General features: G+C 43.0%; 7 protein-coding genes and 1 long non-coding RNA gene across 17 annotated transcripts in view; 4 read left to right on the forward strand and 4 right to left on the reverse strand.

Moving 5' to 3' along the window:
- The first annotated feature begins 2,526 nt into the window (after positions 1-2,526).
- arhgap17a (Rho GTPase activating protein 17a) lies at positions 2,527-46,784 on the forward strand. Of its 8 annotated transcripts, none has more exons than XM_024387976.2 (22): positions 2,527-3,055; positions 12,161-12,200; positions 24,397-24,501; positions 26,168-26,200; positions 26,582-26,658; positions 29,608-29,719; positions 29,894-29,970; positions 30,257-30,374; positions 31,614-31,682; positions 31,828-31,909; positions 35,779-35,906; positions 37,107-37,218; positions 37,331-37,412; positions 37,564-37,644; positions 37,773-37,886; positions 37,983-38,074; positions 38,282-38,423; positions 41,180-41,446; positions 42,181-42,353; positions 42,909-43,454; positions 43,661-43,695; positions 44,955-45,087. In XM_024387976.2, exons 1-21 carry the CDS (start codon positions 3,003-3,005, stop codon positions 43,690-43,692), a joined length of 2,535 nt encoding a protein of 844 aa, XP_024243744.2. In that variant the 5' UTR covers positions 2,527-3,002; the 3' UTR covers positions 43,693-43,695; positions 44,955-45,087. The 8 variants fall into 8 exon arrangements, with proteins under 8 accessions (XP_024243744.2, XP_024243746.2, XP_042162059.1 ...); XM_024387978.2 differs by having other exon boundaries at positions 43,661-43,704; positions 44,955-45,083; XM_024387979.2 differs by having other exon boundaries at positions 2,528-3,055; positions 43,675-43,704; positions 44,955-46,784.
- Positions 46,785-51,568: 4,784 nt separating this feature from the next.
- LOC112224794 (delphilin-like) lies at positions 51,569-81,394 on the reverse strand. The gene is given in 27 exon segments (XM_042306128.1): positions 51,569-53,093; positions 53,205-53,369; positions 53,626-53,744; positions 54,384-54,513; positions 54,832-54,918; positions 55,231-55,386; positions 55,666-55,862; positions 56,161-56,238; positions 56,758-56,845; positions 56,945-57,662; positions 57,664-57,779; positions 57,781-57,960; positions 58,786-59,105; positions 59,413-59,581; positions 59,951-60,042; positions 60,488-60,631; positions 61,083-61,234; positions 61,593-61,664; positions 62,033-62,350; positions 63,044-63,113; positions 65,960-66,063; positions 67,476-67,757; positions 78,300-78,454; positions 78,696-79,031; positions 79,798-79,914; positions 80,139-80,275; positions 80,991-81,394. Coding segments are annotated over 27 exon segments (4,665 nt in total). The 5' UTR covers positions 81,082-81,394; the 3' UTR covers positions 51,569-53,021.
- A 3,552-nt stretch (positions 81,395-84,946) lies between these two features.
- zdhhc4 (zinc finger DHHC-type palmitoyltransferase 4) lies at positions 84,947-92,145 on the forward strand. Its single transcript, XM_024387983.2, has 7 exons — positions 84,947-85,245; positions 85,586-85,719; positions 85,849-85,922; positions 89,947-90,125; positions 90,348-90,473; positions 90,696-90,940; positions 91,698-92,145. The coding sequence occupies exons 2-7, from the start codon at positions 85,597-85,599 to the stop codon at positions 91,992-91,994; spliced, it is 1,044 nt and encodes a 347-aa protein (XP_024243751.1). The 5' UTR covers positions 84,947-85,245; positions 85,586-85,596; the 3' UTR covers positions 91,995-92,145.
- Positions 92,146-92,503: 358 nt separating this feature from the next.
- On the reverse strand, positions 92,504-94,248 carry LOC112224438. 2 transcript variants are annotated; one of them, XR_006079941.1, is made up of 5 exons: positions 93,743-94,248; positions 93,084-93,413; positions 92,947-92,990; positions 92,753-92,831; positions 92,504-92,647 (listed from the first exon to the last, which is right to left on the reverse strand). It is a non-coding gene; the product is annotated as an uncharacterized LOC112224438 (long non-coding RNA). The 2 variants fall into 2 exon arrangements; XR_002949462.2 differs by lacking the exon at positions 93,084-93,413 and having other exon boundaries at positions 93,743-94,183.
- Positions 94,249-94,288: 40 nt separating this feature from the next.
- LOC112224436 (phosphoglycolate phosphatase) lies at positions 94,289-96,984 on the forward strand. Its single transcript, XM_024387986.2, has 2 exons — positions 94,289-95,193; positions 95,505-96,984. Exons 1-2 carry the CDS (start codon positions 94,599-94,601, stop codon positions 95,828-95,830), a joined length of 921 nt encoding a protein of 306 aa, XP_024243754.1. The 5' UTR covers positions 94,289-94,598; the 3' UTR covers positions 95,831-96,984.
- Positions 96,985-97,817: 833 nt separating this feature from the next.
- Positions 97,818-102,027, forward strand: bricd5 (BRICHOS domain containing 5). Of its 2 annotated transcripts, XM_024387988.1 has the most exons (5): positions 97,818-98,224; positions 98,435-98,575; positions 98,753-98,860; positions 100,522-100,666; positions 101,398-102,027. In XM_024387988.1, the coding sequence occupies exons 1-5, from the start codon at positions 97,937-97,939 to the stop codon at positions 101,490-101,492; spliced, it is 777 nt and encodes a 258-aa protein (XP_024243756.1). In that variant the 5' UTR covers positions 97,818-97,936; the 3' UTR covers positions 101,493-102,027. The 2 variants fall into 2 exon arrangements, with proteins under 2 accessions (XP_024243756.1, XP_024243755.1); XM_024387987.2 differs by having other exon boundaries at positions 100,522-101,504.
- A 27-nt stretch (positions 102,028-102,054) lies between these two features.
- mlst8 (MTOR associated protein, LST8 homolog (S. cerevisiae)) lies at positions 102,055-109,939 on the reverse strand. The gene is made up of 9 exons (XM_024387984.2): positions 109,783-109,939; positions 109,127-109,283; positions 108,788-108,839; positions 108,537-108,699; positions 108,365-108,440; positions 105,345-105,497; positions 103,315-103,439; positions 103,035-103,198; positions 102,055-102,607 (listed from the first exon to the last, which is right to left on the reverse strand). The coding sequence occupies exons 2-9, from the start codon at positions 109,259-109,261 to the stop codon at positions 102,489-102,491; spliced, it is 987 nt and encodes a 328-aa protein (XP_024243752.1). The 5' UTR covers positions 109,262-109,283; positions 109,783-109,939; the 3' UTR covers positions 102,055-102,488.
- A 28,511-nt stretch (positions 109,940-138,450) lies between these two features.
- LOC112224439 (heparan sulfate glucosamine 3-O-sulfotransferase 6) overlaps positions 138,451-144,179 on the reverse strand; it is a 23,279-nt gene continuing 17,550 nt past the window's right edge. Inside the window, exon 2 of the mRNA XM_024387989.2 lies at positions 138,451-139,761. Coding sequence (XP_024243757.1) covers positions 139,143-139,761 — 619 coding nt within the window. The 3' untranslated portion in view covers positions 138,451-139,142. The remainder of the gene's footprint in view (positions 139,762-144,179) is intronic.

The raw sequence follows: 144,179 nt of genomic DNA on the forward strand, positions 1-144,179 counted from the left end.
TTCATTGCCCTACTCTCTAGCCGCCACAACCAATAAATGAAATGCCTTATAATGACATCAGATAACCTTTCAACAGATCTGAGATTGTCATTTTAGATGCATCAAATTTCATTGGGATTGTTATGATGTTACACGTATATTTTATCTCTATGGTCTGGGTCAGTTATAGAAATAACATTTGACAGGGGTTTTGATCATGTTGACTTCAATTAAAGACATCTAGTTTTGTGCATGTAATAATGACATTTAGCTTAATGCCAGGCTTGGTGAGCTCGGCCTCGAGGGCAAATGTAAATCTGGCTGACACCTAACTCATGATTTGCGTCAGCCAGGCTATGCAAGTGGTGCCAATCCAAATGGAATTGGATCAATAAAGAATGGGCAGCCATACTAATAAATGATCCATACTCCCCGTGGCCATGGCAACTTTATCAGTAAAACCTGTCTCTCTCCTCTGTTTTTCTTATCTTCTTTTCTCTCCTTCAAGATTATTTTAATGACTGGAATTGTTTTACATTTTTCCTGCGGAATCAGATGACACCACATGTTCATTAGGGCTGAATATTTTCCCGGGATATTTTAGAAATGTTTCATCCCGAGAATAAATAGGGCTGAACTTTTCTCCCGGGAACCCAATATTTCCCGCCAAAACCGGAAGTGCCATTCAAAAGCATTATAAAGTATTTAAATATGTCTGGATTTGATTAAAGCTTTGATCAGCATGAAAATTCAAACCTGATACCACCTGAGCCTGATGAGCCATATATTAAATACATTTTACGATCCCTACATGAACAACATTTAATGTTAATGAGCCCAAGCCCAAAAAAGGCCAAATGATAGTGCTGTAGGCTACTGCGCATTACGCACGACAGAAAAACATGAAAGCCCATAGATGTAACTAGCTATATGCTCTCTTGGGTAAATTAATTAATCAGTAGGCTAATCTTTTTGAGTGTGAACTGTATTACTGTACTGTATTATACAGTATTGTATGGACTGAAATTACGCACATAATTCAAACCATGATAAAGCAGAAGAGAACATGCGATTCTGCTGCAACACATGCGGCCTACAAAGTTACAAGTATAGGCTAGCGAATTTTATTTCATTTTTGAAATATAATACGGCCTATTTGTATAATTAGTAGGCTGATGCATATATATTTCCCCTGATGTTATGAGCCTGCCTCTTCTTTCTCTCTCTATTGTTGCTTCAGCCCTTCCCCGCTTTAAACAGTTAAATTAAATACGTTCCCTTGTCCGTATCTTCTTCATTCTAATGACACCCTTGAATAATACAGGACTAGAATTAGATGCAGAATGCTTTGACTTCTCTTCGCAAAGTTTGATTGAATGGTTATGGGTCGGAATAAATAACTGCTATAACCTATCCCCCATCTCGCGTTCACTCTTCCTTCAAACTACCCATGAGTTCCATTGGCTGCTGTATTTACAAAGACAGCCGTTGGAACCAAAAATTTAAAATGTGGACTCATCAAACCAAAGGACATATTTCCACCGGTCTAATGTCAATTGCTTGTGTTTCTTGGCCCAAGCAAGTCTCTTCTTCTTATTCGTGTCCTTTAGTCGTGATTTCTTCGCAGCAATTCGACCATGAAGGCCTGATTCACGCAGTCTCCTCTGAACAGTTGATGTTGAGATGTGTCTGTTACTTGAACTCTGTGAAGCATTTATTTGGGCTGCAATTTCTGAGGCTGGTAACTCTGATTAACTTTCTTTCCTGTGACGGTCCTCATGAAAGCCAGTTCATCATAGTGCTTGATAGTTTTTGCGACTGCACTTGAAGCAACTTTTAAAATTCTTGACATTTTCCGCATTGACTGAACTTCATGTCATAAAGTCATTATGGACTGTCATTTTTCATTTGCTTATTTAAGTTATTCTTGCCATAATATGGACTTGGTCTGTCTTCTGTATACCAGCCCTACCTTGTCACAAAACAACGTTTGGCTCAAACACATTACGAAGGAAATAAATTCCACAAATGAACTATTAACAAGGCACACCTGTTAATTGAAATGCATTCCAGGTGACTACCCCATGAAGCTGGTTGAGAGAATGCCAAGCGTGTGCAAAGCTGTCATCAAGGCAAAGGGTGGCTTCTTACAAAATATATTTTGATTTGTTTAACACTTTTTTTGGTTACTACATGATTCCATGTGTGTTATTTCATAGTTTTGATGTCTTCAATATTATTCTACAATGTAGAAAATAGTAAAACAATAAAGAAAAACCCTTGAATGAGTAGGTGTGTCCAAACTTTTGACTGGTACTTTATGTCATTGAATAACAGTTTGATATTTCAACTCAACTGACTGTTTTAATAGGTATGGGTAAATGTTACTGTATAATTCTGTAGGCATGTTCAATGCCTTCATGATCACAATTCTAGTGAGGTTGTGAGGTCAGTGCAAATTATTGCAGTACTGTATTGTATCACGGGAGCAAGATTACTTTCGTAAACTAGCCCAAATTACACAGTCTGCACATTTAGCAGTGCTGGGGATGGTGTTAGACGGATGGATGCTTTTGCTACGTATACTTCCTGCCACCCATTCAACGCCCTCAGCTTGTGCTGGCAAAGAGGGGAGAGGTGTGCTGCAAGCTGGTTGGGAAAAGCGGTCGACGTTGAGTAGCCAGCCAGATATTCAGCAATGTAAAGGCTGCAACCAGTCAGTGGAACTCTGGATAGCTTTTTGATCATATACATAGCTTTAACCATGTCGTCAGCTTGCGAGGGAATAGCTTTTTTCTGAAACAACTACTTGAAGGCTAGACTAAACTAGCTAAAAAGTGACTAGCCACAGTAAGTTAGCTATTTTAATTGGTTCATAGCTGAGCTAGCTGCAAGCTAATCTTCGACAAAAAGCTAGCTGGCTATTGTGAACTTCATGACCAACCTCGTCTGATGAAGCACATCGCAGGAGTTACTTTTCCAGCTCTAAAACGTCGCAAGACTCCACTGGAGAAGGACGCAAAATGAAGAAACAGTTTAATCGGATGAAACAACTCGCCAACCAAACAGTTGGCAGGCAAGTAATGTTGGCTGTTGTTAAATTTAGCTAGCTAACGTTAGCTAGTTTTGTCTTTATTGCGGCGTTGGGGGTAGGGATGTTGCCCTGATTTTCTATGGCGTTCGTATGCCGTATTGTCAGTTCAGTTGGCTAGAAAATAAATGTTTTCTATCAATAACTGGTCATGTCAAGGCTAGAGCTAACGTGAATGTTGTCCCATTTAATTTGGAGCTTTGTTCATCGAGGAAAAAGTGGTGAGGTTTCCTAAACAGTTCACATCTGTTGCTTGCTATGAACGGCTTGTGCCATGTCTGGAAGTCTAAACATGTGATGCTAAATTCACCATGAAACATCTCTTCGCCAGCATGCATATCGCACATTTACATCGGTAACGGCCAGATTTGCACATCGTCTACTGCTGAGCTTAAAGACATTTGACAGCTGTTATCCAAAGACTGTGACGACGACCTACTTCACGTGGCCGAGCCACAAATGGCTTACGCTGGAAATGGTACAAAAAGTGCATGCCCTGCAACAGTTTTTGTCCCCAATTTAACTGACATTAACCTGGCTGGTTATTCATCCAACAATTTCATGCGAATACATTAACGTTACCTGAAGCATGAAAACAATCACGTCCGGGCTGATGTAAAGGTGAAGTGCCGGAACAATTGTATTAATGCAATTTGTTCATTCGACATGGTGGGATATTTTTGTGTCGGTAAAATGTATCATGCGAGAAATGGCAGTGGAAACGCCTTCACGCCAAATATTGATATAATAACCATCATATCGAAGTAGACTTGGGAGTCACGCTATGATATGTTGTGTGGTCCTCCCACTATGACTCGGGAAAGCATGCAGGTTATTAGGCTACAGATGAAGTAAAGGGTGAACTTCACAGGGTGGTGAATGTGCAAGGTGATGAGCTTGATGCTCCTTTCCAATAAATATCGAGGGTCTTATTCTGGTGACATGATGATCAATGCTTGGCCTCCGTTTGGTAAATACAAGTAATATCGCTGTTATCCATAATAATCTCATACTGTAGGTTGGTAGTCTACCCGCACTGTATCTGCTAGCTGTTGCCTAGAGCTCATGTACCAAGACCAGAGTGGGCACATTTGCTACTGGATATAACGCAAGTTTTTGTGTCAAACGTCAGCAGAGTTGAAAATGCGATGGAAACCAATTTAACGCACAGGCGTTTATCCACAAAAATGTAGTTCGATGGAAACATCTCTGGTGGGAAAATGCTCATTGTTTTATGAAGATTTTAGAATATTCACATGAAAATCTGTCTGAAATTGGATGGATTCCTACCTAGTGAAGATATTCAAGCAATGTTTTGGGATGCCAGTCCATCAGTGAGTCACCAGTCCTCCAGCTCTGTTGGCTGGCCATGTCACTTCAATGCCATGTCATCCTAATCTGCTGAGGTAGCCAGGATGAGTGATCAAGTTCATATTAACTGATGCTAACCAAGAGATAACATCCTTGTTTACCCTTGTGTTGCTCAAAAGAGCACAGGTGTGCTTGCGGTAGAAGGCCCCCGGAACAGTTTCACCTCTAGTACTTATGGGGAGGGGGGTGGACACTAAACGATCAAATAATGGAGCCACGCCATGCTCTTCCATTCCACTTTCACTCAGACTAAAACTGAAACTGCCGATTCAAACAGTCGAGTTGCATTTGGCATGCAAAACTACACACAGTCAGCAAGATTTAATGCATTAAACAAGCTAGTGTCTAATGCCTGAGATAAGTATGGCACGATAGTGCCTCAGTCTCTTCTCACTCTCAACCATAGTCTAGGGCCCCTGGCCTAATCACCAGTAATGGATCTACCCTTGAGAGAGCAGCCCTTTTGAATAAGTGTAATCTTTGGGAATATCTTGGCAAAGGATCACTAATTCCGTAGGCTTTTATCCATGGAGAGAGATATAGAACCTCCCTGTAACAGTATCCTTGAAAAGGAGGACTGCCCTGCCTTGCAGACAGTAGCTAGTAGAATACACAGCCAGTGTTGTTGTCTGGCCAGGTCCAGGTTTACCAAAATAATCTTGAGGCTAAATTCATCGTTAGAACCTTCGTAGGAGCATCGTTTAATATCTGAGTGGTTTCCCAAAACCATCGTTATTAATGTTGCACTTGAAAACGGCTCGTAATCTAACGCCTGCTTCAGACCACTTGTAGAACAGCAAAGTGTGTCGTAAGATGCTTTGTTTGCTCTCCCGCATCACTTTATACACAAGATCTCCACTAAACGTAGAATCACAAGTTATTTGTCTCTCTCTGACCGCTGATAACTTCAGAAAAAAGTTGACCACAAATACAATGTTGCCAATGTCTTTGCAATGGTATAAACAAGCATTGTTTAAAAAATATGCATGAAATTAAAACAGTAGGCTATAGGCCTATATGAATCATATTGAAATACATTTTACTGTTCAATTGCGTTTTATTTAGCTACTTGTAGACCACTATCTAATTTGTCTCGGTATTTCATGTGTAGCCTTTCATGTGCACAATTTTTATTAGAATAAGCCACCTCAATATTTGCAGCTATAGGTGGTAATATAATTCTAATGTTAAGTAAAAATTTGAATCGCGAAAGCTGATCCGAGAGCAGCACTACCTTTCTTTCGATCCTATCAGTACCGACATATTCTCTAACGACGCACTTAGCTACCTTTCTCTCTGCATGGTGTTTTGGGAAACGCATGTTACATCTTCAGCCGTTGTAGGAAAGATGCATCCTTAAAACACCTAAATTCCATCTCTATTGGGAAACCGGACCCTGGCCTGTTATCATTACGTGGGGCTGAAGTGTGAGGAGTGCTGCGTGGGAGTAGGAATATAACTTTTAGCTATGGGCTAGGGGAGAGCCCAGCACAGGATGGTACGGATCTCTGATCTGGCAGAACATAATGATAGGTGAAAGAACAAGTTGGAAACCTATCCAGTCCTTTCAGTGCTGATGGAGAAAAGGTGACTTGGAAAGGAAGCAATTGCAGAGTTTTGAGACACAGCCAAGATAACATCTCAGACTGGGGAATCTTGCTCTGCTCTGGTCTAAGGATCAAAAGTCCCCTAGAATGCCACATGTGGATTGTGGAATGGAACATAGCGTTGAATTGGAATGTCCATCCGTTCTACAAACTCTAATTCTATGGGGAGAAACAATGTTCATAGGGCCTAGCTCTAATTCTAGAAAAGATCTGCAAGGCTAAGCTACTCTGTACATCTTTCCAATTGGCATCTTTTGAATGACAGTGTAGTTAGCATAGTGAGACATCCAAGTTGCCATACCCAGATAATCCTGGTGTGTTTGAGTGTAACCGTATCCTGAGTGCTCAGAGTATCCCCTTAATGTACCTTCAGCGCTGTGCCACTGGCTCAGGGTGAACAGACAGGACTGCTGGAATACTAATCATTTCCTCACTGTATTTAACTAACATTAAATCAGGAGTGTGTGTGATCTGGAAAGCAGACCTGTGGGAGTGTGTGAGTACAAGTATACATGTGAGCGCATGTGCGAGCTACGAGCGTGCCTGTGAGCATGAATGTGTGTGTGCTTGTTGTGTGTGATAGAGAAGGGCCTTTAGCCTGTCCCTGGGTTCCTGTGATTGTGCCGGAGCAGAACACTGCGTTCAGCAGTCAGCCACTCAGAGGAAATCTCTCCTTATTATTCTCCAAACAGGAAATGGCCTGCCAGAGAAGTGCTGTTTCTAAGAAGAGAAAATGGGTGAAAAACGCTGGTGTGACGAACGCTACAGAAGTACCTGTGTAGAAGAGGATGTGAATCCTTGCCTACTCTTGTTTCTTGATTTTAACTCCCAAGTTCTGATGGACCTCAGACAGAACCTGGTGAGGTAACTCTGCTGAATCTAGTGTGATTAGATCTGGTGATAAGACCGTGCCTGTTCCAGCAGAGTGGTAGAAGGATTAAGGAAAGAATCTAGCCACAGTTTGTCACAGGCAGACAGGTTGCACATCTCAGCACAGTAAGTTGTTTAAAACCACAAGACATTCTTCAGTTCCCTAGTTCTCAAAGGGTTGGGTGTCTAGATGGTAGGTCCATGCAACACTGAAATTGACTGGTCAGAAGTGTGTTCAGTGGCACAACATCTCCTTGTAAAACTGGACACAGTAAGGGTGCTGAAGATACTGCAGCACCCCCTGCAAAATCAGAATAATACAAATAAATAATAAAACCTTTACAAATAAAATCTTCACAAGAGTAGTGCTCTGGGCCTGTTCTAGTCCTGTATTAGCGGACGCCCCCCCCCCGGTGCCGGAAAAAAATCTCGCCACCCCACACTTTCCCGTGGCTATGAAACCAGACAGCAACAGTATGCTATTTCACACCTGTAAGTATTCAGTTGTGCACAAGTCCTATCATTTCATCTGTGTCCAATATCCATTATGTTGTGAGCCCTGAGCTGCCAACTGTTGCTAATATGACAAACTCAACCTCTTCTCCAAACTGATTGTGGTGAAAAGGCCAGCAACAGCCCCTCTATTGTAGAAACCGGATAGAGTATTCATTTACCATCTCCAGCACGTTGCCATGGGGATAATTCTTAGGCTGGTGGCGGGGTGCAGCCTAACTGTTATGTTGTTCAGTGATCCAAGTGACTGTTGTTGCTATAGCTAGCTAGGTCACAAAGATACCTCGTGGTGAGTGTAACAGTTCTACAGAGCCTGGTGTAGTCACTCAGCTCCATTCACTTTGATAGGCCAGGTCAGCTGAGAGATGCTAAACAATTGTTTTGTTGCTCCTGGGCTGGGACATTATACTAGGTCTATTTTTGTTTTTAGTGACGCAGTTTAGTTTGTCTGGATGAGCGAGTGTGGCTTTTATGTTGTTCGATATAGGCTACTGCTACTCATATTTGTTTATACACCAAATGACCATGCAAATATAATTGATTGGTGCTCCGAGTCAATAATTCCATGCAGACTCATTCCATGTACTCTGAACTGTTATATAACACAGAGGCAATAAATGGGAGACAGCTAGAGGGATTCTGACCTGTGGTTTAGTAATATGTTTTAAAGTGTGTTTCTCTCTGGAGTGCTGTAGATGTGGTGAGTGATGTGAGTCTCATATGTCCCCTCTGGCCCTGGCTGCCTGCTGCTGCTCGAACCATGTTTGTCCCAAATGGCCCCCTATTAGTGCACTACTTTTGCCATTTGGAACGCAGCCCCCATGTCTTCTGGTTTCTGAGGTTGAATGTCCACACACCATGTGACCCCCACCAAGCTGCTTGGCTTCAGGCACTTCTCCAGAAAACTTTGACTTGAATCCTCGCTGGATTTGGTTTTGGGGCTTGGCTCGCAGCCCCTTTCTCTCGTTCTCCTTCTCTTTTTGCCTCCATCTTTCTCTCTTAGCCTCCATCTCTTTCTCCTCTTTTTTTTCGCTCTCTCTCGCTCACTTACCATGCCTCTCTCTGGGTTGTAATTGGAAGCAGCTGTCCACCACTGTCACAAGGTTACTATAGTGCACAGAGCACAGTTTTGGGAGGAGAGGAGGGACTCTGCTGAGTTTAGGGCTCCAGTTACTGACTGTCTGCTGTTTAACATCTGACCTGAGAACTTTTTGCTGTACATCAGCCTAAACCTAAGCAGTGGGACCTTAACAGTGAAACTATACTAGGACCAGTTGGCAAGGGGAAACGTTACAAGCTACAAAACGGGTTACTTGACTTGTAGGAGGAATAGAAAGGCATGGGGGAGGGGGAGAGAAGGAATGGACTATGGAGTCTTGTGTGAAAGCACCATTTTCAACATGTTGGTCACATGCAATATTACACCGTCTCTTTGCTGAGGTATGAAATGACAGAATCCTACTTATTATTCCACGTGCTTAATCTAGCTAGGTTATGTCAATTTTGTTTTGAGACAATTTCACTTCACCATTGGCTTTGAACGGGGCACCTGGCTCTCACGCCCGGGAAGCAGCCCGGTTCCTAAATGAATGCAGCCTGGAATCGAACCAAGGTCTGTAGTAGAGGTCGAACGATTAATCGCCATGGCTGAATTAATAAGGGACATTTTTCAAATTTTCACAATGGGTAATCAGCATTTTTGGATGCCGATTACATTGCACTTCACGAGGAACTGCGTGGCAGGCTGACCACCTGTTATGGGAGTACAGAAAGGAGCCATGGTAAGTTGCTAGCTAGCATTAAACTTATCTTACAAAAAACAATCAATCTTAACAATCACTAGTTAACTACACATGGTTGATATTACTAGGTTAACTAGCTTGTCCTGCGTTGCATATAATCAATGCGGTGCCTGTTAATTTATCATTGAATCACAGCCTACTTCGCCAAACTGGTGATGATTTAACATAAGCACAATCGTTGCACGGATGTACCTAACCATAAACATGAATGCATTTCTTAAAATTAACACACAGATGTAGATTTTTTAAAACCTGCCTATTTAGTTTAAATAAATGAATGGTAGCAGGCAATATTAACTAGGGAAATTGTGTCACTTCTCTTGCGTTTATTGCACGCAGAGTCGGGGTATATGCAGTTTGGGCCGTCTGGCTTGCTGCGAACTAATTTGCCAGAATTTTACATAATTATGACATAACATTGAAGGTTGTGCAATGTAACAGCAATATTTAGACTATAGGTTGACACCCGTTAGATAAAATAGGGAACGGTTCTGTATTTCACTGAAAGAATAAACTTTCTGTTTTTGAAAAGATCGTTTCCGGATTTGACCATATTAATGACCAAAGACTCATTTTCTGTGTGTTATTATAGTATAATTAAGTCTATTTGATAGAGCAGTCTGACTGAGCGGTGGTAGGCAGCAGTAGGCTCGTAAACATTAATTCAAACTTTACTGTGTTTGCCAGCAGCTCTTCGCAATGCTTGAGGCACAGCGCTGTTTATGACTTCAAGCCTATCAACTCCTGAGATTAGGCCTGCAATACTGAAGTGCCTATTAGAACATCCAATAGTCAAAGGTATATGAAATACAAATGGTATGGAGTAGAGGTCGACTGATTATGATTTTTCAATGCCGATACCAATTATTGGAGGACCAAAAAAGCCGATACCGAATAATCGGCTGATTTTTATTTATCTATTTATTTGTAATAATGACAATTACAACTACTGAATGAACACTTATTTTAACTTGATATAATACATAAAATCAATTTAGCCTCAAGTAAATAATGAAACGTTAAATTCTGTTAAATTTTGTTTAAATAATGCAAAAACAAAGTGTTGGAGAAGAAAGCACATATTGCACTTTTTCTATGTAAGAAAGCTAACGTTTAAGTTCCTTGTTCAGAACATGAGAACATATGAAAGCTGGTGGGTCCTTTTAACATGAGTCTTCAATATTCCCAGGTAAGTTTTAAGTTGTAGTTATTATAGGACTATTTCCATCTATACCATTTGTATTTCATTAACCTTTGACTATTGGATGTTCTTATAGCCACTTTAGTATTGCCAGTGTAACAGTATAGCTTCCGTCCCTCTAGTTAGCGCGCGCTAACTTGCTAGCCGTTTCACTTCGGTTACACCAGCCTCATCTCGGGAGTTGATAGGCTTGAAGTCATAAACAGCGCAATGCTTGACGCACAACAAAGAGCTCCTGGCAAAATGCACAAAAGTGCTGTTTGAATTAATGTTTACGCGTGCTTCTGCCTACCACCACTCAGTCAGATACTTAGATACTTGTATGCTCAGTCAGATTATATGTAACGCAGGACACGCTAGATAATATCTAGTAATATCAACTATGTGTAGTTAACTAGGGATTATGATTGATTGTTTTTTATAAGGTACGTTTAATGCTAGCTAGCAACTTACCTATGCTTACTGCATTCGCGTAACAGGCAGTTTCCTTGTGGAGTGCAACGAGAGACAGGCAGGTCGTTATTGCGTTGGACTAGTTAACTGTAAGGTTGCAAGATTGGATCCCCCGAGCTGACAAGGTGAAAATCTGTCGTTCTGCCCCTGAACAAGGCAATTAACCCACCGTTCCTAGGCCGTCATTGAAAATAAGAATGTGTTCTTAACTGACTTGCCTAGTTAAATAAAGGTATTTTTTAAAAATCTGCAAATCGGCGCCCAAAAATACCGATTTCCGATTATGAAAACTTGAAATCGGCCCTAATTAATCGGCCATTCAGATTAATCGGCCGACCTCTAGTATAGAGCGAAATAGTCCTATATTAACTACAACCTAAAACTTCTTACCTGGGAATATTGAAGACTCGTGTTGAAAGGAACCACCAGCTTTCATATGTTCTCGTGTTCTGAGCAAGGAACTTAAACATGAGCTTTTTTACATGGCACATAATTCACTATTACGTTCTTCTCCAACACTTTGTTTTTACCGTATTTAAACCAAATTGAACATGTTTCATTATTTATTTGAGACTAAATAGATTTTATTGATGTGTTACATTAAGTAAAAAAAGTGTTAATTATTCATTCAGTATTGTTGTAATTGTCGTTATTACAAACGAATATATATAAAAATCTTCGATTACCTCTAATTTTGATTTAACACTTTTTGGGTTACAACATGATTCCATCTGTTATTTCATAGTTTTGATGTCTTCACTATTATTCTACAATGTAGAAAATAGTAATAAATTAAGAAAAACCCTTGAATGAGTGGATGTGTCAACTTTTGACTGGTACTGTATATAATTTCTGTTCTTTATATGTGAAATAAAGACCGATACAAATATTTCTGTGAAGGGCTAATATCAGCCGACAATATCGGTCAACCTGTTTATCGGTCGGGCTCTAAACCCCACCATGTAAACCGATAGTGCTCAGGCTTTCATGTGGTTTTCTATAATGGGTGCCAGTCTGCTTCTGTCTCACCGAGGCAACAATGTACCATAGTTGTGTTGTATAATACATTTCAAACAGTGTGGTTGGTACCCAGGCTAGTGCAGTGGTTCACATGATCACTGCCCTTAATACCTGACCCTGTTCTTCTGCACTGTGTGGAATCTAGTCTGTCTGGAAAGGCCTCATTTTATTGACAGTGTTTGCATATACAAAGTGTCTCTAATCAGTAGCTGTCAAACCTAATCTATCTCCTGTTGTGTTTTCTCATCCACAGAGCAGAGAAAACAGAAGTCCTCAGCGATGACCTTCTACAGGTAAATAAATCATTACCTAGGCTACATTTTTGCATTTACTCTACCAACTCTCCCATTACGTGCTGTACAGTAAGTCAATGGCACTGCGGACTCAGCATATGTGAATACGAGAGGCTCTTAGCTGAGTTACAGATGTCATTCTTCCTCATGTTGGTGACAAAATGTAACACTCTGCCAGGAAATTTGACAATCTTTGGTACTAGTAGTGCAAAGTAAAGACTGTGTGTGTATATTCTATTCATTTAATTTCAGTTCAATAAGGTTTGATGCTCTGGGTCTCCTCCGGTGCTGTGTGTAGTCTGGTTCCCATGGAACTTCCCATAGAGTCTAGAGACAGCAGGTGGAGTCGCTCAGAATTCCTGTTGCTCAGTGAAGACATTCCATACACTCAACACTTTATTTCTGTCATTCTGGAATGTTATTGTTCTTTTGGTTTTCTCCACCCCATTTAAAGTCAGAGAGGGCGTGTACAGAAACAACGCTGTTGAAATGACCGGCTCCTGCTGTTGCTTCAAGCCTTGTTCTCTTTCAGTCACGTTAGATAAATAGCATGCGTTTGACTGGAGAGAAGTATACTGGAATGAAAACGTCATGGGACGCAAACACACAGCATTTAGTGACAACTAGCATGACCGTGTCCTATTTAGAAGCAGTATGAGGCGTTGTCATGGAAGGAGTAAGTGTCTGTCCAACAGCAGTTATGAATAGCTGCTACTGAGGTGGGGACACTTTATCGTATCTGACAGTTGACTCCGTTTTCCCTCCAAGGCGTTTTGTGTGCGACCTTCCTCTAACAACCTTCCATGGCCCACTGTGACTCAGACTCCTCTGTATTCCACATGTCACGTCTCTCACGCTACCATGTTAGTCTGAGAACACACGGTTGGACCTTTCTCGTGTCCCTAGAAGCACTGGAGTGTCTGGTGCTTGATCACCACTGATCGGTTTTCTGCTTCAGCCAACTCGTCTCTGCGGTGTTTGTCATTCCATACGTGCATGCTCTGGGTTAGTGGGTTTGGCATCCATGCTGGCTCTGGTTTTGCCTGCTGTAAATGTATGGCATGCATGAGATGACATGAGTAGGCAAAAGAGTGGTCAACAGTACAAACAGATGAGACATCTAGTAGAGCTGGATGTGTAGAATTGCAGGATATGCACTTTAACTGTAAACTTTGCTCTGCATCCCATGACAAAATGTATAATGTATAGAACTGCAGGAAAAAGCTTTAAACCTTCAAAATGTTCTCTCCGCAAATGAGGGGTGTGAACAGTTGGTCATGAACTGTGCTTGTGCCCATAGAAATAGACTGGGGGGAGGGATGTTCCCCAATGCTGGGGGAGGGATGTTCCCCAATGCTGGGGGAGGGGTGTTCCCCAATGCCAGGAGTGGAGCAGACTTGATAAAGTTTGGGAACCCCTGGTTTAGGCTACTGCTGTTTTTGTTTGGACACAGACAAGCTCTCACACCCTTCTTTGGCTAAGTGTGTTGTGCGCTGTGTGCTTGTCTGGACGTGTTCTCATCAGTCCTGGCACACACACTCCTCAGTCACATTACAGTGGCGATTCCCAGCTCAGTGGATGCGTCATAGACCTAACTAGGCTCTGAGCTGATCACAGTTAGTATAACAACTTCTGTCTGGCTCTTTCACATCCTTCTGGTTTGTTTGTTTGTTTGTTTAGTCAGTGTTTCCGCTGCAGTCATTTAGCTGTGGCGCTACGCCACGGCATAACAATATGGAACATGTAAAAATAGGTGCACTTTAATGATGCTAGGACAGTCCACATGTACTTTTCCTCTGCAAACTGAGTAATGAATATAAAAGTCAGACAACCCATAGTAGAAAAGTTTTATCTATTTACCTAGTCTGCTTGTTGTGCTTTCAGAAGGTATTCATACCCCTTGACTTATTACACATTTTGTTACAGCCTGAATTCAAAATGGATTCAATAGATGTTTATTTTGTCACCCATTTACACACAGTAATGACAGTGAAAACATATATATTTTTGCAAATGTATTGAAAATGACATGCAGAAATCTAATTTACAGAAGTATTCACACCTCTTTGCTATGACACTCCAAATTGAGCTCAGGTGCATCCAATTTCCTTTAATCATCCTTGAGACGTCAGTACAACTTGATTGGAGTCCACTTGTGGCCAATTCAATTGTTTGGACATGATTTAGAAGGAAGCACACCTGTCTATATAAGGTCCCACAGTTGACAGTGGATGTCAGAGCAGAAACTATAGCATGAAGTCCAAGGAACTGTCTGTAGATCTCAGAGATGGAATGTTTAGAAGGCATACAATGGCTGTGCAGGTGCCTTGTTTGCGCAGAGGGAGGGAGCTCCAGTCTCATTTTGTTCATGGTGCCATCCAGACTTGTTTTCTTTGCAAGAAACTTGTTTGCCGATGACAGTGATGTGAAGAAATGTCTCCCCTTGCCAACACAAGGTTCTACAAGCCGCATCACCACATTGTCCGACACTAGCTCACCTGCTGCCCGATGTGGATTTTTTTCCCAGATATTGAAAGCCTTTCAGCATGTATAATTACGCACGCTCTCACTTGTGTTGTTGGGGCAGTAACCGAAAGATTGCTGGATCGAATCCTGAGCTGACAAGGTAAAAATCTGTCGTTCTGCCCCTGAGCTAGACAGTTAACCCACTGTTCCTCAGGCGCCGAAGATGTGGATGTCAATTATGACAGCCTCCCACACCTCTCTGATTCCGTGGGGTTGGGTTAAATGCAGAAGACACATTTCAGTTTAATCCATTCAGTTGTACAACTGACTAGGTATCCCCCTTTCCCCTAGCCTACTCCAAGTAGGCCAGAGTAGACTGATAAGTGGACTGAAATAAGGTACATACTAGAGGTCGACCGATTATGATTTTTCAATGCCGATACCTATTATTGGATGTCCAAAAAAAGCCGATACCGATTAATCGGCCGGATTTTATTTATTTAATTTTTAAAAATATTTTTTATATATTAGTTTGTAATAATGACAATTACAACAATACAGAATGAACAATGAACACTTATTTTAACTTAATATAATACAAAAATAAAATCAATTTAGTCTCAAATAAATAATGAAACATGTTCAATTTGGTTTTAATAATGCAAAAACGGTGTTGGAGAAGAAAGTAAAAGTGCAATATGTGCCATGTAAAAAAGCTGATGTTTAAGTTCCTTGCTCAGAACATATGAAAGCTGGTGGTTCAACATTCCCAGTTCTTCAATATTCCAAGTTAAGAAGTTTTAGGTTGTAGTTATTATAGGAATTATGACGTGGCGACTATTTCTCTCTATACCACTTGTATTTTATATACCTTTGACAATTGGATGTTCTTATAGACACTATAGTATTGGCAGCCTAATCTCGGGAGTTGAGAGGCTTGAAGTCATAAACAGCGCTGTGCCTCAAGCATAGCTAAGAGCTGCTGGCAAATCCAGTAAAGTTTGAATGAATGCTTACGAGCCTGCTGCTGCCTACCACCGCTCAGACAGACTGCTCTATCAAATATCTAATCATAGACTTAATTATATAATAAACACACATACAAGCCTTTGGCCATTAATATGGTCAAATCCGGAACTATCATTTTGAAAACAAAACGTTTATTCTTTCAGTGAAATACGGAACCATTCTGCATTTTATCGAACGGGTGGCAACTCTAATTCTAAATATTGCTGTTACATTGCAAAACCTTCAATGTTATGTCATAATTATGTACAATTCTGGCAAATTAGTTGACAGTTTGCAACGAGCCAGGCGGCCCAAACTGTTACATATATACCCTGACTCTGCTTGCACTGAACGCAAGAGAAGTGACACAATTTCCCTCGTTAAAATGGCCTGCTAACATGAATTTCTTAACTAAATATGCAGGTTTAAAAATATATACTTCTGTGTACTGATTTTAAGGCATTGATGTTTATGGTTAGGTACATTTGTGCAAAGATTGTGCTTTTTTCGGCAATGCGCTTTTGTTAAATCATCACCCGTTTTGGCGAAGTTGAAGTAGGCTGTGATTCGATGATAAATTAACAGGCACCGCATTGATTATATGCAACGCAGGACAAGCTAGTTAACTACACATGGTTGATATTACTAGGTTAACTAGTGATTATGTGAAGATTGATTTAAAAAAAAAAGTTTAATGCTAGCTAGCAACCCACCTTGGCTCCTTGCATCCACAAGGTCCTTTTGACCCTGCACTCACGTGGCAGGCTCACTCACGTAACAGGTGGTCACAGCCTGCCATGCTGTTTCCACGTGGATTGCAATGTAATCGGCCATAATCGGCGTCCAAGATGCTGATTACCCGATTGTGATGAAAAACTTGAAATCGGCCCTAATTAAATCGGTAAACCTCTAACAGCTACCTCAATTACATCGTACTCACCATTATATAGCCATGTTATTTTTACTAGGTTTTGTTATTCACTGTGTATTTATTGCTCATGTCACTTTATATTTATTCATCTTTAATTCTGCGTTGTTGGAAACAAACCCGTAAGAAAGCATTTCACTGTTAGTGTACACCTGTTTATGAAGCATGTGACGCATAACATTTGATTTGTTTTTTTGTTAAGAGACATGGGTAAGGGGTTCTTCTGGTCCACTTTCCCAGGGCCAGACCAGGCCTTAGCTTGTCTGTCTTCCATTTACCCACGGGCCCAGGGCTATTAATAGTCACCATAGTGAGGGTCAGACAGATTAGATTAATTTAAAGGGAGAGGAGAAAACACTGGCTGAGCTTAAATAGTTGATCAATACCCTCAGCATGGCGCTTAAGCACAGCACACAGAAGGTCAGCTGACTGTTACAGTTGCCATGGACAACACTGATACTACTGTAGGATTATCCGAGTCACTGAGGGAGTTCTATTAACCTGAGCCGTGATGTACCGGTCTATGGCCCGTGACATGAATGGGCAAACGCGGTGAGGGAGGAGTGCCCTTCTTAAAACAGAACAGTAATCTGCACTGCTCAGTCATGTTGTTAACAAGGCAGCATTGTGCATTGTCCAGAAACATAAAACATATATTTTCCATAAAACATTCACTTCATGACCAAAGGTATGTGGACACCTGCTCTTCGAATATCTCATTCCAAACTCCGTGGCATTAATTTGGAGTTAGTCCCCCCCTTGCTGCTATAACAGAGTCTACTCTCCTGGGAAGGCTTTTCACTAGATGTTGGGACTTGCTTTTATTCAGCCACGAGCATTAGTGAGGTCGGTCACTGATGTTGGGCAATTAGGCCTGGCTCGCAGTCAGCGTTTCAATTCATCAAAAGGGTTCGATGGGGTTGAGGTCAGGGTTCTGTGAGGCCAGTCAAGTTCTCGCTTTGTGCACGGGGGCATTGTCATGCTGAAACAGGAAAGAACATTCCCCAAACTGTTGCCACAAAGTTGGAAGCACAGAATTGTCTAGAATGTCATTGTATAATGTAGCGTTAAGATTTCCCTTCACTGGAACTAAGGAGCCTAAACCATGAAAAACAGCCCCAGACCATTATTCCTCCTCCACCAAACTTTACAGATGGCACTATACATTAAGGCAGGTAGCATTCTCGTGGCATCCGCCAAACACACATTCATCCGTCGGACTGCCAGATGGTGAAGCATGAGTCATCACTCCTGAGAACGCATTTCCACTGCTCCAGAATCCAATGGTGGTGAGCTATACACCACTCCAGCCGACGCTTGGCATTGCGCATGGTGATCTTAGGCTTGTTCTGCGCCACGACAAACAGTTATTGTGCTGACGTTGCTTCCAGAGGCAGTTTGGACCTCGATAGTGAGTGTTGCAACAGATCAGGCGATTTTTACACACTACGCGCTTCAGAACTTGGCGGTCCCTTTCTGTGAGCTTGTGTGACCTAACACTTTGCGCCGGAGCCGTTGTTGCTCCTAGACGTTTCCACTTCACAATAACAGCATTTACAGTTGACTGGGGCAGCTCTAGCAGGGCAGAAATTTGACCAACTGACTTGTTGGAAAGGTGGCATCCTATGACGGTGCCACGTTGAAAGTCACTGAGCTCTTCAGTAAGGTCATTCTACTGCCAATGTTTGTCTATGGAAATTGCATGGCAGTGTGCTCGATTTTATATACCTGTCAGCTGACCTAGCCGAATCCACTAATTGGAAGGGGTTTCCACATACTTTCGTGTATATAATTGTCTAACTAGTTTTCATTTGGAAGGCAGATAAAGCATCAAAAGCAATCCCTTTTGCATGTGAAAACACAGAATCCCACTCCTATGCCACATGCTTTATCTCGGGGCTCCAGAGTGGCGCAGCGGTCTAAGCCACTGCATCTCAGTGCTAGAGGCGTCACTGCAGAGTAGAGGTCGACCGATAATGATTTTAACGCCGCTACCGATTATTAGAGGACCAAAAAGAGCCGATACCGATCAATTGGTCAAATTTCTATTTGTGTGTGTGTGTGTGTGTGTGTATATATATAATGACAATTACAACAATACTGAATAAATACTAATTTTAACTTAATATAATACATAAAAATATATTTAGTCTCAAATAAATAATGAAACATGCTCAATTTGGTTTCAATAATGCAAAAATAGTGTTGGAGAAGTAAAAGTACAATATTTGCCATGTAAAAAAGCTAATGTTTGAGTTCCTTGCTCAGAACATGAGAACATATGAAAGTTGGTGGTTCCTTTTAACATGAGACTTCAATATTCCAAGGTAAGAGGTTTTAGGTTGTAGTTAATATAGTATTTATAGGACTATTTCTCTCTCGGTCGACCTCTATTCTCTATACCACTTGTATTTCATATACCTTTGACTATTGGATGTTCTAATAGGCACTATAGTATTGGCAGCCTAATCTCGGGAGTTGATAGGCTTGAAGTCATAAACAGCGCTGTGCCTCAAGCATTGCTAAGAGCTGCTGGCAAACACAGTAAAGTTTGAATTAATGTTTACGAGCCTACTGCTGCCTACCACCGCTCAGTCAGACTGCTCTATCAAATCATTGACTTAATTATAATATAATAATCACAGAAATATGAGCCTTTGGTCATTAATATGGTAAAATCCGGAAAATATCATTTAGAGAAAAAAATGCTTATTCTTCCAGTGAAATACGGGACCTTATTTGTGTTCTACAATGTTGAAAATAGTAAAAAATAAAAACCCTTGAATGAGTAGGTGTGTCAAGTTTTGACTGGTACTGTGTACTTAATTGTTTGAAACCTGAACATTTTAAAAGATACTATGAGGCATGTCTTACCTTTCTTTAAAGTAGCTTATTAGATCTCCTCTCTTCATACATTTCTAATGGATATTTTTGTCTCTGTCACATGAAACCACTTGCATGTGCAGTGCCCTTTTTAACAACTCTGTTTTCCCGCAAATTGTTTTATGGAACAAACATTCACGCATGGCTTATTGCCTTGTGTGCATTGCTCCGCTTATAATGTGAAGAAATAATAGGTTATCAACATTTTAAGCTAAACGTTCTGATCTGTTGCATCAGACTCATTGCTTGTAAACGTTTTTTATGTAGCCTAGGCCTTCTGGTTGTATGAATTTGGGATCTATCGTCCCCCCAACTGTCCCAGAGTCGGGTTTGGAATAGGCTATTTCTTTCTTGACAAGCAGATCTATAGAATAGCCTAACCTTTTCTACTATAGTAGATTGACATAGGCTTGTGATTGTGCTGTTCGTTACTCATCTTGTTGGCTGAGGGAAAGTACATTTGGACAGTTATTCTAACATGTTCAAAGTGCACATCAGAATTAATCATGAGCACCGTGGGTGGACACCCTAATCAGGTTACTCGCCCAATGAGCACCGTGGGTGGACGCCCTAATCAGGTTACTGGCCCAATGAGCACCGTGGGTGGGCGCCCTAATCAGGTTACTCACCCAATGCATTTGGGTCCGGTACATTTCTAAAACGTCTGTAAAATTCAAATGTTGCCTGTCAAATGTCCAACGCCACATTTTCCTAACGGAAACCCTGGGTGCAGCTCAATATTAAGGTGTTCCAATTGTTTTGTACACTCAGTGTGTGTAATTTTATTGTCAGAGTAAAATCTTTAACATTTGCCTGGGAACTCACTTGGTGAAGTCCACAGGACTTAAAAGGAATGAATTCAACAGCTAGGTCTGTCACTAACAAATACAGTCATGGTTGGTAACTCCACAATTCACTCGATAATGCAAGGCAGGATCCCACAGAAATATGCAAATTAGGCTTCACATCATGCGGTGTTAAAACACTAACACTACAGGTGTTAATTTCTTACACTGAGAAAGTGTGACAGCGTCAGCACTAAGCAGTGTTAAATTAACACAACCGTGTGGGTCGCTGTAGACACGGGAACAGTTTTAATTTTAACCCTCAGTGTTGATTCAACACTGGAACATTTGCTGTGTGTGGGAAGTCTTTGTCTCTGTGTCTAATTTAGGTAGGGGGGGTTGTCTCTCTGTGTGTAAGAATATGGTGGAAAAGGGAAACATAGTGGCACCCCTAGCTCCATGTAATCAAAACACACACTCATTCCCAGGATCTCCCACTCCAGTAAGAGGAATCTCCCTTTCCTGTGCCAGGTACTAGCAGGGCCCAGTTTGAACACATGACTTTCCCCCTTAAGCCATGGGCTTGTGGAAGAGGCAGGAGACGCCCTCCACACAGTTTCTGTCATAACAGCTGTTTTGGGAATGCTAGGGGCCTCCTTGAGTCGGGAAGGACGAGTGAGAGAGAGGTGGAAAGTGTCTCTGCACACCTATCTCCTCTGTCCTCTTCCAGCCAGTGGAATTCCAGAGTTCTGTTTTTAGAACACAATTGCCATGGTTTCTGTTTATCTGTTCTGACACTGTGTAGGTCTGTCCCCTGGCTGCTCCGTCTCTGCCCTGTTCCCAACGCATTGTTCTGTTCCCCCCACCCCCCACCTTTTTAAAAACCGACACACCCCATGTTCCATACTGCGCATGTTCTGTACCTAAGTTGGTACAACCGGCACTAGTTTTGAACTGACAATAAATGGCATAACAATGCTCTAAAGAAGCGTTGGAAATAACATCGTTTCACCATTTACTGTGCAGTCGGAACGTATTCAGACCCCTTGACTTTTTCCACATTTTGTTATGTTACAGCCTTACTCTAAAATTAATTAAATCATTTTTTATCTCTACAATCTACATCCAATATCACATGACAAAGCAAAACCAGCTTTTTAGAAATGTTTGCAAATGTATAAAAAAAATATATACATTTTAAATATTCAGACCCTTTACTCAGTATTTTGTGAAGCACCTTTGGCAGTGATTACATCCTAGAGTCTTCTTGGGTATGACGCTACAAGCTTGGCACACCTGTATTTCTCCATTCCCTGCAGATCCTTTCAAGTTCTGTCAGGTTGGATGGGGCACGTCTCTGCACAGCTATTTTCAGGTATGTTTGATCGGGTTCAAGTCCGGGTTCTGGCTGGGACATTCAGAGACTTGTCCTGATGCCACTCCTGCGTTTTCTTGGCTGTGTGCTTGGGATTGTCCTGTTGGAAGGTGAACCTCTGCCCCAGTCTGAGGTCCTGAGTGCACTGGATCAGGTTTTCATCAAGGATCTCTCTGTACTTTGCTCCGTTCATCTTTCCCTTGATCCTGACTAGTCTCCCAGTCCCTGCCACTGAAAAACATCTCCACATTATGATGTTGCCACCATGCTTCACCGTAGGGATGGTGCCAGGTTTCCTCCAGACGTGACGCTTGGAATTCAGGCCAAAAAGTTTTAATCTTGGTTTCATCAGACCAGAGGATTCTGTTTCTCTTTAAAATAGCCTCCAACACTCTACTCAACAAACTGGATGCAGTCTATCACAGTGCCATCCATTTTGTCACCAAAGCCCCACACACTACCCACCATTGCAACCTGTACGCTCTCGTTGGTTGGCCCTCGCTTCATACTCGCCAAACCCACTGGATACAGGTTATCTACAAGTCTCTGCTAGGTAAAGCCTCGCCTTATCTCAGCTCAACGGTCACCATAGCAGCACCCACTCGTAGCTCGCGCTCCAGCAGGTATATCTCACTGGTCACCCCCAAAGCCAATTCCTCCTTTGGTCGTCGTTCCTTCCAGTTCTCTGCTGCCAATGACTGGAACGAACTGCAAAAATCTCTGAAGCTGGAGACTCATATCTCACTCACAAGCTTTAACCACCAGCTCACAGATCACTGCACCTGTACATAGCCCATCTGTAAACAGCCCATCTATCTACCCACCTCATCCCCATACTGTATTTATTTATTTATCTTGCTCCTTTGCAACCCAGTATCTCTACTTGCACATTCATCTTCTGCACATCTACCATTCCAGTGTTTTAATTGCTATATTGTAATTACTTTGCCCCCATGGCCTATTTATTGCCTTAACTTACCTCATTTGCACTCACTGTATATAGACTTTTTGTTTTCTTTTGTTCTACTATATTATTGACTTTTGTTTATTCTATGTGTAACTCTGTTGTATGTGTTGAATTGCTATGCTTTATCTTGGCCAGGTCACAGTTGCAAATGAGAACTTGTTCTCAACTAGCCTACCTGGTTAAATATATATGTGTATATATATTTTTTTTTAAGTGGTCTGAGCATCCCTTAGGTGCCTTTTGGCAAACTCCAAGCGGGCTGTCATGAGCCTTTTACTGAGGAGTGGCTTCCATCTGGCCACTCTACCATAAAGGCCCGATTGGTGGAATGCTGCAGAAAATGCTTGTCTTTCTGGAAGGTTCTCCCATCTCCACAGAGGAGCTCTGTCAGAATGACCATTGGGTTATTGGTCACTTCCCTGACCAAGGCCCCTCCCCCGATTGTGCAGTTTGGCTGGCCGCCAGCTCTAGGAAGAGTCTTGTTGGTTCCAAACTTCTTCCATTGAAGACTGATGGAGGCCACTGTGTTCTTGGACTTCCAATGCTGCAGAACATTTTTTGGTGCAGTTCTGTCTCGGAGCTCTACGGACAATTCCTTCGACTTCATGGCTTGGTTTTTGCTCTGACATGCACTTTCAACTGTGGAACCCTTTTATATAGATGGGTGTATGCCTTTCCAAATCATGTCCAATCAATTGAATTTACCACAGGTGGACTCCAAGTTGTAGAAACATCTCAAAGATGATCAATGGAAACAGGATGCACCGGAGCTCAATTTCGAGTCTCATAGCAAATGGTCTGAATACTTATGTAAATAAGGTATTTCTGTTTTTTTACTTTTATACATTTGCACATATTTCTTAACCTGCTTTTGCGTTGTCATTATGGGGTATTGTGGGTTGATTGACAAACATTTTTTACATTTGTTTTTATACATTTTAGAGCAAGGCTGTAATGTAACAACATGAGGAAAAAGTCATGGGGTCTGAATACTTTCCGAATGCACTGTATATCAGCTCTTCATTTGGGAGATCGACAAGGCTGGCTGTCTTTTATGGCCTAGTATGAAGTTGTTTTCTGCCCTGTCTTCAGAGTGCCTTGAAATCACAACTTCCAAGGGGAGAGCATTAATCTGCCCTTTCACTCTCCAAACAGCAGTCACAGCCCAGCTACGGTCTCCATGGAGACGCTTCGGATGAGTCATCCGTTTCATAGAGAACATTCCTGTGTCGCCCCGCTGGGAGCGGCCTGTATCAATCGTGCCTGACCTTTGACATTCAGCCCCGGCCACTAATCAAAACAGGCCATGTATCTGAATGGACTTCCATGAGACAGCAGTCAACAGGCAGGAATGAGGGCGATTAGAGGAGTATAGTGACCTGTGGAAAGACGTCAACTTCATTCTACAGACAGTTATCAGAGGACCAAAAGGGCTGGGAAAGATGGCTCAGTGTAGTTATAAACTACAGGCATAACCTTTCAACTCATTGTCCCTAACCCCGGGAACTTTTGTCTGCATTACAAAGTTCCTCCACCAACATTTTTTAAAATAAACAATGCGTTGAGTTAACTTTGCCTGTGACAGCAGTGCGGAACATATGGAATTCATAACTTTTTTACACAATGAACAACAAAACAATGCATTTACAGGGGTTTACTTATTCAACACACTGCCTCTATGAAACTAGTTCCCCATGTCTATAGGCTGTAGTTGCATGCTACTTCACAGTAAAGGTCTGTCTGTATGTAAGTGGTCATGTGTGTTTCTCTCTTCTCGTGCACAGATTGAGCGGCGCATGGAGATGGTGCGCGTGGTGTCCCACAATACACACAAGAGGATGGTCACATGTCTGCAGGGCCACATTGGCACTGACGCAGAGAAGAGACATGTAAGTACACATATTATTAACATTATTCCTGGCCAAATTGTCTGAATTACTAGATCAAATATTAACATATATTTATGATTTACAGTACCAGTCAAAAGTTTGGACACACCTACTCATTCAAGGGTTTTTCTTTTTTTTAAATAGCGAAGACATCAAAACTATGAAATACACAATGAATCATGTTAAAAATCTAAATATATTTTATATTCTTCAAAGTAGCCACCCTTTTCCTTGATGGCAGCTTTGCACACTCTTGGCATTCTCTCAACCAGCTTCACCTGGAATGCTTTTCCAACAGTCTTGAAGAAGTTCCCACATATGCTGTGCACTTGTTGGCTGCTTTTCCTTCACTCTGCGGTTCAACACATCCCAAACCATCTCAATTGGGTTGAGGTCAGATGATTTTGGAGGCCAGGTCATCTGATGCAGCACTCAATCACCCTCCTTCTTGGTCAAATAGCCCTTACATAGCCTGGAGGTGTGTTGGGTCATTGTCCTGTTGAAAAACAAATGATAGTCCCACTATGTGCAAACCAGATGGGAAGGTGTATCGCTGCAGAATGCTGTGGTAGCCATGCTGGTTAAGTGTGCCTTGATTTCTAAATAAATCACCCACAGTGTCACCAGCAAAGCACCATCACACCACCTCCATGCTTCACGATGGGAACCACACATGCAGAGATCATCCGTTCACCTACTCTGCGTCTCACAAAGACACAGCGGTTGGAACCAATATCTCAAGATTTCCACTGGTCTAATATCCATTGCTCGTGTTTCTTGGCCCAAGCAAGTCTGTTCTTGTTATGGGTGTCCTTTAGTAGTGGTTTCTTAGCAGCAATTCAACCATGAAGGCCTGATTCACGCAGTCTCCTCTGAATACTTGTGTTGAGGTGTCTGTTACTTGAACTCTGTGAAGCATTTATTTGGGCTGCAATTTCTGAGGCTGGTGACTCTAATGAACTTGTCCCTTGCAGCAGAGGTGACTGGGTCTTCCTTTGCTGTGGATGTCCTCATGAGAGCCAGTTTCATCATAGTACTTATTGGTTATTGTGACTGCACTTGAAGAAACTTTCTGGATTGACTGACCTTCATGTCTTTAAGTAACGATGGACTGTTTCTATTTGCTTATTTGAGTTGTTCTTTCCATAATATGGACTTTTACCAAATATGTCTGTCTTCTGTATACCACCCCTACTTTGTCACAACAACTGATTGGCTCAAACACATAAATGAAATTCCACAAATTAACTATTAACAAGGCACACCTGTTAATTGAACTGCATTCCAGGTGACTATCTCATGAGGCTGGTTGAGAGAATGCCAAGAGTGTGCAAAGATGTCATCAAGGCAAAGAGGGGCTACTTTGAAGAATATAACATCTATTTTGTTTTTGTTTAACTTTTTGGGGTTACTACATGATTCCATGTGTTATTTCATATTTCCGATGTATTCACTATTATTCTACAATGTACAAATACAGAAAAACCCTTGAATGAGTAGGTGTGTCCAAACGTTTGACTGGTACTGTATATACCACTGAGTCTTCACTTATCCCGATTTAACACTAGATTATCCCACCCCCTTGAAAATAATGTTCTATATCAGCAATTTGTTTGTTTTTTGTTTACTTCTCATGCTCCAACATGTACAATTGTGTCAATGCCAGTCCGTACCACGCCTTTACACAGGAAATGGTCAGGTAAAAACACACATTTTACTTTTCTCATAGCTACATTTCCAGCTCTGCTCATCCCTCCTCCCATGCTTTTCATTCCAGCTTTGAGAATAGAAAGGAATGAAAAGGCATCATACTGTATCTAGTTTTTACAGTATGTCAAAGTACTGTAGCTATTAACACAGCAATAACAGTAACATCCTCATTCTTTCTACTATTCTTTATTGTCCAACTTCATGACATTAGAAAATGACTTTCCGCTGATAAACCCTAAAAAACTAAGCATAAACATTTTGTTGACATTATTAGAATGAGTAAATTGTTGGTGCCTCAGATGGTATCTAATAAATATATACATCTCTCTCTTCCCTCTCTTTCTCTACACACACACACACACACACACAGAAAAAGCTTCCTCTGACGGCGCTGTCTCAAGCCATGGTGGACGGTGGCAGTCAGCTGGGAGAGGAGTCTCTGATTGGGTGAGTGAGGGTGACAGGTTAGACACCCAACCATTTGTCTGACACTGGTTATATGGAACAGATGAACCTTAGAGTGGGGGAAAGGGGGATACCTAGTCAGTTGTACAACTGAATGCCTTCAACTGAATTGTGTCTTCTGCATTTAACCCAACCCCTCTTAATCAGAGAGGTGGGGGGCTGCCTTAAATCGACATCCAAGTCTTTGGCACTCGGGGAACAGTGGGTTAACTGCCTTTCTCAGGGGGATGGAGAATGTGGGACTATGTTTTCAGAGCTAACAAACTGGCCTAATTTGTTATTATCGTGTGTATTTTGTAATTTTTTGTTTTCGTGGAGGATCAGAAAGTGCTTAGTGTGGTTGTGTGTATCCACATAATGAGGATGTGTGCCAGACAGTTCCTCCATGTAACAACACTAGCTTGCCTTGTTCGCATGGTAAGACAGTGACAGAAATGGACAGGCACTCAAACAAGAGGATCTAGAAACTGTGACTGGAAGCTACCCATCGATTTTACTGTTACTACCAAGGTGTCCATCTGACCTTTTTATGAGAGTAAAGTACATGTTGGATAAAAAATGTCTTGACAGGTCTGATTGAAACTGAACATTTGTCGTTAACTTTCCAAATGTCATCAAAACAAAATACCCTAGACAAGGTGGGATCTTTTGTAGGTAAAATTCATTATGTGAGAGATGTCAGTTGAAATGCTTTTATGCGTAAATATTTCTATAAGAACTATCATATCGAAGTAAACTTTGAGTCAGGCGATGACAAGTTGTGTTGTCCTCCCTAGAGGTCGACCGATTATGATTTTTCAACGCCGATACTGATTATTGGAGGACCAAAAAAAGCCGATGCCGATTAATCTGCCGTTTTTTAAATTTAATATATATATATATATATTTTTTTTTTTCTAATAATGACAAGTACAACAATACAGAATGAACAATGAACACTTTTTACATTTTTAACTTAATATAATACATAAAATCAATTTAGTCTCAAATAAATAATGAAACATGTTCAATTTGGTTTAAATAATGCAAAAACACAATGTTGGAGAAGAAAGTAAAAGTGCAATATGTGCCATGTAAAAAAGCTAATGTTTATGTTCCTTGCTCAGAACATGAGAACATATGAAAGCTGGTGGTTCCTTTTAACATAAGTCTTCAATATTCCCAGGTAAGAAGTTTTCGGTTGTAATTATAGGACTTTCTCTCTACCATTTTTTTTTTCATATACCTTTGACAATTGGATGTTCTTATAGGCACTATAGTATTGCCAGCCTAATCTCGTGAGTTGAGAGGCTTGAAGTCATAAACAGAGCTGTGCCTCAAGCATTGCTAAGAGCAGCTGGCAAACACAGTAAAGTTTGAATGAAAGCTTACGAGCCTGCTGCTGCCTACCACCGCTCAGACAGACTGCTCTATCAAATTTTAAATCATAGACTTAATTATAATATAATAAAACACACTATGAGCCTTTGGTCATTAATATGGTCAAATCCGGAAACTATCATTTCGAAACAAAACGTTTATTCTTTCAGTCAAATACGGAACCATTCCGTATTTTATCGAACGGGTGGCATCCCTAAGTCTAAATATTGCTGTTACATTGCACAACCTTCAATGTTATGTCATAATTATGTATAATTCTGGCAAATTAATTACGGTCTTTGTTAGGAAGAAATGGTCTTCACACAGTTTGCAACGAGCCAGGCGGCCCAAACTGCTGCATATACCCTGACTCTGCTTGCACTGAACGCAAGAGAAGTGACACAATTTCCCTAGTTAATATTGCCTGATAACATGGATTTATCTTAACTAAATATGCAGGTAAAAAACAATATACTTGTGTATTGATTTTTAAGAAAGGCATTGATGTTTATGGTTAGGTACATTGGTGCAACGATTGTGCTTTTTTCGCAAATGCGCTTTTGTTAAATCATCACCCGTTTGGCGAAGTAGGCTGTGATTCGATGATAAATTAACAGGCACCGCATTGATTATATGCAACACAAGACAAGCTAGATAACTACACATGGTTGACGATATTACTAGTTTAACTAGTGATTATGTTAAGATTGATTGTTTTTTTTATAAGTTTAATGCTAGCAAGCAACTTACCTTGCTTCCTTGCTGCACTTGCGTAACAGGTGGTCAGCCTGCCACTCAGTCTCCACATAGATTGCAATGTAATTGCGGTGCAAAAATGCAGATTACTGATTGTTATAACTTGAAATCGGGCCTAATTAATCAGCCATGTCGATTCATCGGTTGACCTCTAGTCCTCCCACCACAACTTGGGAAAGCGTGCAGTTTGTTAGGCTACAGATGAAATAAATGACGATGTACTTCACAGGGTGGTGAAAGTGTAAGGTGATGAGCTTGATTTCCAATAAATATTGAGTGTCTTATTCTGGTTACATGATCATCGATGCTTGGCTGTCATTTGACAAATAAAAATGATTTTGCTTTTATGTCCCAAATAATCTCATCATCTAGTAGGCTATACCCGCACTGTATCTGTGAGCTGTTGGCTAGAGCACACGTGCCAATACCAGAGTGGGCACACTCGCTATATAACACCCATTTTATTTTGGTGAGAAAACCATCAGTAGAGTTAAATGCGATGGTGGGAAATTGCCTATATTGTTTTTATGCAGATTTTTAGAATGAAACGCTGTCACCAATTGGATGGAAACCGATCTACTGTCTGCTTTTAGGTGGAGGTCAATCTCTCATTTGTGCATGATGTACAGTATGTGTGGATGATGAATTTGAAAGGTGGTGCCAACGAAGACTAGTGACGAATGCGACATGTAGATGGCCCTCTCTGCTGTTATCAGTCCTTATTTATATTATTTGAAGGAAAGTAATTAACTGCTGATCCGGTGGCTCTTCCTGTGGCGTCTGAATGACCTGTGTGTATGGGTCTCCTCCTGACAGGAAGATGATGGAGGTGTGTGGGGAGGCAGAGAACAGGCTGGCGTCAGAGCTGCTGCAGCATGAGGTCCAGATAGAGAAGGATGTCCTAGACCCACTCAACCAGCTAGCAGAGGTGAGAAGGAGATATCTAGCTAGTGCCTTATTTCATTCAAACCGGTCTCAAGAGTATCCAATATATATAAGTAAATTCTTACTCCAACACAGCATCAAAGAATCATTGAGCCAATATGTACTTGGAAAAGTACCATACATTCTTAATATGAATGTGATCTGTCCATATTCTCAGGTGGACATTCCCAACATCCTGAAACAGAGGAAGCAGCTAGCCAGGCTAGTGCTGGACTACGATTCTGCCAGAGCGAGGTGAGCCTATGTACAGTTGAAGTGGGAAGTTTAGATCCATCTTAGCCAAATACATTTAAACTCTGTTTTTCACAATTCCCGACATTTAATCCTAGTAAAAATTACCCAGTTAAGGACTCCAACCTAAGTGTATGTAAACTTCCGACCTCAATTGTATCACCTGTATCACCTTTATTTACATGCATGACCTTTATTCATGTTATATTGTGCTTATGACATGTTTTCTGAAGTTTGTAACAAGTTTCTAACCTGGTGTATGTGTGTGTGTGTGATCTACCCCTTCCAGGTGGTTGCAGGCAACCAAGTCAATAATCTCAGGAACAAACACGCAGGCACTGACGGCCAAGGCAGACCTGCTGAAAGAAGAGGTGGATGAAGCTATGAACAAAATGGAACTCTGCAAGGTAAGTGTGTCAGACATCCAGTCCGCTGTATGAATTAGGATAAATCACAGACCTCAGTCTGTTAACTGCTTGCAGAAGAGGAAGTTGGAATGTGGAATGATTGGTACAGTTTTTCTGTCAAATCAATAGTTTGGGCACAGCTACTCATTCAAGGGTTTTTATTTGACAATTTTCTACATTGTAGAATAATAGTGAAGACATCAAATCTATGAAATAACACCTATGGAATCATCTGGTAACCAAAAAAAGTGTTGAACAAGTCAGAATATATTTCATATTGATGACAGCTTTGTACACTCAAAGGGTGGCTACTTTGAGGAATCTCAAAAATACATAGTATTGTATTTTGTTTAACACTTTATTTGGTTACTAAATGATTCCATATGTGCGTTTTTCATAGTTTTGATGTCTTCACTATTATTCTACAATGTAGAACATAGTAAAAAATAAAGAAAAACCCTGGAATGAGTAGATGTGTCCAAACTTTTGACTGGTACTGTACATGAGAGCAGAAGTGGACATTCCAACCTCAGTGACGTTGTGGCTGCTTGCTTTAGGAAGAATGCCCAGTCAGCTGTTTGTGTGCACATGTGGCCCCTCTGTGTATGTTGCTGACTCAGTGTATTGCGTTTGTATGGAGTGGTGTGTGTCAGTTCATCTGTCCAGGAAACTACATGCCTGTGTGTTTTCCTTCCTCTACTCTCCAAGCCTGTTTAGCCCTACGAACCCTACAGCTCTACCCAGGCCCTGTTAACAGCAGACAGATTTGATTGATGGTGGAAGGCCCAATGGCCATACCCACCGCTAACACTAACAGAGCTGCCAACTGAAATGCATGGATTGGATGTTGATATAATGGAGACCAGAGAGAGAGGTGGATAAAAAAATATATATTTTACCTTTATTTGAATAGGCAAGTCAGTGTAGAACAAATTCTTATATACAATGATGGCCAAACCCGGACGACGCTGGGCCAATTGTGCACCGCCCGATGGGACTCACAATCACGGCTGGATTGGAACCAGGGACTGTAGTGACGCCTCTTGCATTGAGATGCAGTGCCTTAGACCCCTTTGCCACTCACCACTTAGGTCAATAATAAAACGGGCATAGGGACATTACTGTTGATGTGATGTTTTATCATTAAATGGATGTGTTTTAAGTTTGAAATGTAAGTTCTGAGAGCTGGTTCCTCTGTCATCTGGTTGTAATGATCTCTTGTCTGCTCCTCTCTCTCAGGACCAACTGGCTGCAGACATGTACAGTTTCTTCTCAAAGGAAGGGGACTATGCCCGCTACTATGTAATGGTGGGTGTTTGTGTGCATGTGTGGGAATGTTCACAGCTGTAGATTGACTGGGTGAGCAGTTCATTTTTAAGTCCTCATTGTTGATGATTAACACTCTCCCTCTACCATCTCTCTGCCCCCCTCCAATGTTCTGTTGTGTTCCCAGCTCTTAGAGGCCCAAGCTGATTATCATAGAAAATCTCTGACTGTGCTGGAGAGTGTCCTGCCAACCATCCAAGCACAGCAAGGTATACTACACTCCTGACCCCCCCCAAAACCCTCCGACAGCCAGGTGCAGTACAACACAGTCTTCCTCTCCCCGTGCTGGTTGAACATGCCCAGAAGTTATCCTCCTCCAATCCTAGCCTTAACCATGATGGAAGGAAATGCAGTACTACGTCAAATTTGTCTAGAGACAACTTCATTGTACTCCCCCCTAAAACCTCTCGCAGCAAGATACAGTCCATTCGGAAAAGTATTCAGAACTGTGGCTAGAGGGGGGTATGGTGGAGAGGTATAGATTTTTTTGGAAGGATGTAAGGATTGGTCTGTATAGTGCATTTGGGAAGTATTCAGACCCCTTGACTTTTTCCACATTTTGTTACGTTAGACTTATTCTAAAATGGATTACATTGTTTTTTCCCCCTCATCAATCTACAGACAATACCCCATAATGACAAAGCAAAAAAAAAAAACGTTTTTTATTTTTTGCAGCTGTATTAAAAATGTAAAACTGAAATATCACATTTACACAAGTATTCACACCTTTTACTCAGTACTTTTGTTGAAGCACCTTTGGCAGCTATTACAGCCTTGAGTCTTCTTGGGTAGGATGCTATAAGCTTGGCACACCTGTATTTGGGAAGTTTCTCCCATTCCTCTCTGCAGATCCTCTCAAGCTCTTTCAGGTTGGATGGGGAGCATTGCTGCACAGCTATTGTCAGGTCTCTTCAGAGATGTTCGATCGGGTTCAAGTCCGGGCTCTGGCTGGTCCACTCAATGACATTCAGAGACTTCTCCTGAAGCCATTCCTGTGTTGTCTTTGCTGTGTGCTTAGGGTCGTTGTCCTGTTGGAAGGTGAACCTTCACCCCACTCTGAGGTCCTGAGCAGGTTTTCATCAAGGATCTCTCTGTACTTTGCTCCATTCATCTTTCCCTCAATCATGACTAGTCTCCCAGTCCCTGCTGCTGAAAAACATCCCCACAGCATGATGCTGCCACCACCACCATGCTTCACTGTAGGGATGGTGCCCGGTTTTCTCCAGACGTGACGCTTGGCATTCAGGCCAAAGAGTTTAATCTTGGTTTCATCAGACCAGAAAATATTGTTTCTCATGTTCTGAGAATCCTGTCATGTGCCTTTTACTGAGGAGTGGCTTCCGTCTGGCGACTCTACCATAAAGGCCTGATTGGTGGAGTGCTGCAAAGATGATTGTCCTTCTGGAAGGTTCTCCCATCTCCACAGATAAACTCTGGAGCTCTGTCAGTGACCATCAGGTTCTTGGTCATGTCCCTGGCGAAGGCCCTTCTCCCCCGATTGCTCAGTTTGGCCGAGCGGCCATTTCTAGGAAGAGTTTTGGTGGTTCCAAACTTCTTCCAGAATGAAGAATGAAGGAAGCCACTGTGTTCTTGGGGACCTTCAATGTTACAGAAATGTTTTGGTACCCTTCTCCAGATCGACACAGTCCTGTCTTGGCGCTCTACGGTCAGTTCCTTCGACCTCATGGCTTGGTTTTTGCTCTGACATGCTCTGCCTTGCACTGTCAACTGTGGGGACCTTATAGACAGGTGTGCCTTTTCTAAATCATGTCCAATCAACTGAATTTACCACAGGTGGACTCCAAGTTGTAGAAACATCTCAAGGATAATCCTTGGAAACGAGACGCACCTGAGCTCAATTTTGAGTCTCATAGCAAAGGGTCTGAATGCTTACATAAAAAATATATTTCAGTTTTTTATTTTTAATACATTTGCAGATATTTCTTAACCTGTTTTCGCTTTGTCATTATGGGGTATTGTGTGTAGATTGATGAGGGAAAAAAATGACTATTTTTTAGAATAAGGCTGTAATGTAACAAAATGTGGAAAAAGTCAAGGGGTCCGAATACTTTCCGAATGCACTGTACAGACCAATCCTCACATCCTTCCAAAAAACACTTTCTCTCTCCAACCCACCCCCCTCTAGCCACAGGCTCTTTTTCTCTACTTCAGGCTCATAAAGGTTTAACTGAGCGTGATACAGGAACTCTGTCCAGTATATTATGGTGTTATTGTTAAATTAGGCTGAAGTCTTAAAAGGAAACATCCACCCAAAAGCACCAATTCTTTATAATTTGCAGTGTTAAAAATAACACTACGCGAGAACATTTTGTTATTATAAGGTTGGTAGCAACGTGAAATGTTGATGTCTTTTGCAGGTCAAGTCGACTACAAAACCCACAGTACAATGCTCTCTCTATGGGCTGGCTGGCTAGCTAGCAAATGTAGCTACACACAACAATATTGAAGTCAATATCAGCATATGAAGTAGCTAGTTGTCTGTAAAATCGCTTAAACAAACTGCACTATCAATTTAGGGGTCTACAATCTCACCATGTTCAACCACAGATCGTGTGCCTCGCCTCGCCTAGCGGAGTGGTCCGCAACAGCAGCATGCCTGTGCACCCTGGACTGAAGAAGCAGAAAAATAGCAGAAATGTGGTGGACCCTCTGTTAAATTATACATTTCTCGAGGTAGGAATATCGCAAAAAATATGATCAATGGCTCATTCAAGAGAGAACAACATCCTGGGTTTTGACATTGGCCAGTATTGAAATTTGACATGTGTGAGATACATTTTCGCGATTTAAAATGAATCGAACGTATTAAAGAATGACATACCAAAGCCGTTCAAAGGGTTTGGTTAACTCTTCAGATTCCTCGGGTCTCCACGGAATTAGGTGAATCCGCTTTCAGTTTCCACGCTCCAAATGTTTGGAATCAGTTACAAAAAGAATGACATTTGGATTCCCTGGTTCCACTAAGGCAGTTTATAACCTTCACGATAAATGAGTTCAACGAGGTGTGCAATTGTTTTGATTGATTTGAATAACTTGTTTATGATGGCTGATGTTCTAATGTACTTTTTTATTGTGTCTTATATATTTTTTTGCATTTTACTTTATGGTCTCAGGACACCATTGAAAATGAGGTCCTGGTCTCAATTGGTCTTCCATGATTTAATAAAAAATAAAACAAATGCTACGCCATACTGGCTATATTTCTGCCAGCGTGAACGGCAAGAGCTCAGATACACATGAAAACGGAATGACCCCCAGAATGGATAGAACATGGTTTAGAGATGCCCAAAAACAATACACCCATTTTGAACGTTATATCTTTCCTTTAATGTCTCCTTTATTTCCCCCTGACGGCCTGTCTACAGCTGTTAGCATCTTGGTTATTTGTTAGACCATTTCAATCACTTATACGTATATTAAAATGCCACATCAACCATCTCTCAGTCAAAGTAATTGCTTATTATTCTCAATGATGGCTGAATGCAACTGGCAGGCTCTGTCAAATATAGAGAATTGCTTATTGTTTCTGTAGGACTGAAAAGGATTACAGGGAAGACATTTTATGTTGGTGCCTCCACTCTCTTTTTGGTATGGGCATCCTCACTCCCTCTTCTCCCTCTCTGTGGTTGTGAAGCTGTGTCCTGTTCGCTTGTTTTTATCTAGTAAACCGAACACATTTGGTCTAAATCAGACGGCCTTGCTCTCAGCATGTAGGTTATGATGACTCAAAGTCCAACACTATTTACAGCTCGCGTCAGACCTACCTGGGCTTTCCTTTCCACAGAGTGGGAACACATACCATGGATGGAGACCATGTGGTTATTCGTTACAGCTGGCTTTATTAGAGGAGGGAGTGACTGATGGTTGACCAGAGGGGACATTGTTGACCTATAAATCTACCATTCCCAGGCCTCCTAACCTCTCATCCACACACTGCTCTTCCTGGGGTGACTACCTACCGCCCTCTCTCTCTGCAGACCCGTAACAACTGTAGTGTTGTTACCACCATGCTTAGTGCTACCATTCTCTCTCCACCACGCTCTCGCTCTCCCTTCAGACTCGTGGACGGAGAAGCCAGCGTTTGGGACGGGGCTGGAGGAGCATCTGAAGAGGAGTAGCAGAGAGATCGCTCTGCCCTTAGAGGCCTGCGTCATGATGCTGCTGGAGACTGGCATGAAGGAGGAGGTAGGGAGATGGAGGGAAGCATTGGCTGGAGGGGGGATGAGTGGATCATAGTAAGATGAGGACTGAAATGTAATTATGGATGGGTGGAATAATAGGATGGAGGAAATGGATTGAACATTTTTGTCAAAAGTGGACCCAAATACAAAACACAAAATGCACTTAAACTGGTCCTAAACATAATTGAACCCATCAATTTGAAATGTTTACAAAAATGAACATGAGGAGAGACGGGACAAAAACATTGAAATCTGTTGCAATGTTCAAAGTTCTTTTCACTTATTAGAAATGTCAGCAATTATTCTGTAATTGCGATTTATTAGGATGCTATGTTTGCGTTTGCACGGGTTTAGAATACAACAAAGTATCTTGTTGGTCATAATAAATCAGCTGTGTGTTTACTCCTCCCAGTCTTTAGTTCTCAACACATTGTTTGTCTTCCCGTTCATTCTATGGGTGAACACAACACAGTCAGTGTGGTGAGAAGAGAGGGACTGTTTGTTTGGGAGAGAGAGGGAGTGGAGGTGTGTGTGAATGAATGAATACAGGGTTGGGTGTCTGTGTAGTGATTTAAAGGAGAATTTAGCTCTTTTACAACCAAATCTCTATTTTCGAGTTAATGTTATGTTTTTGCGATTTCACTCATTTTTATTTTATTTACCCAACCAACGATTTCACTTCCTCATCCTCTTTGTCAGTATGGGGGCTCGGGAAAAATACATGAACAGTAGGGTATAGTGTTTAGTTGTACACGTGAAATTGTGTCATTCTGAAATGTATCCCCAACGTTATATTACATTATGTTTTGGCGACTTGAGCAATACCTCTCCGTCCAGTCTAGCAGCAGGCTACACAATGGAACAGCTGTATAGGGTAAACTGCCCGAGTCGTACAAAATGGAATGTAACGTTGCGGATAAAGTTCGAAATGACACAATTTCACGTGTACAACATCTAAAGACCTGCATCACTATACTGAAAGTGTTTCCGTTTCTAATAGGACGTATTTGGGTGTTTTTGTTAATGTTCTTTCAGAGCCCCTGTACTGCACAACGAGGATGATAGTTTTATTTATTTATTTTAATCAAGTGAAATTACCAAAAAAGTGTCTGGACCCTTCTATGACAAAAGGAAATGTATCATTTAAGCATTGTTTGCGGATTGTGTGTCTATTGCATCAATCGTGTCTGTGTTGTTGTATCAGGGCCTGTTTAGGATCGCAGCAGGGGCCTCTAAACTAAAGAAGCTCAAGGCTGCTCTGGACTGTTCCACCTCACAGCTGGAGGAGTTCTACTCAGACCCCCACGCTGTCGCTGGTACGGTGCTAAGCCCTACTCACGTTTTATACATGTTTCGGCAAGAGTTTTCAAGTAATATGACTGAAATGACTGTCAGACCATTCCTCACATCACTGTCCTTTCATTCCAGGAGCCCTGAAGTCTTACCTGAGAGAACTGCCAGAACCTCTGATGAGCTTCCAGCTTTACGACGAGTGGATTCAGGCGTCTAAGTAAGCCACCACACACCGTCTCGTATAGCTGTGAAAGGAAGTGTAACCAAGTAGAGCAGTAATAAAAGTATGAGAAATAAAATGTAAAAAGGAGTGAAATTATAGCAACCATGAAACGGGTCCGTGATTGTCCCTCTGTCTCTCTGCCCAGCGTTTCAGAGCCAGACAAGCGTCTGCAGGCCCTATGGGTTGTGTGTGATCAACTACCGAAGAACAACAAAGCCAACCTAAGGTGGGTAACAGATGGACTGGTTCACACAACTTTGCTTCACAACAAAGATGTGTGTATTATGAAGATATGTTACCCTGTTTCTTAACATCTAATGTTTTGCTTTACCTGTGCCTGTCTCTGTGTCGTAGGTATCTGGTGAAGTTCCTGTCCAAGCTGGCTCAGGACAGTGAGGTCAACAAGATGACCCCTAGCAACATCGCCATTGTACTGGGACCAAACATGCTGTGGGCCAAAACAGAGGGGTGAGAAAGGGGGGAGTTACTTACTTTTCAAACTTAAAAACAAATGTTTGTTAGTGTTTGTTTATAACATGTCTGCTGTCCTCTGTATGCCTGCAGGACTCTAGCTGAGATGGCTGCTGCTACCTCTGTTCACGTGGTGACCATCATAGAACCTATCATACAGCACGCTGACTGGTTCTTCCCTGAGGGTATGTATATGTGACCTTTGACCGGGTCCTCAGGAGGGAGGTACTTAGTCTCCTGTGTACAGGATCATGAACAATGGAAACAGGAATGTCATCAGATTACTCTTTCAGTGGTATAAATCTGATTCCCAGGCTACTCAAAGATAGATCTGTTTGTTTTTAAATGGCGCCTAAAGGAATTCTGCTTGCCTGTTCTCCGCCTTTGCATAGATGTGGAGTTTAATGTATCGGGGATGTTCGCCATGCCCACCCCTCCTTCCAACCACTCGATGGAGTACGACTGTTCCACCATCGAGAGGAAGAGGCCTGGTAGCATGGTGGGGCCAGAGAACGATAACCCTCGCAAGGACAGGTAACCACCAACAGTAGCTAGGGCTGTTACGGTGACTGTATTACCGCCACACCGGCGGTCACGAGTCACGAAGGCAGTCAAATTCAACGTGACCGTTTAGTCACGGTAGTTAGGCTTCTCCGAGCTCTGATGATGCTGATGGGGCGGCAGGGTAGCCTAGTGGTTAGAGCGTTGGACTAGTAACCGGAAGGTTGCAAGTTCAAATCCCCGAGCTGACAAGGTACAAATCTGTCGTTCTGCCACTGTTCCTAGGCCGTCATTGAAAATAAGAATTTGTTCTTAACTGACTTGCCTAGTTAAATAAAGGTAAAAAAAAAAAATGGTCATTAGTAGTCTACCAAACTGGCTAACTGCCTGGTACTCTGCACTCTATTGTCTCTCTAATCATTCTGACATCAATACAAATGTCTTTGAAAATCTAATCAAACACTTAATGAGAGCTCATGTTGCGCAACATTTCAATAGGCCATACAATTGCTTGAGAAAACAGAGTGATGGCCTCTTAAAAGAGGAGGAACCCATCAGCTTTCTATAGGCTACTATATTTATTTCTCAACTTTCCTAATGTTAAACACATGGTTTCTCTTTACAACATGGCTGGCATGAAAATGTACCACAGGAAAAGCATCCTCCATTTGCTTTTTAAGTGCATAGCTGACATGTATTTTCCCCCGCTGCCCGTTTCAAGACGGGTGTATGATAATGGTCCATTGTAAATCAAAACAAATTTCACACATTTATTAGTTACTATATGTAAAGACGAGATGAAATCAACAATAGGCTAATATTGTCACCCATCACACTATCACTTGTGAATGATGCCCAGCGCAGGCAAGAAACAATGTATACCTTCATATCATAGTCGCACACCTCATGTAGGCCCATAGGCCTATGTTTTGGTAAGGTTTCTATCACAACTACAGAGGCCAAATAACTTAACTTTAAGCACATTATCTGCTTTATAAGGAGTGTAGAGCCTAACTGGCATACATATGCAGCACGTGAGTTTCAAGTTGGGTAAGTTCAATTTCACCATAAATGTACCTTTTTTTAATAATAAAAGCATTACATGCATAATCCCATTTCTGGTCACTTTTGATAATGGTGTTTTCCTGCTAATGGAACATTCACACTTATAACCTCCTGCCGTGTGAGCATTGCTGCGCTTATGTGATGAAATAGCCTTATCTATCAATATTTTAAGCTAAACGTTCTGATCTGCTGCATCAGCCTCATTGGTTATCTTTTTTTTGATTGCTAGTGGTTGTATTAATTAGGGATCTATCGCATCCCACAACTGTCCCAGACTGTTTGGAATATTTATTTCTCTTACAGAATAGGTCAACTTTTGTACTATGGGGGATAGTAGATTGATGTAGGTTAGTGCTTTTTCTGTTTGTTAGGCCTACTCATCTTGTTGGCTGAAAAAGTAAATGTGGACAGTTCTTCCTCTTCCAATATCTTCAATATGCGCCTCAGAATTGGATAAGAACGCCTGCAGTTGCGTCCCCGATGTCCGTCTTCACTTGTAGCCTGTGAGAAAGAGCCGATCACGTGACGGAGAGCCGTGTGAGTGACAGGTGATTTGGAGTAAACGGCACGCAGGGGAAAGTGAATTATAATTGTTATATTCAGCCCAAGGGCACAACTGCCACTGGCCACAAAAGGCATGGATATTTTTAGGGGGCATTACGACCACACAAAGGGGATGCTGCCGGACAATTCGAGGCATTATCAAGTGCTTGTCAAATTGGGAATGAGAGACTGAAGTGTATACAACCTGCGCAAAAAACACAGCAGAGCTCATGCCTTTCATGCAACTTTTCAAATCATCATTAGTCGTGTCATGCAGCCTTAGAATGTATAAACATCATGCAGCCTTAGAATGTATAAACGTATAGCCCAACGTTTGTGTCACAACAAAAGTTACATGAATAACTCTAAATTAAGCATATTGGAGTACCTGTTTCTTTAACTGCTCAACGCACTCCCTCAGATCGTTTGGAGAAACTATAATTTATATTTTATTCCATTGTATTCTTCACACTATAAAATAATGCCAGATCAGGACCTAACTTAAGGACAACTCCGAGTATGTACTGAAATAGACTACATTTTGTTCATATCATGTTTCTTTAGACCGGTCTAAAATAAATAATGGATTTATTGTGAAGTTTAGACTATATTACATGGATTTATTAGACTTTTTAAAATGTAGATGTTCCACAGGTCTGCATCAGTGGCTTGTAGGCTGTGTGTGGAAGCCAGGAGATGCTAAATGTGTTAATTAATGGTCAATTAACTAGCTCCATCCCTCTACTTTGAACTGCCATGGGGTGAAAGGTCAAAGAAGGATCCTATACCTGCCAGTGCTCTGAGCTGAGGATATGCTATTTAAATCTAAAGGATTTTCACTTGTATAACTCAACCAATAATATATTAATTTACACCTTGAATGTTTGGTTTGATTGGTAGCTCTGATGATCATACTTACATGGGGGTCTTTTTGAAGTGTATTTTTGGATGTCTTAAGTGCTATAGGCTTCTAGTTGCTTCTAGTTTATCTTTGTGACTTTAGACTACAAATCTACATAACATCCCTTTTGACTATTTGGTGTGGAGTATCTCTCTCGCTCTCTTTCTCTCCACTCTCTCACGCTCTCTCTCTACTCTGGGACTTGGTGATTCTGTCCTGTCGCCCGGGTTTCTTTCTCAACGTGGCTCTGCCGTCTGTCTGTCCTCTCTCCTCTCTGTAGTTTTGCTAACAAACTGTCGGACCATAACACCGTCCCCCGTAGAGGCAGCAACACCTTAGGTAGAAAGCAGCATGCTTCACCCGCCTTCCAGCCCCCCTTACCCCCGGTAGAGGCCCCAGGGCCTGGGCAGTTCACAGGGTGCGTGGCTGAGCTCCAGGCCCCACCGGGGGGCATGGCGTTGGAGGGCTGCCAGCCTAGCCTGGCACTGAGTATGGCTGCCCTGGTGGCAGCGCAGCAGCTTCTCGCTACTACCGCTGAGGAACTCAGGTAAGGGTGTGTGGTGCACTGGGGAGCACAGACACGCATGCCACTCCACTGCATGGGAAGGAAATACCCTTTTGCCTGCAACCTTTTGATGATCATTTGCTGATAAGTGTGTGTGCACTGTTTATGGTGATGTCACTGCTCTTCTACAAATATAAACGTTTTATGGTAATTTGAATCCTTTTTGAATGGAAAATGACTACAGAGCATAGAAAATGTTGAAGTGACCACATGGGTTTCTCACGTATTATTTTCCTAGAGTTTTTCCTCTCGCTGTCTAACTGCATTTTCCTCAAACAATTAACAAGTAATCATTATAATAACACTGTGGGTACATCTCAGTTCAGACCACTGGCTCTACAACAATGCTACAACAATGGTTGGTGTGAGCCAGCCATCCTCAGAGGGCCCTCCCCACGCCTCTGCTCTCAGGCTAGAACACATGAATCAGCAGAAATGTTGTTTGACCATTAGGTCCATTTCCGTTTCTCATTGAGCTTATGTAGTTTTTGAAGGATGAGTTTGAATCCGTTTATGAAAGGTTTCCATTCAATCTCATTTTGACTGTTCTATTGATCCATTGGACAGAATATAGAAGGTAAACCGAAGACACCACCCAGTGCAGTTAAGGACAAAAAGCTCACAGAACAGGCCTTCAATTTGATGGACATTTTCATAGCACTACGCTAAATTCTGAGTCTTGTACTTAAAATTAGGACCTCTGTCTGTCTGTTAAGCAACCCAAAGCGTGAACCCAGTTCCACCCCGACCCTCCACCAGAGGAACGGTTCAGGTGGGGGCCACCCGGGCACAGCCAGCTCAGCCGGAGGAGGGGGAGCTGGGGGACAGCTGGGAGTGGGAGGCCCTGGGGCTGGATCCATGGGGCCCAGTCCACACATGATGCGCAGAGGTGAGACATTCCTTAAAGCAATTCAGCTTAGCTTTATTAGGTTGTTTGACATTTATTTGGAGCTATATGCATAATGGTATCATGAGGACATTTTTATCAAGAACCTATTATTTTCTTTTTCATTAGTAAGCCTCTTATTACAAGGTAATTTCCACTAGCAGTTATATTGTTACATTTGACATAGATTTACAAGCATGCTACACTGGATGTGTAACTGTTGCAGAGTGTAAGACACTCGTATTCATTTGAATGAAACCTGTGTAAGCAACGCAGATCTTTAAGAGCCTGTGCTGCTTAGTGTAAAATGGCGCTCTGGTTCTATTTTTAGGAATTGAACACGCGCCTCATGCCAGAGAACACTACAGAAAGTGGCTTGGGCTCTGCTCAGCCTGGCTATAGTTAACCAGTCCAGTGTAGCAGCTGAAAACCCACTGTTTTTGTGACTCCCCAGTGTAGCTCCCCTGTTAGACGTAGACCTACAATTTCAAATAGCCTAAAATAAAGTATATGTAGACATGAGATCCTTTTTGAAGTCCACCCCTCTCCACTATCCAGGTACAAAGAAGCCGGCCCCTGCCCCTCCCAAGCCGCTCAATCCCCCTTCAGGCCAGTCCAGTAACCCTACCAACCACCATCCCTTCTCAGGCCAGGGCCAGTCCCTCAGCCCCTCTCCCAGACCCCTCTCCTCCTCAAGCCACTCCCCTACCTCCCCCATCTCCCAGCCCCTACCACCCCCCGCCGCCAATCCAGCAACCAGCCCCCATCCAGGCCCCCAACCACCCGCCCCCACAGCCCCCACACCCTCACAGGTCAGTCCCCCGCTCCACCCTAGGGCCCTCAGCCAGCCCGCAGGAGACTACCCGGGGCGGACCAGTCTCCTCCAGACACCCCCACCCCGCCTGACACCCCTCCACCCTCCACCACCCTCCTGGACATACCCGGTGCCCATCCTGGCCCCCCTCTCCCTTCCAGTCAGGCTCCCTCCCCGGCCGCGCCCTGTCCCCAAACCCAGAAACAGGCCCAACATCCCTCCGCCCCCTCAGCCCCCCACACAGGGAAACGATACCAACGGGATCTGCAGCACAGCCTACAAAATCATGGGTGAGTCCAGTCAAGTGACGTGTTATTGTCCCATGAAGGGAGATTTCATTTGGCAACACGCCACAAAAATATATTCACAACAGTATAAACAGACAGAACAGACATATCACAACAATCCCTTCTTTCAGTTTATAGTATTGGTTCAGTATTCAGTACCTCCTTTTCCTCTAGTGTTGACAGTATATTGACAATGTTTTATCTAAAAGTCCTGTGTCCACAGGTTCAGGAGCATTTATGAAAGGTTTGTCAGGTGATACTTGCATTTTGCAGCTCCTGCACTCCATCCGTTTTGGCATTACTCCATTACCACATCATACTTTTAGAAACATGCCACCTGTGCCTGCTTTTACAATTGTTCCCATTGGTTGTGAATCATCATGACTTTCAACCTTCATTATTAAATCATTTAAATATCAGTAACATTTTGATGTGGAATTTGCAAAGGACATCTCTAATGGTTGGTCTGTAAATGATGATGAAAGAATACCGGAAACTAAAAATAAAAAAAATTTGATTCATGGAATTGGCAGAATATAAACTTTTTGAATTTGATAGATTGTGTCAGGATGTCTTTTGCAAAGCCTTAAATTGCATTTGTTTGCCTTCTGGAAATATTTTTTTTTTGTTAAGACATTGTTGTCATCTTGATTGGAAGACTTGTCCCCATAATGGCCTGCTCCTTGTCTTGGCCTATACTATTGTACATCCTAATATTAAGCATGATCATAGCCTTTCATACATATTCACTTTAGGCTAAACACACTGCATGCCTAACTTGACTTAGGTGTGTTTTAGTTTGGCAACCCAACCGCATCAGGTTTTAGTGTTCTGGTATGCATGGAACAGGATTGTACTTAAGGTGCAAGCCTTGGATGCATTTTGAAGCTCTCTTTAACTCTGTGCTGATGATGGCTGTGATGTGGTTTTCAATAAAGAGGGCTGCATTATTTGCCTTTATGATGGAATGTGGATAGCATTAGCATGACTCTGTTTAAGAGTAAATCTGTCTCAGCATCATCTCTGATATGCTACATAGTGTGGCTGGCATTTAACGCTACTTGATGGTGCACTGCTATTTTTATATTTAAGCCAATGGAAAATGGTCATAGATTGCATCGGTTGAAACCACTGTTTGGATGTCAGATCCTTCAGATGATGGTACTGAAGGTAGTAGCTTGGGGGGAGTGATTGTCTGTACTGCAGGTTCAATTTGCATTATGCTTGTCTTTTTTAAGCATGTCAACCATCCTTGCCAAAACAAACTAACATTGAACACAAGTCACCATTTGATTTTAAAATCCACTTTTGTTTTCTCCTTTAGGCATTTCTATTTATTGAATTCTTAGTATTTTTTACTTAGTTAATCCACAATATTTAGCTAAAGAATAAGTGAGTGATTTTATACAATCTCTCAACAAACAACTACAGCTTAGCAGACTTTTAACATGAACTCCTCAGTCAGCTGCAGCACTAACATTTCACGGTCTCTGTCCTGTCCAGACCCAGCCCTGTCTCTCAAAGGCTTGACCCGAGCCTTCATCCCTGAGTTTGCTGTGGACCAGCAGCCAGTGACCGCCCCCTCCATGACGTCCGTGCCCCAGCCCAAAGACTCAGACCTGGACACAGAGAGTACCGTTCTATAAGGAAGAGGACTGGCCTTGTCTCTCTGTCCCCTCTCCATCTCCTCTCCAGGTGTGGTTAGAAGTTGACCCTAACCACAGGTCCAGGGTCAGATATTAGTGTCATCCCCTAATGGTTAACTTTAGGTCTAGGGGTAGGGTGATCTGGTCCTAGACTTGTGGTTAGTGTCAACTTCTACCTCAAGCTCCCCTAAGATCACCACAAATCTGCTGCTCTCTCTCAACTCCAACTCCCGGTGTCCTCCACACACTAACTTTCCCTTCACCACCCCCTTGGTTCACTCTACTGCAGACCTGTTACAGCTACAACTCCATACAGTCAACTCAACCACCCCAGTGGAACTACAGAACAGGCCTCCTCCCCTGGCCCCTCCCCACCAGGAAATCGTAACTGTAGCACTGATGAAGCCTCGATAAAGCTTTGTAGATTTTGGGGGGATGATGAGGTTTGGAATGAAAACGGTATGCATTTGCATGGGATGTTGCACCTTAATGAGTTTTAAGGGCCCGGGGCTGGGTTTCTAAGCTACCATACGGAATTGTTTTAAGATGCTTAAGGAACTGCTAGTAGAGTGGGTTGTTAACAGTGGACTGACAGACTTCTTTGATATTGGTGTGTTGTTCTTGATGGCCTTAGTTCAAGAAATGAAAAATACTATTTGTAAATGTGAAGCACAGTAAACGTGGGTAAAAGTAGAATCCCGCCAAAATAATAACTGTTGAAGTGTAGCAGGTTTCCAGTCTATCTCACAATGATACCTTTTTTTTATCCCTGTTTTTGTATGAAACCCATCCTTTGCTCTCTGTATTTATTTCCTAAAACACATTCCCTATAGCTTGAGTTAATAATCATGCAGTTTTCTGAAGCAGGCCTTACTGGTTCCATAACTCTTGGCAGGGATAGGTCTATATACTTTCAGTGTACATGCTGATCCTCTTGGCTTGTAGGTGCCTTCCTAATCTTCTGTGTTTACCGTCAATGTTGCTGGGGCATTAAAGTGACAGTTCCTGTATAAGTGAATATAGGAAAGGACTGTTTTAAAGCGCTTATACTGTAGCTACCTTGTCATCTGACTAGTGAATCACTTCAACAGCTGATATTGAACCAAGTCTAAACCCCACAAGCGCTTGCTTTCCAGGGAACAGGTTTCTATATGGAAGATCATTCTGCTCTACCTTTCCCACTGAGCTGGGTTTTACACACAAACCAATGTAACAACCTAGTAGTGAGGTGGTGTTGGATACACTAGACCAGAAAAGCTTAATTATCTTTTATTTTTATACACGTTGCTTTTTCCTTGAGTATAATGCAGAGTTGTGCTCCTAGAGAAGAGACCCTGAATGGTATCAACTAAAGGGCATATTTCTGGATGCTTTAGTTGCACTGAAAACATGTTCAGTATTTGTACTGCTTTTCAGAGACCATCATCATCCATGTAGTCTTGCTGAGATTCCCCTCTATCTCATCTTTTCCTTTAACTTGCTGCCTTATCCTTCTGCAGAAAGAGTACCTTGTTTTGAGGCTCTGAAAGATGAACAAATGCCATTAAACTAAAAATGTTAAAGCTGCGTTTTGAGCTCAGCTAGTTTTGTATGCAGACTGAGCTGAAACAAGAAATAAATCAAATGTAAAATGACTGCTTGGTTATACTCCCTTTCCGAATAAAGTATATGAAGAAAAATGTGAAAAGGTTGTGAGTCATGGCTTGATCACTCACATGCTCACACATGAACACACAACATGAGTAAGAAAATGATTCATTTGGGCTTATTGATGGGAGGACGATTGTCTAGTAAACATTTCTTCAATCTCCGGCGACCAGTAAAGTCTGTGGCGTGTTGTCCACGCAATTTCTAAAATAAAAACCGAATAATTGTTTAAAACACTCCTGATTCTGATTCAAGACTAATGTGTAGATTACTGTATCCTCCTCTAACAGTAAAGCTGGCTCCTGAGCATCCTGGCCTGAACTGCTACCCTGTAACACACGCATGCACTGAACAGCTTACCTATAGCACAACACGCACTGAACAGCTAACCTATAGCACAACACACACTGAACAGCTCACCTATAGCACAACACACACTGAACAGCTTACCTACAGCACAACACTCACTGAACAGCTTACCTATAGCACAACACGCACTGAACAGCTTACCTATAGCACAACACGCACTGAACAGCTTACCTATAGCACAACACGCACTGAACAGCTTACCTATAGCACAACACGCACTGAACAGCTTACCTATAGCACAACACGCACTGAACAGCTAACCTATAGCACAACACACACTGAACAGCTTATCTATAGCACAACACGCACTGAACAGCTTACCTATAGCACAACACACACACACTGAACAGCTTTCCTATAGCACAACACACACTGAACAGCTTACCTATAGCACAACACGCACTGAACAGCTTACCTATAGCACAACACACACACTGAACAGCTTACTTATAGCACAACACACACACTGAACAGCTTACCTATAGCACAACACACACTGAACAGCTTACCTATAGCACAACACACACACTGAACAGCTTACCTATAGCACAACACGCACTGAACAGCTTACCTATAGCACAACACACACACTGAACAGCTTACCTATAGCACAACACACACACTGAACAACGTACCTATAGCACAACACACACACTGAACAGCTTACCTATAGCACAACACACACTGAACAGCTTACCTATAGCAGAACACACACACTGAACAGCTACCCTATAGAACAACACACACTGAACAGCTAACGTATAGAACAACACACACTGAACAGCTAACGTATAGAACAACACACACTGAACAGCTTACCTATAGCACAACACACACTGAACAGCTTACCTATAGCACAACACACACACTGAACAGCTTACCTATAGCACAACACGCACTGAACAGCTTACCTATAGCACAACACACACTGAACAGCTTACCTATAGCACAACACACACACTGAACAGCTACCCTATAGAACAACACACACTGAACAGCTAACGTATAGAACAACACACACTGAACAGCTACCCTATAGAACAACACACACTGAACAGCTACCCTATAGAACAACACACACACTGAACAGCTAACGTATAGAACAACACACACTGAGCAGCTACCCTATAGAACAACACACACTGAACAGCTAACGTATAGAACAACACACACTGAACAGCTACCCTATAGGACAACACACACACTGAACAGCTACCCTATAGAACCCTCAAATCTAGACCTCGAAGCGAGTTCCGCTGCATTTTTGTTATTGCTCCCCTCTAATCAGGGACTGAATAAGACCTGGGACACCAGGTGTGTTAAATGATCAGGTAAAACAGAAAACTAGCAGCCTGTGGATCTCGTAGGGTAAAAGTTGAATACCCCTGTTATATAACACACACCGACAGGCCTGTGACACAACCCCTCAAAGAGCACAAAACATGGAGGGCTTACATCATGTCAAAATACCTTACAAAGGAAACAATGAATTTGTCTTACAACTGGTATGTCTGTGATATGGACAAATTGACATGCAACAATGATGTTGAAATTTGCCACCAACAGTGTTCAGCATCTGCTTTACCCTGTGTTTGAGTAGGCACGCGCAGATCATGGCCAGGCTGTCTGGAACCAGGGTCTCTACAGCTGGGTCTGTGGGGTGGGGTCCTGGAGGCTGAGGGGCTGCATCACGAAGTGGTATCCCCACGACGGGAACATACGGCTCAGCACACAATGAGACACCACCAGGATACAAACCTCCTTCAGTGGGCAGATGGGCCAAAAACAACCACAGTCAGATAACCGAGCAAAGCAAGGGCCATGCCTCAATGAGGAGTCAGAGGAAAACTTACTTTGGGCGTTTCTCAATGTCATTCAGATCTTCCAGAATCATGTGGAGAACTTCTGATGAGGACTAAAACCAAACAAATGTCACTTATAATATGAATATTAATAGGCTAATATAGATCCTCCTACATCTGTAAGCAAAGTAAAATTGTTAATTCTCAACATACCTCCATCAACTAAATTATACATACCTTTGGGATATAATAGTATGACAGCGACTTTTTCAGTGTGTTTTTCAGGAATTTTGACAAAAATTGCTCATAGTATTCTGGAATGACGCCGAGCAAACGGTGAGCAACTCAAAGGCTTTGAAATATGGATTGATGCTGCCATATGGATTGACGGCACCGGAGAGGAAGGCAGAGGTTTTACGTGTCCCCTAACCTATTGTGTTTCTTTTGGTAGTTGATTTGCGTTGTTTGTAACAATTTTTGGGTTGTTTTTGTTGTTGACATGGATTACAGGCAACATTTGCACTGAGCAAAAGGCTAGAGCTGCCGCTTTCAAGGAGTGGGACTCTAACCCGGAAGCTTATAAGAAATCCTGCTATGCCCTCCGTCGAACCATCAAACAGGCAAAGCGTTAATAGAGGACTAAGATTGAATCGTACTACACCGGCTCCGACACTCATCGGATGTGGCAGGGCTTGCAAACTATTACAGACTACAAAGGGAAGCACAGCCAAGAGCTGCCCAGTGACACAAGCCTATCAGACGATCTAAACTACTTCTATGCTCGCTTTGAGGGAAATAACACTGAAACATGCATGAGAGCACCAGCTGTTCCAGAAGACTGTGTGATCACGCTCTCCGCAGCCGATGTGAGATCTTTAAATAGGTCAATATTCACAAGGCCGCAGGGCCAGACGGACTACCAGGACGTGTACTGAGAGCATGCGCTGACCAACTGGCAAGTGTCTTCATTGACATTTTCAACCTCCCCCTGTCCGAGTCTGTAATACCAACATATTTTAAGCAGACCACCATAGTGCCTGATCCCAAGAACACTAAGGTAACCTGCCTAAATTACTACAGAACCGTAGCACTCACATCTGTAGCCATGAAGTACTTTGAAAGGCTGGTCATGGCTCACATCAACACCATTATCCCAGAAACCTTAGACCCACTCCAATTTGCATACCGCACCAACAGATCCACAGATGATGCAATCTCTATTGCACTCCACACTGCCCTTTCTCACCTGGACAAAAGGAACACCTATGTGAGAATGCTATTCATTGATTACAGCTCAGTGTTCAACACCATAATGCCCTTAAAGCTCATAAATAAGCTAAAGACCCTGGGACCAAACACCTCCCTCTGCAACTGGATCCTGGACTTCCAGACGGGCCGCCCCCAGGTGGTAAGGCTAGGTAACAACACATTCGCCATGCTTATCCCCAACACAAGGGCCCCTCAGGGGTGAAGGCTCAGTCCCCTCCTGTACTCCCTGTTCACTCATGACTGCACGGCCAGGCACGACTCCAATACCATCATTAAATTTGCCAATGACACAGCACTGGTAGGCCTGATCACTGACAACGACGAGACAGCTTATAGAGAGGAGGTTGGAGACCTGGCCGTGTGGTGCAAGGACAACAACCTGTCCCTCAACGTGATCATGACAAAGGAGATGATTGTGGACTACAGGAAAAGGAGGACCGAGCACGCCCCCATTCTCATCGACGGGGCTGCAGTGGAGCAGGTTGAGAGCTTCAAGTTCCTTGGTGTCCACATCACCAACAAACTAACATGATCCAAGCACACCAAGACAGTCGTGAAGAGGGCATGACAAAACCTATTCCCCCCCAGGAGACTGAAAAGATTTGTCATGGGTCCTCAGATCCTCAAAATGTTCTACAGCTGCACCATCAAGAGCATCCTGACTGGTAACATCACTTCCTGGTATGGCAACTGCTCGGCCTCCGACCGCAAGGCACTACAGAGGGTAGTGCGAACGGCCCAGTACATCACTGGGGCCAAGCTCCCTGCCATCCAGAACCTCTTTACCAGGCGGTGTTGGAGGAAGGCCCTGAGAATTGTCAAAGACTCCAGCCACCCTTGTCATAGACTGTTCTCTCTGCTACCGCACGGCAAGCGGTACCGGAGCGCCAAGTCTAGATCCAAGAGGCTTCTAAACAGCTTCTACCCCCAAGAGTCCTGAACTTCTAATCAAATGGCTACCCAGACTATTTGCATTGCCCCCCTTTACACCGCTGCTACTCTGTTGTTGTTCTCTATGCATAGTCACTTCAATAACTCTACCTACATGTACTGTACATACTACCTCAACTAACCGGTGCCCCCGCATATACCCCCCTGTATTTAGTCTTGCTATTGTTGTTTTACTGCTGCTCTTTAATTACTTGTTACTTTTATCTCTTATGCTAGTCCATGTTTTTTGAAACTACATTGTTGGTTAGGGGCTCGTAAGTAAGCATTTCACCTTAAGGTCTACACCTGTTGTATTCGGCGCATGTGACTAATACAATTTGATTTGATGATGGCAAACAATTTACTGCCATTTTCCTGTTACTATGGCAACAGCATCACCACAAAACAAATTCCACTTTATTTGGTCCATGATTGTCATTAGTGCCAAAGAAGCTCGAGGGTATCAGGCAGATTTATTTGTCAAGCATTCATGTTTTTTTTTAACAGATCCAAATACAACCGATCCAGAAGCAACCACATGGCCAACATAAAAAGTCAATATTTTTTTAACTATACAAAGTACTCCAATAATATCAATGAAAACATATAAAACACACTTTTACAAAATGAACATTTCAATAAATTAACAATAAACTTCAATCGACCAAATGTTATAATAGGCCTACATTTCAGACCCAATTTGTCAGAATATAATAAAAGTAAACAAATCCAGATATAACACAAAACAACACCTATACAAACATGCAAATGCTTCGGACAGTTGTCAACACTGTACTGCACTAGTGGCAATATTTAAATGTGTTGCAGTGTCTTTTTGAACATGATGACAAATTGCCTGGTACGACAGGTCTGTAAATAAACACATCTGTATTTTCATGATGGCAGCTCTGACTGAAATTCCAATGTAAAAAGGAATTATGGAGGGAAAGTAGAAACACGTACAGTATTAAAGAAATACCATCAAAACAGCTTGAAATTAACATCAGAAAAAAAGTGAACATTTGTTCTATAACAAGATACAAATTCAGGTGAATTTATGGCAGAGATGGACGGTTCATCAATAACAACCACAGTGACAGTAAGAGCTGCCAAGACCACTCAAATGAATTGATGTCTTTCTGTTATCAGCTATCCATATACTAGCCCCGGTGGGTTAACCCTCTTATTTCATGTGGTTCATCATACTATAAAACACTTCAAACCCGCAGGAGTCTGGCATTATTTTTTGTTTCCCCTGCCGAGTGGAACTTTTGAAATGCCAAACGTCAGGATGACTGCAGGTACGTTAGGATGACTGCAGGTACGTCAGGATGACTGCAGGTACGTTGACACCAGAAAGCTTCTAATTTTTAAAATAATAATTCACAGTACTATTGTCATGCCAATGTAATGATTCTTGGTAGGTTAATACTGCGTTCTATCATCACATAATCTAAGAGGCAGTGAGTGTGTGTGAATGGAATTTGAGTTTCTGTTGTTGTGCACTTTTCAGATCAAGTCCTAAAAATAGTGCTCAGCTCTAGATAACATTCATATACGTTTGACTATCAGCCATCTAAAATGTAATTTCCATATACATCTATGCTTTACAATTTCAATATAATTTCAATTTCATATAATCCAATATCAAATATATACTCTTATCTAAACATATTAATCTTCATTACTAATTTCTTGTACTACTTGACCTTACCAGGGACAACTGTGGGCCCTAGGGCTCAGAGTTCTTTCTGGTCAGATGACATGTTCAGGAAGAACTCCTGGCCATAGGTCATTCCACAGTGTTGAAGATCATGTTGTTTGTGTCCCAGTAGCTGTAACTGTTTCTTTGTGTTGTCTTGACACTTTGGTTGAGGAGAGCAGAGGGGTTATCCAGTCTCTCATCTCTACCAGGCCAGGGGAGAGGCCACTCTGGGGATAGAGGGGTTCTCTGTAGCCTGGGTCTCATTCAGTGCTTTCTGGAAAACATGAACCAATCAAAATCATGCATGAGTCACAGACACACTTGAATGCTGTCAAATTGTACGGTCAGAGACCTATCAAGGGCATCACTCTGGCTACCGGCTCACCTCAAACTTGGAAGTAAACTCAGCGAAAATGGCGAAGAAGGCCTCAGTGGAGGTGGCTTTGCTGTCCTCTCCGAAGTAAGATGCCACCTTAGTGAACTCATCCATGGCTCTCAGCTGCAGAGAGTCCAGAGACTGAACCGCTGGGTGACTGTTCTCCAGGAAGCCCTTTATCTCCAGGGTCAAGGATAAAACTGTCAAACTGTCAGACCATTTGAAGCACAGTGAAACATTCTGACTAGTAACATCCTGATGACTGTTATGTATGGTGTAATTATATACAATTACAGTGTAATTACTTACTACTAATCACTACAGTGTGTTACTGTGTGGCACACACTAACTATACTGTCTACCATGATTATGTGTGTGTGTGGGAAATGTTCTGTTGTGAAGGGAATTGTTGTTGTCGATAAAAGGATACACTCATGACAGCAGCGAAGTGGTCCTCAGCCGTGGCAGGAATCATCTGACACGCTGTCCTGATGTCCTGGATGGTGGAGTGGAGGTCACCCAGCTCAGCTGTCAGGATTCGCTGATTCACTGCAGAGAAAGTTCAATACAAAACCATACAGTATGACTCATATGAGACAAATCCATTGCAAATTCAAGTGTCTAATGTGAATGCCATTCATTATAAAGTAAATGCTGTCGTGTTTCAGTCTTATGCGATGACTGCTGTAAGGCATGTCGGAATGTTGAAAAGGAACTATCAGGAAACGACCGGGGATTATCAGGAAACGACCGGGGATTATCAGGAAACGACCGGGGGTTATCAGGAAACGCCCGGGGGTTATCAGGAAACGCCCGGGCTTTATCAGGAAACGACCGGGGATTATCAGGAAACGCCCAGGGGTTATCAGGAAACGACCGGGGATTATCAGGAAACGCCGGGGTTATCAGGAAACGACCGGGGATTATCAGGAAACGACCGGGGTTATCAGGAAACGACCGGGGTTATCAGAAACGAAACGAAACGACTGGGGATTATCAGGAAACGACCGGGGATTATCAGGAAACGACCGGGGTTATCAGGAAACGGATAAGAACATGACTTTTAGTACATATTGTGGACTGTGTAAATGTACTAAATAGAAGGTGTTCATTCTGCTAGTGAACCTCAGAGTCCCGCTGAAGGATGGAACCAGGTAAAGAACATTGTGTGGTGTCGTCTCACTGTACCTTTGGCTGCGAGTGGTACGGTTGTGAGGTCCCTGGCAAAGTTCAGCAGTTCTGGGAAGTGTTGGCATAGAGATTTGGCAAGAATGTGGAGGAAGGTGGATTTACCATCCACTGTTTTAGTGGTGCTGAGCTGTAAGAATTAAGGTGAGATAGGATTTGGCATTAGAAAGCAAAGACAACACAAATACTATAGCGCAAGGGTTCTCAAACCTCTCCTCGGGGACCTCTAGTCATTCCACGGATTTGAACTATTACACAGATAGCACACCTGATTCAAATGGTCAACTAATCATCAAGCCCTTGACTAGGTGAATCAGGTGACTTAGTTCAGGGCTACAACAAAATCGTGAAACATTTGGGGATCCATGAGAATTAGTTTGAGAACCACTGCTATAGAGGCAAATGAGGCTAAAGCACAGTCAGCAAGAGCATGAACATCCATCCATACCTCAGTGAGAAAGTTGATCTTAAAGCCAGTGGTTTTGTTCGTCTTGGGTTGACCATTATTCAGGTAATTCCCCATTGCCAGCACAAACTGTCAACAGAAACAGAGGTTTAGAAACCGTTTACAGGTAACACAACATGATAAAAACATTATGCATACTTCCGAGTCTGTTTCTTGTTACCTTATCCTATATGATTTTACAGACAGACAAATCTTCAAAATTGCAATTCTTAACTGAATCATCTTGGGTCTTTGGTCTTAAATCCTCCTGGTTCTTTAATAACCTTAGATCTTGACAGCAGGGTACCATAAAAAATATGAAATCAACAGTCGTTTGCCATTTCTCAACCATTAAGCTCCTGTATTCCACTCCCATGGAGCAAGTTACAGTGGTTGTATTACCTCGAGGATCTTGGCCAGTTTCTTGCTGCTCCTGAGTTCCACTGAGGCCTTGTAAATACATTCGTATCCAGCCTTCATCTCCTCTGTCTTCTCCTGCAGGGTCGTCTTAAAATGGAGGCTCCGCAGACGAGTCTTATACTCAGGGACCATTAGCATCTGGGCACACAGATTATGAACTTGAAAAATATTGTTACTGTTGCTAGTATAGTAGCATAATACTGTGGTAAACTACTACTATATTATACAGTAAAATACTGAAATAGATATTTTTAAACATTCTAGCCGCAGCCTAGACGGATTTTCACTACACCCACAATAACAACTGCTAAACACGTGTATGTGACAAATCAAATTTCATTTGATTTGACTGGACCAATATAAACAACGTCCCGATCCACCATTTGGGAAAAATTGACACAACAGTGTCTCTGTTACCTGCAGGACAAACTGGTCAGGGTCGCTGAGTTTGGCGGAGTCCTGGTCGAAGCGTTGATACTGTTTGACCTCCTGGTCATCGGGGGCGTAGAGCAGCAGCTGCTTGATGTGGGCCGGCTCTAGCCTGTCTGTGGTCATTGTCATCAGCACCTTACGCAGCTCACCTGGAGACAGCTTCAGGTGGGCGATCAGGATGGCTGAGGAGAGGAGGAATGGAATGGAGGGATGGAGGAGACTAGGTTTATTTGTAATTTATTTGGATCTGTTACAAAAGCAACTGATACTCATCCTGGGGTTCACAGAAAACACACTACAAAACAGTCATTGACAGTCACAGGCCTTCACTGATCAAAAACAACAACAATAACAATACCATTCAACTGCTTCTGTAGAAATCAGAGAAGCTGTGTTTGGGCCACGTGGCCATAGAGGTTATGTTCAGATCATTGAGAGAAAGGTTCAGATCCCTGGGGGCTACGGCATGGTCATACTCACAGGCGTTGTAGGCCTTCTTATAAGACAGAATCTCCACCACGTCTTTCTTTTTCAAGCTCTCGGGCAGGAAGGCTGGCTCTGGAAGAGAGACTGACACATTTAATCACAGTGTAAGGATGCTGCTCTCCAGGCACCAGAGGTGGAAACACTAACAGGCACTAAAGATAGATGGGTAAAGAGAGAAGAGAGGAGAGATGGGATGGGAGGTGGTGCCATATGGATAATGGATTTGATGAGCAGGTGAATGGAGGAGCTTTAGTAGACCATGGGACAACTTGGTGCACTGTGAAGGCAACAACATGGAATATCAGCAATACACTTACACAATGAAACACACAAAAAAGCCATGTTGAATTAATGAATGTGATGTACTCTTACACAGCGATGATATAAAATCATTATATTGCATTATATATGCATGGCTCCCTTGCAAAAGAGACCTTCAATGGGACTCCATGTTAGAAGGACAATATTAAAAAATTGCATCATAGAGGTGGTTTAACTGGTAAAAACAGAAACAGTGATATGAATACATTATATGATATGACACCCCGAGATGAGATGTTTGATGAAAAGAGGTCATAATAAAGAACTTACTGGAACTCTGTTGGGTACCAAAGTGCAGCTCTAGATCGAGGTACTTCACCATGTCACTCAGTTTGTCATAGTCAGGGTCCGCTCCAAGCTAAAGAAGACAAAGTATCTGTCAATACATGTCTGAACAAAACAACAACAAACAGTATTATTCCAGGTTCAGGGTTAATATAATATACTCCACACGTACCTGTCCCCAGATGGTCCCCTCGGAGTTCTCTACCTGCTCCCAGCGTAGCCTCTTGACACTCATGTGGTTGGTATCCCCAGCACAGGGACTGGAATTGGGCAGTGGAGGCGGGTCGCACGGGGGCGGCAGTGGTGGAGGGGGCGGTGGGGGCACCTTGTGTTTCTGGAGCTCTGACACTGAGACAGGGGTCTCGTAGGTCTTTGAGTGAAGGGGCTGGGGAAGGTGACTCTGGGGCTGGGACAGGTGAGGGGCCTGGGGGGTGACTCTGGGGCTGGGACAGGTGAGGGACCTGGGGGGTGACTCTGGGGCTGGGACAGGAGAGAGGGGGCTGGAGAGGGTGACTCTGGGGCTGGGACAGGTGTGGGGTCTGGGGGGCAGGCTGTGGCTCAGCTGGGGCTGGTAGGGCTGGTGGCTCAGCCTGGGCTGGTAGGGCTGGTGGTGAAGCTGGTGGTGTCTCTGGAGGGCGAGCTGGCTTTGCCTGTTGGGCTGAGGGGAGGGCTGGGGACACAGGATTGGCTGGGTCAGGGGCTGAGGCTGGCTGGCCTGGCGGGGCAGGTTCCTGGGACGAGAGGGCTGGGGTGAGTAGCAAGGGGCCAGGGGGAGAGTCATCTGGGGTGCTTGGTGGTGGAAACGGCCCTGTAGTTCATCCCTGGTCGGCAGCACCTTGTGTAGGGTCGGCCTGTTGTACGTGAAGGTCCGTGGAGGGGCGGGGGAGGGGGATGATGGGGTGCTGCGGCTGGAAGGACATGCGCGCCCGGGGGATGTGTTCGGGAGAAAAGCGAGAGAGGACCGAGGTAATGGGGAGGGGGTCCGAGAAGCCGAATGGTGGCGGGGGTAGGGGGTGGGGAAGGGGGCGGGGTGGCGGGGCGCTCTGGGGGCGGGGGAATGGGGATGTGTTCTGACCCGGAGGAGTAGGTGAGGGAGGTGGCGTCATCGTTGCTGCTGATGTCCTCACTGCTGGCACTGCTCAGCTGGTGGGGGAGGTAGCTCACTTCCTGCTCATCCTGGAAACTCATCTGGACACAGCAGATAATGATCATTCTCATTCTTTATAATTAGACACACCCATGTCATCTGATTTACATATTATAACCTTATACAGTTTTCAGAAACCTTACAATCAGATGCACACATACTGTATATAATCTGATGGTCATTTTATCACTGTATACATCCTGAATAGTCTGCACACACCTTATAAACAACCTTTATTGTACGACGATAATGTATCTAATCATTTCCTATTCATATGCACCGCTTTTCTTCAGAAACAATGGAAAACAACTCCATAAATACTGTATCTGTCGACACAATAACAACTTCACATACTGTACCGTCTGTATCTTATTCATAAACATTGGATTTACTACACTGTAGATACTTAAATAACTCAATGACACTACTGTAGGCACAGACGGCCTGTTGGCGAATTTGATCTGGTATCATTAACATTTCAAACCAATTCTCTTAGAGCTCACATTGTCTAATTGTGACTCTCTGGCTCTCTCACCTCCTCACAGTGACTATCTCATCATCTACTGTCTCTGTCTCTCACCTCCTCACAGTGACTATCTCTGTCTCTCACCTCCTCACAGTGACTATCTCATCATCTACTGTCTCTGTCTCTCACCTCCTCACAGTGACTATCTCTTAATATACTCACCTCCTCAGTGACTATCTCTTCATCTACTGTCTCTGTCTCTCACCTCCTCACAGTGACTATCTCTTAATATACTGTCTCTGTCTCTCACCTCCTCACAGTGACTATCTCTTCATCTACTGTCTCTGTCTCTCACCTCCTCACAGTGACTATCTCTTCATCTACTGTCTCTGTCTCTCACCTCCTCATAATCGTTCTCTCCAGGGAGGAAGTTATCCACCAGAGTGACACGGTGTCCCAGCTGTTCGCTCAGAGCGTCCAGGAACTTGTCCGTGTCCCTGCTCCGGGGGGGTCTGGAGAAGGTGAAGAGCTTCCTGCGTCTGGACAGGGGGCTGGTGGGGTCATCCGAGTGCTGGGGAGATGGAGGGGGGCTCTCCAGGCTCACGTAAGGGTTGGAGTCAACGCTACCGGGAGACAGGGTGGTTCCCTCATGATAGAACTCATACAGAGGGTCGGGCAGAGGCTCCTTCCATGTCAGAGACAATCCTGATTTACGGTTCCCTGTGGGGGGGGAGAAGAAACGCTGCATTATTTCAAAGATATCTAACAAAGGACTTTGTGACTCTGCGTTTTATTTGGTTGAAATAAAACTTGACCCACGTGGCAGCTGTTTGTTCAATTTACTCTAAAGAAGTCTCTTAAACCAGATGCGTTCCATCTTAAATGATCTCATTTGTCATCCTTAAAGCGAGCATGAGTGACAACGTTAATGGTGATGTCGTTGTAACCTTTATGATATACTGACCATTGGCTTCAAGTGGTTGCCATGTCAACGGTGTGTGTGGGGGTGTGTGTGTGTCTGTGTTACCTGTGCTACCTTGACTGAGGGAGGAGCGAGCAGGAGACTGGCCATAGGCGTCAGTCTGTCCCAGCTCCTCAAAGTCTGGTAGGGTCAGTGGAGAGCAACGACTGTGACTCTGTTGCATGGCATTCTTCCCTGTGTGCACACTTTCCAGCTCTGTGTACACTCCTGACATCTAGGGGTCGTAGGGGGTGTGAGCAGGCCGTTAGCACAAAGCACTAGGAACTCTTTATCACAAGGTCTGCTTATAAACTCTTTATGAATCATTACTAGATAGTTTGTTAACCATTATTAACCTTGAGTAAAAATCCTAAACAACATGCGTCATATTTGTCTTTTTTAAAATGTGAACATACTGTAACTATGTAATACTATTTACAGACAGTTCGTGAGCAGACGTCCAGATAAAGTGTTTCCCAAAGCACTTGTAAAAGCATTGCAGTACAGCGGAGCCCTGTAAGTATTTCTCTTTATAAACAGATGGCTCATCATTAGCACCGCTGGCTCTGCATGGCTGACCATTGTGTTGCAGTTTTATACCCACGTGATTCAGGTCAGGGGACTCTGGGAAGGAGGTGCCGTCTCCACACTGTCTCTCTCCAGGTGTCCCACTCCCTGGTGCATCCACATGAATCCCTGCGTCCACATGAAGGGACAAACAGTCATGAGGATCCACCTCCTCTCAAGCCCAGAGAGGAGGGGAGACAGCAGGAGACAGCAGGAAGCGTCATAATGTCCTTAACAGCATGGAGAAGCGACAGAGGCCTAGTGCATTTTGAGCTATGGGCTGGATCCTAACTTGAGATTTACTGTACACTACACAGTACTACACAATTTCTGCACAAATCTCCCATTGGCGTCAATGTGAGGTTTATGCTAAATTCCAAGTTACTGTAGGCATTTCTCAAGTTAGGATTTGGCCCTATGAGAGTTAAGATGGGCTTAATGCAATACTTGGCTTGGATAGATGTTCTCTGTTAGAAGCAGCATGTCAACCCTCAGCCCTGGAGTGGCTAGTTGAGAGGAAACCCTTCCAATCAAGGATAAGGACAAATAGTTGTTGAGCTGATCACATTCGTACCCATCCCCAGGTGTGTTCCGATGATGCAGTCGTCAGAGCTCCTCTCCCGTACGGTGCCTCTGTAGGAGGTACCTGACACACGCACTGAGCTGCTCCTCCTGTGGTGCTCATGTCCTGCACCTGGCTCTGGCTCAGGCTCTGCTGCTGCACACACACACACACACACACACACACACACACACACACACACACACACACACACACACACACACACACACACACACACACACACACACACACACACACACACACACACACACACACACACACAGAGAAAGAGAGAGACGAATTCAAATGAATTAGAATGACAGGAGGAAATATCTAAGAACATCCCACCCAACTCCCACTGAACAATAAATATATTCTCTAGTTGTCAGCTATTTTCATTGTAACTTCTAGTTGTCTACGTTTTTGCCTCTGCAAGGCCTTGCCTGTAAAGATGCAAAGCAATCTTCCACTATGAAAGACAAAACATTATATAAAATCTAAACCGGTGAGAGCATAACCAGACAGAGACCCCACATCTAACTCAAATCACTCACACACAACAGACCCAACCAAGCAGGCAGAGAGATGTTGCTAATGGCTAACCCACCTGCGGTCTTGAAGCCCAGGAAGCGTGAGATCTTGCTCTGACAGTGTTCCTGCTCCTCGTAGGTCAGCAGCTGGTAGATGAACTGCCAGATCACCTGCTTGGCTGGAGTGTCCAACACCGGGAACACATCAACAATCAGGGTGTCCACGTTCCTGAACATATACAATGAAAAAGTCACTATTTTAGATACTTCTGAACAGCACAGACAAAAAAAATCGAAATCTGACCTTTTTGTTGCTACAAAAAGTATTTTAAAACATGCTAAAATAAAAACAAATAAAAATCTCAGGCACACTGGTAATATTCATTCTTCCATGAATTGAATAGATATTTTAACCAATGTTTCATCATGGTATTGGGGAGGTACAACTCAACTCCTACCAGTGTGCTGGAGTTTTTCTTCTTTTTATCATTAAGAATACTTTTTCCCATGCACCTGGTAGCTTGTTAACGTGTGCAAGTTCACTTTCTCAAACATGCCAAAATAAAAGTATCAAAAGAAAATCCTACTTTCGAAAAGGTTTATTGCTATTCAGTAACGTTGACAGGGAATTTGTCTTGGTGACTCTTTGATTCTGTACTCTGTAAAATAACATGTATTGCTTTAGATTAGACAAGTTTACCATTATATAATGTATATATTATATCATTTACATTTAGTGCATGTAATAAGATGTAATGAACCATATTAGGATTCAAGCAGATTATTGAGGAGTAGGATGTTATTTGGTAGGGAACTGTCAGATTATGTTTCTGTAACTCTCCTTTAGGGTAGGTAAACATAAAATGTATGTAATATTTACTATTGATGTGTGAGCCATTTCAAATGAATAAAACATAATTCCTGACATTTGAAAGGAGATAAAATCCCTCCCTCCCTCCCTCCCTCTCCTACTTCCTTCTCTCTCTCTCCTACTTCCTCTCCATCCTCTAATACCCCACCCCCCCACCTGTGTTGGAAGAAGGTCTCCAGGGCCTTGCAGATGGTGTATCTCTCCTGCACGGTGAGCAGGTGATCCAGCTGCTGGCTAAAGGTGCGTCCATGGACCCTGATGCTGGGGGGGAGGATCTCAGCCACCCACTGTAGAGAGCTGAGGGGGACCGGGGAGCGGGACCTTGGGGCCACTGAAGGGGCCACGCTTGGGGAAGTGTCCTCCTGGTCCCCCTGGTCAGGGAGGGAGTAACCAGAGGGGCCGCTTTCCACCACCAGGGTTGGCATGGCACCACTGCCCTGCAGCATGGACACCACCTTCTCATGGGAACAGTTCCTGATGACACACACACACACACACACACACACACACACACACACACACACACACACACACACACACACACACACACACACACACACACACACACACACACAAACACACACACACACACACACACACACACACACACACACACACACACACACACACACACACACACACACACACACACCACACACACACACACCACACACACCACACACACACACACAGTCACTGTCAGTAATAAAATCAATGTGCAAGGATGCTGTCATTGGACTAGCTCCTACAGACACTGAAAGGTACAAAGAGTTACTATCTACAGTATTCAGTAGTGCGCTCGACTACTCACCCATGTGACCCATAGTTTACATGGTTACTGGGGTGGTATAATGAGGTATTTGTGAGTGATACTGTGGGTGATATTGTGCTATGGGCGGTGAAATATTGACAGAGCTCTCCTGAACAAATGTGATTCCAGCCAGGCTGTGTTCTAACGGGCACTCCTACACTTCTTCAAGTTCAGAATAAAAAGGGAAAATAAGTCAGTTTAAAGGGCGTAAAAGGACTTCCCACAAGAATTTTCTCAAATGCCATTCCACACACACATCCACGCATGTGAGTGCACAAGGAAACACACCAGCCCAGCTTGACTCACTCTCTTGTGTGCATCATAAGGTAAAGTAAAGACATAACAGGTTTGTGTACCTCATGTCCAGCCCATTGAGGAAAAGGATGCGGTCGCCTGGTTTGAGACCACAGTCTTCAGCAGGACTGTCTGAAGAGAGACAAGGGGATGAGAGTCAGAGAGAAAAGGAGGGAAGACACATAACAATCCAAGATGATACGCAAAAACATAACATTTATAGAAGCCTCATTAATCAAATCAGTACGTGGTATTTGACTGTTGTTGTTTTTATGCACCATGTGTTGTCTGATGTATTGGGTTATGCCGGTAAGCCTTTAGGAACCAATTTAGCATAATATTATTATTTATCGTTCTTAAGTAGGTGTACAGTACCACATGGCCATGCAGGCTCTCTGACACGAGACAGTGTGTTCTTATGGATGCCTGTACATCACGATCTTATCTCATCCACCCACAGCATCTCCATATACAGCTGTCCTGAGTCAGTGAGTAACTTACTGCTGGCCTCTGCTCAGATCTGTAGTGGGTGGTCGGCATCATACACACACACATACACACTCCTCCCCCGCCTCAGTCCTAACAAAGATGAGCATCCGGTAAACCCCATATTATTATACTCTGGTACAACATTTGACATTTTAGTAATTTAGCAGACACTCTTATCCAGAGCAATTGGAGTTAAGTAACTTGCACAAGGGCATATCACAGATTTCTCAACTAGTTGGCTTGGAGATTTGAACCAGCTACCTTTCGGTTTCTGGCCCAACACTCTTAACAATCTGCTGCCCCAACCTCTTCATTTAGAACTACAGCAGAACATCTTCATCACTGCACACAGCAACATCCACATCCATCCATGTATTCACCCTCCTCTCATTCCCTTAAAGGGCCTTTAATCAAACTAATACAACAATAAAAGCATGGCCCAGCATGACTGTCCTGTCTGTCTTATTGTACAGTGGGTGGATGTTGGACAATGTGCATTTAACAAATAACATTTGATTTGATTAGTTATTGACTCAGAGACACGCCTCCACCTCCTGAAACATACTGTATATTCAGGTAACACCCCTCTAGATCAGATCACCCCAACAACAATCCCCACTACTGACCACAGCATCCCAAACACCTAACAACCTCCACTACTGACCGCAGCATCCCAAACACCTAACAACCTCCACTACTGACCACAGCATCCCCAACACCTAACAACCTCCACTACTGACCACAGCATCCCAAACACCTAACAACCTCCACTACTGACCACAGCATCCCAAACACCTAACAACCTCCACTACTGACCACAGCATCCCAAACACCTAAAAACCTCCACTACTGACCACAGCATCCCCAACACCTAACAACCTCCACTACTGACCACAGCATCCCCAACACCTAACAACCTTCACTACTGACCACAGCATCCCAAACACCTAACAACCTCCACTACTGACCACAACATCCCCAACACCTAACAACCTCCACTACTGACCACAGCATCCCAAACACCTAACAACCTCCACTACTGACCACAGCATCCCAAACACCTAACAACCTCCACTACTGACCACAGCATCCCAAACACCTAACAACCTCCACTACTGACCACAGCATCCCAAACACCTAACAACCTCCACTACTGACCACAGCATCCCAAGCACCTAACAACCTCGACTACTGACCACAACATCCCAAACACCTAACAACCTCCACTACTGACCACAGCATCCCAAACACCTAACAACCTCCACTTCTGACCACAGCATCCCAAACACCTAACAACCTCCACTACTGACCACAGCATCCCAAACACCTAACAACCTCCACTACTGACCACAGCATCCCAAGCACCTAACAACCTTGACTACTGACCACAGCATCCCAAACACCTAACAACCTCCACTACTGACCACAGCATCCCAAACACCTAACAACCTCCACTACTGACCACAGCATCCCAAACACCTAACAACCTCCACTACTGACCACAGCATCCCCAACACCTAACAACCTCCACTACTGACCACATCATCCCCAACACCTAACAACCTCCACTACTGACCACAGCATCCCCAACACCTAACAACCTCCACTACTGACCACAGCATCCCCAACACCTAACAACCTCGACTACTGACCACAGCATCCCAAACACCTAACAACCTCCACTACTGACCACAGCATCCCAAACACCTAACAACCTCCACTACTGACCACAGCATCCCAAACACCTAACAACCTCCACTACTGACCACAGCATCCCAAACACCTAACAACCTCCACTACTGACCACAGCATCCCAAACACCTAACAACCTCCACTACTGACCACAGCATCCCCAACACCTAACAACCTCCACTACTGACCACAGCATCCCCAACATAACAACCCCACTAACCACCATCCCCAACACCTAACAACCTCCACTACTGACCACAGCATCCCAAACACCTAACAACCTCCACTACTGACCACAGCATCCCCAACACCTAACAACCTCCACTACTGACCACAGCATCCCCAACACCTAACAACCTCCACTACTGACCACAGCATCCCCAACACCTAACACCTAACAGCATCCCAAACACCTAACAACCTGACCACAGCATCCCAAACACCTAACAACCTCCACTACTGACCACAGCATCCCAAACACCTAACAACCTCCACTACTGACCACAGCATCCCAAACACCTAACAACCTCCACTACTGACCACAGCATCCCACTTTCCCAGCATCCCAATGACTTGCCTAGTTAAATAAAGGTTAAATAAATAAATACATAAAATACTGATCACAGCATCCCAAACATCTAACAACCCCCACTACTGACTACAGCATCCCCAACAGCCAACACCACCCACCTGATACCAGCCCAGTACAATACAGTGTTACCCAACACAAAACATAGAACTTCATCCACCCAACGCACCACATAGAGAAGTGTAATCAGCAGTGCGTCATAACTTACCTGGGATGACAGAGTCGATACAGACAGGGGCATGCCCCCTCAGGGTGAACCCAAAACTCTTCTTCCCTCTGTAAACCCTTACTGTCCTAGGGGGAGCATGGAGGCTGAGGGAACATTACAAAGTGTGTATTATCTTCTGTCAGAACATACATTTGTATACATTTTTACAGTAGAAGTAGTAAAAGATATGGTTGTAACATTATAGTTGTGATATTTCAGGAACTACATTAATACCTTTGTTGTGTACTGATGTTTTATCAATGGGCTTTCAACAGCTTTCAACTGTATTTATCAAGTACTACTGGGTGTTTAGAATAGCCTAGCATTCTCAACAGTAAATAACAATTCTACAGGGATTTCATATTATCATGCCCACATCACGCTGTCTGTTATGTAACTTGAACAATAAAGGAATGTGAATGAGTAAAAAATAAACAGCAGCTAGTGTGTCCAGTAGGAATACCACATAACAGGTATAATTTCCAGCTCAGACAGTGATGCCTCTGTTCCCTGGCTCCCAGAAAGAAGCATTACCATCAAAGACTGGGATGGAGATATCACGGTTGCCATGGAAACTACTCAAGGCAACATCATATGATATAAACAGGAGTTCCATAAAGCAGAAGAAGGAGAGGAGAGGAAACGGGTCAAATCCATTATTTGATTGTCTTTATGCTTGTTATGTAAAACGGGACAGATGAAAACTATTCAAATGGGCTTTTAGAGTACTGTACTGTGCTATACGTACAGAGACACAGAGGGTAGGCTCAGCACTGCAAAGCACTGGGGATAAGAATCTGGTGGGTTAGAAAAGGTGAAGAAAACAGATCTCATCTCTCCCCTCATCTACCATTTGTACTTTATATACATCAGTACCATTCCATAACCCAAGAAGCAGCACAGAAGAGGAGCTAAAAACATGATGTTGATGATTCAATTAACAATCAATCAAGTAACCTATCATCACTGGAGATTTTAATATTGCTCTATTCACTATTCCATATTGACTTGAAACTCATTAGGATATAGGCCATGGGGAGGGGAGGGGCTATTGGTAAAACACGGACTTGAGTCTACTGCAAAGTATATCTGTAAAACTGGAATGGAGTGAGCTACTATATGACTTGAGCTGAGCCTGCTGTATGGTACTGACTTTCTGAGTCATAATCTTAATTCCTCCATGTTATTATCGGTTGGACCCTGAAAGATATAATCGTTGTGTGGCGTTATAATATCAGGTGAGTATACAGACTCAATGGTTAACAGAGACGGTTCCCTAATCAACAGGTGCTTCCAAATCATCTATCAACAAACATCACATTTAAACATTTAGAGAATTACCCAGATATTACCCAGAGGGTTGGAACACTTATTTTTTAAATGTCCTTCAGTAGTAATTTTAAGTCCAATTAATGTCCATTATTTCCAACTCCAACCACACAAACAGCATATTCTAAATCTTCTCTCTCTCAGGTGAGTGGGAGTCATAGCTAAATACACCATACTGTATACTAACCTCTGATTGGCTCCTGATTGATGCACAGGTATGCCCGACATAGACTTCCTGTACCCCCTCTCTCCTCTCTCCTTTCCCCCTCTGTCCTCCCCGGGGTCCCGGGGTACTGAGCTGGCCCGTTTGGAGCCGTAGTGGCGGTCGGGGTGGTCCTCGCTGCGGCTACGTCTCAGACGGCCCTGTGGGCCCGGCTCGCTGATGCTCTTACTGCGACAGATCCTCTGGATCAGGCTCTGGGAAACGGCCTCGTCAAACCGCTGCCGGTGCTTCTTGGGGATGAAGATCCTGGTGAACATGGTGAGAGAGGGACCAGCATGTAAAGAGGAAGAGAAAGTAGGGGGAGGGTGGAGAGGTGGATGGGTGGAGTTCCCCCTGGATCCAAGGGGCTACCACGAGGTAGACCTCAGCAGTCACCCTTCAACAGTCTGTCACCTCTGCCCAGAGGAATCAGAGATGATGAAGAGAGAGATTATGTAGATCTCCGGAGATCTCCGGGAATCAGAAGGTATTACTAGATACCTCAGTAGTCTGATCAACTCTGGTGCCAAAAAACCACACCACTCATACCAAAGCCCTGATCTGAGATTCAGAGGAAAAAGTCAGAGCTAGAACTGAGAAACAAGCATCCAGGTTGGAGAAGAAAATTCACGCAGCTGAATACATATCACTGTTGACTTGGTGAAAGAGAATCATCATAAAACATACTTAGAAATCCATAGATTGACGAGAAACAAAACAAACGCACTTCTTCTAAAAAGTCGCTACGTTTCCATTTAGTCGCTGTAGTCCATGGATAAAGAAGAGAAGTGAAGGTTGGATAGCGAGAAAGAGGGAGAGAGATGTCTATAGAGCCAGTCAGTGAGGCAGCCCTCTGTGCAGTGGCGTCATTTGCTACAGTGTGGATTCACTCTGCTGCAGCTTGAGATACCAACACAGCGACAGCAAAGGTGTGGGAGTCAGCAATATATTACTCTATCACTTTTCTCTCCCTTTCTCCCTCTCTTGTTCTCTCTCTTGCTGCCATCTCTCTATCTATCTGCCTGCCTGCCTATCTATCTGAGGAGCAGAACAATAGCTTTTCTGAGCATCTCTAGGAACTGTGGGATTCTCAGAGGGAGAATGATATGAGGTGAAGTATTATCATCTTCTCATCATGTAGACAATCACACTGATCAAAGCCATCGTCTTGTCTGTCTTTAATAACGTAACCAAGAGAACAGCGGTATGGTGTTATTTAATCAGAGAACTAATTCTTTGCTAATTGAAGATATAAAACATACGGTTCATTACAGCAATTGTGACACAGATGTAAAAGCAACAGCTGATGATGAAAACAACACACACACACACACACCACACGCGCACACACACACAGAGGGCAGCGGACAGCTGGTTTAAACAGGAACGGTGTGTATGCATTAGCAAATTAGAAATGATGAACAACATTGCATTAATACAGATGGAATTGTTTATGGGAATTAAAACACATGCTCCCAATGAACACATCATCCAATACAGATCATGTGAGTACATACAGTATAAATGTAACGAGTGTGCTGAGAGTCGGGAAGCAAGTTCAGGGAGTGAGTGTTTTCATAAATAAACACAACAATAAACACGAAACACACCGACATGAAACAGAGTCAATAACACCCGAGGGAAGAACCAAAGGAGAGTGACAGATATAGAGAAGAGAATCAAGGAGGTGATGGAGTCCAGGTGAGTGTCATGAGGCGCAGGTGACGATGAGTGGCGAGACATCAATTATAATGAAGTGGAGAATTTCCTGGAAACAGACTAACTGGCCACGCGATTAAAATATGACACAAACAGAACAGAGAGAAAGAGAGAGAGAGAGAGAGAGAGAGAGAGAGAGAGAGAGAGAGAGAGAGAGAGAAAGAGAGAGAGAGAGAGAGAGAGAGAGAGAGAGAGAGAGAGAGAGAGAGAGAGAAAGAGAAGCAACGTGCAGAAACGTGTAAAAATGAACTAGCAAATTATGCAAATTCAAACAAGTTAGACAGCTAAATCAAGCAAATTGGACACAGAGACAATAAGGATTCTAGCCACCATTGGGGAATGTTCTGCTAATTAGCTATGGTTCTTCCACAGTGCTCCTGAGTTATCCAGACACATGGAGACCTATCTGGAACTCGTGTAGAACCTGCTGTTCCACGGAAAGCGATTTGTGGACACTCATTACTGTTGTGATGTACTTATGCAGCATCGTTTAGCTTGGTCTCTCACCAACCCACAGAGTCGCTTTCTCTCTACTAGCTTTTCTACATCTCTAGCCACATTATTATCTGGCATCCTTGTGTCCTTCAGTGGTATTTCTAAGAAAACCTTATCTGCCACCACAACTACAATTGAGCCTTCACTGCTCAATACAAGATTAGATTTTTTTTCAAACAGCCGCCTCATCATAAAAGTTGTCTAAACTGTCTTATCTTTGGAACTAATTGAGTTTTCAGCCAATGTGACCTCATTTGCAGCAGAGTTGAGTGGTGCTCTATAATTATCTAAGACGGTGGAGGGAGGATGGATGTCTCCAAAGGGAGAAATGACAAATAGAAATCTAACTGGGAGACCTCATTTAATTTCCATTCCAGATGTGAGAGACTGTACTGTCGCTATTTATTACTTTGCTTTGCCTCACTGTCCATTGCCAGGCACTAAATGACCGGTGGACATTAAAGATTGAGGGGAGGGATTTAGGAGATAATTATGTGGTTTGAAAACCAGTTATTAGGGTCACTATGTTGTTGGTCAGTGGCCATCAGACCCAGATGTCTTCCAGCATTAGGAAGCTTTTTAAGGCCAATAAAGCATTGACCAGTAATGGTGGTGATTACGCAGCTGAAACCTCCTTTATTTCTCTAATACACCTATCAAATACACTGCAAACTGTCTGGAAAGGGAGCGTTGCAGTAGGAGAGCAATGTGATGATGACCTATGAGGGAAGATCAATGGTTGAGAGTGGATGTCAATTGTAAAGTGGTTTGCTAGATGGAGTAATGCTGTAATTTACTGTAAATGTGTGAGGAGGCTTTTGTAGTTACAGTACATTACACTTCTATGGTATGCACCACCACATTAAAGAAGACTATTTTTGTTGACATTAGTTTAGCTTCCTTAAACACAATCATTATGGCAGCAATAACTCCTATACCAATACATGAAACATGGCAGGATCAATAAATCAAATGATCAATAGCACCTTAAGTTCAGTCATTTTTAGGGTAACTTTTTCACAGACTACAATTACATAATAGTCTGGAGCTTCCATAATCCAGTTCTAGCTATAGAAAAAACAACACAAGAGATTAGATACAAAAAAAGCCCCATCACTTATCATGATGAGTTCTAGGTTATCGCGTATTCTAGGAATCGCTAGAGACAAAAAGTATGATTCATATAATCTAGTAGAAAATCCTTGGAATGTTTCATGTTGTCTCACTCAAGTGACGAGAGTCAATACGCAAGCAAGAAAGTATAAAGTTAACACTGAATTCAATTCTGCAAAAAAGCAATTCAGACCACTGCATTAAATCATTGCACAACAATAAATAGTAGAAAACACTCAAACAAGTCTCTGAAAAAGAGCATGGGCTGCCAGCCAACACACACTACCCCTCAGAGTAAAAGTACACAGGTACAGTACTGTAGCAGGATAATTATCTGCCCACCTACAGCAAGTCGGACACACAACACTGCGGTGTCTCTACCTGTACTGAAACAGATGTGTGCATTCTGCAGTACCCCACTGCAAAACAAATGCAAGTACCACAGCCCAAAACAACCAACAATAAAACCAGTACTCACCCCAAACAGCTCATTACTGTCAGTAGTCTGTCATATTTCAGAATCAGAAGGAACGTTATGAGGATTGTACAATAGTAAATGTGAGTAAGTGCATAGGTTCACAAATGGTATGTTGAAGTCTTAATGCAGTATAACGGTATGGGGCAAAATCAGCATGGTGCATCCAAGAACCATCGCCAGCAGTGAACTGTCAAGGGAGAACGGTCACCAACCACAGACGAGCAAGAGCTTAAAGCACAATAATTAAGATAAAAATCCATCATAGAAAATCCACACAGAGAGGGGGGGGTTAGCAAAAAAAAAGAGAGCGAGTGCAAGAGCGAGAGAGAGAGAGAGAGAAAGAAAGAAAGAGGAGGAGAGGAGGGAGAGAGTCCAATTCAGTGGAATAAAACAAACACATTTTCCTGGCCTGTTAAATGCCACTCAGTCTATATTTAGAGAATAAAGAAGGAAAGAAGTGTCGCTGTCCTCTGGGGATCAGGAATCACTGTCTTATTGAACAAAATCGCTTTGCATTTGAATATTAAATGATTCATACACAACCGTATAACCTTAGATAGTACAGGATCTTACAGTATAACAATTTCTATAATGAGTGTCTAATCATATCATTAAGACTTTTCTCTGGTCTGGTCATGTGTTCAGGAAAAACTCAGGACCCAAATTGTTAGGCATCCCTACCTACCTGATATAGCATATTAATGGTACCCAAAGGATGTGACTTTATATTGCACTGACCCTACGCACACTCACCAGACTATATATACACACCATATACATACTCACTCTCGCACACTGCATTGACACTCCCACACACATTCACATACACTACCTATGCATACACAAACCTAACACACACACGCATACCGACATAACACACACACGCATTACGACACGACACACACACATACATTCTCAATACACAAACTTTATTTTACTTCTATTAATATCTATCCTGATGCCTAGTCACTTTACTCTACCTTCATGTACATACAGTGCCTTGCGAAAGTATTCGGCCCCCTTGAACTTTGCGACCTTTTACAGCATTTATACGGAGACTTGATTACACACAGGTGGATTGTATTTATCATCATTAGTCATTTAGGTCAACATTGGATCATTCAGAGATCCTCACTGAACTTCTGGAGAGAGTTTGCTGCACTGAAAGTAAAGGGGCTGAATAATTTTGCACGCCCAATTTTTAAGTTTTTGATTTGTTAAAAAAAATTGAAATATCGAATAAATGTCGTTCCACTTCATGATTGTGTCCCACTTGTTGTTGATTCTTCACAAAAAAATACAGTTTTATATCTTTATGTTTGAAGCCTGAAATGTGGCAAAAGGTCGCAAAGTTCAAGGGGGCCGAATACTTTCGCAAGGCACTGTACGTTCAAAAGTTCAGATCACTTAGAAATGTCCTTGTTTTTGAAAGAAAAGCACGTTTTTTGTCCATTCAAATTACATCAAATTGATCAGAAATACAGTGTAGACATTGTTAATGTTGTAAATGACTATTGTAACTGGAATCGGCAGATATTTTATGGGATATCTACATAGGCGTACAGAGGCCCATTATCAGCAACCATCACTCCTATGTTCCAATGGCACGTTGTGTTAGCTAATCCAAGTTTATCATTATAGAAGTCTATTTGATCATTAGAAAACCCTTTTGCAATTATGTTAGCACAGCTGAAAACTGTTGTTCTGATTAAAGAAGCAATAAAACTGGCCTTCTTTAGACTAGTTGAGCATCTGGAGCATCAGCATTTATGGGTTCGATTACAGGCTCAAAATGGCCAGAAATAAAGAACTTTCTTCTGAAACGCGTCAGTCTATTCTTGTTCTGAGAATTGAAGGCTATTCCATGCGAGAAACTGAAGATCTCGTACGACGCTGTGTACTACTCCCTTCACAGAACAGCGCAAACTGGCTCTAACCAGAATAGAAAGAGGAGTGGGAGGCCCCGGTGCACAACTGAGCAAAAGGACAAGTACATTAAAGTGTCTAGTTTGAGAAACAGATGCCTCACAAGTCCTCAACTGGCAGCTTCATTAAACAGTACCCAGAAAACACCCGTCTCAACGTCAACAGTGAAGAGGCAACTCCGGGATGCTGGCCTTCTAGGCAGAGTTGCAAAGAAAAAGCCATATCTCAGACTGGCCAATAAAAAGAAAAGTTTAAGATGGGAACACAGACACGGGACAGAGTTTGAGGTGTTTGGATCACAAAGACATTCGTGAGACGCTGGAAGAGTGCTTCATTCAATCTGTCAAGCATGGTGGAGGCAATGTGATGGTCTGGGGGTTCTTTGGTGGTGGTAAAGTGGGAGATTTGTACAGGGTAAAAGGGATCTTGAAGAAGGAAGGCTATCACTCCATTTTGCAACGCCATGCCAAACCCTGTGGACGGCGCTTAATTGGAGCCAAGTTCCTCCTATAACAGGACAATGACCCAAAGCACAGCTCCAAACTATGTAAGAACTATTTAGGGAAGAAGCAGTCAGATGGTATTCTGTCTATAATGGAATGGCTAGCACAGTCACCGGATCTCAACCCTATTAAGCTGTTGTGGGAGCAGCTTGACCGTATGGTACGTAAGAAGTGCCCATCAAACCAATCCAACTTGTGGGTGGTGCTTCAGGAAGCATGGGGTGAAATCTCTTCAGATTACCTTAACAAATGGACAACTAGAATGCCAAAGGTCTGCAAGGCTGTAATTGCTGCAAATGGAGGATTCTTTGACGAAAGCAAAGTTTGAATGACACAATTGTTATTTATATTAAAAATCTTTATTTATAACCGTGTCAACATCTTGACTATATTTCCTATTCATTTTGCAACTCATTTCATGTATGAGTTCATGGAAAAAAGTGACCCCAAACTTTTGAAGGGTAGTGTATCTACCTCAAATACCTCATACCTCTGCACAGTGATCTGGTACTGGCTCCATTCTTGTGTATTTTAATTTATTCTTCTTGTGTTACTATTTTATTTGTATTTTTATGATTATTTTTAAACTCTGCATTGTTGGGAAGGGCTCGTAAACAAGTATTTCACGGTAAAGACTGTACCGGTAAGTGACATTGAGATACAATACCCACAATCCACCACATCCACATTGTTTACCTCTGTGTCGTTGCCTCCCTCTAGTAAATACAAGTTAAGGTCAGATAATCAAAGATATGGTCTGGTAAGACCCCAGCCGGATGACCACATGGTCCAAATTCCCTCAGATGGATTCCTCATACCAACCAATCAGATTAACCAATCAGATTAACGACTTAGAAACCGACAGGAAGTGTCATCTCACATTAAATATGCCCATCCCCCTCTCTAATTTATTCCCTTCATAGAGTATAGAAGTAACAGTAATCTCGACAACTCTAAAGGAAAAAGTGTACTTGGATTAAGGGTTTAGTGAGCGTCTTGTTGGTCGTTTTCACACAAGAAAAAACATAAAACAAACGGTTATGCAAATATATCTTCATTAAAATGTCTGACAACATGAGTCTTTAGCCATAGCAGCCAGTATTCTCTGAGTTCAGTTGAGGTCACAAACAAACAAATTTAATTCAAAAAGGCAGAGACAGTGATGAATCCAATTGGCAGATCCTTGAGCTGATCTCAGACAGGAACAAGGCTGGCAAGATTTGTCGATATCGGGTAGAATTTGAAATGACCACACTAAAACTGGCTTTGCCATTGTTGAGCTTAACTTCTGATCATCAATGGCACTCAACTCAACCAGTGATTATCGTGAACTGGGCACAAATGGCTGGGCACAAATATGTCAGGTGTGAGATGATTTCCACACAATCACAAGATGAAGACAAGGTGGAACTGGAAAATGCACCACCATCATGCATCTTAGGGAAGAGATCCTCTGGCTGTTAGCTTGGCTGTTAGCTTGGCTGCGAGAAAAGGAAAAACTACTTTCTAAGTACACTGACCTTGCTGTAACCCAGGAAAAGCGAATCTCAGTCTTAAATGGCATATATAACAGGTCAATTAGAAGTTTTCTAACTGGATCACTAATAATCAGAATAATGAGAGAGTGCTCTTCTTGAGCATTGATGGCCTGATAAATCCTACCCCCGCAAACCTATGTGAACTTTTCTCCACATCTAAATGTGATGAGTTTGCGGCATATTTCAGAGATAAGATAACCAGCATTAGGTTGGGTATCAGTCAAGCAAGACCTGATGAAAAGTTCGACATGTGTCCTAGCCTACCACGCAAAGTTAATATGGATTTATTTTCCCTGGTGGACACAGACATGCTCAGGAAAGTGATATCACAACTTAATCCTTCTACCTGCCTTCTGGATCCTATCCCCACCACCTTCTTCAAACCAGTTTTTAGTTGCATATCTGAAGAAGTGCAAGCTATTGTTAATCACTCCTTGTTCACACGCACTTTCTCTACTGCACTAAAAACTGCAATGGTGAAACCCCTTCTGAAGAAAAGTAATCTAGATTCTTCAGCTCTTTAGCAATTTCGACCAATCTCCAACCTTTCATTTCTGGAGAAATTGGTTTTCAAACAGCAAAATAAGTTTTTAAGTGCCAACTATATTTTTGAAGAAATCCAATCTGGTTGTTGTGCCCACCACAGCACAGAGATCGCCTTAGTTAAAGTGATAAATTACCTTAGAGCTAACACAGATGCCAAACAGCTCTCTGTCCTTGTACTCTTGGATTTAAGTGCTGCATTCATCACTGTTGACCATGATGTCCTTCTGGACAGACTGGAGAGGTTGGTTGGCCTCTCCGTTCCAGTTAAAAATGTTGTTATGTTACAGTCTTATTCTAAAATTGATTAAATTATTTGTTTTCCTCATAAATCTACACAATACCCTATAATGACGAAGCGAAAACAAGTTTTTAGAAGTGTTTGCTAATTTATAAAAAAAAAAAAAACAGAAATACCTTATTTACTTAAATATTTAGAAACTTTGCTATGGGACCCGAAATTGAGATCAGGTGCATCCTGTTTCCATTAATCATTCTTGGGATGTTTCTACAACTTGATTGGAGTCCACCTGTGGTAAATTCAATTGACATGATTTAGAAAAGCACATACCTGTCTATATAAGGTCCCACAGTTGACAGCACATGTCAGAGCAAAACCAAGCCAAGAGGTCGAAGGAATTGTCCAAAGAGCTCAGAGACAGGATTGTGTCGAGGCACAGATCTAGGGAAGGGTACAAAAACATTTCTGCAGCCTTGAAGGTCCCCAAGAACATAGTGGCCTCCATCATTCTTAAATGGAAGAAGTCTGGAACCACCAAGACGCTTCCTAAAGCTGGCCGCTCGTCCAAACTGAGCAATCGGGGGAGAAGGGCCTTGGTCAGGGAGGTGATCAAGAACCTGATGGTCACTCTGACAGAGCTCCAGAGTTCCAATGTGGAGATGCGAGAACCTTCCAGAAGGACAACCATCTCTGCAGCACTCCACCAATCAGGCCTTTATGGTAGAGTGGCCAGACGGAAGGCACATTACAGCCCACTTGGAGTTTGCTAAAAGGCACCTAAAAAAAAAAGGCACTCTCAGACCATGATAAACCAGATTCTCTGGTCTGATGAAACCAAGATTTAACTTTTTTGCCTGAATGCGAAGCGTAACGTCAGGAGTAAACCTGGTACCATCCCTACGGTGAAGCATGGGGGCGACAGCATCATGCTATGGGGTTGTTTTTCAGCAGCAGGGACTGGGAGACTAAGATTGAGGGAAAAATGAACGGAGAAAAGTACAGAGAGATCCTTGATGAAACCTGCTCCAGAGTGCTCAGGACCTCAGACTGGGGTGAAGGTTCACCTCCCAACAGGACAACGACCCTAATCACACAACCAAGACAGTGCAGGAGTGGCTTCTGGACAAGTCTCTGAATGTCCTTGAGTGGCCCAGCCAGAGGTCAGGCTTGAACTCGATCGAACATCTCTGGAAAGACCGGAAAATAGCAGTGCAGCGACGCTCCCCATTCAACCTGACAGAGCTTGAGAGGATCTGCAGAGAAGAATGGGAGAAACTCCCCAAATACAGGTGTGCCAAGTTTGTAGCGTCATACCCAATAAGACTTGAGGCTATAATTGCTACCAAAGGTGCTTCAACAAAGTACTGAGTTAAGGGTCTGAATACTTATGTAAATGTGATATCAGTTTTCCATTTTTTAAACATGTGCAAAAATTTCTAAAACTTGGTTTTGCTTTGTCATTATGGGATATTGTGTGTAGATTGATGAGGGGGAAAAAACTATTCAATCGATTTTAGAATAACGTAACAAAAGGTGGAAAAAGTGTAACGTAACAAAAGGTGGAAAAAGTAAAGGAGTCTGATTTTAGCTCCACGGATTATTAGACTGTATTTGTGATTTAAATACTTGGATGGCTCACAACTTCCTCCAGCTAAATCAAGACAAGACCAAGGTACTTCTTGTTGGTGTCAAAGCACAGAGAGAGAATCTGGCCTCACATTTGAATTCACAGGCAATAAAGATAAAACACTAGGTGTCATTTTAGATTCTGAACTTAATTTCGATTCAAGACAAGACCAAGGTACCGGTGTCGTGTGCTCTCCGTCCGTTCTTGGAGCCCTGTCTGCAGCAGATGGGGTCTTGTGATAACGTTCACAATGCTTGACACTAAGCAAGCTCACCATAATCCCTCCACCAGCAAAATGAGCAATTGGAAAAGCCTGTTTACACACCCATCGCAAAATAATCCCCATAGATTACCATTACTTTTCATTGGGACTCCGAAATTGGGATTTTAGGAGTCTGCATCCCACCTGGGTTGTACTAGGATGTCTATATATCAAAATGGGAAGGTTTGAATGTATCTCTGTGGGCATAATCTGAGTCAAATTCAGCAGGGAGTACAGGTGGTAGGCTACCTTCTCTTTCTCAAGAGCCTATACTGAACACAACTACAGATTAAGTCTACAGTATGTGTCTTTATTTACATTCTATGGATGATACCATTGGGAGCAGAGACTCAAGGGTAGGTACCTGATGTGGCCGATGAGCGTCTGCTGCTCGTCAGTGGTGAGGATGTCTGGGAGGACAGAGGCCAGCCAATCAACCTTCTTCTCCGCAGCATACTGCTTCAGCACCGCAAACAGCTTCTCCTTCACCTCAGGCTCCTCCCCCAAAATCTGGTCAATCTGAAATATATCAATAACTGTTGTTGAAGGGCCTATATAGTACACAGACTCCCTAAAGAAAGATGGTATACCTTCACAAAAAAGTATCCAACTAGCTAACTAAGGAAGTAAGTTCAGTAGGCTTGCGTAATGATTTTTTAACAGTAAAGTATTCTCTTTCAAAATGTTGTTTTCTCCGGACATCAATACTCCCCTGAATAGCTCCAACTCATTCAACAGTTAGTTTAAGAGAAAGCCTCACCTTCCTGTTGAACTCCAGGGCTTTGTGTTTGCGGTCCGTCCTCATCCCGTCTCCCTCAAGCTGTATCTCATCCATACTCTCACTGCTGCGTATTTTCCGTCTGGGCCCCAGACACAGCACCCCTAGTCTCAGCGTACGCCCCTGGGACGCCTTGATCAGAGCCGCCGCCATCTCGTGGTGCCTCACCGGGATCCTGTTGACCTCCATGACGTAGTCGCCGGCCCTCAGACCACCTCGTCCTGCCGGAGAGCAGGGGGAACAATCCTCCACCAGGAGGGGGCAGTCTCCCACAATGGTGAAGCCAAAACGACCGTCAGGACCCGGGGTGATGTCCATCTGAGAAGCAGAGATTTAATTCTTATTTAACTTTCACTGTATTATATTAAGAAGAGAGAATTTATTTTCACTAATGAATTGAAAAGTGTGGCTTTGCCGATGAAATTAGCATGGCAAATCCAGGATTGCCCCTACAGTTTCTGAGGTTACATGAGGTATCAGAAATACAGTGAGTTGGGGGCTCCTGAGTGGCGCAGCAGTCTAAGGCACTGCATTATATGCTGTAGTGCTAGAGGTGTTACTACGGTCCCGGGTTCATATCCCGGGCTGTGCCACAACCGGCAGTGGTCGGAAGTCCCATAGGACAGCGCACAATTGGCTCAGCGTCGTCTGGGTTAGGGGAGGGTTTGGCCGGTGAGCCTTTACTTGGCTCATCGTGCTCTAGCGACTCCTTGTGGCGGGCCGGATGCCTGCGGGCTGACAACGGATGCCAGTTGAACGGTGTTTCCTCTGACACATTGGTGCGGCTGGCTTCCGGGTTAAGCTGTTAAGGAGTGTGGTTAGTCATGTTTTGGAGGACGCATGACTCCACCTTCGCCTCTCCCGAGCCCGTTGGGGAGTTGCAGCGATGAGCCAAGATCGAAAGAATTGGGAAGAAAAAGGGGGTAAAATACAACAATGAAAAAAATAAGAAATACAGTGAGTCAGATTTTCAGTAGGCACAAACAGAAATACAGAAAAAGGAACTTAAAATCAATCAGAAGTATCAAACATTGTGCTACAACATAACGGTGCCAGGTGAGTCCCAGTCAGAGCGAGTTCAGACCTGCTGGATGCGTGACACAACTCCGATGCTGGGAGGGATGTTCCTCTGGGTCTGAGCGATGGCGATGACAGCCTGGAATCCCAAAGTGGACACATTCTGGCCCTCGATCTCCAGCACCTGATCACAGAGAGACAGTATAAGGAAGAGACCGAGAAACAGCTTTTCCAGTATAAATCCCTGGTCATACTATTACACTATTATCATAACATCGTAGTATAACATACCTGTAGTACTTTTAAATGCATGTTTGACAATTGTCTTGCCTTGTTAAATAATGGTTAAATAAAGGATTGAAATAATTACTGATTTCGGTTTAGCTTAGAATCTAGAATCTCTCTGACCTGGTCACCTGGCTGCAGCCCCGCCAGGTAGGCACTGCTCCCCTCCTCCACAGACAGGATGTAGCTAGGACCACTTCCTCCCAGCTGGAAGCCAAACTCCTCTGGCCAGCACTGATTGGACGTCGGCATCGCAATGACTACACGAGAGACAATAAGAATGACAAAGAGGAGAGGAGCATGAAGAAACACATGGAGTATGATGAGGATCAACTGAAAGATGTTCTGTCGCCTGCGGATTGAGACGAGAATAAGAGAAGCAGTGCGGTGCTCTCAGCCCCTGTCAAACCCTTGGGGTCGCCGACCTCGAACAAAACTCCAAAGGCATCTCAGAGTACTTGACCTTGAGGAGCGGGAAGCACTCTCTTCCAAAGTGAATCCAAGTTCACGGAATCTCTATCTGACAGAAGGCTAGGAAATAATACCACTCTATTACTTGCATGAGAATGACTCAAGTGTACAAGAAGCAATGTTTTCTATGCAAAGATATCTGCCATAACCAAACACAGAAAACACATTTAAATCTAGGAGTGCAGATTATTGTGCTTTTTGGGGTAATACACTCCAATCACCAATGTTTCATTTTGGAAGATGTACAACATTATATAAACTATAACAGGTATACAGCATTAAAACAGGATCAGAATGAATACATGAGTTTGCTTCCAAAAATGTCCCTGGTCACACATACCAAATATAGAATTATACAAATATCTATTCTGTTTGACCATGTGCAACAGATAATCTAACATTAACCCTACAACAGAGACAGTTTCTGTTTGCAACCTCAAAAGCCTTGAAACAGTACAGTCATGTGTTTCAACAAGTCGATAAAAGTCATACAGACAGACTTACAGTCATCCTTAGATGGATAGCGAGGAACGGCAGGCTTGTTCTGGTTCCTGAAAGAGTATCTGCCTTTCTTGTTCTGCAGAAATTTCTTCATCTTGTATCAGACTTGATCAAACTGCAGGTGGCCTGCATGTGAGCTAGTATCCAACCTGGCTCCCTAACTGTGTGACAAGAGTTTAAAAAAAAACTCGGACCACAACAATAACCCCCATTTAAACAAGAGGGGTTGCCAATTAAAAACAACTTATATTCAGAGTCATCCACATTGCCACCTCAACACGAGAAAAGGGTGACAGTGCATGGAACACCAGTGGAGACTTGACACAGAGTTGCTCCAGCATCTCCTCTCAGAATGTGCCCTTGCAGTCCTCCAACCCGTTTGCACAGTGTTAACCATAAAACTGGGACACCCTCGCTCCACTCCGCTCCTTAATAAAACCTCTCTCCAAAAAGGGTATTGTGAGGCCCCATTTTCTTCTATAAATACTCCTCTGTCTCTTTTCCTGCTCTCTCTCACGGCTAGGTACCTCTCCAAGGGACAGAGACTGGCCCAGAATCACTGTGTGTGTGTCGATCGGCGAGGGGTCGATGAGCACACTAATTGGAGCGTCTGCCTGGGCGCGTTAATATGTGTGGTGTGTATTGTAGTGTATGTGTGCTGGTGTATAAGTGTGTGCCACAATGCTCAGTCCCATTGAGAAGGAGCAGGGGCAATTTAAGACTTTGCTCTGGATTAGTGGGATTACAGGCTGAATCTTAAACTCCCCCTCCACCCCCCCTCAGGACAGGGACACATGCCCCCCTTCACTAGGGTTAGGGTTGTGGAGATATCCACAAGGACTCAGTTACAGTGGTGCGTATGTATGCCTCTGATCTGGGTTACTTTAAAACATTGCTGCAGCAACCTGTCCCTGGTGTAATTTACAGTGAAATAGAGTATTGGGAAACATAGGGGCAATCAGCAGGCTAGTTAGTTAGTCACATGGCCCTCAGTCAATAGTAATTGAGCACTGCCAGTGAGTTGTGGTATATACAGTATGTCAGTGCATGTGCAGTACATGAATTCAAAACGAAAAAGGTTCATCACCCATACAATCCGGATAATTGAATTACTGATCAGAGGAGGGTGTAACAATAAACCTACACAAAATAGCAGGGGGTTAATGAGAGGGGTTCATTGTAGAGAGAGACTTTTATTGGAGATGAGGGACATTATGGAGCACGGCACAGGGCTACTGTGAGAGTAGTTTTCCGTTTTTCTTCTAAATGAAATCAGTAATAACATTGTGATAGCATAGTAATAACAAATGGATGTAGTAACAGTAATAACATTGTAATAGCATAGTAATACCAAATGGATGTAGTAACAGTCATAACATTGTAATAGCATAGTAATAACAAATGGATGTAGTAACAGTAATAACACCTGGTCTATAATTGGCCTAAATACTGTACACTAGTATGTATACTAAGACAGCTACGTAAATGACTTATTTTCCAACAGAAAACAGCAGAAGTGCAGAAGTACCCATGTCATATTTAAGTTAAAGAAACAGCACAGCCCTGGTTATACATACAGGGCCAGGTGAATTATTCTCCAGCCATGCTTGTATCTCCAAACTCTCATCTCACACCTCGCTCAAGATGGTCAATTCACATGTATAGAGGAATAAGGAAGAGCAAGTGAGAGCAAGTGACATTATACAGGTCAGTGAGCCTGAGGTAGGATGACCCACACTGGTCGGTAGTTGACTGCGGTAGACTATTTGTTCATTCAACAACATTGGCAAGACATTACGTTGTTTAAAGCAGAGACCGACGAGACCAAAACGACAGCAATATTCAATCAAGTCATTTAGATACGGAAACAAATGAATACAACTGCGAGAGTTGATAGCTGATGAAACCATCATCATGTAACAACAGCCTAAATTGAAGCAGCTGGTGACTCAGTGTGGAAGTGAAGAAAATGTGGAGATTCCCAACACAAAACAAACTGTGGAGTCTACAACCAACATTATTATTTCAGAAAGAGTAGAATAAGATGCAGTCTTACCTTTCAAGTCCCTGAGAAGATGAAGGAATACACTACAGAGCAAGTGCCTCTAAGTAACACTCCTCTCACTAACAGTAATGTGTAACATGAGAGCAGGGCCTGTTTGAAAATGCAGGCAAAGCCCAGCAACCAGATCCAACAGCTTGTGTCATCATGATGTATTTTGTTTTGTGTGCAACTGAGGAGCAGGTGCACAATATTGAAATGGGGTAAAATGGTGACCATTTCTACTTATTCATGAATTTTCAATGTGTAGTCAATTTGCAAAAAGCTTGAGTTAATGTAAAGTCAAACAAGTCTAAAGCATTTTAGTCTAACTGAATTGAATTTAGGAACTTGACTGTAAATGACTAACAACAAACCTTGCCATGCATAACATAAAATATCAATCGTGAATTACTTATAATGTATCAATTTGTTTACAATGTGTCGAGTAACAGTCCATCATAAGCCGAGAAGCAACACTAAGGTTTTTTGACGTAACACCAGCAACAGCTGTGCTAATCGTCCCGGAGGTTACAGAGCAATGGATGATGTTCTGAGAAACAAGGGACTTTTTGGTAGCTTGAGTCCTGTGGGTTGTGAATATGGAGGTTGAGAACGGGAGGTGGATAGGTGTCAAGTACAAAAATGGAAAACAGTTTTTCAGTAGCTTTGAAGAAAGCGGAAAAGTTGAAGAAACAAAAGGGGGAAAATCTGGGACAGGAGAGGATGTTGAGAGAGAAGTACAAAAATGGAAAAACATAATTTAGTAGCTCAGAACTTGAGACTGATGAGAGTAACATAGAGTTTGAAGGAGGTGCGGATTCGGAGCTGCAAGGTTTTGAGTTTGATATGCCTGTGAAGAGTGGGAAGAAAGGGTGACAGAGATTATTCTTTCACAGCGGGAGTGAGAATTTTGTAGAGAATGGATCCTTGCCTTCTGACTGATCCATATCTGGTGTCAGGTTGGGTGAAGAAGAGTTTGGGGACTGTTAAGTCAGTGAAAGTAAATTGAAGTGGACTCGTGATGATTTATTTCAGTTTCTTCCATACAGAGGGAGCAGGCGCTCTGCACCACATGCCTAGGGACAAGAACTGTGACTTGCTTTGATCTCTCGAGCAGGGCACTGTTGAAAGGAGTGATAACTGGGGTGGTGTTAAGGATTGAGGAGGATCAACTAAAATGGAAGATTCCCGGTGTCTGTGACTGCCCGCCGTTTGGTGTGACGCAGACCCGGTGGAGAGCGTGGTGAAACAGAGAAGACACTGTCTGTCCTGTTAAGTTTTGATGCTGAGTCTTTACCCGAAAAAGTCCAGTTAGGACGTGTCAGTTAGAGCTTTTGTCCTGAACCCATTATGGTGTTTTAGGTGCCAAGCTTATGGTCATGTTGCAGCAGTGTGTAGGAGGGAGATTCCTAGATGTGAGAAGTGTGCAGGAGGGCCTGAGACAAAAGAATGTGTAGTATCGGTGGAAAAATGTATGTGTGTTAACTGTAGGGGACCCATAGTGTTGGAGATTAGAAGTGTCTGGTGAGAGAAAGACAGGTTGAGGTTGCCAGGATCAGCTCAGTGTCATATGCTGAGGCAGTAAAGAGAGTACTAGAGGAAGATGGGTCCAGGGCGAGGGATCCTAAGAGGCTCCCTTGTGAGTAGGCAGAGGCTAATAGAGAGTGAGAGGAATAACATGTGCTTCAGAAAGGTTGGTTTATTAAGGTTGGTGTCCTCCCAGGCAGCCGGGCTGGTGTAGGATCAGATAGGGCCAAGTAGTGGAATAGTGGTGAGGTTTTAATAGGTGTAGGGTTAGTTGACAAGGCAATTATTCTTCCCTTTTCACCGGCCTAACACTACAGTACAATAGGTGGCGGTATATGTACCTCTCGGTTGCGATCTGCCAATTCAAATTTAAAGTAGTAGAAGAACAGCTGCGCTATAAAAAAAAATGTTAGAAACGTTAGCCACATGCTACGGAAGTTTTCCATTTTGTATCGCAAAGTATAATGGATTTATAGTCCAGTTGGGAGCGGTAATGCGACATATTGGATGCCAACCGCTGTTAAACTCCACTGATCTGACCGATGAAGAAGAAGAATGCTACGGAAGTGAAGACACCCACACCGTGCAAGAGAATGGTCCAAGGTGGTCCAAGGAAGTTAATGAAGTTGACTGCAACGCTAGTTAAGGCACACATTTAAATGAGGAATTGTACATCCCACAAAGAGGGTAAGTAACAAGGTGACTCGATTAAGTCATGATTAGATAAGTAGCTAACTCTCAGCTACTGTTCAACTAGGCTAGCTATGGCAGTGAAATGTGGAAGGAATGAAGCAAGCTAGCTAGCTAGTTAACCTGTCTTTGCTAACCAACCTGAGCACCTGCGTCTTTTAACATTAGCAAAGGTTTAGTGTTATTCGTTATCATCGAATAACACTAATAATTACATCTACGATGATAAGTTAGCTAGCTAACGTTATTTATTTCTAGTCAGTCAGTGCTTGACAGCCAGTTATCTAACAGTAGGCAGTTTCCTACAATGTTCCTGACGTGTTTCCTACTCTGACAGGTTAATAACAAATGGATTTCCTCACACTATTTGCTATCTATGTGGGGGTTGTGCTGACCTGCATTGCCTTGGTTTGTAAATATTCTGGTCAGCAACAAACTCCTTTTGGTTTACTTTTCGACTCGGTGACAAAGGTAAGAGACTGTATCAGAGTACGGCACTTCTCGAAACGTACACAAAGTGGTGCTATAGCGCCATTGTAATTATAGCCATAACCATAGAGATGTTCATTTATGAAAGTATGCTCTTATTTTGTTTGACAGGTAATAGCACCTTGGACACCACTATGGCTTCAAAGCTTTACACAGAGGACGTTGCACATGCTATTTCATCAACGGTAAGTGAACAACCTGGAAATCACAACTTTAATTAAAAACATTTTTTTTTAGGGCTGTCCCGAATAAAAACAGTTATGTTCTTTCAACCAATCGACTGGTTTAAAACGTGTAGTTTCCCATATATAGACACACCCTATGTGTTTTAATAAAATCAACAAGGCTATATGAAGTCTACTGAGCTTGTCTGACGCTTTAAGCACACTGTGATTAAATAATTAAGACACACAAATGACTCAAGGGAGCCAGAGAGAGCCTAACCAGAAGAAAAAAACATGTTCCCGAACTACCACCTCCCACTACTGCTGGACTTGGCAGATTCTGCCATTACCCTCCCAAAATCATCGGAAATGGGCTACACCAGGGGTCAGCAACCTTCTACATTTGGAGTGCCAATTTATTTGACCATTTCTACTGATCTGCGTGCCAGTTATGATTTTCACATTTTCGTGGAACTGTTTCATTTGTTTTATAATAAAGTATTCGTATCGCAAAATCATTGTCATGTGTGATTAATAAAAATGCTATCTAATTGAAAATGAGGCTATACAAATCTAGAAGTAACTTATTTTGACATTGCCAACTATGTAAAAAATAGCCTACATAAAAAAAGCCAACAAATCAAACATTGCAGCTTGCAGGTAGAACTTATCCCGATTGATCTTTTTTATAAATCACAGACCTGGCCGGGGTATCCTGGAAGGATATTGATATCATCCCGTCAGTAGAGGATGCCTGGTTATTTTTTTTAAATACCTTCCTCACCATCTTAAATAAGCATGCCCCATTCAAGAAATGTAGAACCAGGAACAGATATAGCCCTTGGTTCTCTCCAGACCTGACTGCCCTTAACCAACACAAAAACATCCTATGGCGTTCTGCATTAGCATCGAACAGCCCCCGTGATATGCAACTTTTCAGGGAAGCTAGAAACCAATATATACAGGCAGTTAGAAAAGCCAAGGCTAGCTTTTTCAAGCAGAAATTTGCTTCTTGCAACACAAACTCCAAAAATTTCTGGGACACTGTAAAGTCCATGGAGAATAAGAGCACCTCCCAGCGGCCCACTGCACTGAAGTTAGGAAACACTCACCACCAATAAATCCACTATAATTGAGAATTTCAAAAAGCATTTTTCTACGGCTGGCCATGCTTTCCACCTGGCTACCCCTACCCCGGTCAACAGCACTGCACCCCCCCACAGCAACTCGCCCAAGCTTTCCCCATTTCTCCTTCTCCCAAATCCAGTCAGCTGATGTTCTGAAAGAACTTCAAGATCTGGACCCCTACAAATCAGCCGGGCTAGACAATCTGGACCCTTTCTAAAATGATCTGCCGAAATTGTTGCCACCACTATTACTAGCCTGTTCAACCTCTCATTCGTGTCATCTGAGATTCCCAAAGATTGGAAAGCAGCTGCGGTCATCCCCCTCTTCAAAGGGGGGGACACTCTGGACCCAAACTGCTACAGACTTATCTCTATCCTACCCTGCCTTTTCTAAGGTCTTCGTAAGCCAAGTCAACAAACAGATTACCGACCATTTCAAATCCCACCATACCTTCTCCGCTATGCAATCTGGTTTCAGTGCTGGTCATGGGTGCATCTCAGCCACGCTCAAGGTCCTAAACGATATCTTAACCGCCATCGATGATAAACAATACTGTGCAGCCATATTCATTGACCTGGCCAAGGCTTTCGACTCTGTCAATCACCACATCCTCATCTGCAGACTCGACAGCCTTGGTTTCTCAAATGATTGCCTCGCCTGGTTGACCAACTACTTCTCTGACAGAGTTCAGTGTGTCAAATCGGAGGGTCTGTTGTCCGGGCCTCTGGCAGTCTCTATGGGGGTGCCACAGGGTTCAATTCTTGGACCGACTCTCTTCTCTGTATACATCAATGATGTCGCTCTTGCTGCTGGTGAGTCTCTGATCCACCTCTATGCAGACGACACCATTCTGTATACTTCTGGCCCTTCTTTGGACACTGTGTTAACAACCCTCCAGGCAAGCTTCAATGCCATACAACTGTCCTTCCGTGGCCTCCAATTGCTCTTAAATACAAGTAAAACTAAATGCATGCTCTTCAACCAATCGCCAGCATCACTACTCTGGACGCCTCGGACTTAGAATATGTGGACAACTACAAATACCTAGGTGTCTGGTTAGACTGTAAACTCTCCTTCCAGACTCGCATCAAACATCTCCAATCCAAAGTTAAATCAAGAATTGGCTTCCTATTTCGCAACAAAGCATCCTTCACTCATGCTGCCAAACATACCCTTATAAAACTGACCATCCTACCAATCCTCGACTTCGGCGATGTCATTTACAAAATAGCCTCCCAATACCCTACTCAACAAATTGGATGCAGAATTGGAGGCAGTCTATCACAGTGCCATCCGTTTTGTCACCAAAGCCCCATATACTACCCACCACTGCAACCTGTATGCTCTCGTTGGCTGGCCCTCGCTTCATACTCGTCGCCAAACCCACTGGCTCCAGGTCATCTACAAGACCCTGCTAGGTAAAGTCCCCCCTTATCTCAGCTCACTGGTCACCATAGCAGCACCCACCTGTAGCATGCGCTCCAGCAGGTATCTCTCTGGTCACCCCCAAAACCAATTCTTCCTTTGGCCGCCTCTCCTTCCAGTTCTCTGCTGCCAATGACTGGAACGAACTACAAAAATCTCTGCAACTGGAAACACTTATCTCCCTTACTAGCTTTAAGCACCAGCTGTCAGAGCAGCTCACAGATTACTGCACCTGTACATAGCCCATCTATAATTTAGCCCAAACAACTACCTCTTTCACCTACTGTATTCATTTATTTAGCTCTTTTGCAACCCATTATTTATATCTCTACTTTGCACATTCTTCCACTGCAAATCTACCATTAGTGTTTTACTTGCTATATTGTATTTACTTCGCCACCATGGCCTTTACCTCCCTTATCTCACCTCACTTGCTCACATTGTAGATTAGACTTATTTTTCTACTGTATTATTGACTGTATGTTTGTTTTACTCCATGTGTAACTCTGTGTCGTTGTATGTGTCGAACTGCTTTGCTTTATCTTGGCCAGGTCGCAATTGTAAATGAGAACTTGTTCTCAACTTGCCTACCTGGTTAAATAAAGGTGAAAAAAAATAAACATTGGTTATGCATGGCCTTTCTGCAAGGAACTTAAAACATTGTATCAACTTGGTCCATTAAGCCCTGCTAACAAACTTGCAACATTGTATAAAATATGTTGGACCCTCAGTTTCCCACACCAGTGAGCTCTGGACAGACACAGCTGTAGGCTATTTGTACAAGGGATAATCATTTCAGGTAGGTCTATTATGACTTTTCCACCTGATAAGAGAATTACATTTTCTTTCTCTTTTACACCAAGTGGTTATCGCAAGGGAGAGAGCTGGAAAGTTTGAGGAACTATTGTCATCTTCAATGGATGTAAAAAAAAAATAATAATAAAAAAAACTTGCTGTTTTGAGTTGAAAATATATATTTTTAGAAGCTCTACAGCTCATTAGTGGTGGTGAGTTAAGACAATCAGAAATACTATCAGATCCCCAATGGGCACATTTATAAGCCTACATTTGATAACTCGTGAATGGAATGAAACAAACCTAAACTGGTTTCTCACAAGTGTGGCCTAGGTTGTGTGCTCTGCAAACAAAGTTGTAATTTGACAATAAGAATTGTAAAATAATAATATATTGACATTAACAGAAAATTACAGTAACTGAACAAACATTTGTAGATTAGAAATTATGGGAATTAAAGGGAAATGTACTACTGGTGTGCCATCCCTGCAATCTCTGCAATGGTTTAGTCCACAGGTGTCAATTGAGACATGGCAGAATTTAGTTGTTTTCTTTGCAACTTCCCGACTAAAAAAATTATCGGTTGAACAACAGCCTGTCGACTAAATGGGGTCAACCCTAGTTTTGAAAATTGTTATATTGAATAGATTTAAAAAACAGTCCCTCTGATGAACTGTTTGCCATTGTTTCCTCATAGGAACAGAATGTTTATCTATCTCCATATCTTACTGGAGGGGGCCGTGTACACAGAGTTCACCTATGAGGTGTTTGGATACTGCAGGGACATGGACACCACTCTCTCCAGCCTATCAGTCCCTTATGTTCTACTGGTGGTCAAATCCTGCTTCTTCTACCTCTGCATTAGAAGGGAACCTGGTAAGTCAACTATAACACAGAGTAGGGCCTATTTGGTAGACAGAAAATCACAACATAATACATTATCTGAAGTGAACGTTCTGTAAAGTTTCCTCCTGAGGAATATCATGACACCTACTGAACAGGCTCCTGCTAGTACTTTTATAAACTCTTATGGATGCACATTGTATTGTGCAATTCAATCCCACCATGAATATAATTAAGTACGCTCTTTCTCTGTAGGTACAGTTACAAAGAAGCGACATGCTGGTCAGCTCCAGGTATACCCATATGACAAGAGGATGTTCCACCCAGGAGTCTGCTGTCCAACCTGTCAGCTGGTCAAACCTGCTCGCTCAAAACACTGTAGTAAGTAGTACAGATTGGCCTTTGGCTTTTAGTCGCAGGCATTAGCTCTAATACTGTACATCTGAATGTCTACTATATAGGCATAGCACAGTCTATAAACTATACTTCTCAGAACAGCGTATAACATCCTAATATGCATTGTTACATAATAGTGTATAACTGCTACTATTATTGTCTCTAAACTGTATTTAATAGCCAATGTGTTGCCCTTGTTTTGTCCAGGAGTCTGCAATAGGTGTGTGCAGCGCTTCGACCACCACTGTGTCTGGGTCAACAACTGCATCGGCGCTCAGAACACCCGATACTTCCTTCTCTACCTGCTGAGTGTGTGTGCCATGGCAGCAGACATGGCACTACTGACGGTGGACATGTTACTGCACGCTGTGGTGCGGTCAGGCATCCTACAAGCCCGTTACATAGATGATGATGGGCAGCAACAGCAGGCAGGGATGCTCTTTGTCATACAGGTGAAAGACTGGACATACAGACACGCACACAATGATATCGGTGCCTGATGTTTACATGGAGTTAGTATTTCCTTCTGCCTGTTTAAACCCAGCAAGTCTGATTTAATTAATTAAAATATGAATGTCATGAATTAAATCTTATCTAGTTCCATTAATGTGCCACAGAAATCACCACACACTTTGTCTCAGTTTACATATGTACTATTTATTTTTGTATTATATTTTAATGTAAATTCACTTCCCACATATAGACTGAGTGTACAAAACATTAAGAACTCTTCCCTCAAGCCCATTTTCCCCTCAGAATAACCTCAATTCGGCAGGGCTTGGACTCTTCAACACCTTGTAGGAAGCGTTCCACAGGGATGCTGGCCCATGTTGACTCCAATGCTTCCCACAGTTGGCTGGATGTCCTTTGGGTGGTGGACCATTCTTGATACACATGGGAAACTGTTGAGTGTGGAAAAACACAGCAGCATTGCTGTTCTTGACACAAATCGGTGTGCCTAGCACCTACTTACATATCCCATTCAAAGGCACTTAAATATTTTGTTTAGCTGATTCACCCTCTGAATTGCACACATACACAATCCATGTCTCAAGGCTTAAATCCTTCTTTAAGCTGTCTCCTCCCCTTCATCTATACTGATTTGAAGTGGATCATAGCTTTTACCTGGATTCACCTGGTCAGTCTCATGGAAAGAGCAGGTGTTAATGTTTTGTACACTCAATGTATATTTCCTCTGCCTCTCCCCAGCACCTGTTCCTGACCTTCCCCAGGATCGTGTTTATGCTGGGCTTCCTGGTCTTCGTCTTCCTACTCCTGGCAGGCTACACCATGTTCCACTCCTACCTAGCTCTGGTCAACCAGACCTCCAACGAGTGGTACAAGGGACGAGGGAATGTCTGCCAGCACTGCCACCCCTCACCTGACCACTTCTGTGGTCTGCCAGCCTCTGACCAGTCCAAAAGGTGGTTCTATAGTAGAGGGGTGCTTAGAAACCTGGGGGAGATATTTTTCCCCCTCCGCCCCGTGCAGAAAAAAGATAATTGAGTTCAACAGAGGCAGTTTATAGGCCCACTAGCTACAGTAATGAATGTTTGTCATTTGTATTTATTTTTTAAAGATATTGTTGTTGGTATGTGGATTTTGGGGGATCTTAAATATTTTTCTAACTGGCAATAAAGCTTCTGTATACACCTTTTCCCTGTTGTCTGTTCCTTGAGATGAATTTGCAGATGGTCTATGCCTATCAAGTTTAATTGTGTATTAGAGGAAGCAAGGATGCATATCATGCCTACAGGTAATTATTTTCATTCAATGCTTGCTGTGTATACACACATGCATTTGGAGCTTTGCTCGCTGCTTGCACAACATAACCAGCCATCACCAACCATGTCTTGTGACATCTTGAGATGTTTTAAGACTAAAATGAAGACATCTAAGACTGTCTTTAGACACTTCTTGGAAATATGTCTTGAGACGTTTTATTAGTTCTAAATACTAATCACTCACTCCAGAACTCGTGCACATCCATGGCACAAATTGACCTGCACACCAAATCAAAGTCATCTAGATTTATTGACAAATAACAGAGGCAGAAGCAACAATAACTTGGTAAATGTGTTATAGGGCTCCAAATGATCTTCAAGTCTTTACAGCCAGATTGTCATCTCTTGTTTGTGGATCTCAGAGCTTTGCTTAATCTGCTGGAAAGTATGTAGTTATGTATCATTATAAATACAGCAACATCAATAACAATACTACCTCTACCCTGCTATTTTCTTGTAACTTAATTCTGAATAGCTCACCTGAAGCAGAAAGCCCTACCATCCATGAGGGCTTAATGTTTGACACCAGATAGGACCCTAGTTGTATTCTATGTCCAGTCTGAAAATAGAATGAGTCAGTTCAGCACTGTTCTCATGGGAAGAAGTTAACATGACATGTCTTGTTCATTTTTGGATGCACTGCTCTCACTTGTATTTGCTGGGTGACTGCTTACCTTGATTGAGTCGGAGTTGTTGACATGTATTCCATCCTTATATTCTGACAAAAGAGAAATAGGCCATGTTCATTACACAACTATTAAAGCACATGTAAAAAACAAAAAGCAGATACAAGCATCCATTCATAATTTACCTCATCAGCATACCCATGAATAGAGGTTAGCACTCAGATAAATCCAGTCTACTCTGCAGCATGTGAGGTTGATCAACAAAACAAAAAAAATCTAATCCACCAGCTATTTGGGCATTTTTTCATGTAACATTTAGATGTATTCTCTATGAAATAAAACTGCACAGAAAAGACAATAACTGCAGTCAGCTGTTAGAGTAGATCAGCTTTGACTCAACATGTCTTGAAACATCTGTATATAATCAGATGGTGATGGCTGAGCTATCACCGAGGTTGAGACATTTGACATGATCCCTTCTCCTTTTTCTGATCCCGCATGGACTTAATGGGCAACTGAAAAAAAAGTAACATGCCTTTCAGAGATATAACTAGCTAGCTACGTCATTTTTTTACTATAATTGTATGCTAGCTAATGACAGTTGTTAGCTACTAGATAGCTAACCAGAGTCTGCATAATATAAAACAAGATGTCATTAACATATTTCTTCATATGGACTAAATATTGTTTGGGCTAAGCATACATTACATATTAAAATACTTTTGTAACAGTTTGTAAATCCTCCAGGTCGTTTGTGAGTCTCGCATCATCTGTCAGTTGACTGAAGAATGATCCGCGAATTTGAAATGTTCAACATTCCAAAATAAAATGTCTCAAGACATACCACTATTGTGCGTCCCAGAGCTGATGGGGGAGTATGAAGTTGATCCGCAAGGAACCTAGGTGGTGTGTTCGTAAATTCAGAGCGTTTCGCTCTCGGAGCGTTCAGAGCCACATTGAACGCTCTGACGGAGGAGTAGGGTTGATCCGAGCGTCCTGACCTCACAACGGCAGTCAAGCACCCAGCTAACTGGCTGATGGTGGCTAGTTGGCTAGCTGCTTCCAGACACAAATGAGAGAACACCTCATTCTGACCATTTTACTCGCCCTAGCAGAGCTGGTTAGGCTGTTTTCATGTTATCCATATCGTTTGGTGACTGTAAGTGTGCTGCTGGTAACAATTTAATTACGTTTTTTGCCGACGTTTACTGACAATGGTCATATTCAACGTGTTGCACGTTTGTAAATGCATCCGTTATTCAGCGTTCTTGCACACAGACGAGAGTGCTCTGAAATCGTACATAGCCAAAGTTAATTTACGAACGCACCCTTAACCTGTATATATTGAACCTAGCAAGGAACCCGGAAGAGGGCACATGGATGCTCCTGTCACTTTAAACCGGTGCGGAAGTGTGTTACAGTATGGATTTGATGCAATGATATAAGGTCAGGAAACTTCGCAATACATCGTTATTGAAGACACCAAATGATTCAACTGCAAGATCAAAACGAAATAGTACTCGTGCTTAAATTGAATGTCATATTTCTTCGGGGAGATTGTTCTCGTACATTTTTCGCTAAACGTCGTGGCTAGTCTGCAAGAAAGTGGTAGCATACAGTAGCTAGCCAGTTATTTTTGGACACTGACTGATCGAGGAACAAGAGATACCGGTAGCTGACAGTACGCACACGTTTTCCCAATGGCTGTGTCAAAATGCACCCGGCTGAACGGTCCCTTAATAAAGCAAATGTTAGATTCTGTGGACAGTGTCCTCTTCGACTGTGATGGTGTCATCTGGCGAGGGGATCAGGCAATCCCTGGCGCCCCTGACGTTATCAACCTGCTCAAGAAGAATGGAAAGAAAGTTTTTTTCGTCACCAACAACAGCACTAAAACTAGAAAGATGTATGCAGACAAAATGGCATTGATGGGATTCAACGCAACTGAAGATGAAGTGTTTGGAACGGCGTACTGCTCTGCAATGTACCTAAAACATGTCTCCAGACTACAGGGCAAAGTGTATCTCATAGGAAGCAATGCAATGAGGCAGGAACTAGAAAAGGTTGGGATCCAGCAGACAGGTGTGGGGCCTGATCCGATATCAGGTGTCCAGATCGATTGGGCAAACGTGCCCCTGGACCCTGAGGTGAAGGCTGTGGTTGTTGGGTTTGATGAGCACTTCAGTTACATGAAACTGAACAGAGCCCTGCAGTACCTCAACAACCCTGACTGTCTACTGGTGGGAACCAACACTGACACCAGACTGCCCCTGGAAGGAGGCAAAGCTGTCCCAGGTAAGTAGGATGTTGGCTGTGCAGAGACAACAGCTGGAGTATTAACCAACAAGACTGTGGTTACCGTACACATGGAGGGCACACCATCTGTGCCACAACGGGCCAGACCTCTGTGGCATAGTCCGTAGTGCTCACATACAGGGAGGCTACATGAGTGCTGTGTTAATGATCTTTAGTAGCTTACAGCGAGCCAGTGTGATGCGATAACATGAGGGGTTTTATACTGCCCCAAGTCAGATCTTTCATATCTTACTGTATGTTTAAGCATGTGTCAACAACACTGAATGTCTTCCCCTCTCTGTCTCCACCAGGGACGGGCTGCATCCTGAAGGCTGTGGAGACCGCAGCCCAGCGCCAGGCCCAGACGGTGGGAAAGCCCAACCACTTCATGTACGACTGTGTGGCCAGCCAGTTCGGCCTGGACCGCACCCGCTGCCTCATGGTGGGGGACCGGTTGGACACGGACATCCTGCTGGGGTCCAACTGTGGCCTGAAGACCCTGCTGACCCTGACCGGGGTGTCCACTGTGGCCGACGCTGAGGCCCATCAGGAGAGTGGCTGTCCAAAACGCCTTGGAATGGTGCCTGACTACTACGTAGAGAGTATTGCAGAACTCCTGCCTGCTCTACAAGGATAACCAGTCAGGGTGTGGAAAAGAAAAATAGGTTTTTATCTCAATGAGACTTTAGCCTTGATAGATGATAATTAGATTAATATTGACTAATTATAAAGGACCGTTAAGGACTGTGTGTGTCTGAAAACCCAGGCTTGTTTCCGGATTAAGGATGTGAAAATTCAGGAAGGTACAGAGAGTTAATCAACTGCTTCGATTATACTAAGACTGCAACAAAACAAACCTATATTAAAGTTATTTTAACTACAGTATGCTATGGCTGAATATGTATATTCAAGATATACAGCCGGTGTAGCCGACTCCTCATGGAGAGCTACTGGGTGTACAAGCCTTTGTTCCAGCCCTACTGTAATGCACCACATAGATTCAGCAGCAAAAAAGGAAAGGAATAGTAGGGCTGGAACAAAAGCCTGCCCAGCACACCCAGTAGCTCTCCAGGATGAGGGTTAGCCACTCCTGATTTCCAGTGTTGATAAATGGATTTTACATTTTTTTTTCAAAAGAGTTGTTCAGGAAATGGTAGTGAAGTATGTACTGTGTGTTTGGGTGAAAAGGAAGAAGGGCTATGCAAGGGCCTGTGTTCTTTGCTCAATATCCCTCTGTAGCAATGATCTCAAACACAGTCGGAGGAAATGTGTACACACTCCTTTTGGGTATTTCCCTCATCTGTGTGCATACATTTAAAATCACGTCTCACTCAATATTTATCTAAAGCAGAAAGCTATGCAGAAATACAGTAAACTGGAGTGCACTGACAATTCATCAGGAATTATATATCTTATGTTGTCCACTCTCATTCACTGTACCAATGCTGTGTTTATTGCCATTTACATTACCCATTCACGTGAGGAAGTATACATAAACTGAGTTATACTCTTATTGTATCCTGATGTATTGTAAATGTAAAAATATAACTACCTTTTGTTCCCATTCAATTAGAAGGTTAGGGGTTTGCGCAATAATCAATGATCTTGTTAAGTGTGTTTTAATGTAACATAATGTCAGTCTTCTTAGTAACTAAGTGTCTATAATACGTTAGATTGTCTGTACTGCCAATACAATAATCAAACTACTGTATCATCCTCTGTCCAGTATTCACCTTGACTCAAGTCAATCAAACACTGATAAAAAATAAACATACCTTTTCCAAAACTAAAGGCTTCCCTGTGGATTGTGTCAACTTCAACACAGTGGGCTGTGCTGGACCCGGGTGTTATTAACACAGAAGCTCTTAAAGTCACCTTGGCCTTTCATCGACTGGACGGTCCTTCAGTCCATTCCTCATATCACCCTGCCATGGCCGATGACCGAGCCTGTCCACAGAGGTGAGTTTGTCTCACCCCTTTGTCCATTGTCTAAGGTGAGGGTAGCCGGCCAAAGGTTTGGACTGTCACGTGTGTGTCTGTGTGAGGGGGAGGTAGGCGAGGAGAGGGGGAGACAGGTCTACAGAGAGCGAGAGAGAGAGAAGTTGGCCAGGTGTATCGCAGAGCGTCTCACTCGGTGCTGGTAATGACCGCAGCTCGATGCAGATAGGTGAGAGAAGAAGGGTGAAGTCGGAGTGAGAGAAGAGAAGTCACCGGACACAGGATGGTGAGGTGTTGGAAACGTTCAGAAACCACCGGGTTGGAGGATTCACAACGCATGGTAGGAGTGGGACTCATCTGTACCTTGCTCAGTGGTGGCTTAAATGATCTGTGGCAAAAGTCAGATTTTTTTTTCATTAGCCTCAATGATTTTGTTGCTCTTGGAAAAGTTATTTTTATACAGATAGAAAGACTAAGTTGTGGTAATGTTATTTGTGCAACACTCACAGAGCAGGGTCCCCAACTGGCGGCTTTATTTGGCACCCCAAGTTTTCTGAGCAAAAAATACCAGGAAATCAGCTCCAAGTGATTGAAATTTTGGAAATCTTTTCCCAAGTATTCCCAAGCATTATATAGAGACATGATTGTATACAAATGTAAGCAAGGTTTGAAATGATTATGTTTTAGTTAAATATATCTGTTTGGGCTTGCGGCCAATTTGAAGTCTACAAATTATTTGTCATTATGTTCCGCCCCCCTGACTATTTGCTCAAGAAAAAAATCCTCCCCCGGCTGAATCCAGTTGATGATCACTGTCATAGGGTATAGTGTTCCATTCTATTTCAGTTTTAACAAACTTGTTGAAGTCAACAATGTTGTTGAATCCAGAAACAGTCAGACACTCACCCAGACAAGTGGCTATGTAGATTGTGATAAGCTGTTGTTGTGTATGTCTCCTCAGGACGAGGGTCCAACAGTGTCCTGCCAGTTCCCACACAAGGCATTCTGGGTGACCCTCAGTGCCACTCTCCTCCTGGTCATCATCGCCCTCAGCGTCAGGGGGCATCTATGGGTCAGACAGCCCGACGCACAGGTGGGAGACACAACACTCACCTGATTCACCTGTCGGGAACACGTTGCTTTGTATTTGGCATTAAAACTGTGAGGTGTTGTAGCCCAATCTAACGTAGATGCACACATGACTGTGGTTGATGTACAAAATATTCACTCACACTTGTACAATCACAATGTTGATGATGAGTTTACATTGAATAAACCTATCCCTCTACTGTGGTCCTTACAGGTTGTCAGAATCACAGTTCCGGATCTGACTGGAACCCTGATCAAACAATCAGCATTGGTGGACAAGCACAACGACCTGGTGACCTATACTGTGACCTCACTGGCCAACCACACATCCACCGTGCTCTTTGACGTCAAACATGTAAGAAGCAGACCTGTTCAAAGTGTATTGAACTGAGGCAAGCAGCAGTGCACCTTTCTGTTTCCTTGTTCCACATTGTTGCATTGTAAAAGGCTGGTTGTCTAGGAACAGATTCCCATGCTAGAACTGAGCTTCAATGGATGCTGAACTGACATTGTGTTATGTTTGTTTGTGCAGGGTATGATATGTTACAAACCTATGAACCAGGAGAATTGCTACCTGAGTAAGATGGAGAAATCTGACTATGAAAACATGCAGTCCCTTCTCCAGCAGTCAATGCAAACGGTAAAGATGTTTCACCTTTCCAACATATAACAGTGTATGAAATATACTATTTTGGATTTCACTTTATATGAGCCTGTTACCATGCGAAGGAAATATGTCACATAGGGACTTATTGGCAAGGCAACAACTAAAGAGTACGCAGAAACACCCTACTGTGTCAGCCGGCTCTCAGTTGAGGGTGCCCTGTTACCTTACACTGTTGCTAATGTGTGAGTTGGCAGTGGGGGTGGATAATTGTAAGTGACTCATAGCTTAGTGCCATCTCTGTCTCACTCCATGGCCAGCCAGACCCTATTGGAGTTAGAAGTGTTGATTTTAGCATCCCTCTCCTCTCCCTGTCCAGAGAACGAGTGGGAGGTAATAGGCCGAACAAGGCCTTAAATGTTTATAGTGTAGTGTCTCTCCAGGACTGAATTCCTCAGGGCATCTGATCCTCCTAGACCTCTCTCTTCCCTGGATCCCCTTACAGGTTGGGACAGCAGTGAGGCTCAGATCTGCACAATGGCCACTCTGTCTGGGGACTACTGGGTTTGTTAAGGCTTCACTGGGCTGGAGAAAGTGGCGAGACTATGGTTGGTTAGCGAGGGAAGGGCCAGTCCTACAGTGGACATCTTTAATGAGGTGTGATTTTTTTGCTATGTTTGGTCAATGTCAATGGTCATTGCAGAACGGATGGGTTGCTTTTCTGCTGTGGTACTGTGTATCTACAGGGCCATGTCGATATCTACCAGTGTCCTTGCTGGGTATTTGTTATTTTATTTTGAGGCCCATTAGCGTTTTACTTTATGAGTCGATTACTTGCTCATATCAGATTGAATCATGGTTATCAGGGCCTAGGATAATTCATTTATTCACACGAGCTGGTGTATGATTACTCATGTCATTAGTTAATTACCGGTTCATTACCCCACAGTTATGGGCCATTGTGCAGCTGGACTCATTCAATCATTAAGTGGTTATACAGACTTAAGTTGCATATAAACTCAAAAGAGAAATATGCCACGTATGCTAAAATCCCAAGTGTTTTATCCTTTTCTCATGCTATCTGATAGAAACATAGTCGTTTGTGTTTGTATTTGAGTTCTGACTCTCACGGTATTAAGTATCTCGTAGAACTATACTTCAGCACGAGAACCACTCACTGATTGTGGTCATTAAGTGTCTGATTTAATGGATAGACTTCATCCACATAGAAAAGGCTGGGCCTTTCTGAGAGCAAAATATCTGTTCTGCAGCATAATGCTCTATAGAGTGGAGGGAATCGGACTGTTAGAAGGCTCGCTCAGGCATAACGGCACTTTAAGTGGTCCCTATCGGACTCATCACCAGTGTAAATGGTGCAATTACTAAATGGCCATTGTGCCAAATGAGAGACCAGAGTTCAGCTGAGAATGATGCAGGGTTGAGTGTATAACCTGGCATAGGCCACTGAAGTGATCTAATAGAGACACTGCTCTATAATGGCAGCTTGAGTTTCAGGTCTGCCAAAGCACACTGTTCTATCCTTATATATAATCTTAATTGACACAACTTATATTTGTTGTTAGAAAAACCACTGAGGTGACCTCACAAGCAGTGCAATCATAATTCCTCTTTTGCTGTCCCTTTAGCTTGCTCTCATCATTCATAATCCCGAGACAAATGTGTTCCTCTTCTGCCAGGAGGTGTTGTTGGGGAATGAGACCCAGAGACAGACAGAGTTCCTGGGGGTGATGGGGGGCAGTCAGGTTGATGTGTCCACCCTGGAGGAGCCTCTACAGGCCCTGTGTCGACACAGCTCCATCCACTGGACCAGGAGGCAAGAGGGTGAGAGTACCCTTCTTCACATTTATAGCCACATACTAAATACACATTCACACAATGATGTACATTTATGTAACTGTGGACTGTTTTATTTTAAAGTGGGTCCAATTTTATATTCAATTCTGGGATAAATCAACAGTCATATTTCATACAAAGGAAAGACCAGGGGCTCTTTTGTAAAACAAGTTCCTCAGACTGAGGGAGAGCTTGCTCCCTGTGTCTTTGTGTGTTGGCAGCTCTTTCCAGAATAGGGCAGAGTGAGAAACATAATCCTATACTACTGTGCTGTGTGACCTTTGCAGTTTCGCAGCAGTAAACTTAGACTGTTACTCTAGTATTTTACTGGGTGACTTTTACTTGACATTTTCTAGTAAGTAATCTTTACTTTTACTCAAGTATGACAATTGAGTACTTTTTTTAATCACTGCAAAACCCCAAAGTATGCAAGCCAACTACCATCTGTTAATGGAACCGTATTTCCAGTTTTACTCACTTGGGGATTCAGAGTAGCCATCAGTGCTCTCTGCTATAGTAAGGGTTAGATCTTCCTGCTACAGTTAGTTAGCATAATGCTAAACTGAAGTGCTGTGTGACCTTTGCAGTATGCCAGAAGTAAATAAGAAGCACAACCTTTAGGCTGAACTCACTGCTATTTTTACTTTACGCCACTTGGGTTTTGTTGGTCTTCGCTACCAAACTGCCTGTTTAGTAACAAACCCTCTCTCTCTCTGAAGGTCCAGGTAAACAGCGTCTGGTCTACTTCTGTATTGACATCTGCTTCCCTAGTAACATCTGTGTGTCTGTCTGCTTCTACTACCTGCCGGAGTGACCTGCCATCATCCACTCTCAGGCAGCACATACCAACCGCTGATCAGGGAAACAAAGTGATCCTTCTCATCCCTGCTAAGTCGCCGGCTGCAAAAAAAAACCTATTTGAATACAACCGGGGAACAGCAGCCAGCTTTGACTCAATACTGCAGCTACCTTAGTCCCTTCTAAGCTTTCGCCCCAGTCCTTTCCATTCCGAGGGACGGAAACAAGCTGTCAAGTTTATCTGCAGACTCCCCTCGTCACCCTCCCTTCATGTTTAATACCTTCCCTTGTGGCAGTTGTGGAGAGTATAAGAGTCTGTTTTTTTGTGCTTGTTATTTCCTGCACTGCAACCCACAGCAGATGAGTCATTGTGTGTGTAACCATTCCTGTTTATTGGATTGTGTTAAAATGACTTGATCCCTCCAATAAAGAACAGTTGTGTAAAATACGGATTGTCTCTTTTACTATAGAGAAGGGAAATAGAATCTTTCCAACACTTCAGACTAAAAAACAGAGCCTTTGTGGTAGTTCCTGTTATGATGTATTAAACAGAGAATCAAGACAAAAGCGCCACAGAGTAAATGTTACACACCAGTTAGTCTTTACTGGAGTTCATCATATCCTGTACAGTCACACATTGGGACACAGTCCACATTACAGATATCCATCAGTTTTTCAAAGACCTGACATTTGAGACTTTTCACCTTTGATTAAGCTATTGAACCCAAATACATTAATCTAGCTATGGCCCAGAGTTTTTCATGGTAAGTAAACTCCTCGCCCAAGCTATAAGATACAAACAAGCCCATAGACCTCCTTGTATCCCCAATCTGTTGAAATGTGGTCCTTATGAGAAATATAAAAACAGCCTCTCCCCTCTCTTATACTGATAAATCAAAAGCTTTTGTGGAAGTAGACAGACGGGTGTGTGGATATAGATATATATACAGTCACAGAGCTTCGCTGTAGTGTAGCTCCTTCTCATCCACTGGAGTCCACTGCTGCTGTCTCCTCAGCCCAGCACGCTGTCGTTAAAGGCCAGGCACACCACAGCTTTCTGATGGCCGCTGTACTCCCTCTTGATCTCACCAGTCTCCACACACCACAGCCGTGCCAGGTTGTCAGAGGAGGCTGGAAGGAAATTCATCACATTTACTGATTGATCCATTGGAGCACAAGTCAGAACTGCCCAAAAGTGAGTTAACTAATGAGTTTGAGGCTCCATGCAGTCGCGGCTCAGGATTAATCATCACAATCTAGCCACTCTAGAAAGGACGGAAGTCAGTCACTTTCCAACAGCAAAAACTATCCCTTACCCTAGATCAGGGCTCTCCAACCCTGTTCCTGGAGAGCTACCCTGCTGTAAGTTGATGCTCAAACCCCAGTTGTAACTAAACCGATCAGCTTATCAACCAGCTAATTGTTAGAATCGGGTGCGCTAGATTAGGGTTGGAGTGAAAACCTACAGGAACAGAGCTAGATAAAGTGTAAATACACATTAATCATTTAGTTGTTATCGTGCATAATAAAACACACTGGGAAGAAATATAACACTGACCTGTTACAATGTACTGTGAGTCTCCAGAGAAGGCACAGTCCCACATCCAACCTCGGGACGTCTCTCCAGGGTTATTACTCTTGATGCTCAGCTCCGTCATCAGAGAGAAGTTAGATGTTCTCCAGATCTTACACGTCTGGTCCGCCGAGCAGGTCGCCAGCAGACTGTGGAGAAAAGACACAGTAACTATACAAGACATGCAATCAAAGCCTCCTACTTCTAAATAGTTAATGTTGGATTATGCACACATTCCTTAAAAAAATGTGTGTGGTGTACTCACGTGGAATCAGGACTAAATTTGCAGCGGAGGGAGTAGCGCTTATGAGCGGGGATCTTGGTTTTGGGGATGAGCTGTGTCACCTCGTCACCCATCCCTCCTGCCAGGTTCCAAACGTAACAGTTTCCCTGTGAGACATGGACAGTGATCACAATTTAAACTCAAATTAGCACTTTTTTTATTGGTAAATTATTCTGAACAAAAATATAAACGTAACATGTAAAGTGTTGGTCCCATGTTTCATGCGCTGAAATAAAGATTCCAGAAATGTTCCATACGCACAAAAAGCTTATTTCTCTCAAATTTTGTGCACAAATTTGTTTACATCTCTGTTAGTGAGCATTTCTCGTTTGCCAAGATAATCCATCCACCTGACAGGTGTGGAATATCAAGAAGCTGATTAAAACCTCTACAGGATCTGTGTCCCCCCTGCGGGATGGTTGAGCTAACGTGCGCTAATGTGATTAGCATGAGGTTGTAAGTAACAAGAACATAGACATATCTGATATGGGCAGAAAGCTCAAATTTGTGTTAATCTAACTGCACTGTCCAATTTACAGTAGCTATTACAGTGACATAATACCATGCTATTGTTTGAGTGTGCATAGTTATGAACTTGAAAATGTATTAATAAACCAATTAGGCACATTTGGGCAGTCTTGATACAACATTTTGAACAGAAATGCAATTGTTCATTGGATCAGTCTACAACTTTGCACATACACTGCTAACATCTAGTGGCCAAAATCTAAATTGCACCTATATTACTACTACAACATATATTGGCCTCTCTCTTGCATTTCAAAGATGGAAGAAAAATACGAGCTAACAGATTTAATGTGTTATATTCTCCTACATTAATTTCACATTTCTACAAACTTCAAAGTGTTTCCTTTCAAATGGTATCAAAAATATGCATATTCTTGACTTAGGTCCTGAGCTACAGGCAGTTAGATTTGGGTCCAATCCTTATTAAACAGCATGATCATTACACAGATGCACATTGTGCTGAGGACAATAAAAGGCCACTCTAAAATGTGCAGTTATGTCACACAATGCCACAAATTGGCATGCTGACTGCACGAATGTCCACCGGAGCCGTTGCCAGAGAATTTAATATTAATTTCTCTACCATAAGCCGCCTCCAAAGTCATTTTACAAAATGTGGCAGTATGTCCGAATGGCCTCACAACCGCAGATTGTGCAGGATTGAAATTGTAGCATTTATATTTTTGTTCAGTATAGTTTAGCAGCCAGCTATCTAAACTTATCATGGTCGAAATGTTTAGAATTGTACAGAATTAGCTCTAAAACAGCTAATTTTCCTCTCTGACCAATTGCACAATTAGTAGAATTGAATGAAATTAGTTGGCTAAATGGCTAAATCTTCTCTCAGCCCCATGGCAAAATGTGTAGAATTGCAGCAAACGTGCTTTAAAACATTTGCTCTACACCCCATGGAAAAATGTGTCGTATTAGACTAAATTAACTTTAAGACAGGGATGGGCAACCGGCCATTCTTGAAGGCCCTCAGTAGGGGTTTCAACTTACTGTTTCGAGTTAGAATAGAGACTACAGAAAGTGACATTTCAAAAATGTGTCTCTTGTTATGTCAGTCAGGTAACTTTTTTAGATTGCCAAGCTTGCTGGGCGCTAAACTATCTAAACTTGTTATCAATGTCGAATTACCGGCTGGGGGCCCCCCATTGATTTGGTTATGGAGTCTCACTCAGATATAATATACTTTGATTTGTTTTAAAAAAATTGGTTACTACATGATTCCATGTGTTATTTCATAGTTCTGATGTCTTCACTATTATTCTACAATGTAGAAAATAGTAAAGATAAAGAAAAACCCTTGAATGAGTAGGTGTGTCCAAACTTTTGACTGGCACTATAGTTGCACAGACCCGTAAGAAACTGTGGCACCTCATGACGAGTTCAGATTTTTTCCGGCCCCAACCCCATCAAAGTTGCCCATCCCTGTACTAGAGTGTCCAGTATAACAAAATTATATTTTTCAGCATACTGACCGAGCTATTGACTGCTGCCATGTAGCTGGCGTCTGGGTCAATGTGGACTGAGTTGATGGACACTTCTGGTTCAGGAATAAGCTGCTCGTTGTGATCGGTCTTCAGATCCCAGATATGGATCACACCGCTCTGGTCCCCCACGATCAATTCAGCCTGGAAAATACACAAGCCTGATTGAGAATCAATTAGATACAATAAGCAGAATTTTAAAAAAGGGTCAATATGCAGTTGGTACATACATTTTTGGACTTATAAATTAATTATATGTACCCATGAGCTAAGTTCAACTTCCATACCCCATCAAAACCCAAAATAAGCTTATTTGACTATGTCTGTAAACACAGTAAATGTAAACAAACACTGTAGACCATCAGAACATGGCTAAAACTATAATTTTGTTATCATGGATAGTCAGTCCTTGCATTCATAGCTCTGTCCATGAATTTGAGAGTGGTTACATTTCTCCAGCCCAATCCCTCCGCTATTTACCAAAACAGTGGCAGGGACCAGCTGGCTGGATTATTTACGGACATATTCAATCTCTCCCTATCCCAGTCTGCTGTTCCCATTTGCTTCAAGATGTCCACCATTGTTCCTGTATCCAGGAAAGCAAAGGTAACTGAACTAAATGACTATTGCCTCATAGCACTCACTACTGTCATCATGAAGTGCTTTGAGAGGCTAGTTAAGGATCATATCACCTCTACCTTACCTGACATCCTAGACCCACTTCAATTTGCTTACCGCCCCCATAGATCCACAGACGATGCAATCGCCATCGCACTGCCCTATCCCATCTGGATAAAAGGAATACATATATAAGAATCCTGTTCATTGACTATAGCTCAGCCTTCAACACCATAGTACCCTCCAAGCTCATCATTAAGCTCGAGGCCCTAAGTCTGAACTGTGCAACTGGATCCTGGACTTCCTGATGGGCCACCCCCAGGTGGTGAAGGTAGTTAAAACACCTGCACTTCGCAGATCCTCAACACAGGGACCCCACAAGGGTGCATGCTCAGCCCCCTCCTGTACTCCCTGTTCACCCATGACCGCGTGACCACGCACTCCAACATCAAGTTCAGATGACACAACAGTAGTAGACCTGATTACAGACAATGACAAGACAGCCTACAGGGAGGAGGTGAGGGCCCTGGCGGAGTGGTGCCAGGAAAAAAATATCAACATCAACAAAACGAAGGAGCTGATTGTGGACTTCAGGATACAGCAGAAGGAGCACACTCTCATCTACATCGATGGGACCGCAGAGGAGAAGGTGAAAAGCTTCAAGTCCCTCAGCGTACACATCACTGACAAACTGAAATGGTCCACACAGACAGTGTGGGGTACAAGGCATAATAGCGCCTCTTCAACCTAAGGAGACTGAAGAAATTCAGATTGGCCCCTAAGACCCTCAAACTTCCCAACGCAACATCGGGGGCACTGTCTGCCCTCCAGGACACCTACAGCACCCAATGTCACAGGAAGGCCAAAAAGAACATCAAGTACATCAACCACCCGAGGCACAGCCTGTTCACCCCGCTATCATCCAGAAGGTGAGGTCATTGCAGGTACATCAAAGCTGGCACCGAGAGACTGAAAAACAGCTTCTATCTCAAGGCCATGAGACTGTTAAATAGCCATCACTAGCCAGCTACCACCCCGTTACTCAACCCTGCACCTTAGCGGCTGCTGTCCTATATACATAGACTTGGAATCACTGGCCACTTTAATAATGGAACACTAGTCACTTTAATAATGTTTACATACTGCTTTATTCTACTGCATTATAGTCAATGCCACTCAGTCATTGCTCGTCCTAATATTTATGTATGTTTTTTAATTTTACCCCCTTTTTCGTGGTATCCATTTGTTAGTAGTTACTATCTTGTCTCATCGCTACAACTCCCGTACGGGCTCGGGAGAGACGAAGGACGAGAGCCATCCGTCCTCCGAAACCCAACCAAGCCGCACTGCTTCTTAACACAGTGCGCATCCAACCCGGAAGCCAGCTGCACCAATGTGTCAGAGGAAACACTGTGCACGTAGCGACCTGGTCAGCGTGCACTGCGCCTGGCCCGCCACAGGAGTCGCTAGTGCGCGATGAGACAAGGATATCTCTACCGGCCAAACCCTCCCTAACCCGGACGACGCTAGGCCAATTATGCGTCGCCCCATGGACCTCCCGGTCGTGGCTAGCTGCGACAGAGCCTGGGCCCGAACCCAGAGTCTCTGGTGGCACAGCTAGCACTGCGATGCAGTACCTTAGACCACTGCATCACCCGGGAGGCCTAATATTTATGTTTCTTAATTCCATTATTTTAGATGTGTGTATTGTTATATACTACAGCACTGTTGGAGCTAAGAACACAAGCATTTCACTACACCCGCAATAATATCACCATGTGACCAATAACGTTTGATTTAAGTACGCTTTGTTTTTGTTTCAACTGCTGATTGCCGCTTTAAAGAAGGCAAGGATTAACCTAGGTGTTTATCAACAGTTACAGTAAAACCACAGAGTTTCTGAACTCAGAGGCGCAACATTGCAAGACTTCCGGGAACACTTGCGAAACAAACCAGGCTGGGGTTTGAGAAGTCAATGTTGTTCATCTTCTCAAAATCTAAAGGGGCCACCTAGATTTTAGCCAATGTCTTAAGTAATTGAACAGGTTACTACGCCAACCTCATGAAAGTGACAAACTGAGAGTTTCATTTTCGTCAAAACAAAACAAAACTTTTATATCGAAGGAGTGCCTTTGATTTGACGGCCTCCAGATGCGCAGTTCGGTGCGAGACGACAGTTAGACCCAATGACGTGTTTCTACGCATGAGCCTAGCTAACCAACGTCGCTATGACTTCGCCTACACGTGTGATCATGGATTTATTTTGGAGAAGCAGTTTTAGCCTACCTTCATACTGTATCGTCTTTGGTACAACTCAGACAGTTCTGTATCAGTCACAGTGCTCCCTCTAGTGGTGGCATATTTCATTCATCGCTTTTGAGACACTGACTTACCTGGTTGGGATGAAGGCATACACAGTTGATGGGAGCATTGACCTGAAAGATCCTCTGACATTGCAGGTTCCTTGACCTAGGACCAGAGCAATATATGTAGCTTGGTGAGAATTCCATAGCAGGCAGGCAGAAACACAGCAGGAAGCGACAGTCGCCATATTATCAAGAGTACCTCAGGTCCCAGATGCGAGCCATGCAGTCCTCTCCTCCTGTGTACATCCAGCGGCCGTCCTCATGGAAGCCCACTGACGTAATGTTCTTACTGACGCCATCATAGTTTATGACCGGGTTTGGGTTGTTGGAATTTAGATCATACATACGAATGTGTTGATAACCTTTGGAATAGAAGAAAAGATACACAGTCAAGTACCATGTTAATGATTATGATGAGTATGGGTGTGAATATCTTATTTCTGCACAAACCTGCAGCAGCAATCATACTTCTGTCGGGAGTAACTTCGAGGGAGTTCACTTGCTGAAAGTATTGGTTAAGAAAATAATTAAAGGCAGCTAAACTATAATGATTGTGCAATAACAGCCTTAAGATCAAAATACTATTTTTGTTTGAAAATATGTTATCAACATATTGTGCTCACTAGGGGATGTTGTTTATTTAAGAAAAGATCTCTAATCAAGGAGTTGGAGCCTTTCTAAGTTGTTACAACCAACAATGACATGGGATCTTGAAACGAAATAAAGGCAAAACTAGCAAGTAATATCTCTCTTGATAGATTTGTGTGAAGCAGGCAAAGGTAAGGATACAGAGTCCTGGTGCTGGACTGTCCTGGTGCATATGCCGCTGTGGGCCTGCCAGAACCGCACTGTGTGGTCATATCCAGCGGTGGCCAGAATCACCGGGTCACTCCCCACTGTCCCCTGACCCTGGTTCACGTTCATGTTCGAGTGCTGTATGTTGTCGCTGCAAAACGAGCCGTAAAACAGTGTCAAATATTAGAGGCATTGAAGAGCAATAATGTCAGTCAGTAATAATGCCAGTGAACAATAACTTTGTCACTGATACTTAGCTATCAAGTTTTTCTGACAGCACGTCAACAACTTGCCAGACGTAGGCTGAGCTATCCTTTAGTAGCTCTGGTCCATGCGCATGATATGGTGTCAACCAGAGCTACATTTAGTGTTTCTCAAGCACAGTAGTAACATTTTTACTTTGGTGAGTTTCTAAAATATATTAAAGTCAGTCATTTAAAAAATATTCAAACCTCTATGAAATAATCAATTTAACGTGCCAGAGAGCAAGGGCAACTCGTATTGTCATCGCGCGATGGACTAGAGCAAAGTTATCTAGCTATGCTAGCTAGTCGCCTTGTCTATTTAGTTTGTTAAACCATTTGGTGACATGGTTGACATCTAAACAAATCGTGTGCAAATGGCACTAGCTATGAAAAATATTATCTTACCTCCAAGATATGTAATATTTTAATGACAAAAGTGATGTGAAAGCTGTAAATAGCCTTGCTTATGTTTTTTTCCGGAAATACTGTAGGGCGTCTGACTAATAGTTCCCTCACTACAATAAGTACTTTACGCTAGGTTCCGGGATCAAATTATATTGGTTCCGGTTAGCTTCTTCCTTACTGGTTTATTACCACCGCCTACTGGCTTCATATACGAAAATGTGTCTGATAGCTAGGTAGCTCGATATCTTTGTTTATTTTATTTTTTTAAGTAACAATATAATATAGACAAAGGGTGCGTTCGTAAATTCAATCTGGAGTGTCAGAGTCCGCGTTTGTAAATTTAGAGCCATATTGAACGCTCTGACGGAGGAGTAGGGTTGATCCGAGCGTCCTGACCTCACAACGGCAGTCAAGCACCCAGCTAACTGGCTGATGGTGGCTAGTTGGCTAGCTGCTTCCAGACACAAATGAGAGAACACCGCACAATTGGTGGCTGACTAAATACACCCCCCACTGTATACATACATTGATTCTTAAGAAGAATCACACTCCATAAGAACCCAAAATATAAGCTTGTTCTTTCTCTGTAAATGTAAACAAACACTGTGTAGCCTCATAACATGGTTAAAACAATCATGTTGATATGATGGATGTACTTGCATCCTTGTCAATTAATCTGAGAGTGGTTACATTTCTCCAGGCCCATCCCCCAGCTTTTTACCAAAACAGAGGTGGGGCAACTGTTTTGTTACTGTTTCATCTGTGGATTTGCCCTTTAAACAGCTGAATATTATCAAGATATCAAAGTGTCACTGACAAACAGTTAAACAATAGGCCTATAGCAAATGCAGCATATGCCATTCATTTTTCACATGTAAATATCACTTTTTTTTAAATAAAAGGTTAAATATATTAAATGCAGTATATATTAAATGCAGTAGTGCTCAAAGCATGCCATTCCATAAACAACAGAGTAGGGCTGGCAAATAAGTTATTAGTTTTGGGGTTATGCTCAGGTAAAACAATTTGGCTCATCTATACTTCCATATAAGTCTTATTCTTGAAAATCAAGGGCTATAACATTTATTGGAATTTCTGGAATTCTGATAGACTTTGGTTTTCAATGTAAATATATAATATAATCGTATTATTATATGTAGTAGAAAGCGATGGGTTAGAAGCCTTACATAACCAACCCATAAAGTAAAATGTAACATCCATATGGCCTGCTGTATAAACTTTAACATGGATTTATCCTGCAATAGATGTGGTTCAATTGGTAACATACATTTTTGTTTTATTCTAATGCCTCTTAAGGGGAAAGTAATCTAAAAGTAACTGAATTAATCAGATTACATTACTTAGTTTGGTTAATCCAAAAGTTGTGTTACTGATTACAATTTTGGACAGGTAACTAGTAACTGTAACAAATCAAATCAAATGTATTTATATAGCCCTTCGTACGTCAGCTGATATCTCAAAGTGCTGTACAGAAACCCAGCCTAAAACACCAAACAGCAAGCAATGCAGGTGTAGAAGCACGGTGGCTAGGAAAAACTCCCTAGAAAGGCCAAAACCTAGGAAGAAACCTAGAGAGGAACCAGGCTATGTGGGGTGGCCAGTCCTCTTCTGGCTGTGCCGGGTGGAGATTATAACAGAACATGGCCAAGATGTTCAAATGTTCATAAATGACCAGCATGGTCGTATAATAATAAGGCAGAACAGTTGAAACTGGAGCAGCAGCACAGTCAGATGGACTGGGGACAGCAAGGAGTCATCATGTCAGGTAGTCCTGGGGCATGGTCCTAGAGCTCAGGTCTTCCGAGAGAGAGAAAGAAAGAGAGAATTAGAGAGAGCATATGTGGGGTGGCCAGTCCTCTTCTGGCTGTGCCGGGTGGAGATTATAACAGAACATGGCCAAGATGTTCAAATGTTCATAAATGACCAGCATGGTCGAATAATAATAAGGCAGAACAGTTGAAACTGGAGCAGCAGCACGGCCAGGTGGACTGTGGACAGCAAGGAGTCATCATGTCAGGTAGTCCTGGGGCATGGTCCTAGGGCTCAGGTCCTCCGAGAGAGAGAAAGAAAGAGAGAAGGAGAGAATTAGAGAACGCACACTTAGATTCACACAGGACACCGAATAGGACAGGAGAAGAACTCCAGATATAACAAACTGACCCTAGCCCCCTGACACAAACTACTGCAGCATAAATACTGGAGGCTGAGACAGGAGGGGTCAGGAGACACTGTGGCCCCATCCGAGAACACCCCCGGACAGGGCCAAACAGGAAGGATATAAACCCACCCACTTTTCCAAAGCACAGCCCCCACACCACTAGAGGGATATCTTCAACCACCAACTTACCATCCTGAGACAAGGCTGAGTATAGCCCACAAAGATCTCCGCCATGGCACAACCCAAGGGGGGGCGCCAACCCAGACAGGATGACCACATCAGTGAATCAACCCACTCAGGTGACGCACCCCTTCCAGGGACGGCATGAGAGAGCCCCAGTAAGCCAGTGACTCAGCCCCTGTAATAGGGTTAGAGGCAGAGAATCCCAGTGGAAAGAGGGGAACCGGCCAGGCAGAGACAGCAAGGGCGGTTCGTTGCTCCAGAGCCTCCAGAGACTACACTCAATCATATGACCCACTGAAGAGATAAGTCTTCAGTAAAGACTTAAAGGTTGAGACCGAGTTTGCGTCTCTGACATGGGTAGGCAGACCGTTCCATAAAAATGGAGCTCTATAGGAGAAAGCCATGCCTCCAGCTGTTTGCTTAGAAATTCTAGGGACAATTAGGACAGAATACACTTAGAAAGTAACCTACCCAACCCTGCCTAGATGTACATATTACCTCAATTACCTCAATTACCTTGTACCCCTGAACATTGACTTGGTACTGACTCCTGTATATAGTCTCATTATTGTTATTTTAATGTGTTACTATTTCCGCTACATTTTTTATCTTATTTCCTTAGTTTTTTTACTCTGCATTGTTGCGAAAGGACTCCTAAGTAAGCATTTCACAGTGAATTCTACACCTGTTGTATTCGGCGCATGTAATGAAATCATATAAATAAATATAAATAAATAAAATCATGATTGCAAAGTCTCAAATGTAGGATAATACTAATACAGTCATAGTTGTTACATACCAGGCACATCTCCAGACCTGTCATCCTCATCCAAAAGATTCAGAGACCTCGTTGGCATAGCTGAACAGAAGGCTGGCTTCCTTCGTATCTTATGTATCTCAAACATAATCACATTAATTACAGTATTAGGTACTGTATTAAATTAATAATGTGAACATTAAAATATGCTCTTAAAAAAACAATTATCTGCTGTTTCTCAATGCAGAAAAGGCACTTGTTGTAAACAGATATGATCAGTCCAGATGAAGTGATATCCTTACCCGGGTTGACAGTGATTATGGCTTTAGAATTGACTGTAGCTGTCATGCAGTTCCGGAAGCTGTCAAAACCAATCCTGGTATCCGAGATAAAGAGCACTTGGAAGTACAGAGAAAAGTCTAATTCAGTCCAAAACCTTTTAAACAAACACAAAAACTCACACATTTCCATTGAACAAGTAACAGAGAATAAGTGCCCACTGTATACCAACCTGTTTCTCTTGGTATCAGTCTAAACTAGCTGAATCGCTCTCTGTCCCAGCCGTGTGATACAGAGGTTGTTATGGTTACTCAGGGGAGAGGATGGGGATATTGAAGAAGGGGTACAGTGGTACATCTTACTTCCTATCATACTAAGGGAAAGGATGTGACAGAATCATCAAAAAGCTTCACTTCCAGCCTCTGCCCTTTGTGTCCATCGGCTGTGGTGAAATACTTTGGCTCTGCAATCTAGAGGGCAGAAATAGTGGCTTGGAAAATATTTACAACACTTCTCTTTTTCTTGCTGAATGCTTTTAGTGTTTCTATTACATATGGTACTAATACTGCTGGACATGTGATGACAGGGCCTACACAACCCTACCAGATAGTACCCTCCTCAAGACCTACTTTACTCGATGCACTCTCAGATCTTACCGACTGAACGGCAGCAAGTATGTCAATGACATTCCCGTCCAGGCTCTGTCCGTTGGCCACGAATGTCTCCCAGAGAGTCGAAGTCCCTGGAGTTCTTCACAGGCAGGTGGAACAGAGGCAGCATTCTGTTTGTAATTTCTATGTCAGAGCATATTGATAGCTGGGAGTGAGCTTCACTTACCAGCAACCTGTAGAAGCTGAGACAGAGAAACTGGTTTTGTTACTTATATTACTTAGAGTATAGTAATGTTTACTACAGTACCTGGGAGTTGAGGGGCAGAATCTGTCCTCTTTCTCAGGATCTTTGGTAGCAACTAAAGGATATTCTATAATAACTTAAGGGGGATCAAATACAGATACATTATTGTAATTATAAATGTCTTAGAAATATCATAAAGACTGACACATTGTATTTGTACATGATCTATAATCTATCTTCATAGCGATATAATTGAATTGAATGTATAATCTCCCCACAGTCTCCTACGCTGAAAGTGTTAGACAGTCCATTGATGTATTCATCATTGCCCCACAAGGAGACATTAATGAAATAGTCTGGCGAGTCCTTGATTGTGAAGACAAAAGTGAATCTGTCAAAACCAGTGGCGATTTTAGCATGTAGGTCTTGGTGGGGGGAAAGTGGGATGCATGCCAACAAAGCCTCTACATAACACTAAACAATATATTCATTCTGCCCTAACAAGCAAAAAGGCAGTAACTGCTCATTTGGTCAAAAATTTGTTTTTGGCATTTTTTGCTACATTAATTACATGCTCAATCATGTGGACAAGTATCCTGCCTCTATTGTATTGTGTTTTGGAGAAAATGGGGGTCATGTTAGCAGTAACTGCATAAAGCTACTGTGAAACCAAGGTAAATAAAATCAATTTTTCTCAGTTCCACGCTATGAGCAGTTACTGCCTTTTTGTTGGGTAGGACAGAATTGCACTAGAACGGTGACAAACGGTGCCCACAAAATGTTAGGGCCTATATAAAGCTGTCCCAACAGCAGTCCCAAAATCTTACCACTGCTACACCTGGCTATCAGCAGAGTCTTGTAAGGTAGCGAAATAGTTCATTCAGCCTCATTTACTGCCTTAAAAGAAAAACATAGCTGATGTGGTCGACTTGCTTAAAGAAATGTAGTTTCTAATGGCAATTGAGATGTTCAAACTATGGCATAAGGGGACAACAAGTGGATAAGAGCTAGGACAGACGTAGTCAATATAACTATTTGTTTAGATCTTTTGAAATGTATAGCGTGTAACACCCTGATCTGTTTCATCTGTGCTTGTCTCCACCCCCTCCAGGTGTCAACCATCTTCCCCATTAACCCCTGGGTATTTAAACCTGTTTTTTGTGTCTGTCTGTGCCAGTTTGTCTTGAATGTTCCAAGTCAACCAGTGTGTTTTCCCCGTGTGCCCGCTTGTTCTATTCTCTTTTGCTAGTCATCCCGGTTTCGACCCTTGCATGTTTTCTGGGCTCTGTACCCGCCTGCCTGACCATTCTGCCTGCCCTGACCTTGAGCCTGCCTGCCTGCCACACTGTACCTCCTGTACTCTGAACCAGTTTTGACCTTTTGCCTGTCCACAACCATTCTCTTGCCTACTCCTTTTGGATTATTAATAAATATCAAAGACTCAAACCATCTGTCTCCTGTATCTGCATCTTGGTGTCGCACTGTGCCCTTATAAGCGACAGAATTCAGAACTGTGAATTCTTAGTGTTCTCCCTGTACACCAAGTCCAAACCATAGGATAAATAAAGGGGGCATATACGCAGACAATGAAAGCTCTTACAATATTATATGATTACATTTCACTAAAACAGGCCATAGGCTACATGTGCACCACCAAGTCAGAACAGTAGTTAAAATTAAGATGGTAAATATACAAAATTATTAGGGTGAGGCACATGGGCTACTAACATCTCACTACACAACATACACTTAGTATTACTTTCTTAGCTATAGTATACATATCTCCCTGGCATATTGCATCATTTATGCAGCAGTATACAATACATTTTTGGACTCACCTTGTTGTGCTGTGCTCACTTGAACAGGAAGGTGGCGCAGCGGTCCTGCCAGGCCAAATTATGTCATCAAAGACTGACATTCTCTGGATTTATGGTGCTTTCAAAACAACTGGGAACTCGGAAAGAAAACAAGGTTGAATCATGATGATGTCATTGATCTTCAGGTTGTAGCTCTAGAAAGAGGCCGGATTTACATTCTGAGTTGGATGACCGTTCAAAGCGTATTTTCCCAGTCGTAGCTTGTTTATTCCCGACTTCCCAGTTGTCTTGAACTCACTGAAGTAAATTTGACAGTTTATAGTTGTTATGAGCGTGGCACAAATCATGCTTCATTGACAGCATGACCAATGTTGAATGTTTATCATTTTAAACTTGGCGGCTTTATTTACTCGAATTTTTTTGAAACAATTTTTTACGTTGTTTGCAAATTGATATTGTGACACGTATTAATGCCAAAATAACATGAAAAACAGGCAAGCCCCGCCAAAAATAAATATCTATTTTTATTAATTTTTTTGCTAAAAATGTTGGGCTTTGCCTCACCTGCCATGAATGACGGGTCGCCACTGGTCAAAACCAAAACCTGAAATGATGAGAAAGGAGAGAGTTCAGTTTAGAAAACTGCCAGAAGAGGATACCAGTGAGCAAGTAATAAACTTGAGCACAGTAGGCTACAGTGCAGGCATGCCTTGGAGAAAGTCTATGCTTGGGGAGGACAGACAGAGTCAAGAGGCCTCACTGTATTTGATACCAATCATGAATACTTGAAAATGTATATAGACTATTAGATCCCAGTATTCCCCAGTATTAAATTATGGGTTAAATATAATGAAATTGAATCCTCAACTTTTCCTGTTGGGATGGCTTTTGATATCAGTTTTTCCATGCTCTGAAACACAATAGATATTTCAACATTTTGTAGGCTTTAAAATATTCAGCCAAATCAATACAACAGTCACGATTCAAAATGATTGATGTAGTCTTGACAGTTTATGTCACTTCAAGGTATTGATTTTTTTTTATGACAATGAGTCCACACAATTTAGGCTACTGTATCAATTGTATCATATCACAAACATTTTTTAATTTAACTAGGCAAGTCAGTTAAGAACAAATTCTTATTTACCATGACAGCCTAGGAACAGTGGGTTAACTGCCTTGTTCAGGGGCAGAATGACAGATTTTTACCTTGGGGATTTTTTTCAGCTAGAGGATTCAATCTAGCAACCTTTCGGTTACTGGCCCAATGCTCTATCCACCAGGTGACCTGCCACCTGAAACTATGTCTTGTGTTTTAATGTAAGTCAGAAATGGCAACAAACTACTGAGCTTGCCCGTTGTATGCCATTTAAAAAATGTGTATCCTGTTCTAAGGTGGAGAAGCTGCTGAAATAAGATGAAAGGAAAACACACCTGTCTGATATCCAACATGTGTGAGTTAGTAAATAATTACTGGAAAATGTGACGTTATTGGCCAAGCTAGCTAACTGCTCTGGCAACTGCTTCCTGCCAGATTACCTACCACGACTCACCTTTGCAGGCTAAAAGCCAGGTGAGGCATACATTTTCTTGAAGATCAATGAACAAACTATGTCAAATAAACTCAGCAAAAAAATGAATGTCCTCTCACTGTCAACTGCGTTTATTTTCAGCAAACTTAACATGTGTAAATATTTGTATGAACGTAACAAGATTCAACAACTGAGACATAAACTGAACAAGTTCCACAGACATGTGACTAACATAAATGGAATAATGTGTCCCTGAACAAAAGGGGAGTCAAAATCAAAAGTAACAGTCTGGTGTGGCCACCAGCTGCATTAAGTACTGCAGTGCATCTCCTCCTCATGGACTGCACCAGATTTGCCAGTTCTTGCTGTGATGTTACCCCACTCTTCAACCAAGGCACCTGCAAATTCCCAGACATTTCTGGGGGGAATGGCCCTAGCCCTCACCCTCCGATCTAACAGGTCCCAGACGTGCTCAATGGGATTGAGATCCAGGCTCTTCGCTGGACATGGCAGAACACTGACATTCCTGTCTTGCAGGAAATCACACACAGAATGAGCAGTATGGCTGGTGGCATTGTCCTGCTGGAGGGTCATGTCAGGATGAGCCTGCAGGAAGGGTGCCACATGAGGGAGGAGGATGTCTTCCCTGTAACGCACAGCATTGAGATTGCCTCCAATGACAACAAGCTCAGTCCGATGATGGTGTGACACACCGCCCCAGACCATGACGGACCATCCACCTCCAAATCGATCCTGCTCCAGAGTACAGGCCTCGGTGTAATGCTCATTATTTCGACGATAAACGTGAATCCGACCATCACCCCTGGTGAGACAAAACCGCGACTCGTCAGTGAAGAGCACTTTTTTCCAGTCCTGTCTGGTCCAGCGACGGTGGGTTTGTGCCCATAGGTGACGCTGTTGCCGGTGATGTCTGGTGAGGACTTGCCTTACAACAGGCCTAGAAGCCTTCAGTCCAGCCTCTCTCAGCCTATTGCGGACACTCTGAGCACTGATGGAGGTATTGTGCTTTCCTGGTGTAACTCGGGCAGTTGTTGTTGCCATCCTGTACCTGTCCCGCAGGTGAGATGTTCGGATGTACCGATCCAGTGCAGATGTTGCTACACGTGGTCTGCCACTGCGAGGACGATCAGCTGTCCGCCCTGTCTCCGTGTAGCGCTGTCTCACAGTACGGACATTGCAATTTATTGCCCTGGCCACATCTGCAGTCCTCATGCCTCCTTGCAGCATGCATTCACGCAGATGAGCAGGGACCCTGGGCATCTTTCTTTTGGTGTTTTTCAGTCAGTAGAAAGGCTTCTTTAGTGTCCTAAGTTTTCATAACTGTGACCTTAATTGCCTACCGTCTGTAAGCTGGTAGTGTCTTAACGACCGTTCCACAGGTGCATGTTCATTAATTGTTTATGGTTCATTGAACAAGCATGGGAAACAGTGTTTAAACCCTTTACATTGAAGATCTGTGAAGTTATTTTGATTTTTACGAATTATCTTTAAAAGACAGGATCCTGAAAAAGGGACGGTTCTTTTTGTTGCTGAGTTTACAATATAAAAAAATCAAGAACCCTTAGTATTTGTTAGAAAAGCCATTGAGATTACCTGGTTTGCCTCAGGAGTTAAGTTAATTTTTGCTGCAAGAAAAGCACGCCCGCTCGAGCCATGTTGTTAACCCACCCACTGCACCCTTGTGGATGGATGATAGAGCACCATGTGTTAGTCTATGGTTGATGCTATTGTCTCATCTGCATTGAGAGAGCGCTTCCTTTGACTTTTTTGTTGTTGGTAAACTGGATTTATTCTGATTCTTTCAACCAAGGTATTCTTTTAGGCCTTTACATCATGTGCTTGTTCTTTGATTGTACGGCTTATATCAGCGATGGGAAACGTTGATGGAAATGAGGCCCACAACAAAACTGAGCTCATCATGCCACAAGGGCTAGTTTGTCTGTGTACCCATATCCAGTGGTGTAAAGTACTTTACTTTCAAGTACAACTTAAGTCGTTTTTTGGGGTATCTGTTCTTTACTTTACTATTTATATTTTTGACTACTTTTACATTTACTTCACTACATTCCTAAAGAAAATATTGTACTCTTTACTCCATACATTTCCCTGACACCCAAAAGTGACATTTTGAATGCTTAGCAGCACAGGAAAATGGTCCAATTTACACACGTATCAACAGATCCTTCCTGGTCATCCCTACTGCCTCTGATCTGGCGGACTCATTTAACATCCATGCTTCGTTTGTAAATGATGTCTAAATGTTGGAGTATGCCCCTGGCTATCCGTACATTTTTAAAACAAGAAAATGGTGCCGTCTGGGTTGCTTAATATAAGGAATTTGAAATGATTTATACTTTTGATACTTAAGTACATTTTAGCGATTACAGTTACTTTTGATACTAAAGTTTATTGAAAACCAAATACTTTTAGACTTTCACTCAAGTAGTATTTTACTGGGCGACTTTCACTTTTACTTGAGTCATTTTCTATTAAGGTATCTTTACTTTTACTCAATGACAATTGGATACTTTTTCCACCACTGCCCACATCCATAACCACACATGCAGTCAGAGCTGGCCCTAGTCTTTTGAGCTAACACAATTTTGTTTAGTGGGGCCCCGCACCATGCGAGCAAAACAATTTAGCGGCACCTCTCTTGACAGCGTAGATTATAATATTTTTTTTTACTGGAATTCTACACATTTTGCCATGGTCGTAGAGAAAATGTTGCAGTTGTAAAGCAAGTTTGCTGCAATTCTACACATTTTATCATGAGGCACTTTAGAGGATTTAGCCATTTTATAACACATTTCATGCAATTCTACTCATTTTGCCATAGGATGGAGAGAAACACTTGCAGTTTTACAGCTAATTTCCTGCAATTCTACACAGTTTTGCATAGAGTGGGGAGAAATGTTAGTATTTTTTAATATGATATCTGAGTGTTAGTGACTAACAAAATCAATGGGAGCCCCCCCAGACGGTATTTCGACAATGATTACTACAATTTTAGATAGCTGGCTATAATTTACTCATCAAAATGTTTTTGCTGACATGGGTGAGTGACTGTCAATGACTGACATAGCAATAAGAAACTACTGATGGACGACCACATGTTGACATTTTGCCCAACCCTGACTTATTTGATAAAACTGTTCCTTGGACACAACTTCCTCTCTGTAATGCTCTTCTCCACCGCCCACTTTTCTTGGCATTCATTTAAAAAATAGATAAACATTTATCAGCCGCATCCAAGGACTTCTCACTCCTTATTGAAAGGATTTATGACTTGTGGTTGAGGATTAATACATTCCCTTGGCTACAGACCTAGTCCTTGACATGGAGAATGGGTCTACTGCAGTAGGCTGCTACGTCAATCCAGACCCTTTTGAGGCATGACCTTACTGAACTGTCATGATGTAAACCAGCCGGTTTCCACATGTAGACTTTAGGCTACCTCAGTAGTAAGTACAGTGTACTTTGTAATAGCCAGACATTACATTACATTACACTATCATAGAGGAGGCCCTAGAGCAGTTTATAGCCAGAGAGCAGTTTATAGCCAGAGCATTAAAAGAGGCTACGAGATGGGCTCTATCTTTTTTTACGAGATAAATACATCTCAATCACTGTCCTGTGTTTTGCAAGCAGCCCAATCCTTATAGACTATGGGCAAACCAAATATGTGAAGGCTATGCCTCTCTACCTTTGACTCACTCAGTTTGAGATTTTATTCTAAATGTTATACTGTAGATCTAGCCACAGTAAGATTCTGGCTAGAGTTAAGCTTTAACTTTCAGATGCAACCATGTTTAATAAACCTTCCAAAGAACGGCCATACAGAGCAGGCAGCTGTACGAACACAAAACCTACACGAACAATGACGAAACTGGTGATGATGCACAGGTGCGATCTACAAGTAGAATATCAAAGTCTGGCACGGCCTGGCTGTTCTGTTCCGTAGCATTGACATTTGAGATGTTGTCATTACAAAGAGGGGATAACAGCAGTGCCACAGGCTACGGTATTGTCCCTGTTTTGAGACCTAAGATGATCGTACTTGCCTCTCAGTCGTTGGTGTCTGTATTTGATGAGACAGCTGTGACAGCTCCTCCCTTCACCAAATGGTGGGAGCTGCTTTGATACACTAAGCTGGAGCTGGAACACAATACAGTGTGTTTCACAGCTGAATGGATAACAAAGGTGTAATTGGAAACCACATTGTTTGTCGTCAGTCAAGTTCCTTACTGTAATCCTTTTCGCTGTGTGTTGTGTTTTTTGGAACAGATACTGACTGGTAGTGATTTTCATATGCCGAAATATGTTTTCTGTTTTTAGTTCACGTCATATTTGAAATCAGGATGTCATGCAAGATACGGTGCATTCGGAAAGTATTCAGACCCCTTAACTTTTTTCACATTTTGTAGTGTTCCAGATTTATCATTAAATGGATTAAATAAAATAAATGCTTCATCAAACCTCACCCAATACCCCATAATGACAAAGACAAAACAGGTTTTTGAAAATGTATAAAATACAAACAGAAATACCTTATTTACATAAGTATTCGGACCCTTTGCTATGAGATTCGAAATTGAGCTCAGGTGCATCCTGTTTCCATCGATCATCTTTGAGATGTTTATACATCTTAATTAGAGTACACCTGTCGTACATTCAATTGATTGGACATAATTTGGAAAGGCAAACACCTGTCTATATAAGGTCCTACAGTTGACAGTGCATGTCAGAGCAAAAACCAAACCATGAGGTCGAAGGAATTGTCCATAGAGCTCTGAGACAGGATTGTGTCGAGGCACAGATCTGGTGAAGGGTACCAATGTCTGCTGTATTGAAGGTCCCCAAGAACATAGTGGCCTCCATCATTCTTAAATGGAAGAAGTTTGGAACCACCAAGACTCTTCTTAGGGCTGGCCGTCCGGCCAAACTGAGCAATTGGGGGAGAAGGGCCTTGGTCAGGAAGGTGGCCTTGGTCAGGAAGGTGACCAAGAACCCGATGGTCACTCTGACAGAGCTCCAGACTTTCTCTGTGGAGACGGGAAACACTTCCAGAAGGACAACCATCTCTGCAGCACTCCACCAGGCCTTTATGGTAGAGTGGCCAGACCGAAGCCACTCCTCAGTAAAAGGCACATGACAGCCCGCTATAGGCACCTAAAGGATGCTCAGACCATGAGAAACAAGATTCTCTGGTCTGATGAAACCCACATTGAACTCTTTGGCCTGAATGCCAAGCGTCACGTCTGGAGGAAACATGGCACAATCCCTACGGTGAAGCATAGTGGTGGCAGCATCAAATCAAATCAAAATCAAATTTTATTTGTCACATACACATGGTTAGCAGATGTTAATGCGAGTGTAGCGAAATGCTTGTGCTTCTAGTTCCGACAATGCAGTAATAACCAACAAGTAATCTAACTAACAATTCCAAAACTACTGTCTTATACACAGTGTAAGGGGATAAAGAATATGTACATAAGGATATATGAATGAGTGATGGTACAGAGCAGCATAGGCAAGATACAGTAGATGGTATCGAGTACAGTATATACATATGAGATGAGTATGTAAACAAAGTGGCATAGTTAAAGTGGCTAGTGATACATGTATTACATAAGGATGCAGTCGATGATATAGAGTACAGTATATACGTATGCATATGAGATGAATAATGTAGGGTAAGTAACATTATATAAGGTAGCATTGTTTAAAGTGGCTAGTGATATATTTATCATTTCCCATCAATTCCCATTATTAAAGTGGCTGGAGTTGAGTCAGTGTCAGTGTCAGTGTGTTGGCAGCAGCCACTCAATGTTAGTGGTGGCTGTTTAACAGTCTGATGGCCTTGAGATAGAAGCTGTTTTTCAGTCTCTCGGTCCCAGCTTTGATGCACCTGTACTGACCTCGCCTTCTGGATGACAGCGGGGTGAACAGGCAGTGGCTCGGGTGGTTGATGTCCTTGATGATCTTTATGGCCTTCCTGTAACATCGGGTGGTGTAGGTGTCCTGGAGGGCAGGTAGTTTGCCCCCGGTGATGCGTTGTGCAGACCTCACTACCCTCTGGAGAGCCTTACGGTTGTGGGCGGAGCAGTTGCCGTACCAGGCGGTGATACAGCCCGCCAGGATGCTCTCGATTGTGCATCTGTAGAAGTTTGTGAGTGCTTTTGGTGACAAGCCGAATTTCTTCAGCCTCCTGAGGTTGAAGAGGCGCTGCTGCGCCTTCTTCACGATGTTGTCTGTGTGAGTGGACCAATTCAGTTTGTCTGTGATGTGTATGCCGAGGAACTTAAAACTTGCTACCCTCTCCACTACTGTTCCATCGATATGGATAGGGGGGTGTTCCCTCTGCTGTTTCCTGAAGTCCACAATCATCTCCTTAGTTTTGTTGACGTTGAGTGTGAGGTTATTTTCCTGACACCACACTCCGAGGGCCCTCACCTCCTCCCTGTAGGCCGTCTCGGGGATGTTTTTCAGCGGCAGGGACTGGGATACTAGTCAGGATTGAGGGAAAGATGAATGGAGCAAAGTACAGAAAGATCCTTGATGAAAACCTGCTCCAGAGCGCTCAAGACCTCAGATTGGGGTGAAGGTTCACCTTCCAACAGGGACAACCCTAAGCACACAGCCAATGTAACCGGTGTGAAATGGCTAGCTAGTTAGCGGGATGCGCGCTAATATCGTTTCAATCGGTGATGTCACTCGCTCTGAGACCTTGAAGTAGTTGTTTCCCTTGCTCTGCAAGGGCCGCAGCTTTTTTGGAGCGATAGGTAATGATGCTTCGAGGGTGTCAGTTGTTGATGTGTGCAGAGGGTCCCTGGTTCGAGCCCAGGTAGGGGCGAGGAGAGGGACGGAAGCAAAACTGTTACACCAAGACAATGCAGGAGTGGCTTCGGGACAAGTCTCTGTATGTCCTTGAGTGGCCCAGCCAGAGCCTGGACTTGAACCCGATCGAACATCTCTGGAGAGAAAATAGCTGTGCAGCGACTCTCCCCCATCCAACCTGACAGAGCTTGAGAGGATCTGCTGAGAAGAATGGGTGAAACTCCCCAAATACAGGTGTGCCAAGATTTTAGCATCATACCAAAGAAGACTCAAGGCTGTAATCGCTGCCAACGGTGCTTCAAGAAAGTACTGAGTTAAAATGTGCAATAATTTAAAAAAAAACTGTTTTTGCTTTGTCATTATGGAGTGTAGATTGATGATTGAAAAAAACAATGATTTAATCCATTTTAGAATAAGGCTGTAATGTAACAATATGTGGAAAAAGTCAAGGAGTATGAATACTTTCCAAATGCACTGTATACATAGGCTACTTAAGAGCCTTATGTTATAAATGGCTACAATGTATGCTAAAACACCTGTATGTTGTTATATGACAATATGCTATACTATATATCAAATATAGTTTATTTGACAGCTTTGAAGTAATGTTGATAGTGGCAGTGATCAACATTATAATTCCATGCAAAGGCATGTAGGCCGAGGGTCATTTAGGTATTCAATTATCATATTACAAATGAAAACTTCATTAGGCATTTCCTAACAGGGTTTGTGATTCCATTGACTGCACCGAATACTAAATTACACAAAAAATAAGTATGTTAAATCTACATGTATGCTAACGTACTATTATTTTGTATTCAACATAATGGAGAATCAACGTTTACTACTATGCACTTTAATTCATCATTTGTATGAATTTAGAAATCACATGTATCACCTGTTGGATGCTTTGGAATGCCACTTGTGACATTGCTTACATGTTTCATTCTGAGTCGAGCAGGAAATACACAGGCTTTCAAACAGAGGCACTGATGGAATGCTCTGTGATTGGCTGGGCCCGTCTGACTCGGTTCCCATGAGTCCACACCAAGGAGGACTGGAGTGGTCTGCTGGCCCCTGACTATTGACCGTTCACCCTCCTGAACTATTAATCAAACCAGTTAACCCATTTCAGTGGCCTAGAGGGCAGCCATGTAACACCTGACCTGTGACTCTGACCAGCCCAGAGCCAGGTCCATGTTATCCACTGGGACTACAGCAGTCTCTATGGTGAGGCAGAGTCAGAGTTGTCCTCACTCAACCCTCCAGTGAAAGCATTTTATAGTAGGCATAATCTGATGATTTTTGAACACTTTTCCAATGTACTTTTTTATCTTGGTTATATGAGTAATGCCGTTATCTGTTATCTGTCAATCCATATACCCAAACAGGGGGAGAGAAACAAAGTTATGGTACAGTCATGTGCCATTTGGAAACTGGAGGGAGAGCCAACTACTTAACATTTCCAGGGGTTAGGTTACAGGTGGAGCAAAGAGTTAGAATCCACAGACTAACAATGGAACTATTGTCAAGAGTCAAATCAGTGGTGCAAAATGGTAATACACTGACCACTACATCGATGCTGTAGAGTTCAAATCAAAGCAGAAAATCTAGCATTTTACAAGCACTGGCCAAGGAACATGGTGGTGGTTGAATGGGTGTGTGTTTCTAAAGTGGAAAAAGTCTCAAGTACAATAGAGGTACTCTATGTATACTTCTCTCCAATATTCCTAACACCTGTGCAACTGCTTTTCTTTAAGCTTACAGTAGCCATTTGGGCCTACAGTATAGTATGTAGCCATTTGGGCCTACAGTATAGTATGTAGCCATTTGGGCCTACAGTATAGTATGTAGCCATTTGGGCCTACAGTATAGTATGTAGCCATTTGGGCCTACACTATAGTATGTAGCCATTTGGGCCTACAGTATAGTATGTAGCCATTTGGGCCTACACTATAGTATGTAGCCATTTGGGCCTACAGTATAGTATGTAGCCATTTGGGCCTACAGTATAGTATGTAGCCATTTGGGCCTAAACTATAGTATGTAGCCATTTGGGCCTACAGTATAGTATGTAGCCATTTGGGCCTACAGTATAGTATGTAGCCATTTGGGCCTAATCCAGCTGAGAGCTTTAGTAGAACAGTGCTCTCTGTCTGTCGTCTATCAGGTTCAATAGACCTGGTATTATTTTGGCGGAGGCCTTATTAATCATCTTCATAAGGTGCTGAAGAAAACCAGTGCGGAGGTAGAGAGCAGTGACATTACACTGCATGATGTCAGCAATCAGCACATCAATGCTGAGACCTTAGCTGGTCTACTTTTAGTGAGTGTGCTTGTGCATTTTGCATTATGCATGAGTTTAAACCAGTTTAAACTGCTTTCACCTCACTCAATACTCACTTTTTATCCACTCAAAATAAAACTCCAGCTTGAAATGCAGTGACTGCCTCTCAGAGATTTACCTAGAGATTTCTCATCTGTTTTCGTCTTTACTCTGGAAAGACCCAGTGCAGTATTTCACCAGCATCAAAGGTTCACCCGGTCTCTATCTGAGAACAGTCAGAACAGATCATGTTTAGGTTTGTTCTCCTCAGAATCGGCCTTGACAGACAGAACTATCTCGCTCCGAGTTTGACCCCAGAGTTCTTCATTTTCTCAATAAAACAAGCCTTTGAAGTGCCAAATCAGAAGGAACACACATTTGTTCAATTATATTTGTGAGAACATTTTAAACAGAAGCTTTCATTTTTCTCTGCTGCATGTGCTCCGCTGAACAATGAGTCCATTTAGTTCTCGAACACAAAAGGGGGGACATGGGACATGGTGAGTTCAGTTTCATGGTGAGTTAGGCTCTTACAATAATTACACCGTTTATGAGCTGATTCGATATGCTAGCTTCAGTATGTAACATGTTTGAAAATAAGAGTTTTTACGTGAATCATATTTGTGTTATTGTGCATTAAGTTGCATAAGCAAAATCATGTGTAAGCCACTCTAAACTGAGGCAAGATGCACCCAGACATTGTGTTGACGCCCACAAAGGGTTAAATACATAATGATATGAAGGTCCCTTAACCTATTGATATTCAGTGTTTCTAGCATAATCTGTCAATCACCCGAGCAACGCTATGGAGGGTTTTTCTCTGCATTTACTATAGATCTCTGCTGCCTGTCAACCTCAGGAGAAGATGTGCTCCTCAGGGGTTGGTTAGGGGACTCTTTCAGTTTCACTGTTGATGTATCACACCAGCCCAAAACACCATGAATCTCCCAAGGATATCACATCTTTAGTCCAGGTTATCCATCCAGGTCTCAAGTGGCTTATTGAAGGTGGACGGTATCGGATTCTGTGGTACACTGGAATGAATCCTGAGAGAGCATCTGTGAATCTGTTACTGGTAAGGTTGTGAAAATGATGGTAAAATATGGAATCCTGTAGTAGCATCGATATGTCCCTCCTCCAAGAACTAAATGTCTCACTAATTCGCCCTTTTCAATGACACATTGGCTTCTTTCAAATCCAACTCTGCCATTAGACCGAAAGGGTCGGGCTCACCCGTCTCTTTCAGTTAATCTCCTGCTGGATGGTATGCTGGTACTGGTCGTTATGTCACATATGGTAGCAATCACATTCTGTTATAGGCAACCCTTCATGAAGCATTAATAACAGTGTGGCTTGGGTTTTAATAAAAAAGCGTGGAACGAATTATGGACTTATCCCATTGAAGTAGAGCACAAGTGTGGCCAAAAGCCATTCCAGGGATTGGAGAGATGACAGAGTGCAGGAATTTGACTGGTGGAAGAGCAAGGCTTCCCAGTAATTACTGAGCAGGCCCTTGGGATTCGTACAGTGGTTGGGGGGAGAACACACAGCAAGTCTATCGACATCACAGACACAGAACTGACAGCGAGTCTATAGACGTCACAACCCCTACTACTGCAGAAACACACAGCATATCTACAGACGTCAGAAACACGGAACACACAGCGAGTCTACAGACACCACAGACCCTAGACAGGCTCCTCAGAATATAACAGCCCCTCAGAATATAACAGCTCCTCAGAATATAACAGGCTCCTCAGAATATAACAGGCTCCTCAGAATATAACAGGCCCCTCAGAATATAACAGGCTCCTTAGAATATAACAGGCCCCTCAGAATATAACAGGCCCCTCAGAATATAACAGCCCCTCAGAATATAACAGGCTCCTCAGAATATAACAGCCCCTCAGAATATAACAGGCTCCTCAGAATATAACAGCCCCTCAGAATATAACAGCTCCTCAGAATATAACAGGCTCCTCAGAATATAACAGGCTCCTTAGAATATAACAGGCCCCTCAGAATATAACAGGCCCCTCAGAATATAACAGGCTCCTCAGAATATAACAAGCTCCTCAGAATATAACAGGCTCCTCAGAATATAACAAGCTCCTCAGAATATAACAGGCTCCTCAGAATATAACAGGCTCCTCAGAATATAACAGGCTCCTCAGAATATAACAGGCTCCTCAGAATATAACAAGCTCCTCAGAATATAACAGGCTCCTCAGAATATAACAGGCTCCTCAGAATATAACAGGCTCCTCAGAATATAACAGGCTCCTCAGAATATAACAGGCTCCTCAGAATATGTATAGATAGTGTTGAATCAAAATGTATACTATTGGTTTCATACACAGATTAAGCAGATGTTATTGCAGGTGCAGCGAAATGCTTCCCACCCACAAAAACAAAGCAATTAAGAAATATCAGTGTCAGCGCTAAGCAGTGACAAGTGAAACCAAATTTGTGGGTGGGAAGAGAAGACCTGACCCCTGTCCCTAGAGCGAGTGACATCTCTGTCTTTCAATCAGCCCCTACACACACATACCACCCCTACTCACTGTGCCAGTGAAAGTGAGGTTTCTAGTGGGTTGGCAGAGAAGCGGCTGCCCCTAGAGGGAGCGACACCTCTGTCCTTAAATCAGCATCCATTATGTGAGGTGACAGGTTAGATGTACAGCACGCTAGGCTGGGGCCCTGGCTCCGCTATCCCTCATAGACTGTCTGCATCATCTTGTATTTGGTCCCTAAATGTAGTATTTATGTCTTGCTAAGTGTCACATCATAGTTGGTTTCCAAATTGACCTTCATGCCACCCTGGCTGTATGGATCCTTGATGCCAGTATGTTATTGCTTTAGACAACTTCTAGTTTCCTAACCAAATAAGGCAAAAATATGTTGCTCATTTTATTGTCATGTTATTAGATAACGTATCACCAGGCGTGTAGTCACAGTTAAATCTATTGAAGTGAAGGACTATAGTGAATCTACTGTGAATTACTTACTGTGATGCTTGTCTTCCATTACACTGTAATGACGGCATTTAGCACTTCTGATGAGCTATCCCATTACTCAGATGGGGCTGTGGCTACTGTTCGGTCTTATCAACTGGTTTGTCTTGAGTAAGAGCAAATGCACTGCTCTTATTAACAGCACACTCTCTGTCTCATGGATTTCCATTAGTCTGAACACACCAATACGTCAGTAGTATGCAGTGGTTAGAACTACATGGGAATGTCAGCCTGTGTAAAGATACATTTATATGGTTAGAATACACATTAAGTTAAACACACACACACACACACACACCATCCCTTCTCCATATCCCCTTATCATCGGGAGCCCATCAATATCACATTACCTGTTTTTTTTAGTTGTGTATTGATCCCAGCAGGCCCTGAGCCTGGCCATGTGTGGATTAGGACATGCTCTATTACCTGAACCTGACTGTCAGATAGTGGCCTGGACACTGGACAGCATCATGGTCACAGGCTGCTAGCTGCTGATCGATCGCTGGGAGTGTGAAAGGTCTCTGATTGCAGTGTGTCTCATCTCCATGGTGTAGATGGTTACCTATTGTCTCTGGAGGAGTTCTCTAAAACCCCTTGGCACTAGTCAGTGTTTTACAGTGGACTGATGTAGTTTTAAGATACTCCATAGTCAGGGTTCTAGGTAGCTAGCCTATATGCACATTGCAAATGCGGCCATAGTGTAATTCCAGAGTTTAATGTCAGTTTAAACAGTCTGTTTACAATTTTGTGTGGTGAAAAAGGATGTCCTTGCAATTGTCTGTCTTTGGGCATCTGGAGTGACAGTTAAAATATTGGGCAATTAGTATTCATATATTCTGTTTTTTGTCTTTGTCAATGTCTGGTTTTTCTCATCCCTCAAATCACAGAATGTCAGAGTGATCTATTGTCTTTAGGGAACAGTTGGCCTAAGGCTGACTTTATTTCCAAAGTATGACAATGGCAGACAGATTGGTAGACAGAAAGACATGAACAATAATGAATTGTACCCTCGGTTCTCTTGTCATTTTCTTGACATCACAAACTGTTTAATGGTGAAGCCAATTGTTTCTGATACTGATGGTTGTTGATGATGTCTATGAACATTATCATTAGGCGTGTGTGTGTGTGTGTGTGTGTGTGTGTGTGTGTGTGTGTGTGTGTGTGTGTGTGTGTGTGTGTGTGTGTGTGTGTGTGTGTGTGTGCATGTGTGTGTGTGTGTGTGTCTGTCTGTATTTGACAGTGTGTGGTACAAATCTATGAAGTCTACTTTCCTCAATCCAGTGTCCCTTTCTCCAGAGATGATGATCTACACACACACACACACACACACACACACACACACACACACACACACACACACACACACACACACACACACACACACACACACACACACACACACACACACACACACACACACACACACAGGCAGGCAGGCAGCAAATCCACTGCTCCAAGGCCATATGTGACACGGGTCTTATTGAATATCGTCATAAAACTCTGACCCCCAATCAGCCTCTCACACAAGCACTTTAATATTAAATAATGAGAGTTGGGGAGGTGTTCTCTGCCATAGTTCAGGCCCTGGGGGCTAGAGGTACAATATATTGTCTGTCTTTTTCTTGACCTAGAGATGTGGTAATGAACCGAAGCCAAGGAATGCCCACAGGAAGTGGACATTGTCTCAGATTTGGTCACTAATCGTTGGAGAAAACACTTATTCAATGTGAGCAGAGTGTCAGCATTTTGTATGGGCCGGCCCATTTTGTCTGGTGATCTGTGAGGATAAATATGTCTTATATTTTAAAAAACATGATAAAATTAACATACACAGGAGAAGACATTTTCAATGAATCATCTTTGACTTCTACACCATCTAGTGAATCTAGTAAATTGAAAACACTTTCACCGAAGTGACCTCACTGTGTTGTGAATTAGTTTAAACATGCCCCTATGTCAGGTCCCCAGTGTTCTGCTTCATCCACTGAATGACCTAGGGGGCTCCCTCTCTCCTTTCCTCCTCTCTCCTCACTTAGATGGAAATGAAGTGGCTGATAGCTGATCAGGCACCATGTCTCCCTCCTCAGAGAGAACAATAGAGAGGCCATCCCATCCAGCCAGACCATAGAACGTTAGTCTGAGGCATCACCTTCCATCCACTAGACCAGAGGAGATCTGACTCCCTCTCCAAGGAACATTGAACATCTGTTAAGTGGCATTGGATCTAATTTACTTTTTGGAGGGTGACCAGTTTTGAAAGGGGCGAGGGAAGGGGGGTGAGGGAGCCCCTTGTTCCCTCTGAGCAGTGCAGGGGGTTTGTAGTGGGCAGAGTACAGGACAGGTGGTGAGCGTAGGCTTCGGAAACATCCGTATAATCACAGGCTGAACACAGAGACGGAGGATAGTAATAATAGGTACTATAGGGAAGTGAAGCCACTCAACCGTTCTAATGAACAGACATTGTCCTCCTAGCTAACACAAGCACACACACACACACACACACACACACACACACACACACACACAAGGCAATCTGTCTCTGGGCTTTAGTTTTGCTATAGTTTCAGATGGAGAGGGCAGAGATCTTTAAAATGCACTGAAGAGGTCAGAGGTCACTCATGAATATCCACTCAGGGGTAAGCTTCATTTACCGTTAATGACTCTCCCTGAGGGCGAGCTGGCTGCTCCACTCTCTCTCTCCCTGCTTCATCTCATCAAGGGTTGAATCAGCTTTTATCATCAATTAACTCAGATCCTCCTCTTGTCTGATGATCTGTTGATCCCTGTGCTGATATTTCTCCGTAGCTCTTACGTCCTCTTTCTCATGTCTTTGATTCCTCTTTTAACGGTCAGTGAAGTAACCAGGCAGGCTGATATCATGGTCAAGAAACCCCAATGTCCACTGCTCAACATATGGACAAATCAATGAGAGGCCTTTTCATTAGACAAGCTGTCATCAGGGAGCCCCTTCAATAACAGCGGAAATGGCAACGGCAGTGCAGGATTCAGTTGTTTCTTTCTTGGTTGATTTATAATTACAGCAGATGTTTGACTGACTTTCTGCTTTTGATCAGCTAATTATAAAGGAAACACGGGTGCTAAATAATCTTCTGTTGCATGGAGGAATGTGATCTTAAGTTTCCACCAGCCTTAATGTTGTAATTATAGACTGGAGTCTTCAATGGAGAGAAGGAACCCTCATATTAAACACATCATCAGAGAGACATATTTGTTTGACATCTGCTCAGACTGCCATGTTCTTGCATCTGGAATGATACACGTCTTGAGGCCAGTTTCGATCTGGCCTACTTGTCTGGGTTCTCTGAATGTGGCTCTTCTTGTCCATAGTACATTTGACCTGTGTCTTAAAACACTTCACACGTTGGCCATAACTAACCATAAACACATCCAAAAGAGATAGAATACCTGACATGTTTATAATGTGGTACGTGTTTAGGATAGAGAGGATGTCGAACATATCCATTATAGTACAGGTATGTCTGTCTGACGGGGACTACCCATGACACTGCACAGATGTTAAAGAGCAACAGTTGACTCAGAAACACTGTACATCTAATTAGCATGATCCTTTAAATGAAATGTAGTTGACCTCATGTCCTGTATTCTATTTATTTCTACGACATGTACAGTGGGGCAAAAAATTATTTGCAAATAAATTCATTAAAAATCCTACAATGTGATTTTCTGGATATTTTTCTTCTCATTTTGTCTGTCATAGTTGAAGTGTACCTATGATGAAAATTACAGGCCTCTCTCATCTTTTTAAGTGGGAGAACTTGCACAATTGGTGGATGACTAAATACTGTTTTGCCCCACTGTATGTTCCTGTAGCACATGTGGAAACCGGTGAAAGAATACCAGAATGCTTTACAGTAATGTTCAACAGTCTACACAAAAATATCACATTCAGCCATAATATATTAGAAAAATTCATCTCCCTCCAATTTCTCACCCTCAATATTTCAGACAATTAATCAGACTGCATAGTCCAGAACATTCTCAAGATATTTGTCACTTCCTCCCTGTCTCTCTGAGAATAGCCTGGCCTGTAGAGGGTATATGGGTCAGAGAGGTGACTTGATGGTGGAATGCACTCTCCCCATGAACTCCAGGCTCCAGGGTCACCAGGGCCAGATCAGACTCCCACAGAGAGGGCTCTATCCTGGACCAGGAGAGACCGAGGAGTGGGCAGATGCTCTAGTCAGTTGAGGGGTGAAGAGTGAAGACTGTGTATGGCAACTCAATCAGGGAAAAATAATAGATTTGACCTATAGTATGTGGACACAATGATATATGCCCCTATATTGAAGGCTGCTATAGATGGTGAATACTGTTATTGAGATGAGTTTAATTAACATGAATTTCCATGACTGAACAAACCCTAAACAAACCTCTAGTCCAGTACCTGTCTTGGTCACGGTGACATGAATTTTGACCAGTTGGTCACAGTTTGGAACCATTGGGCTGGCATTGTAGTGGCCTCTTAACAGTAATAATAGTCTTGCCAAACGCCCCTTCCTGCTACAACAGCTGCTCTAGAAGACTGATGTAAGCTAAACAGTGTCCATAAGAGGCAGGCAGGCACTCCGGAAGTGAAGAATGAGGATTGGATTAGCAGCCCTTTGTGATGTCTGCCACCTATTACAATTCATACGACTTTCCAACAGAGGAGGACAGCATTCTTCTGTCTGTTCCTCGTAATGTCTTGTGTTGAGGCAGAGTGTCCATGGCAGGCAGACAGGCAGGCTGGCCTGAATTGGCAGCTACTTGACCTCCACTGCAGCTACTTGACCTCCACTGCAAGGGTCACTAATCACTTTCATCTGAGGTGATCTGAGGGCTGGGGTGACTTCCAGGCTCCAGCCCTATTCGGGTTGGCTTAATCCCTGGAACATGGGCCTTATTCACCGACTATGGCTAAACAGTAGTTAGGCCTTCACAGGGAACACCAGTGAGATGTATGGGGAGAGGTGTATGAGGAGAAATCTCAGGACCTGCCTATAAAAGCGTGCTCTACGTACCTTGCGTTGAGCCTGTCTGGCTGTTTGCATATTAATATGTCCGAGCCTCAATGCAATGTATCCAGTCAACTGGTGAATAGATGGCTATCTGCTTTCAGGGCTCTAGTACTGAAACATAAAGGGAGCTTTTTAGCTGGGGGAACTCTCAAATACATTCCCCTTTTTCTCTTCTCTCCTCTTTCATGAATGGAATCCTCTGACCTTCAACATTCTATACCCAAAGAGCAACAAGCCACTATTGTTGCTGGTTTTTGTTGTTGTATTGTTATCATTTTTTTTTTGGACCTTGTTCCCCTCTTGGTCATTCCCCCTCTTCATCCCCCACTTTTACATTGTTGAACCTTGGCCTGCCCATTCTAATCACCAGGCTCTCCTTTTTAGTACAACCAATGATCGAAAAGGTGATTGTCAAGGCAATTTTATCATGTATCAGATACCTTAAATCCAGTAAATTCACAGTGTTATGAGATAACTAGATTATAGAAATAGAGGGACTGATGGCAATGAAATTAACATAGTGTTCATGTTGTAGTATGTCGTTTTTAGATTGGTGTTCATTGTGTACATCAGTGGAGGCTGCTGAGGGGAGGAAGGTTCATAATAATGGCTGGAACAGAATGAATGGAATGTTATCAAACACATGAAAACCTGTCACACCCTGATCAGTTTCACCTGTCCTTGTTATTGTCTCCACCCCCTCCAGGTGTCGCTTGTTATCCCTGGTGTATTTATCCTTGTGTTTTCTGTCTCTCTGTGCCAGTTCATCTTGTATGTTCCAAGACAACCAGCTTGTTTTTCCCCGTGCGCCTTCCTGTTCTATTCTCTTTACTAGTCCTCCCGGTTTTGACCCTTGCCTGTTTTCTGGACTCTGTACCCGCCTGCCTGACCATTCTGCCTGCCCTGACCTCGAACCTGCCTGCCACGCTGTACCTCCCGGACTCTGAACTGGATTTGACTTTATGCCTGTCCACGACCATTCTCTTGCCTACCCCTTTTAGATATAAGAAATATCAAAGACTCAAACCATCTGCCTCCCATGTCTGCATCTGGGTCTCGCCCTGTGCCCTTATAAAAACCATGTGTTTGATACCATTCCATTCACTTCATTCCAGCCATTATTATGAGCCGTCCTCCCCTCAGCAGCCTCCACTGGTATGTACTGTACAGTATGTGGGTTGTGTTAATTCTGTGTCTATATCTTGTCAGTATATTCTGTTTATTGTGGTAGCACTATTTCATTGAGTCAAATTCCTGTACATGCAAATGTATTTGTTGAATAAAGGTGATTCTGATTGAAATAAGTTCTTCATGACTCCATAAATTAGACACCAAATGAATGAAGTATAAACCACAAACAGTCAGTAAGTATATTCGTATGTAGGCCAGTAGAGATAAGGCTCCAAATCACGGGACAAAATCATATCCTCATACATTTCTACTTAGGCCCTACATCGATTAGATGTGTATGAGCGATAAATCACGAGTTAAATAATACTTTACAAATGTGTGATAGCGTCCTGTGTCTGACCCTGGCCTAAATCACTGTGACAGGGGACATGGTACGTATAAGCACATATTCCATAGTCTATAAACTAAACAGGCAGTTATTGATTCAGCTCCCTTCAGCCCGGGTCCCGGAGGTTGAGCTTGCAATATTAATGGATCCTCTAAAATAAGGAGTATATCCCAAATGGCATCCCATCCCCTATATAGTGCACTACTTTTGGCCAGAGCCCATATAGTGCACTATATTGGGAAGCACCCAGGGAGTACGGCTGGGCCTGGGCGGCTCCACTGGCCAACGCCGTAGCACTGGGGTGGTCAGCAGTTTATGGAGGCGAGGCATACAGGTCAACAGAGCGTCAGGGGTCAAAGATTGCCATCCCAAAGGTCTCCAATGACCCCGGCCAATTGATTGCTTACACATCAGAAAGCTTCCTTGCTGCGTTAACTTCAAATTTTGCCCTGGAGGCTACAGGGCCATATGACCACAACCTACAGGGCCGTATGACCACAACCTACAGGGCCGTATGACCACCACCTACAGGGCCGTATGACCACCACCTACACAGGGACCACCACCCAGGGTATGACCACCACCTACAGGGCCGTATGACCACCACCTACAGGGCAGGACCACCACCTACAGGGCCGTATGACCACCACCTAGGGCCGTATGACCACCACCTACAGGGGCCGTATGACCACCACCACCTACAGGGCCGTATGACCACAACCTGACCACCACAGGGACCACCACCTACGTATGACCACCACCTACAGGGCCGTATGATCAAATCAAATCAAATGTATTTCAAATCAGCCCTTCGTACATCAGCTGATATCTCAAAGTGCTGTACAGAAACCCAGCCTAAAACCCCAAACAGCAAGCAATGCAGGTGTAGAAGCACGGTGGCTAGGAAAAACTCCCTAGAAAGGCCAAAACCTAGGAAGAAACCTAGAGAGGAACCAGGCTATGTGGGGTGGCCAGTCCTCTTCTGGCTGTGCCGGGTGGAGATTATAACAGAACATGGCCAAGATATTCAAATGTTCATAAATGACCAGCATGGTCGAATAATAATAAGGCAGAACAGTTGAAACTGGAGCAGCAGCACAGTCAGGTGGAAGTTGAAACTGGAGCAGCAGCATGGCCAGGTGGACTGGGGACAGCAAGGAGTCATCATGTCAGGTAGTCCTGGGGCATGGTCCTAGGGCTCAGGTCAGTTGAAACTGGAACAGCAGCATGGCCAGGTGGACTGGGGACAGCAAGGAGTCATCATGTCAGGTAGTCCTGGAGCTCAGGTCCTAGGGCTCAGGTCCTCCGAGAGAGAGAAAGAAAGAGAGAAGGAGAGAATTAGAGAACGCACACTTAGATTCACACAGGACACCGAATAGGACAGGAGAAGTACTCCAGATATAACAAACTGACCCCAGCCCCCGACACATAAACTACTGCAGCATAAATACTGGAGGCTGAGACAGGAGGGGTCAGGAGACACTGTGGCCCCATCCGAGGTCACCCCGGACAGGGCCAAACAGGAAGGATATAACCCCACCCACTTTGCCAAAGCACAGCCCCCACACCACTAGAGGGATATCTTCAACCACCAACTTACCATCCTGAGACAAGGCTGAGTATAGCCCACAAAGATCTCCGCCACGGCACAACCCAAGGGGGGCGCCAACCCAGACAGGATGACCACAACAGTGAATCAACCCACTCAGGTGACGCACCCCCTCCAGGGACGGCATGAGAGAGCCCCAGTAAGCCAGTGACCCAGCCCCTGTAATAGGGTTAGAGGCAGAGAATCCCAGGGGAACCGGCCAGGCAGAGACAGCAAGGGCGGTTCGGGCGGACCACCACCTACAGGGCCGTATGACCACCACCTACAGGGCCGTATGACCACAACCTACAGGGCCGTATGACCACCACATACAGGGCCGTATGACCACAACCTACAGGGCCGTATGACCACCACCTACAGGGCCGTATGACCACCACCTACAGGGCCGTATGACCACCACCTACAGGGCCGTGATGACCACCACCTACAGGGCCGTGACCACCACCTACAGGGCCGTATGACCACCATGACCACCACCTACAGGGCCGTATGACCACCACCTACACACACCACCCTATCTGCCTTCCCTCTCTGTGGTCTGGTGTGACTGAACAGTGTATCATATGGTGTGGATATTTCATCGAAAGGCATTTCATACTGAAATGTTGATTTATATGATGATAAAAGGGTGTCCATTTTAGAATAAAGGCTTTAGTAATATCAGCATCTTTAAATACAAAAGTAGTAGATAAAACATCTCAAACATTGTCATTTTAATAAATTATGCTTCCAGAAATGTACAGTCAAGGAGGGATACAGTTTATGAGTTTGGTATGAAACAAACAATGAAGAAAGATAAGGGATACAGATACAGATACAGACCACAATTCTCAATAGCATAACACTTGCAACATAAATAATAGCAATTTTACAGCACACAGAGTAAATCAGTAATGTATTTTGTTAACAAAAAAATAGTACATAGTCCAGCATTTATACCAGTAATAGTCTTCTGCTTTGTTAATAATAATGTCACCTAAACATCTTTGCGATTGCATTTTCAAACATGAGAATGGGATAACAGTAAAAATTATCTGTCATTAATAAAATTCTTTTAGAAATGCACTTGGCTTATTGTAGTCTAGTTTATTGAAATAGTATTAGCATATTTGGGATGAATATTTGGCTCATGGAGCAGTTTTGTCAGAATATTTATTTTTTATTACATTGCAGCGACACAACAATCATACTAGGAAAATCACATCTGTTTATACAAGGAGATTTAAACCCTCTCTTTAAAAACCAAAATATACTAGTCTGTCTGTTTCCACCAGTCCCAGCCGAAGTCACGAGGACCTGTCATTTGGCAAAACCTCAGGTTAAGTGGCCATTACAAGGCCTGTAGATCCTCTGGAGACACATGTCTATGCTCTATCCCATCCCATTTCCATCAGTCCCAGCCAAAGTCATGGCCTGTCATTTGGTAAAACTTCATGTTGAATGGCCTATAGAACTCCCTGAGCCTGAGCAGCACCTCTGGAGAGATCTGTGGATGAGGCCTTCCCTTAGACTTCCCCAGACAGCGTGGCCTGCTGCTCCCCTCAGGCTTCTTCAGGCAGGGGAAACCCTTGGTCTGGTTGAAGTAGAAGTGTTTGTCCGTGACCAACCTCTTCAGCCCCAGGAAGTCCTGCACCCTGCCCATCTCTCCGGCCGGGTCCGTCACCAGCCGCTCCCCGCTGACGAAGAGGAACTTCGAGAGGGGGAAGTAGCGCAGCCAGTTCTCCAGGTGCTTGGCGTAGATCCCGATGCGCACGGCGCTCCAGGAGGTGTCGATGAGGCCCGTGGTGGAGTTCCGGAAGGTCAGGCTCTGGAAAGACGGAAGGCCGGGTTGTTTGGACAGCGTCTGGGTGTAGTCGGACACGGCCCGGGTCACGGGGTCTCGGACCACCACGATCAGCTTGGTATGACGACTCAGGGCGAAGAGACGCCGAGGAGCCTCCTTGGTGACGAAGTAGCTTGGTGTCTTCTCCATTGTGATCTGGCTTTCCAACGTCCGAGGCATCAAGTTTCTGAGAGGAGAGAAGAGGAAAGATTTGATTAGTGGTTCCCAAACATTTGGTAAACTTACATACTAACAGCTTCTGGGAATGCAACAAACTTTAAGACCTTTGGAACCTGGTTTGTGTGTCATAAACACGACCAGATCTGTTTCCACATGTTTAATATTACAACATTTTATGGAATATGGATATTCCATGCGTCATTGGAGGGTTCCAACAGTCCCCTTTGATGCTCCCCAGCCTTGAGGGCTTCTGATTTAGCTTTGTAATTAGTTGGTTAGGTCTGTGATTACATCAATATAAACATCTACATTAGACGCTGGCCTCGCTGAAATGCATGTCAGATGGAGAGGAAGTCAATGAGTGGGTGCTTAAGGGAAACCACAAAACCATAATAACCAGTGAAAAGTCATTTCCACAGGACTTCCTCCTCCTTCACAAGCCTGTCAGAGCATCTCTGAGAGCTAGGCTGTGAGGTAGGCTGAGAGCTAGACTGAGAGCTAGGCTGAGAGTTAGGCTGAGAGGTAGCCTGAGAGCTAGGCTGAGAGCTGGGCTGAGCCCAGGCTGCCTGGACAAATAACATTGCATTTGGAAAGTATTCACACCCCTTGACTTTTTCCACATTTTGTTACGTTATGTTTTTTTTAAATCCCTCATCAATCTACACACAATGCCCCATAATGACAAAGCGAAAACAGGTTTTTAGAATGATTTACAGAAGTATTCAGACCCTTTGTTATGAGACTCGAAATTGAGCTCAGGTGAATCCTGTTTCCATTGATCATCCTTGAGATGTGTCTACAACTTGACTGGAGTCCAACTGTGGTAAATTAAATTGATTGGACATGATTTGGAAAGTCATCATTGAGGGAAAGATGAACGGAGCAAAGTACAGAGAGATCCTTGATGAAAACCTGCTCTAGAGCGCTCAGGACCTCAGACTGGGGCGAAGGTTCACCTTCCAACAGGACAATGACCCTAAGCACACAGCCAAGACAATGCAGAAGTGGCTTCAGGACAAGACTCTGAATGTCCTTGAGTGGCCCAGTCAGAGCCTGGACTTGAACCCGATCGAACATCTCTGGGGAGTCTTGAAAATAACTGTGCAGCGAGGCTCCCCATCCAACCTGACAGAGTTTGAGAAGAATGGGAGAAACTCACCAAATACAAGTGTGTTAAGCTTGTAGCCAAGAAGACTCTAGGCTGTAATCAACAAAGTACTGAGTAAAGGGTCTGAATATTTTGTATTTTTAATACATTTGCAAAAATGTATAAAAACTTGATTTTGCTTTGCCATTGTGGGGTATTGTGTGTAGATTGATGAGGGGGAAACAACTATGTAATCCATTTAAGAATAAAGCTGTAATGTAACAAAATGTGGAAAAAGTCAAGGGGTCTGAATACTTTCCGAATGCACTGTATACCATACCGTGCACTGCCTATCGTATACCACGGGCACTGCAATAAACTCCCCAACAGACCAGCACCAGTCTGACTCTACTTTAGCCAACAAATGAGAAATAGACCTGCACCCAGATTAGCAGTAAAGAATCTGATGATGAGCTACAGAGATGAAAGACAGTTAATAGTCTTCAAATAGTTTTATTTTAATTTTATTTAACCATTATTTAACCTTTAAAAACATGTCCTTTAGCAGCTGGAACCTAATGTTGGAAGACTATTTAAAGTGGAATCCCAGAAGTTCCATTTTAGAATCCTAAGGACACAAAACAGGAATCCTTCCAACTCTCCTCAGAAAAGGACCACCTTCATTTAATTTAAAATGAGGGGATTCAAATCTCACGGCGGGTTTATGTTTTAGAAATCCAAGCATGAAGGAACGTTCCAACTCCTCAGAAAATCCCTCATTTAATTTCCACGGATGGTTCCCCCCATAGCATAGCCATGTGGTAGAGACTGAGGTTGGGTCTCAAATGGCATCCTATTCACTATAGTACGGTGCACTAGGGCTCTGAATTGAATTTGTGCACTCTATAAGGAATAGGGTGCCATTTGAGACACAATCCAAAAGCTGTCATCAACGTGGTTGGTCTCTGGTCTCTAAATGCAGGGCTCTGGCCTGAGCTGTGTGAGGAACATACTCCTCTCTGATCCAAATCTGACATCCCCACCACGAATGTGCCATGAAGCTAATCCTGAAAACATGGCTTATGTTTTTACAACAGACCACCTCTTTTTTTTTACTACAGCCTGGGTATGAGTGGATATGAGGATCAGGTATACAGACAACACTCATACCACAGTAACGGAATCTGTTAGGTGTTAGGTTTTTAGAGAGGATCTACCTCAATTGGATCTCCTGGTTCAATAAAGGTTAAGTAAGAGAAAAAGGAATGTAGATCATGTTTCATTGGCTCACCCCAACTAGGCCTATAGCATGTTGATATTAATATTACAATGTAAGAGGTCAAATAGTAACACAGAAAACCTCCTTTCAAGAGCAACAACTCCACTGGGATTCAGCTTTAGAGGGACATATCTCTACACATTCTCTCCTGTCTTCCTCTGTTCTGAACAACTCCCACGGTGGCTGATCAGTTACATAGGACAGCATTGTGCTATAATTCTATCACTTCATAACTCTGTTCATTTCAATATATAAAGGAGACCCTTTTCTTTACAACTACCACTACCACTACAACTAAATAATTATACTTATTTAATTTGATAATTTTGCTCTCTTTTGCTCTCTCTAATTATTTTGGCCTGCCATACGGAGGTGACAGTCTGTTTGTGTAGTGTGTACTCAACAGCAACTGAATGTTTAATTCTGACCAAACAGGCTAATGGCATCCATGCTGGACTGTCCCTGCTTCCATTGCCATCATGTTTAAATTCTTTATTTAAATGTTTTATTTATTTAACTAGGTAAGTCAGTTAAGAACAAATTCTTATTTACAATGATGGCCTACCCCGGGCCAAACCCGGACGACGCTGGGCCAATTGTGTGCCGCCCTATGGGACTCCCAAACAGAGCCAGTTGTGATACAGCTTGGAATCGAACCAGGGTCTGTAGTGACGCCTCTAGCACTGAGATGCAGTGTCTTAGACCACCGCACCACCCGGGAACCTCCAAAACACTGTTCTGTAATCACGGAACTCTCTGGCTACAACACAAACCCAAGTGGGAGGGAGGGAGAGACACACATTAACCTAGCCAGCCTTATCTCACAGTATTAAAGTGAGACCCATATACTAGAGTGTATACCTATTCAATTGCTGTTGTGGTTCTTTGTCAAATGTTGTTGCTCTCTGTATGGTTTCCAACGGCAGCCAGGTTAGCGGAGACTAGCTAAGTGATCTGCTGTTTGTTTTAATCACACCTTAGCCTAGTGGTAGCACTGTTAGCATCTGGAGCAAGAATGCAGGTCAGAGGGTCCACAGATGTGTGTTTATCTCTATAGACCTGCTGTACTCACCGTCTGGGTGGCCCTCAGCTCTATTAGGCCCTGTTGTAAAATACCTCAGGTTGATAGGCTACTGTTTATGACCGTATTGTAAAGACTGAACTAAGTACACCAACCTGAGTGTGTGTCAATGTCATCTCAAAAACAAGGGGAAAAGACAAGCTACACACTAATTGTGGAAACTTTAATGTTGACAAATATTGACTTGATCGTTTTTGTACTAAGTAGGTGAGCTCGCTTGTAAAACGCAGCATATGGGCATTAGCATGCGTGTGTGTGTAGGGGCGTCATGCATCTCCAACATCTGAGGGAGCACAAAGTACGTGTGGATGGCTGTGGGGTGGAAGAGAATTTTTTCATTTTTCAAACACCTCAAACAGATTGACACACGCACGCACACGCATACACACATACATGCACACACACATACATGCACACACACACGCGCACACACACACACACACACACACACACACACACACACACACACACACACACACACACACACACACACACACACACACACACACACACACACACACACACAAAGTGCTCCAACCTGGGCTTTTAACTCTTATTTGCCTTCCCAGTGTTAGCTCTCCTCTCCCCTGTGTGTCATACAGTAAGAACCCATGTGTGTAAACATAGGACAGGAGCTTTGATTTAAAAGTTGGCCACACTCTCAGAAGAACACACCTAGACACACCCACCCACCCAACGCACACACAAACACAAACATATGGGCATGCACGCACACACCCTTATGCCCTTATGCAGGAGCAGCTAACACTCTGCACTGTTACCAGCAGGACAGGCTGAGGTTCTCTGTGTGTGTGTCTGTGTCTGTCTCTGTGTGTGTCTGTGTGAATGCTCACACATGCAAATGTTTGTACCAGCATGAGCACGTGTGTGAAATGCAGTAGAGGATATAAAGATTTGTTGCTGGGTAGGAAGAGTTTTCCCTGTTGGTCCCCGGACTTAGACCCTGTATGCGGTGAT

This window comes from Oncorhynchus tshawytscha, linkage group LG25 (genome assembly GCF_018296145.1).
Source record: "Oncorhynchus tshawytscha isolate Ot180627B linkage group LG25, Otsh_v2.0, whole genome shotgun sequence".
NCBI classification, from domain to species: Eukaryota; Metazoa; Chordata; class Actinopteri; order Salmoniformes; family Salmonidae; genus Oncorhynchus; species Oncorhynchus tshawytscha.

Coding starts and splice junctions, on each gene's coding strand:
- arhgap17a (XM_024387979.2), top strand. CDS start 3,003: ATGAAGAAACAGTTTAATCGGATGAAACAACTCGCCAACCAAACAGTT. Junction 31,683..31,827: donor ATGCCCGCTACTATGTAATG/GTGGGTGTTTGT, acceptor TTGTGTTCCCAG/CTCTTAGAGGCCCAAGCTGA. Junction 38,075..38,281: donor TGACTGGTTCTTCCCTGAGG/GTATGTATATGT, acceptor GCCTTTGCATAG/ATGTGGAGTTTAATGTATCG.
- zdhhc4 (XM_024387983.2), top strand. CDS start 85,597: ATGGATTTCCTCACACTATTTGCTATCTATGTGGGGGTTGTGCTGACC. Junction 85,923..89,946: donor CACATGCTATTTCATCAACG/GTAAGTGAACAA, acceptor GTTTCCTCATAG/GAACAGAATGTTTATCTATC. Junction 90,474..90,695: donor TGCTCGCTCAAAACACTGTA/GTAAGTAGTACA, acceptor TGTTTTGTCCAG/GAGTCTGCAATAGGTGTGTG.
- LOC112224436 (XM_024387986.2), top strand. CDS start 94,599: ATGGCTGTGTCAAAATGCACCCGGCTGAACGGTCCCTTAATAAAGCAA. Junction 95,194..95,504: donor AGGAGGCAAAGCTGTCCCAG/GTAAGTAGGATG, acceptor TGTCTCCACCAG/GGACGGGCTGCATCCTGAAG.
- bricd5 (XM_024387987.2), top strand. CDS start 97,937: ATGATCACTGTCATAGGGTATAGTGTTCCATTCTATTTCAGTTTTAAC. Junction 98,225..98,434: donor TCAGACAGCCCGACGCACAG/GTGGGAGACACA, acceptor TGGTCCTTACAG/GTTGTCAGAATCACAGTTCC. Junction 98,576..98,752: donor TGCTCTTTGACGTCAAACAT/GTAAGAAGCAGA, acceptor TTGTTTGTGCAG/GGTATGATATGTTACAAACC.
- mlst8 (XM_024387984.2), bottom strand. CDS start 109,261: ATGAACGTGAACCAGGGTCAGGGGACAGTGGGGAGTGACCCGGTGATT. Junction 108,840..109,126: donor CAGTCCAGCACCAGGACTCT/GTATCCTTACCT, acceptor CAATACTTTCAG/CAAGTGAACTCCCTCGAAGT. Junction 102,608..103,034: donor CTCACAGTACATTGTAACAG/GTCAGTGTTATA, acceptor ATTTCCTTCCAG/CCTCCTCTGACAACCTGGCA.